This window comes from Akebia trifoliata, chromosome 3 (assembly GCF_017979445.1).
Source record: "Akebia trifoliata isolate Shusen 1 chromosome 3, ASM1797944v1, whole genome shotgun sequence".
Taxonomy (NCBI): domain Eukaryota; kingdom Viridiplantae; phylum Streptophyta; class Magnoliopsida; order Ranunculales; family Lardizabalaceae; genus Akebia; species Akebia trifoliata.
Window position 1 is genome coordinate 58,881,462 of NC_141377.1, and position 144,179 is coordinate 59,025,640.

The 144,179-nt window shown below is 35.0% G+C and overlaps 8 protein-coding genes and 1 long non-coding RNA gene across 27 annotated transcripts; 5 read left to right on the plus strand and 4 right to left on the minus strand.

The window, feature by feature from the left end:
• Positions 1-680: 680 nt before the first annotated feature.
• On the plus strand, positions 681-21,633 carry YAK1 (YAK1-like protein 1). Of its 2 annotated transcripts, XM_086437429.1 has the most exons (19): positions 681-1,283; positions 6,216-6,415; positions 12,195-12,348; positions 12,504-12,613; positions 12,754-12,823; positions 13,304-13,386; positions 13,478-13,556; positions 13,691-13,731; positions 14,128-14,250; positions 15,544-15,694; positions 16,000-16,114; positions 16,243-16,325; positions 16,438-16,512; positions 16,980-17,054; positions 17,186-18,027; positions 19,672-19,845; positions 20,092-20,405; positions 21,215-21,261; positions 21,359-21,633. In XM_086437429.1, the coding sequence occupies exons 1-19, from the start codon at positions 1,116-1,118 to the stop codon at positions 21,431-21,433; spliced, it is 2,979 nt and encodes a 992-aa protein (XP_086293555.1). In that variant the 5' UTR covers positions 681-1,115; the 3' UTR covers positions 21,434-21,633. The 2 variants fall into 2 exon arrangements, with proteins under 2 accessions (XP_086293555.1, XP_086293556.1); XM_086437430.1 differs by lacking the exons at positions 21,215-21,261; positions 21,359-21,633 and adding an exon at positions 20,759-21,162.
• Positions 21,634-24,291: 2,658 nt separating this feature from the next.
• On the minus strand, positions 24,292-32,017 carry ROPGEF14 (RHO guanyl-nucleotide exchange factor 14). 3 transcript variants are annotated; one of them, XM_086437433.1, is made up of 9 exons: positions 31,925-32,017; positions 31,678-31,716; positions 30,684-30,800; positions 27,018-27,410; positions 26,293-26,447; positions 26,127-26,201; positions 25,762-26,031; positions 24,901-25,248; positions 24,292-24,733 (listed from the first exon to the last, which is right to left on the minus strand). In XM_086437433.1, exons 3-9 carry the CDS (start codon positions 30,745-30,747, stop codon positions 24,347-24,349), a joined length of 1,692 nt encoding a protein of 563 aa, XP_086293559.1. In that variant the 5' UTR covers positions 30,748-30,800; positions 31,678-31,716; positions 31,925-32,017; the 3' UTR covers positions 24,292-24,346. The 3 variants fall into 3 exon arrangements, with proteins under 3 accessions (XP_086293559.1, XP_086293560.1, XP_086293558.1); XM_086437434.1 differs by having other exon boundaries at positions 31,658-31,716; XM_086437432.1 differs by lacking the exon at positions 31,925-32,017 and having other exon boundaries at positions 31,678-31,830.
• Positions 32,018-40,764: 8,747 nt separating this feature from the next.
• Positions 40,765-47,888, minus strand: LOC147408423 (uncharacterized). 6 transcript variants are annotated; one of them, XR_015177091.1, is made up of 3 exons: positions 47,478-47,876; positions 47,015-47,260; positions 40,765-41,324 (listed from the first exon to the last, which is right to left on the minus strand). It is a non-coding gene; the product is annotated as an uncharacterized LOC147408423 (long non-coding RNA). The 6 variants fall into 6 exon arrangements; XR_015177092.1 differs by having other exon boundaries at positions 40,765-41,395; XR_015177089.1 differs by having other exon boundaries at positions 40,765-41,366; positions 47,478-47,875.
• A 5,730-nt stretch (positions 47,889-53,618) lies between these two features.
• On the plus strand, positions 53,619-62,607 carry LOC147408424 (Ubiquitin carboxyl-terminal hydrolase family protein). Of its 7 annotated transcripts, XM_086437441.1 has the most exons (6): positions 53,620-53,942; positions 57,632-57,672; positions 57,889-58,158; positions 60,259-61,570; positions 62,089-62,197; positions 62,380-62,607. In XM_086437441.1, exons 3-4 carry the CDS (start codon positions 58,153-58,155, stop codon positions 61,486-61,488), a joined length of 1,236 nt encoding a protein of 411 aa, XP_086293567.1. In that variant the 5' UTR covers positions 53,620-53,942; positions 57,632-57,672; positions 57,889-58,152; the 3' UTR covers positions 61,489-61,570; positions 62,089-62,197; positions 62,380-62,607. The 7 variants fall into 7 exon arrangements, with proteins under 7 accessions (XP_086293568.1, XP_086293567.1, XP_086293565.1 ...); XM_086437439.1 differs by lacking the exon at positions 57,889-58,158 and having other exon boundaries at positions 57,632-57,707; XM_086437436.1 differs by lacking the exon at positions 57,889-58,158 and having other exon boundaries at positions 62,027-62,197.
• On the minus strand, positions 54,182-54,844 carry LOC147408425 (late embryogenesis abundant protein). The gene has a single exon (XM_086437443.1). It carries the CDS (start codon positions 54,806-54,808, stop codon positions 54,209-54,211), a length of 600 nt encoding a protein of 199 aa, XP_086293569.1. The 5' UTR covers positions 54,809-54,844; the 3' UTR covers positions 54,182-54,208.
• A 35,092-nt stretch (positions 62,608-97,699) lies between the features above and the next one.
• On the plus strand, positions 97,700-108,285 carry LOC147408426 (long-chain-alcohol oxidase FAO4A-like). Its single transcript, XM_086437444.1, has 3 exons — positions 97,700-98,131; positions 98,239-98,508; positions 106,069-108,285. The coding sequence occupies exons 1-3, from the start codon at positions 97,757-97,759 to the stop codon at positions 107,893-107,895; spliced, it is 2,472 nt and encodes an 823-aa protein (XP_086293570.1). The 5' UTR covers positions 97,700-97,756; the 3' UTR covers positions 107,896-108,285.
• A 3,076-nt stretch (positions 108,286-111,361) lies between these two features.
• LOC147408427 (protein decapping 5-like) lies at positions 111,362-127,680 on the minus strand. 4 transcript variants are annotated; one of them, XM_086437448.1, is made up of 8 exons: positions 127,366-127,678; positions 126,155-126,255; positions 124,012-124,083; positions 123,034-123,894; positions 115,363-115,521; positions 115,112-115,222; positions 114,830-115,005; positions 111,362-111,641 (listed from the first exon to the last, which is right to left on the minus strand). In XM_086437448.1, the coding sequence occupies exons 1-7, from the start codon at positions 127,505-127,507 to the stop codon at positions 114,859-114,861; spliced, it is 1,593 nt and encodes a 530-aa protein (XP_086293574.1). In that variant the 5' UTR covers positions 127,508-127,678; the 3' UTR covers positions 111,362-111,641; positions 114,830-114,858. The 4 variants fall into 4 exon arrangements, with proteins under 4 accessions (XP_086293574.1, XP_086293575.1, XP_086293572.1 ...); XM_086437449.1 differs by lacking the exon at positions 111,362-111,641 and having other exon boundaries at positions 114,270-115,005; positions 123,034-123,441; positions 123,541-123,894; positions 127,366-127,680; XM_086437446.1 differs by lacking the exon at positions 111,362-111,641 and adding an exon at positions 114,270-114,652.
• On the plus strand, positions 111,627-112,901 carry LOC147408428 (protein MODIFYING WALL LIGNIN-1-like). The gene is made up of 3 exons (XM_086437450.1): positions 111,627-111,761; positions 111,833-112,044; positions 112,188-112,901. Exons 1-3 carry the CDS (start codon positions 111,657-111,659, stop codon positions 112,429-112,431), a joined length of 561 nt encoding a protein of 186 aa, XP_086293576.1. The 5' UTR covers positions 111,627-111,656; the 3' UTR covers positions 112,432-112,901.
• Positions 127,681-133,290: 5,610 nt separating the features above from the next.
• LOC147408429 (BolA-like family protein) lies at positions 133,291-138,069 on the plus strand. 2 transcript variants are annotated; one of them, XM_086437452.1, is made up of 3 exons: positions 133,291-133,779; positions 133,875-133,942; positions 137,505-137,604. In XM_086437452.1, the coding sequence occupies exons 1-3, from the start codon at positions 133,501-133,503 to the stop codon at positions 137,536-137,538; spliced, it is 381 nt and encodes a 126-aa protein (XP_086293578.1). In that variant the 5' UTR covers positions 133,291-133,500; the 3' UTR covers positions 137,539-137,604. The 2 variants fall into 2 exon arrangements, with proteins under 2 accessions (XP_086293578.1, XP_086293577.1); XM_086437451.1 differs by lacking the exon at positions 137,505-137,604 and adding an exon at positions 137,625-138,069 and having other exon boundaries at positions 133,308-133,779.
• Positions 138,070-144,179: the final 6,110 nt, after the last annotated feature.

The window sequence follows — 144,179 nt, forward strand, 5'->3', positions numbered from 1 at the left end:
GCGAATCAAATCTAAATAAATCGAGAATTATTCATTTTGTGAATATTTGGCCAACTATCCTCTTAATGCTTAGTTTCTATCATATTAGTTTTTGCTCATGACTAGACACACACATACACGAAAATATTGATTTGTGCCCATGGTTTTTGTTTGTTTTGTTCACGAACAATGTTGAGATGACTCGGATGAGCCATAACTTGAATGAGTCATATCTTTATCTTGACTTTTATTTATTTATTTTATTATTTCTTGTTTGTAAGTTTATAAATCATAATGAAGAAAAAGAAGAAGAGAACTATCCATCATGATGTGTTGTCTCATTCACTAACAATACCAAGATTGCAATTTTGAGATACAACAAGTCATCTTGGTCTTGGATGATTTTTAATACCATATTGATGTCATTTAACTTCTAGATAATTTTTTTTTACATGTAGGAAGTACCATAGGACCAATATATCAAATGAATTAATAGCTATATGTGAATGAAAAGCCAATCAGGTTGACCTATAGCATTGAAAATAGGATCAAAGTCTAGTTAAAAAAAAAAACTAGGAGGCTGGTTGCAAGTTTCAATCCAACTCCCGAGTGTACAGAAACCTAAAAAAAGTTAAGTGAACCGCAGTTAAAGATAATCTAATTATGGTTAAGTTGGAGATATAAAACAAAACTTATTTTATACGACAAGCAGCTGCTGGCCAAGAATCTCTCTCTTTCTCTCTCTTGTTTGGAAGAGAAGAAGACGGAGGCGGAGGAAATAATACCATTTCAATTCAGGCCTATCTTCACATCTTCTTGATCACAATCATCACTTGCTTTGATGTTCTCAGTGAAGTTCAAATTTTCCCCATCAAAACCCTAGTTTATCTCTACCTGATACAAGCCACGATTCATCGAATCGGGGCAGATTTCTTCAATAAAGTTGATTATGGGATTGAATTCTGCTGGATAACTTTATCAGATTATTGTGGAATTTGAGGAGAAATAGCTTTCGGTTTGTGGTTATTTGGTTTTATTTAATCTTTTATTTGATAGATTGTTGGTACTGGCGATCGCGATGGCGATGGTGTCGGTTTATAGGGATTTTTGGATTCGAGCTTGATTTCTACCGAGTCATGGATGAAGCCAGTACTAGCAAGGAAGAAGAACCTCAAGTTGCTGAAAATTTATCGAATTCGCCATGGAATCCGAGGCTGCAAGCTTTCTGTCAGTATTCTCCGCCGCATGTGGCCGCGGGAACTGCCCAGAAATCCAGTACTTTGCGCATTATCGTAAGAAGACCGGTGAGTATATTTGGGTTTTGGTTTTTTGTTACAGTTTCTTGTTTATAAACGTTGAATTATGATAATGTCCAAATATGTACATTTGGGGATTGTTGGATGTTGGGCTGTGTTTGATTTTGGTAATTAGAATTTATGCTCTATTGATTGAATTTGCGAGACTATAAATAATTCAATTTGGTTTCAACCTCAGTTCATTGTAGAACAAAGGATGTGCTTGACTTGCCACTTTCCCCCTAGAAAAGGTATCTTTCTAATATATTACGGACGCATGGATGATGATCTAAATAGACAATTTTTTTTTATGGATTGAAAAACTGAAACCATGGTTAAGTATCAGTAACTACTATTACTGAGTGATAAAATTTAGAATTTATATGATTCAATTTAAATTACTTAATTTTTTTAATCAAATCTTGATTGAAGAGGAGGTTGAGAAGACCAATACAAGAACGAGATACAAGAGTTAACAAACACGACCACACGACAACACAACCAACTTCTCCAGGGATATGTTACAAACCCAATCCCAAGATCGACCCCCTCCCCCCCCCCCCAAAAAAAAAAAAAAAAAAAAATAATAATAATAATAATAAAATAAAAAATCAGAGAACACTCCCTAGTTATTGCCTTCTTTGATTGCTAACGGCTTTAAGGATGCTGATGATAATGTCATTCATCATTGTATTCTTTGTGGCTTTGGACAGTCATAGTTTATATTTGCCACCCTTTTCATTTGTTTTTGATGAGAACCAATGTTCCAAAAATCATAGAGAATGAGTAGGGTATACACTTCAAAGATGTAGCTTAATGGCGTAGGAGAAGTTTAATTTCAATCAAGAAAGTTAAAAAAAAAAAGATGTATAAATTGCACATTATCACATATGAAGCATTTCATTACACTTTGCGGAAGCATAGCAATGAAACCCACTAGAGGAAAATTTTAAACTCTAAATATCATTACTAAAAAATCCTTAAAAAAATATTATTCTAAGTAAAAAGTTTTCAGGCAAGAAAGCAATTCAGAGAACCTTTAGAAACTCATGAACATTCTTAACCATTTTATCTTTCAAGCATAATTTCCTGAAAATTAAAATGAAATGACTATATTATGGTGGTCTGGAGCTCTTAGATGTACTCTTTTGTGTTTGGTAAAATCAGTTTTGTTAAGTTAAAGAAAGACAACCAAAAATACAAAAAACTCTAGTGATAATCACTAGACAAGATCATACTATATTACCTCTCCTCAAGGTGGACAGATTTTAATTTGTAAAACTTACCCTCGTCTCTGGTGGCACATCTAATGCAAACTTCTCTACTGGATAGAATCTGGTATCTTTAGCTTAGAAGTGAAAAACTAAAATTTTCTGATTTCACACGTTCTTGCCATAGAGGAAGTTGATTGTGTTTGCTCTAGCTTCCAGTACAGTCCACATGAGATGCTTACTTGCTCGGATTCATCTTCAATCTAGGAAGTCTATTATAGAGGACCGAGATCAAGGGTTAGATCATCGTCTGAAAACAAAAGAAGGGGGAAGCATACCATCCATCTTCCACTGCCACCATTTCTACTTTCAGGATTTCATCCAACCTTTCGTTTTTATAAACTTATTCTACAACTTTCTTCCTCTTCGTAAACATTTTTTTTTCAGCCTTCTTCCTCTTCATTTAACTTTTATTATTATTTTTTGTTATTGGAAGATCTTTTTGGAGTTCTTAGTAAGTTTAATGGAGAATTGGGACTTTCGAACTCATACTCAAAGATTTTACAATAATGAAAAGTATGGCGCTGTAGATTGTCTTCAAAAGTTTTTCAACGTGTGGTGATCCTTGAGTTGTCAATAATCGTCAAGTGTGTTAAGTTGCAGACAAAAAGTTCTAGTGATGTTATTATGTCGTCATCCTCATTTTTCACGTTGTTTAGATGAACCCTTTTCAGACTTGAAGAGTGTATGATGCAGGACGATGAGGGGAGATAAGAAAATGGAATTTGATTTATGCAAAATAGGGGATTTAGGAAAATCTGGTTGGGGATTGGGTTAAGGACTTGGGCGACAATAGGAGAGATAAGAAAATGAAATTTGATTTTAGATTTTGGGCAAGTATGACCACAATCTCAATGAAAATGGTTAATAGTTAGGGTTTATAGGGTAAGGAAGGAATTAAAGGTTAAGGTTTATTGGGTAATGATTAAGGGTTAAAATAAAATGGGTTTCAAGAATAAAAAATCAAGGATCAAGAATCAAGAAAGTTAAGAGAGAAAAAAAAATATTAGAAAAAAAATGAATAGAAAGATAGAATTTTGGAATCACACCAAGAATGGTAGAGAACTCACTTCACTCCATTAAAGAAACTCATTCTTTATTCATCAAATCTTCATTGTTCATTCATAAAATAAAAAAAAAACCCTAAAACAATCTATATAAAGAAACTAAATTTAAAAATCCTAGTTAAACTAAAATACCAAATAAATCAACCTAATTTTCATAACTCTCTTTCCTAATTTTCAAACCCTAATAAACTTAAATAAAAGACAAACTAACGTTACTAAACTGCCTCTAAATATTATACTAAGACTATGGGCAAAAAAAACATGAAAATAAAGTCCTAAAACAGAAATCTAGATAAAAACTAAAATTCGCTCTTTAAAATTTGATGTCCCCATCAATTCTCCTTGACTGGGAAGATTTCGCTACTGCCAAAATAAAATTGTAGTAATTTTCATCGTCGGTTGCATTCCACATTAGTGTAACTTCAATGTATTTAATCCAAAATAAAATTCCATCTTCAATTCTTGAAGCTTTGAACAAATTGATAGCACTCTCGAAAAATCTTTATTGGTTATCTCTACACTTGAAATGTTAGATTTCTAATAGAATTGAAATTTGCCCAGGGATAGGTTATCGTGTAACATGTAATTTTCAGACATTATGCATTGCAATCGTTGAAATAAGTAAATGGTAACTCCAATCGAAGTTAATCTTCATTGTTATTGATAGAGAAATTCAAACACACTTTAATAATCTTTTCACTAACAATCCATGTTATCCAGCAAAAAATATCATGTCGGTATTTTTTTTTTTGTCATATTCGAAATTACTGTTGAATGTTTAGACCTTTGTCTTTTTATCGCAAAGAAACAAATATTTAGTGATAAATCGAACGAATGTCTGGTTCGATTTGAATGAACCATGACTACGATCAAAGTTAAGGCTAACAATTATGTCATCGAGGTTTGGAATTACAAATTGGTCAAGATGAGGGTTTGGGCTATCCATTTAAGTGGTATGCAAAATCTGAATTTGGATTCTATTCATAGATAAGTGACTCTTTGTGTACGTTATGGATAGATTCATATCTTAGAGGGGTTGATAATAAGTTCTTTCAAAATTGATATTTGCCCTTCTGTTAGTGTAAGATGTGTTCCCGAAATGTTTGCGATCATGTGAATAGCACTACAAATGAATAAATTGTGCTATAAGTATGATCATCTTCATTGTTCTTTCGAATCGAACAAAATATTAATTCAATTTATCACTAGATATTTATTTCTTTGTGATAAGAAAACAAAGGTTCATACATTCCATCTTAATTTCAAATATGATGAAGAACGATACCGACATGATATTATTTTATTGGATAATTTGAGCTGTTAAGGAAAATATCATTAATGTTATGTTTGAATTTCTCTGTCGATGGCAATGGAGATGAATTTAGTTTGGAGTTACCCTTTACTTATTTCAACGATTTCAACGCCCAATATATGAAAATTATATTTTGCATGATAAATTATATCCGTGTAGATTTCAATTCTATTAGACATTTAACATTTCAGGGTGTGGAGATATCTAATGAAGATTTTTCAAGAGTGTTGTCGAGTTGTTCAAAGTTTCAAGATTTGAAAATGAAATTTTACTTTGGATTAAATACATTGAAGTTATACTCTTTATGTCTGAAAATGATCTATTTAAACAACGTGAGAAATGAGAATGAAGACAGAACATCACTGAAACTTTCTGTCTACGACTTAACGTACTGGAGATTCTTGGCAATTCAACAATGGTCACATGTTGTAAAACCTGCTAGAAATCATCCTCAGTTCCATAACTTCTATTATTGTAAAATCTTTAATTATGAGTTCATTCTTGGTTTTCCATCGAGCTTACTAAGTGTTCATAGAGGATCTCGCAAGATCCTCTATTGAATCTTAGAAGATCATAGAAATAAAAGTTGGATGAAGAAGAATAAGGTTGCATAGAAGGTTAACTAAGAGGAAGAATGTTTAAGAGGACAAAGGTTGGAGGAAATGGTGGAAATGGATGATAAGCTTACCCCTTCTTTTGTTTTTGAATGGATGACCTGACCCTTGATCTCGGTCCTCTATGATTCTTTGATTGAAGAATCCACATGATCTCCATTTTGTAAAGTATGGATGATCCTGTATTTCTATTCATGACATTCCCATATTCTTGCATCAATAGCCAATAAATTTGATATAACTAGAGTCAGAACGGTGGTTCAATTTTTCAGATCCCGGATAGAAAAGATAGCAGATTTTCTATTATTTCATAATGCGTGGTATTTTTATTTTTATTTTTTATAACTCTCTCACTCGTTCCTGTTGTTTCTCTCTTTCAAATCCCAATATTTGTTCAACGTCGGCTTTGAGAAGGAATCTTTTTGGGACTTACAAATGTAATGGATCACATTAGTGAGTTAGTAAGGGTTGGATAATCATTTTGGCAATTTTATCCCCAATTATTGCATTTATTTATTTGTAATACAAGATTTTCATGTAACATTTTAGGGAAAATAAAACTCATTATATCTACTTCTAGTGTTCTTATTAGGTGATGCTACATTACTCAGATTACGTCATCTGTAATTGTTTTAATTGGATGTCCCTGTACTGACTGACAGTTTTTGCCTTTGCAGCTGGTCTTGAAATTAACCAAGGACATAGTTGATACATACCAAACATGTAACCCAGATTTCAAGTATTCTGAAGCATTGAATCCAAAGCGTTACCTTACAAGCCCATCAGTTGGAGTGCTCAATGATGGCTGTGATAATGCAAATTCGGATCTTATTTTATCTGTGAACTATGTCTTGGTCAATTTAGACTCACAACGGAGGTTTGTTTTTGTTAGTTATAGATTTCCATTTTTTAACCCCTTTCCCTGTTACTGTAGTAATCTTTTTCCCTTCTTGCACTAAAAAAATTGTGTATTCTAGAAAATCTGATGAAGAGGGAAATATTGAAGCCTAACTTCTTGTGGTCTATGTATTTTTATTTTGTTTTGTTTAAAAGATTTAACTTGCTGTTGCATACTTAAACCTAACTGAAAAACAAATATTCTGTTTGTTATATGCAGATAAATATTATATCTGTATATCATATTATATGCTCTCTAGATTAAACAAAATGTTGGCTTCCTCCCTTGCCCTTTGACCTTGTCTTTTCTAACTTGAATTGACGAATTTCTCTCTCTCTCTCTTAACACTAATTCCCTTCACCGTAGATTAGAGTGAAAAATTAGTACTTAAGGATCATTTTTAATACCATGTGAATTACAAATTATTCCAATGGCACCGTGCTACATCTGCCATTAATGGTCCTCAGATAAAAGTCTCAAAGATCTCCAATTTCTCTACATCATTAAACTTATCAATTTCTTTTCAAATGGTTCAATTCAAATATTTAAAAACCCCTTATTTTTTCACCCCAAAATTCATCATCTCCAACCTCTTTAAGCTCGTCTACCCTCCATTGGCTTCAACGTTTTGAAGTAAACCCTTGATTTTTCTACTGAAATATCCATCATCTTCAAGCTTTGAAACTTATTCAACTTCGTCTTCAATTCATCGACTTCAACCTCTAGAAGAAAATCTTTGATTATTCTACTGAAAACCCATCTTCTTCAAGTTCTTCAACCGATTCAACCTTGTCTTCAACGATCGATTTAATTCTCCTGATGAAAACCCTTCGCAAAAATCCTATCTTGTTTGTGAGTTAGGAAGGTTAAATGAGCTAGATCTTAAAATTGAATGACTGGTTTTAGAGAGAAAAATCAAGAGCATTTAGTTATTTGGTTGATGTTGAAGATAAGAGCATTTTCCAAAAAGCAATCCTCTAGGTTTTAGAGTCAATGGGTGTGGTAGTTATTTATGCCATACGAATTGGGGTGCTGTTAGCAAAAGTTGGTATATAAGGGCATTTTCCAAAAACAATCCTCTAGGTTTTAGAGTCGATGGCTGTGTAGTTATTTATAGGTGTGGCATATGAATTGGGGTGCTGTTAGCAAAATTTGGTGTGGAAATAGAATTTCTCTAAATTTAGGTGTAAATTCAACACACGTGCACAAACATATACAGAGCCCAGAGCAGTTTTTATTTGTTCACTATTTGTACCTTTTTTGGATGGGTTATTCCCTATTTGTACATTCGTTGCATAGTCCACATGGATATCACAGTGAATGATCCAATAACTTCTCCATATGGTGGAGACCATCGTCACAAACAATCAATTCAATTTGACATTCTCAAACCCTAGTGGAAAGTTTCCTTGGGATTGAAAAATTCTGGACTTCTAATTTAACAAGTAATTTACATCAACTTTTCATATGGGTGGCAATGTCGGAATGGCCTGGTTTTCGGCACGTATATCTTCTTGGTGACTGGGGTGAAGTTTCCCATGAGAACTGGTCTTTTTAAAGTCAACTTCCTGCACAATAATCTTCTGGTATCTTATCGGTTTAAGATCCCTTTTCAAATCAGTCTATTTTGAGAGACAACATCTTAATTCTTTCTCTAAATCGGTGCATGTTCAAGACGCACCATGGGAGAGCCACATCATCTTGAAACAAAATAGCTTTTAGTATTTAAAGAGAGAGAACGATGAATTCTAGGCTCAGTGAATTTTATAAAGCAAGAAAAAATTTGGAAGAAATAGGGGATTTAAAGGTTTAGCAAATCCTTCTCAAACTCTACAGTGTGTGTTTGCAAAAATCACATCCAATTCTCCGTATTGACTCCTAAAAGATTTTTATTTAAACACCTTACCAGACTACATACTTTTCTAATCCTTGTTCAGGGCCATTCTATTAGATTTACACTTGCACTAATATTGTAATAAAGGCCAAATACGCCATTAAACCAGTAGAAGGGCCAATGGTGATGCTCCTTTGGCAACACAAAGCATGGGGATGTTTAGATCATTTTTGTAATATGGAAGTGAGGCTTATATTCTATTTTTTGGATGTAAATAAAGTTTTTAGTGCAGAAAACTTTAAACTCTTAACAGCATATGTTTTAGGAGTTGACAAACAAGTGGATTTTCTCACTAGTAGCTAAAGATTGTGGTCTTATGTTTTTCTTGTGCTTTTTGTATTTTGACGTGCCTCTTAGTAAAAAAAAATCCCTCTTTTCATACCAGTAAAATTGTTCTTTATTTCCCATTAAATGAGTAGTTTGATAAAGAAGACATTTCTATTCCAAATACTTGTAATATGGCTGAAGCCCAGTACTTGTAGAGCTTCATGTCATACCTCACTAGTTCAAGGCGTCTTTGATCAGGCCTAACTCAGGCCATCAGGAAACTCAGAAAGATGTTTAAAACCAGTTTCGAAACACATAAATGGATACTTAAAAGTTTTATCTTCACAGTGTATATTTATTTATTTATCTTAGTTATTTTGCATTACTAGGTATTAACCCCTAACCCACTTTCTTCTTAAAAAAAACTTACATTGTAATAGTGGATAACGATACTGGTATTTTAATCTTGTCAAGGAACTGTCTATTGCAAAGATGAGAGAGGGATTTAGTTGCTCATAATGCGAAAAGAAATTTTAGTCATTGGATCAAGTGAAGATATCCACTCCTTGCACGATTCAGTAACACTAGCCCATACGAGAACCTATGCATTCTGGGGTCAATGTCCAATGTTTCAATATTTCCCCCTTCCACAACAATGTTCCTTAAACATGTTCCCCCCTCCCCCCCTTTTTTTGATAGGTTTAGGGTTATTGGTTAGCTTAAGAAGTATGGGGTTCGAGGGGGGTTTGAACCTAAGACGTGAGAACAACACTCCACACGTCTTACTACTTAGTTGTGATGATTCAAAATTTCAAATCAATCTGTGAATTTATGTACATATGTGTACAAAGACGTGCATATGTATCACTCTGTCATCAGCAATCAAATGTATAATAGGAATGAAGGCTTAGATAGATGATGGAGGGATTGACGTAATAAGAAATGATATGAAGACACATTCCACATGTGCATGAAAATGTGCAAGCACACATGAAATCTTGGGTACTATGTGTTATCAACATAAATTGTTCCATTCTGATCTTCACGACAGTGATGAAACGAACTACATATCCTTACATTTATAGGAACAATTTATTATTTTTTTATAGGTAAATGCTAATTATATTAGATGTGGTCAAGGTGACCAGCAATAACAATATACAAGGACACCCATACGATAGACTTTCGACTAATCATGAAAATTTACAAACCCACTCCCATCTCCCCATAAAATCCTCATCAAAGACATCTTCTTTAAACTCATCTAAGACACCTTTCCCTTCAAACACACTACGATTCCTGTTTCCGAATACCCCAGCACAAAAAAAATTGAAGAAGAGATCAGAGCAATCTCCTAGCCCGCATGAAGGGAGAACCCAAAGTTTTCCAGGATTCAAAAAGACCTTTAACCGTCTTCGTGAAGCACAAGGGAATTCCGAAGAGTGCTTCCATACCACTCGAGCCAATGCACAATGTCTTATAGGAACAATTTATTGTTGGGAAAATTATTATAGGTCAATGCAGTTTTCACAAAAATGATGGAAATGTTGTGGTAAAGACGGAAATATTGAGAAATTTTTATTGAAACTGAAGGAAATGATAAAACAAATACTAAAACACGCTTATAAGTTATAAAAATACAACAAACAATCATATGAAGTTTGGAATCAACAATCTTCCAACATACATATGCACAAGTATTTGAGAGCCAAAAAAGTGAAAGACAGTAATATTTTACATGGAAATGAGAATAATAATGTCACATTAACTACATACGCCTATGCCTTAACATGTAAAACACTTGCTTAATGAACAAACTAATTACGTACTATAACGCATTATTACATTTTATTTTTTACTTATGTGTTGAATTAATTGCAAATATATTCAACTAGTTGGAACAGGGAGGATTGTACGTGCATGCTTATATCATCATCGTCGTCAAAGCCTCATCCCAAATACTTTGGATTGTCTAAACGAATCTTATTCCTCCATTCCTCTCTCTAGAGCCACGTCTTCTGTTATTGGAAGTGTTCATATACGCTTTCACTATCTCAATCCATGTTCTACTTTCGACTTGAATATTTCTTCCGACACGGGCTATTATCATCAGCCTTTGTTGAACTTACGCAAACCATCTCAATTGACTTTCTCTTAGTTTATTACCCATTGGAGCTACTCCCATATTTTCGCCTATGTATTCATTTCTAATTATATCTTTCTTAGTCATTCCACTAATCCTTCTGAACATTCTCATCTTTACTACCCTCAATTTAACATGATGCATCTTAACACTCAACATTCAATTTCATAAAGTATAGTTGGTTTTACTGCCGTCTTATATAAAAAAATTTCTTTAAATTTTATTAGTATGCATTGATCACATTGCATTCTAAAAATACTTCCACTTTAACCATCAGGTTCTAATCCTATGGGCTTGCTTATATGAACATAGTACCATGCTTATAATGCATGTAATAAGATGATTGAGTGACCTAACTAAATCTAATTAATAATTGAATATTTTGTGTCTTTTTTATTGTTGACTTATTATTATATGTAATTTTCAATGTCTTTCTACAGGCAATTTATGAGTTTTTTTAAATAAAAAAAAATTCAATATTTTCGGAATAATTGTTCAACAAATAATATATCAGTTCATCGGAATATTTTGGTATCTAAAATTTGAATTTATTTGCCTCAATGTTCACTATTCACCAAAAATATTTTGTGAAATGGATAATGATTTCCACCAAAATGTATTCAAGAAGAAATTTTCAGTTATATCTCATGTCGGGCATTGTGGAAATGGACATGTTTTATGGAAATATGTAGAAGTTTAATACTATGCTGTTGGGGGTTATTAATGTGCTTATGGCTTTATAGCTAGTTTTAAAGGTCAATTAGAAGGCCTGTCCCAACTAAAAATTTAAAAGATAACCTAATAGAAGATATGCAATGTTTTTTCATATCCTATCTTTTATGTTTAAACATTTTTGTGAGGAATGGAATATACAAGGTTTACCCCAGTGTTTGCAGGCATAAAACTCTCTTTTTTTTTTTCATATCCCATGTTATATGTTTAAACATTTTTTGTGAGCAATGGAATATAGAAGGTTTCCTCCAGTATATCCAGGCATAAAACTCAAAAGGGTGGCATTTGTCTGTAGTGTGCTTCAAAATGTTGTAGTTAATCCCAAGGTTTAAAGGGACTGTTATAACAGTATCTCAGTAGTACTGCAACAACCCTTATATCAGTAATGTAACCATGTTACATAATTGAGGGGGGACACATAAATAATATTAACTGCCTTCATTTTTATTAAACACCAAAAGGACTGTTATTCGATTTTGAAATTTGAAAATATTTTGTTTTTGTAATAACAGTTATTTTGAAATACAACGTAGAAATAATACCATTACATAACATTACCACTGTTACTATGTTATCTGTGTTTATGGTAATATACACTAGAAATACTAGATATATTTTTTTAATATATTTAAAAGTAGCAATTTCCCATTTTAGTATGTCGTTAATTTGATGTGGCACTCTTAGACAAGCATCTGACTTTGTTGCTTTTTAACATGTGGCAGGTATGTTGTCAAAGATGTTCTTGGACACGGGACTTTTGGACAGGTTGCCAAGTGCTGGGTTTCAGAAACAAACAGCTTTGTTGCTGTTAAGATCATTAAAAATCAACCTGCTTACTACCAGCAGGCATTAGTTGAGGTCACCATCCTGACAATGGTAATTAAATTCTTAACTGGTGCACCGGGGATTTGTTGGGTGCTCTAAGAGGCCCAGATACCTTGGTTTCCAAAAAAAATAAAAATTCCTTTTACTTATAATAGAGGATATGGGAATTCCTGTGTGTACTTATTACTATTTTCATTTTTTTGCAGCTAAATATGAGGTTTGATCCCGAGGATAAGCATCACATAGTCCGTATCCTCGATTATTTTGTATTCCAGCGTCATCTGTGTATTTCCTTTGAACTGCTTGACACAAATCTGTAAGTTGCTTTCTCAGTTTTAAAAGATTGATCTAATGAGTACATTTTATTAATTAAACAGTACATAATGTCATGGTTTCATTTAATAATTTCTTTTAGGACCTTGTCCTGCTAGTAGTGACATATTTTTGACCATTCAGGTATGAGCTCATCAAGTTGAACTGTTTTAGAGGGTTATCGTTGAGCATTGTTCAAGTGTTCTCAAAACAAGTAAGTTTTGCTCATAATTTAGGTTGGTTTGAACATCTGATTTTCCACTTGGGATGGTCATTGATGCTTATTAAACAGTGTTCTCTTAGCCTGTGCTATTTAATTAATTTTTGGGAGCTGCTATTGACACCCCAACTTTTAGTTATTACACCCAGTTAAAAATAAAGAAAATGTGTGAATGGTTGAGAATAAATAAAAGTTGGGGTGCTAATAGAAGCTCTCTCATGTTTTTTTTTTTTTTTTGGGTTTAGGATTTTGTATGAACCTTATCATAATTGTAAACAATTACAAAAATTGTTTGAACAAGTGTTATAATATTTTGTAATGTTGAGAAACTAATTTGAACCAATCCTTTGTAATGTTTGAATGGTGTGTTCTAATCTTTAATTGGGGGGTGATAAATAATTTAAGAAATTAGGGTGTAATAAGTAAAAGTTGGGGTGCCAATAGCAACTCTCTAATTGTATTCCATTCCTTCAGATCTTGCGTGCATTGGTTCTAATGAAAGATGCTGGTATCATTCATTGTGATCTGAAGCCCGAAAACATTCTTCTCTGCACTAGGTGAGTTGCTTGTTATGTTTGCTTCAGACTAAGTTGTGTAGGATATATTCTGTTCTTTTAAACTTCAATTGTAGTTTCCTGGAATTGACAGTGAGAGGCCGGCAGAAATCAAAGTTATTGATTTTGGATCAGCTTGTATGGAGGATCGGACTGTTTACTCTTACATTCAGGTTTTCATTGCTTATATGTTCTTAAATTTTCATCATTATTATGATTATTGGATTAACATACAAGCATATGGAATGGATGCATCAAGAACTGCTCGCTGACTTGTATTTGATTAGCTTCCCCTTTTCTGCTGCAGAGCCGTTATTACAGGTCTCCAGAAGTTCTTCTCGGTTATCAGTATCCTCATAGATGAATTATGTAATTTTATTCTTCGAGTATAGCTTCTCTTTTTATGGTGGGGTGTGACATTTGAACTTCTTACATGTTTTGTTTAGGTGGAATGTTCAAACGTCGCATCTTTTTCAGGCTTTTATTTTCTTTGTTTTGTGCTTGGGGTTTAATGCTTGAAGCTCGGCTTGGGGGCTCAGGCTGACACCCAACCCGACTCAACCCACCCAACTTGCATTCCTAATGAAAACTCAGAGCTTCTAATTTTCTTTGATATATCAATGCTAAAGAATAATGGTTAGGTTATCTGCATGATTCATACTTTTGTTTGGGTATGGTTTCATGAACTCATGGTCTCTATTATTTTCGTTGGTGTTTTAGTTTGGCCCTTGATCCATTATCTAGATACACCACTGCTATTGATATGTGGTCTTTTGGGTGCATTGTTGCCGAGTTGTACTTAGGGATGCCACTGTTTCCAGGAGCATCTGAATTTGATCTCCTCAAGCGAATGATAAAAATACTAGGGTATGTTCTGTTTTATCAGCAATTCTATTTTGAACTTTTAAATCATTTTGGGCTAAAAACCTGCTGTGCTTGATGTACTCTATAAACTCGTTCTGGGAAAAACATCTTCCTAGTAGTTGATAACTTGATATTAGCTTTCTTTTATTTTTGTGATTGGTAAAATGGTGTGATAGAGAAAGAAGAGAAAATGAAGCTAATGATTTTCACATCCATTAGGTGGTGGTTATGCAATATGCAATGCTTGTGTAAGTACATCATAAACCAATGATTTGACATCTTTGTGGTGTTTCTGCATGTATGCTCCTTATTTGGTTTTCATTGACAAGTGAAATTATTTAGCAAAGACTTAATACAAAAAAAAGGTTTAGAAGGAAAGTAAAGGAAGGTTGCAATTGCCACAGACAACATATCAAGCCTTTTGGCTTTCATCTTCTTTAACCAACAAATAGCATCTTCACACCGTTTCTGTAAGGAGACTTATATACTGTCAAGTTTGCGAACATCCAGATTATAGTCATTTTTAGTCGTGCTAATGATCTCAGCATAGTTTGCAAAGGGCATTCATGAGGTATGCCTCAAGGCGCTCTTCTATGTGACGCATACTCAAAACGCCAAGGTGTGAGGTAAAAGAGCAGAAACTCGTGTGGGATATACTTTTCCTGTCTTCAATTATTTTTCTTCTTCTTCCTCTTCTGTGCTAATGCTGTAAGCTTGGTATAAACACATCTCATAACCCAAGCAATCCATCTGGAACCAAAGCCCATTCTTCCCTACATATATTTTAAAAAGTTCCAGCTCACATGATCATAAGCTTTTTTTAAATCGGTTTTGCACACAAGACCATTTTCTCTAGCTTTGAATCTTGAGTCAATGCACTTGTTTTGCAATTAGAACCCCGTTTAAGATTTGCCAACCTCTCACAAAGTTCCTTGACTTGGTCTTATGATACCATGCATCACTTTTTTCATCCTTGAAGTCAGTTATTAATAAAATAACAAAGAAAAGATGATGATACACTGCTTTGGATTTTATGTAGATTTCTATAATGAAATCGTGTTATTCAGTATTTTGCTTAATCTTATATTGGGAAGTATTAACATATAAGTGATTTATTTTGATGAAGATTACTTAATTTTTGGTTCTAGCAACATTTCCGTACTTGTTGGAGCAAATCTCGTATATTTTATAGATAATTTAAAAAGTTGCTTCTTTTTGCTGTACCATACAGTAAGCTGTTGAACTCCCAAGGACAAGGTGTCTAATGGCTTGATGTATGCTTTGTTGATTGTATAGAGGACAACCCCCTGATCATGTGCTGAAGGAGGCAAAAAACACAAGCAAGTTCTTTAAGTTCATTGGGAATGTCCATTGCTTGGAGAATGATGAAGCCTGCACTGGTGGAAGGAGTATATACCAAGCATTAACTGAAGAGGAGTACGAAGCTGTAAGTTAAATTGTTGTTCTTATTCCTTGAGGACTTCTTGTCCTCTTTTTAATAAATTTAACGTATTAAAAAAAAGTGTTCTTGTTCTTTTAATTATTTAGATCATTATGAAAAGGTTCATTAAAAAGAAAAGAAACCGAAGATCATTTTGTTTCATATATTGAAGCTCTGATCATGCTTTCTTTGGCCGATAAGTCCCCTTTAATTTGGCATTCTATTTGATATTACTCTGATATATAAATTCTTCTGTTGTTTGGTGGTTTTTTTTATCCTCATTTCTTTTCTGGCTGTGAGTTTCTATCCAGAGGGAGTTGAAGAAACCATTAATAGGGAAAGAGTATTACCGTCACATGAACCTGGAAGACATTGTTACGACCTACCCTCATCGGAAAAATATAGCTGAGGAAGAAATCTCTAGAGGTAAGTTGCTTTGTTTTTTTCCCCTTACCCTTAAAATATAAGCGTACATTGCCCACTGAATGGATTTGTTTCGCCCATCATTTCAAATGATTGTTAATGTCTGTCATATCCTGGTAATGACAAAACAGAAAAGATAACCCGATTAGCAATGCTTGATTTCTTGAGGGGACTTATGGAGTTTGATCCAGCGAAGCGGTGGTCCCCTTTACAGGTGGTTCAACTTACTCTAGTGATCAATTTTCGCCTCATCTCTGTTAGTTCCCGCTGCTATGAACGTTAGTTCGAAGTGTTGGATATCATAGTTTAAATTATTCTGCTTGCAGGCTTCTAAACATCCTTTTGTGACGGGGGAAGCCTTTTCATGCCCTTATATTCCTGTTCCAGAGACCCCTCGCATGGTAAGTGTACTTGGTGGAACTATATTGAATTGGTTTCAGAAGCCTCTACCCAATCATTGGATGCCACTACCTTGAGTGCAGTAGATCCACCATTAATAATATTTATGTTCATTGTTTATATATAGACTTAGCTTAATTATTAAAGAAGTCAATTTTCAATTTTTTGTGAATAGAAGCACAAAAATTGAAAAGCTCTATATTGATATCATTTGATTATCAGAGCTGCTCCTGCTTTCTGACTTTCCTGAAACCACCTGCTCTCACTCCATCTCCATCCTCTCCAACTTTGTGCATAAATAAAAGGACCCCGAGTTTTTTGAGTATGGTTATTTAATATCAAATTTACCCTTTTTTTTGCTGAGTTATGTTACAAGTTCAAGTGATTCTAGAATGGTGCAGTCTTGCTTGATCTTTGTTTTGGTAATCAAGCATCTGATTCTACCTAACTTTATGTGTGTATTTTGTAGCTTGTTGCCCAAAATATGAAGGTGGACCACCACCCAGGTGGAGGGCACTGGTTTGCTGCTGGTCTCTCACCTCAGGTCACTTTTTTGACTATAATTTTTGTTAGGGTCTTATTATACCAGACCACGCCCGAAATTTCTGTTGATAGCATTTTAGCTGTAGATTTTTATATGGTATGAGGGTTTGGACTTTGTTTTTAACCTTGTAGGTTTCAAGCGTGAACAGAGGCCCTCCACAGATCAGTCCACATTTTCAGATGGCTGCCTTCTCTCATGCCAGTAGTTATGGAAGCTTCGGAAGCTATGGTAGTTATACAGACGGTGGTGGGCTTGGTAGCAGCTATGGAAGCTATGGAGATGATAGCTGCATGTATGCATATTATTCACCCGTAGGTCCATCTGGCTTGAACATGCATACACATGGTGGTGTAGCAATCCTCGGAGCTAGTCCCGATGCTAGGCGAAGAACTTCTCAATTCTCTCATGGAAATGGACTTGGTGTCAGTCCATCAAATTTTGGGCCAATGTCCTTAGGTGTCAGTCCTTCACAGTTTACACCTCCTACGTCCCACATTCAGATTTCATCAGGCTCTCCTGGGAAATATGGCCCAACTTCTCCAGCACGAGGGAGTGGTGTTCATGGATCACCATTAGGAAAGGTGGCCGCTGTCAGCCAATATAACCGAAGAAGAAGTTTGGGACATCCGGGACCTGGAACTTTCTCGATGCAACCTCAACAGGAGAACGCTTCCTCTACACAAAGACATGGATATCACTCTGAAGGTACTAGCTGTAGTCAGCTTGAGGGGAACTCTCAAGGACATGGTGGTTCTCCTCGGAGTGTGCAATCCGGTTCAAATGTGCCTACTAGCTGGAGACAGAAAAGAGGAGGGATTCGATCAGGGTTTTCATCTACTGTAAGTCAAAACACCTCGGGGGGAGCCTTTGCACTTAACTCCAATATGCCATTCCCTTGGACTTCAGAAACTGCTTATGACCAGCCTGAGAGCAGTTCACTGCCTGATCCCGGAGATTGGGACCCCAATTATAGGTAAGCCTTCAAAGCTCCAGGAGAAGTTCTCCGCTTTAGTGGTACAAAATTGCATTTAGTTTGATTAGTACACATCAGTCACATGACACTCTAGCAGTAGGCTTTCATTGCTGGTCCCAGATCTGGACAAGGAATAAAGGGTCAGGTTTACAATTCGTGTGGAACCCCTTAACATGGAACCAATCTCATTGAGTTTTGAAATGTTGCTGTTGTAAAATTTGACCAAATCAACTAAATCGTATAAATTTTGGCTAAGTTCTAAAATTTCAAGATTTATTTTGATCAATTATTCAAAAGCTTTGGGCTACAAGGGGGCCTTCAAGCAGGGCAAAACCTGAGTGGCATTTTTTTTTTCTTTCAAAAATGGTCCACACAAAATCAGAGATTTTAGGTTTCTTTGTCTTTAAAGGGGATGGATAAGTGCTTTCTTGTTTGGTCTTCATATCACCATTCTTTTTTTTATCGATAAAGATAATTTTATTAAAAGAAGAAAACGAGAGGGGTCGGGAGGACCAACCCAAAACGAAGAAAAGAAGCAAGACAAAAGGAAGGCAAACAACAACGAAACAAGAACAACAAATTACTCTCTCGACAATGAACAAACCCTATCCCATCTCACAACAAAATCTTCAATGAAGACCCCCTTAAACTCCTTATAAAGTTTGCTCCAATTATCTTCTTCTCACTAACTTGTTATAAAATGCAAAATACCAAAACTACGCTACTTAAATGATACTAAAGATTAGACATAAATAATGATGTACTAAATATGATTCTAAAATGTTTTTGTTGGGTGGTGTGGATTGGAGGAGGAAGACAGGACAAGTAATAGAAGTATTTATCAAGCTGTAGAACTGATTGGTGTTTGCTACCCACCCAGGGGCTGGCTAGGTGTTAGAGGTGTTGACTGCTTTGTTTTTTTTAATTTTTCCAGTATCGACATTGATGTTGAAATTAAGATTTAGAAACCTTGTAACTGGCTGTAGCAAGGAAATGTTATCAGTGTTGTATTTGTAATCAAGATTTAAGCACCAACCATGGCCGGCATTTTGGTCGAACACCAAATTTTGGTGTAGCTAACAGGAAAAAACAAATTCTGTTGGTAAAGTTCAATGTACTAGTATTTTGTTTATTCGCTAACCTTGGTTCTCCAATTAGCCTAGGCAAGCATCTAGGCCTCATGGGATTGAAGTTACAATTCTTTCCATATTTTAGGTGAATTTAGTATTTATGATTTTCATTATTTGAATTGGATTTTTATTGATTTAGTTCACTATTTACAATCATATCATTGCATTATGAATTTATTGTCCCTTTGTCATCTTACCTTCCATCCATTAAGATATGACGGGATTATGAATAATCACATGTTGAAGCATGGTTACAATCTTACCGATTAAAAAAAAAGGTATGGTTACAATCCTTGTATATAGGTTGTGTATAGCCGTCCCTCCTTAATATATTTGCAAGGTGGTCAATTTTTTTTTGTAGATAATATATGCCTATATAGTATCTAACTGTATGGATTGTAAACATTTAATTTCCCTTAGGTTCGGTCATGCTGTACTGGCGTAAGCGTTTTGATTTGTGACAACCTTGACTTTGTAATTGATTTCATGTGGAAACTGATGAATCCTTTTCCAGCGATGAACTTCTTTTGCAAGAGGACGGTTCTGACATGGGCTCTTTATCCTCTCACTTTACCAATGGGATGCGCCTTAGTCATGCTTTGGATTCTGCGGTTCCAACAGCTGGTGTTGGAAGGTTAAACCGTGCCTTTTACCAGCCCCCGACAAGCTCACATTTGTTCAACCAAAGGTTAGTCATCATTCCATTGAGTACCTTCATTATGGTTTTCTCATGGATTCTTAGAGTGGGCGATTATGATTTTTTTACATGCAACTTTGGAAATTATTTGCTTATGAAAATTTTGATATTTGGATATGTATTCTCTATCTACTGTATTTGGATTTCTGTTCAAATACTACAATACAATTTTATGGAATACTCTCTCGTCTTGGAGGTTTAATTTTAAGTTCATTCATTATTCTCTTGAAACTTCAGAACAAGTGGACCAGCTCAAGCATATTCATATGTAGAGGTGGGCAGCCCCCCTTCATCTTCATCCTATGATAAGCATGTTGGGTACACCCGTCCCATGTCAAAGCCTTCACATGTCATGCCCCCCCATTTCTCACAAAATTCTCCTAGCCGATTTGGGCAGCTACCTGTTCAGCGGTCTAACCATGGGCAAGCGACTTTTGTTCGTGGCGGAGAGTGGAATCATCCCAACGTTCAGCCCCTCCCTCCCAACTGTAACCCTTTGGGCCCGCGTTCTCCTGGCAATAATAGCTCGTTCATCAATGGCTCATCTTGGGGTACACACTAACTCTACAACATCATTCCACTTGATCAATAATTATTGAGTTTACCCTTTTTTTAAAATTTTTGAATGTGAGATATAGGCAAGGTTTAAAATCTTGTCTTGAGTCAATGTTTCGGCTTGCAGAAAAACCAAGACTGTCTTGACTGAAACATTCCTAGTCAATCTGAAACATTATTCCTAAAACATTCATGAATGTTTTGTTCCTGTCTTGGCTGAAAAATTTCAAGATATGAAACTTAAAACACAGCTTTGCCTCAAGTAACTTTATTACTCTTGGAGGTTTATTGGGTTAGAGGAGAGAACATTCCAGTGCGATTTTAACTTGACCCTTAACTTGTGTTGTAGGAAGAAGGGCCGGACATCCCATCACCACCATTCCACCAACGTCCCATATAAGAAAGGATTATTGAAGGATTGCCTGATATGTACTATCAGCTCAGTTCCCCTCCTAGGAAGGACTGTGTATTCATGGTTAGCCAACAATTTGTAAGGGAAATTTCCATGTTTGCCTTGTGGGCTTGAGCTACTATGAAAATCAGTTTTTTTGGATCATGTTGATCCATTGGAAATTTTATTTTGGGTCATGTTAATCCATTGTGCTTTCATAAATATGATTAAAATTATGGCATCCTTGTCTTCTTGGCATTTTGTGAGTATTTGGTCTATTAGCTGAGGAAAAATGTTTCCATTTGCTGCCAACTTTGTAGTCGAACTCTTGGCTAATATCGAATTTCTGTTTTGTAATCTTCTTTAGAATGATATTCATGTTGTCTGACATATTTTTTGAGGTAAATCCTGCAGTTGGATGGAAGTGTCAATGGAGTTCAGGAACTGGAGCCATCCAACAGGTGCAAAGACATGTTTATAAGTTTATTTTACCAAGGTTTTCTTATATTGCTGGAATTACTAAGGTTTTGGATACACATTTTGTTGAATTGTTTGCAGATTTTTTATCCTCTGGTGATATTGCCAACCTTAATGTATACTAAATGCAGTCCTGGATCCTGTCCGAAGCATTGATAAAGCTCTATTTCTCATCTATTAAAAGAGTCATTGAAAATGAAGAATCAAAGTTGCTGTACTACCCCATATTAATTGTGTTGTTAAGTTTGATTGTGAAGGGGCCTGAACCATAAAGTAACATTCCTTTAGACACTTCAGTTTTGTCTACTTCATTAATTAAATGGATAACCGATGATTCATTCACAGTTGCTTTTTTATGATTTCGTTCTCCTTTTTTCCCCAGATATGGTAGCTTCATATAGTAGATGGATGGATAGATACGTATTTTCTACCCATACCTATAGATTAGATTATGTTAATAGTTACTACGGCATTTCCAATTTGGCTATTTTAGACTTTTTTTTGTTCTTTTTGATATTGCAGTGTTTCCCCTACAATACCGTTTTGGGATGGGACTATATCTACGGTTGATCAATGGAGCTTCATGGGTGTTTGTTAGAATGAAAAACTGAGATATGAAGCATGGAATGCCATGATTGTGGCACAAGTTTACTGTAGATGCAACTTTTTTAACCCTCATGGAGATCTCTATGCCATATCAAGATCGTCAAGATCGACCAACCATAAGAATAATCCACAGAAGATAGAAAGTAGAGAACACAAGAAATTTTTTACGTAGTTCGGCAAAGGTGCTTATATCCATGAGTCCAGGGAGTCATTCCATTATAATCTGTATTCTTGTTACAAGAGGATCCCTTTTACATGTCTCTACCGAATTCTTCTTTTTTTTTTCCCCTCCTATTTTACAATGGCCTGTAGTATCTAAAAAAAAGAAATCTAATCCTTGTTAGATGACTAATTTCATATTTCATCTTATCATCATTAAGTAATTTCGCTTAATTAGTAGTTTGTCTTTTTTAGAATCCTTTTGGAACTAATAACCTTCTAACAATGAAATCCTTTCAAAATCATGTTCAAATTCTGTAAAATCAGGAATTCGGTGTGATTTGCCATGACATACCGTTTGAGAGAAGATTACCCCGACTTTAAATTTTCTGGTATTGTGCTCCTTGTACTCCAAGTTATTGTTTCATCCTTCTATCTCGAGCTCTAAGCTAACCACCAAGAGCTCTAAATCCTGACCTTATGCCTTTTTGTTTCGTCCTCCCTCTACCTCGAGCTCTAAGTTAACCATCTCAAATCTCTAAGCTCGGAATGTCCTTAACAAGTTGGAACCATGTGTATATCTGTAGGATATGTGTCACCATCTCGGGACTTGTAGATTTGATCCTCCACAATGTCCCCTCTTGAAAGTTTGGACTCAACATTCCAAGCTTAGAGATTTGGAGAGGTCCTTGGCCACTTTTCAGTGGTGGAAGGTGGAGAGTTGGTAATGTCTGGAAAAGAGGAAGAATGGGAGGTTAGTAACATCAGTGGGGACTCATTCATAGTTTTGAGCTCATTAGGGCTTTCAGGTCCAATAAGGGAAAGTTCTCGGAAGCTTGGATTACGTCCAAACTTTCGAGATGGGGCATCGCAGAGGGTCAAATTTGTAAGTCTCGTGATGGTAACACATGTCCCATAGGGATACACATGGTTTGACCTGTTAAGGATATTCTGACCTAAGAGATATGGGGAAGTCAAGAACTTTGGGTAGAGGGATGGCTTAATGAAAAGGCGTAAGGTCACAGCTAGGGGTAGATTGAGGATGAAACAAAAAGGAATTAGGTCAAAGTTTAGAGCTCTGGGGTAGAAGGAAAGACAAAACAAGAGTTCAAAATACAAGGAGTTTGGTATCGAAAGACATAAGGTCGAGTAATCTTCTCTCGAACGATGTGTCATGACAAATCACCCTGAATCCCTAATTTTGGAAGGATTTCGATGTTAGAAGGTTATCAAATCAGAAAGGACTTTAAAAAGGATAAACTCCTAATTAAGCAATGTTACTTAATGAGGATAAGATGAAATATGAAAATTTTAATCTAACGAGGATTGGGTTCCATTTTCTAGATTTAGGTTTTTTTCCCCTATTTAAAAGGCTAAAGGCCATTGTGAAAAAATAAAAAATAAAAAGAGAGGAAAAGATGAATATGGGAGAGAGATGTCTGGGGGCTATCATGTAAGGGTAGCGTTCTTTTGACAAAATCCTAGACAAAACATTTTGTCTTATATGGGTTAAAAGTTTCGAAATAGGCTGATTTTTTGTGATGATGAAATCATCCTCATAAAAAATCAGCCAATTCTGAATTTCTAACCCTAATTTATACCTTGAAGAATCGTGAACCATCAATTTTTTACTGTTAATTCGTAACCACTTTTCGTGAGGCTAGAAGTTTCAGAATTGGCAGATTTTTTGTAAGGATGATCTACTCACGATAGAGATCATCTTCACAAAAAATTAGCCCATTCCAAAACATTTTAGCCATATAAGACAAAACTTTATCCAAAATGTTTAGGATTTTGTCAAAATAACCCAACCCATCACGCAAAGGGGATTCTTATGTAACAAGGATTTAGATTATAACGGAATTCCTCCCCAAGCCTGTGGATGTACCCTTTGCCGAATCACATAAAAAATTGTGTGTTCTATGAGATCTTGATCTAGAGTGGAGATCTCGAGGTGGGTACAAGTAATTTCATCTACACTTCCCATGGGTGGGATGTAGAATCCCTTGAGCTCTATCCTTCTATGATTCAGTCTGGATTTGAACCAGACCATGTGACTTTCCTAGGCCTCTTGACTGCCTGTGCTCACAGAGAGTTGATTAATAAGGTCGGGAATTCTTTTATTCCATGGAGAACAATCGGAAATTGATTCCCAAACCAGCACATTTTTCATGCATGGTTGATCTCCTTAGACCATTCGGATTGCTAAATGAAGCTCAGTGAAGGATGTCCACATAGAAGGCAAAATCTAAATGAAACTGTAGAATCTCATTATGCATATTTAATGTCATTTACAATTCTTTATCAAGGAGAATCTGTAGGGGACACACTACTACAAGCCTCTTTGCCAATGCACCAAACTCGGCTCCTACAAGGCGTTGCAGTCACCGAGCTTGTCTTGGCTTCACTGTCTGAGAAATCCACCTCGGAAGTTTTACTCGTACTGGAATCACAATACAGTCCGTCTACCTTGTTCATCTGATCAATGAGTGAGTGTCGTACATGACCACCTCTTGTCTGTGTCTCAGAGATTCCAATAAGATTTATACCAGAAAAGCAACATGGTGCAATGGGAGAGTTTGGATTGCTCAAGTCATCCTCTTCTAAGATATCTCTTATCCTTGAGAGTATGCTGAATGCCAAACTCCCAACAACCCTTGAATAGGCTTCTAGAATTGAATGCCCGACGTCCTACAGAAATTGAAGGTGTACCCATCAAATCATCAACATAATTTAATATTTGTTGAACTACAGAAATTTGATCATCAAATTGGTGGTGGTTCAGTTGATTAGACGATTCAGATCAACGACACAAGATAGATACCCAATTGAATGAAGAGTGATGATGGAAAGTATACCTTGTTGTATCGAACTTTGGTAACATCAAGAAAGGTTTGAGGAAGGTTTGGAAATCTGCTTTTTAGCAACTGTAGAAGAACCTCGGCTCTCTCCAACAATAACTCCGTCTTGTCTAGCTCAGAGACGGAATCCCTAACGAAGGACCATGAATTTCGAACTGGTGATTTACCATTAACTTGTTCAGAAATTCTTTGTTTCCAAGCAAACATGGCAGTCTCCACCCGGTTCATGGTCTGAAGAGCAGTGTGTTCACTTTTCAAATCAAGAGATGCCAACATTTCCTCAGCAGATTTTGATTTCCCAGACAAGATCCTGTACAGTTCCTCACCTAGGTTCACCTTGCCACACTGTCAAAATCAAAATCAAAAGAAGAACGTGAGTTACAAATGAACTATATGTAATTAGTGCTTGAGCATAGTTATCCATCATGACATCGGATCGCTTGAGCTGTGGGAATTCAGGAAACTTTTAATCAACGATTGCTTAAATCTCTAATAATTCAACATAATCTATACGTAATGTGAAAGAATATGCATGACATAAGTTGCTCCATCATCCACATCACGGAAATCTAGAGATCCGTGTCAATGGGAACTCGAAGTTTGTCCAAATCAAGTTAAATGTATCTAAGTCTCAATGGCAAGGAACGCAGAACCCAGACATTGACAATGGATGCCAACAAACATTATATATGAACCATATTAAATGGTTAACTGGATGCTATATTCTTGCATTTTCTTTCCTCTGAGCCCTAAAATGGTCTTCCTTTAGTTAAAAAACTGCTAGAATTTTACAAGTCTTCAGAAAAAAAGAAAAAGAAAAAAAAGGGAGATATTATGAAGGGGAGAATGCTAGCTTGCCTTCGGGAGAGCATCCCTGATAACAGTTGGAATGGCCATTTCAAGTAAGATATTGCTGTTGATGGATTTGGCTGCCTTGAATACTTGATGCACAACCTTCCCTTGAAAAAGCAGTTTTTTCCTTCCAGAGACAGAGAGCCCTGCCATCGGAACTCGAGGAGATGGAAGCCACCACCTCTTGCTCTGCCTTGCACTATGACTTCTTCCTTCTGCTCTACTGCCTCCTTCAGCGTACCAGAACTCCGTGTTCACCATTGAATCCAATGTCTCCTAAACAACCAAAAAATGCCTCTTAAGACACAATGTTGGGAACTAAATCAACAAATTTATTCCTTCATTTTGAAGAACTCGAAGAGTGTACCCACAATAAGCATGGAGTCTAACTTTTGAAGCGCCGGAAGATTCATGTGGATATCAGAACGAGCTTTCGGTGTCATTATCTGAATCAAAACATCAAATTATCCTATTATGTATTGAACTTAAACTTCAATTGTGTTATAGGTTTTCAACCAAAAATAAAAGAAAATATACCTCTAAGGTCCGGCCATTGGCGCCATTTTGCTTGGCAGGAACAAGCTCAACCATGTAGTTGGTAGGGGAAAGCAACCAACTCATTTCTCTTCTCCATCTGCTCTTCCTCTCCTTGGGTAAAGGTTCCAATTTCCACAGTTCTCCGAATATTGATGCTGCAAAACAAAAGTAGCAGCTCATCAGCAAACGAGAAGGGCTTAAAATGGGTTGGGTTTGGGCCGGATATGAGCTATCCATATCCAGAGACAAATTTTACATCCGGGTCCATCATTTTGCTTCACTAAATCTGGATCCGACCCAACCGAACTACTTGATTTGGTTCAGTTGGGTCTGATAATTTCAGGCCGTTAAACAATTACTATTTTTTTGTTGTCATATGTCTTTTCTAATTAATATACTATTCAATTTTACCATTACAATTCTTTTGTTTTATAAGAATTCATGTTATATTAAAGTAATAGAAAAAAGATATTTTGAAAATTATAAAAATATAATTTTCAAAGCAATATATCATTCGGATCTAGGTGGGATATAGGGAAGAATCCGTATCCGACTCAGGTCAAGGGACATCAACCCATATTTTTATTCGGATCTACTCCAAGGGTCCAAACCCGCTAAATTTGGATTCAGATCACTCAGCTTTCGGATAAACTCTTAACCCATTTTATGCCCTACCAACAAGGCTAATTAAAGACAGATCCAGGTTAAGAGAGTATTTTTCATACCTGCAAGATTTGTGATAGCATTGGACAATGCTAATGCGGTGCCAAGGCCTTTGTGTCCTCCTGTGACATCTTCACCCAATAATAGCTTTGCAAATTTCTCTTTCATGCTTTCCACATCTGAAAATTGATCGGTGTTCTCCGGTTTCTCCTTAACAAAAAAATGTTGTGGGCTGTTGGAGACCTCTTCCCATTCATTGGGCCCATGCTCATCCCGTTTGCTCACTAGCCATTGAGAGGAAAATGATCCAAAGGCATCTTTGCTTGATGAACAGATAGAGTCATCTTCATCCAAGGAATCAGTAACACAACCACCTGTTCTGCTGGTGCTGCTCTCATTGTCGTAATTGTAGCTGTTGAGAATGCAACTCTCAAGGCCATTGTATGTCATGATCCCTAAAAGATTTCACATTTGAGAAAGGAATTTTAAAGAATGGCTCGACACTTTCAAACATGAAGAAACAATACAGTAAAATTTGTGTCCTGAGTTGACAGACTTTTCAAATCATACTTTAGTGCTTCAAAGACTGCATGGAGTTCATCAAGTTACGTCTAAACATGACATGATACGTTGTACTGCATGTATATTAACACGATACGGCATAGGTAGACATAAGTACAGCTCAACAGAATATAAGCATACACTTGTACGATATTCGTATGAGTAAATATCATAAGCACAGTAGTCCATCATGCACAAATCCAAAAATATTAGAACATACACCATTAGATCAAGATGAGAAATACTGAAGGCATGGTCATTAAAGATTTTAACATATCAACCAAATGATACCTATCTTGAACAAAAAAAACTCGTGTGAGTGAGTTTAATGGATACTAGGCAAAGAAAAGAAGCACTCGTTTGAAATAAATAAGAAAAATGGAACTGAACGGTAACAATATCTGCCAAAATGGCTCTATTATGTATCCAATAATAGACCCTTACACAAGTAGTCATATTTACAATTGGATTATGTTTTATTGAGATAGTTTAGTATTATCTTCAGTTTTACACTGACGTGTGATGCATACATTATGTTCATTAATCAGGACCTTATACAAAGGGATGGTATTCCTACTGATCCAAAACATCTCATTTGTAGCCATCACTAGAAGATTTATTAGGCCAAAGATCAGCTGAAGAAGGCAAAAATCTAAAATCTTCTGAACTAGCCAAGTTTCAGTCGAAGTGGTCACCTACATAGGACCCACTGATTAACAGTCCAGAATCCAGATTGATGAGAATATGCACCATTAGTGCATTTACCAGATATTAACACGAGTATCACCTTTCAAAATGCATATTTATCTAATCGAGTGTCAGACTGCATGTGTTAAGGCAGAATCATGAGTGGGTAGATTATGTCAAAGTCAAACTTGGGGGCTTGTGGCAGGTAAGGTTCACAAATGCATTGTCCCTTTGCCTGCAAACTTGGGACGCATTAGTCAAATTGGTCTGATAGACAGGCTTAGCACATGCAAGTCCCCAAGATATTAAAAAAGAGAGATTATATTGCCACACCAACCTTTTGCTGCCCCAATTCATATGTAAATCACTAAAGAAGTAGCACACATCTTAAGGTGGCGTAGCAAAAGTGGGTGTGGCAATAGAAGCTCTCATTAAAAATTAGTGAACAATTTTTTTTTTTTGAGTCCGGATCGTATGCACACAGGGTGGAGGATTGAAACCCTCCTCCCACATCCCAATACACACCAGCCTAAAATATCTCCCTTTAAAAATTTACTTGGATTACAACTTACGGGCATGTATTGGGGTGTGGGAGGAGGGCTTCAATCCTCCACCCTGAGTGTATACGATCCGCACTCATTTTGTTTTTTGGATGAAGGTGATGGACGATAGAAAAGAACAATAGCAAATCGGGGTGGGTAGTTCGTCACTGATGATCACATTTTGATCCCATTCGATAAATTATTGGATCTGGTTTGGAGCAGATCTCAATACCATGATCTAAAATCTAAATCCAATCTAATAACAAATAAATCAGGACCTATATTTATAAGATCCAATCCAATCAAACAACACATAATCTAATGTATATATTTTCTCATATACTATTGAATCAGGTCCCTATTATTGATCATATTCTTAATTATTTGGAACCTTATCAGAGCATGACCTCAATGTACCCCAAAAACTCATCCATAATCCTAAATTATTGCATGGGATTTAGGGCCCTAATTGTCTATAATCTTAAATAGAAAATGTACTATATATTAAATGGCTTCAGTAACAATGGCATCTTTGACAATGGCTTCCATGTCCCTTTATTGCCATTACTTTTGCTTGTCCAGTAGTATTAAAGCACTATATTGCTACTGCAGTGAGGGCCCCACCACTTCTTCCAAGATTTAAGTAAGAATCATGCAAACTCCGGGAACCATGTCCTTTAGAATAGTGACACGTCACTTTCCCCCCCTTATTTATAAATGGCATCTCTGACTTCTCACCCAAAACCAATTTTTTTCTTCTCCCTACCATCTTTTCCCTTAAAAATAAAAACAGAACAGTAGAGAACACATGGATGGTCCCACTACTATTATACAATAATGCTAAAAGTTTTATATCTACCACAAATGGGTCCCTTTCATTTCAGAGTTATTTGGTAAACAAATCTGCTCAGTCCTAAGACACAAGCCTTTTTTATTTTATACTTTTTATTATTTTATTACGCAGAGCTAATTTTAAAAGTTGAATTGTCAGATTCCCCATTTGGGTCACAAAATCTCTTCATCTAATATTTTCTAAACATAAATTGGTTGGAATGGATGAAGAGTGTAGACTATCTACCAACTACTGTACCTTTTTCTTTGAAAGGTATACAGGTATTTTATATAATGCGACGGGTTTCAGTTGAAAATTTGAAATGAGGTCTAGAAATAATCTAAAGAAATTAACGAAACAGGGCATGAAAATCGATTAATTCCCAAAATGGTGCATTATTCAAATTAATTCCAAAAATGGTAATTTACTGTTTTTCAAAATAAGCTTTTTTTAACCAAAACAGCAAAAAATAAAATGAACAGTGATTTAAAAAAAATCTTTATACCGGAATTAATTTGAATAGTGCACCATTTTGGAAATTAATCGGTTTTTGGTACGACTTGGTAAATTAGCCAATAATCTATCATTCCAAATGAGAAAAAATGTCATAAATTTTGAAATAACTTGTAGGTAAGTTTGTCAAATCATCTCTTAATAAGGGCAGGACAAGAGTACGAAGATGTCGGCTTGCAAAGTTAGTTAAAATTTGTAAGTAAACGTTGATTCCATGACTTGTGAGGTTAAATTTCAAAACCCACTTTCACCTACTAATTACTACTCAATAAATAAGTGACTTGACAAGACTGTAGGGATGGATTCAATATTCAAAGTAGCATGCAATATGTGCACACGGATTAAATGGTTGGTTTAAATGAGAATAAATGGTGGTCCACATAGAGAGGATGGTGGTGCCTTCACCATCCCCTCGGATACACGTGGGATACACCCTATCAGTAGGATTCATACAGTATGTATATACTATTATATAATATTTGGGATTGGGCGGTTAAGATCACTCCTTTAGTGTGAGTGTGACTCTTGGAATATGGCCAACAAAATATAGGTGGGTCTGGGACTTGAGGGAAATTTGGGATTCGATTGCTTACTTTCTTGTTCATCGAAGTCGATGCTCATCTCCTTGTCCCGTCGACAGCAAGCAAGTTTCCTCATGATGACTCTTTGAAAACCTGATCCACCCTATAAGGAATCCCAAGCCAAGCAACCTGAACAAAACCCATTAATTTAATATTAAAATCCACATAAATGTATTAAAAATTGAATAAAAATAACTATTTTGAGTATATTCCAGCAAATGGTGAGCTGACTCAAACTCTGAGTTGACTCACTGAGTAATTATTTAAGACAGAGATGAGGCTGAATCCTAAAAGTTCAAACAATGATCAATACAAGAGATTAGGAAAAGATCAATGAAAGTCGAATAACCTCCAAGTAATTATGGATTTTTGAATTTTCTACTAAAAAAGTCGGAAAAAAAGGTTGGACAAAGGCAGATCAGTCATAGCTTTATATGCCTACCGTTTCTTACTTAAAAATCAATTTTTTCGATAAAAAAACCCCCAAAAGTCTACAAAATCAATTTGAAGCAATAAACCATTAAAAGCACATACACACGCAGAGTCGGGGATTGAAATCAATGAGTCTAAATCGTAACAGTTCAAAGAAGGACCAATGCAAGAGATTTTTTTTGCCGATTTTTAGATTTTATTATAGAACGCAAATCACATCAAATGGAACATTTCCAAATGATAATTACCTCTTTAAAGATTTTTTTTTTTTTTTTTTAAGTAAAACATAACTTGAACCAAACAGACCTTTAAGTTCTTCTGAGAACACCTGTAGATTAATAATTTGATTTTTATCAAAAGTTATTTCTTTTTGTAGCAAAAGCTTACCATTTGTACGTGAGTCTCTCTCTATCAACTAAAAAAGTCGAAAGAAACAAAAATCAAGTTAAAGAAAAGCAGATCTAATCATAGCTTTATGGCTATCGTTTCTTCTTCAAAAAATCAACGTTTTCGATAAAAATCCCAATTTTTACTGAATCAAAATGAAAGATGACCTTTGATAAAGCTTCAAAACCTTGTTAAATCTTCCACCTCTGAGAAGGCTTCAACAAAGCTGCAATTGAAAGACTAAAAATTGTATCAGTAAATCTATAAGAGAAAATGAAGAACTTAAACTAAACTGAAATCCTCTTCAAGAGATTGCTTCAGCTATTAAAAAAAAATGAGTTCAAGCGATCTGAATCTGTAATACAAAGTTACAAGAAAAGAGAAATCAGTAGCAAAACAGAGGTATAATTATGGGTGTTGGAAGAAGATCTAACCTCCATCACCATTTTCGAAACAGAAAGAGAGAGGAGAACGGAACAGAGAATCTGATGTTCAGAGAGAGAGAGAGAGAGACGAGGAGAGGCATTTATACTTTTATAGGGTTTTATTGGGATTTGAGGCTCAAGAGTCAGAGAGAGACTGATATTCGGGTGCGAGAGAGCAGCAGCGGATGTGGGACCCGAAGATTGTTGGATCGGGTTGGGTTGGGTTGGGTGGTTGGGAAGACTAGGAGGAGCGCGGACTTTCAAGGTCTAAATTTAAAATTTTAACCCACGGAAATTAAAGGTGGTGGCTCTTTTGTGGCGCTCTCCTAAGTTTGGGTTACGTTAACGTGTTCCCTAAGGGGCACACATGCGAAATGCATTTAAAGGAAAAGTGTATTTTTGGTAGGAAAATAATTTTTTTTAGTACTTTAAGTAGTAAAATGAATTTTAGAGGTGTATTTAATGTATATTAACATGTGCTCTTGGGGCACAAGTTAACACTACCTCCACGGGAGCGACTATTTGCACATACCAAAAGTAGTCTACATATACCCCACCTGACCATAAAATGTAAAAATAAAATAAATATTATAATTTTACTCTTTTTCTAAAATTCTCAATGCACACACCTTAACATACTGAACACTAATTTCTTATTCTTCTTCTTCCTCTCTCTCTTATCATACTGAACATTGATTTCATCTCCTTTTGTGAGAGGTTGAATCAAGGGAGAATATATTTTAGGATTTCTTCTTTAAGTCATCTCATTTCTTTAAAAAAATTCTATTTTTTGCATTTAATAATGAAGAAAAATGAAAAATTTTCTTATAAAATCTCCAAAATGTCAATTATGGATCAAATAACTCAAATATTTTTGACAGGTTTGTTCAACAGGTTCAAATCGAATTTGTTTTAACAAATTCAGTAGGTACCTATCGAATATTAGCAAACAAATTCAGTAAGCACCTATCGAACATTACTTTCTCATGTAAATGGCTTCAACTCGATTGGAGGTGTTAGGGTACGGAAAACAAGTAAGATCAAAGCTTAAAACCCTCCTTAAAATCCTTCTAAATGCAAAGAAGAAGAAATAAGAGAAAGAAAGAGGAAAAAGAATAAGAAGAAGAGATTGGTTTGATAAGTTGGTGCATAGAGAATACAAATTTATTTCATTCGGTAATTCATGGGGTGTGTTCATTGAGAATCTCATTTAATTAAGTGTGTGCGTTGAGAATTTTTTTTACCTTTTAGATGTGTACATTGAGTAAGTGAGTACGTAGAATATTTTTGGTTTTCCTACCTCCAAAGTTATTCACACCAAAAGGTGGTGTGTGTGGTGTGTGTTTATCTAATCTCATATTCCTACTAATCCACGTGTATTGAAGGCCCATGTGAACCAATAGAAAGTGAGATTTCCTGGGTTCTTCAAATGGATCTACCTTGGGGAGAAGTGTAAATGTTCGAGGGTGATGTATTCATGACATCAACCCTTTGTCCCCCAACCCAAATTCTTGTCGGATCTGGTCATTTATCATTCTCGGTATGAGGATCCACATTCAATCCAATACAATCGAGGAAGTTTAGGGTTAGAAGAATTGGGATTTGCTCGGTTGCTAAGGAAATTATTTTAATTAAAGGCATTCAGTTTCCAAGTAAAGTCATGTTTTATATGCTTTGCTTAAGTTTTGTACTCTGATTTACTAATTTACCATGTTTGAACAGAAAGAAATAGACATATATTTGAGGAGAATGAGTAGCCAAGAGAGAACATTCTTGAAAATGTTGAAGATGAGGGAAAACTTGCTTTTTATGGAGTTATGATGACATGACAAATCAAGTGCACGGGCTTCTTCTATTCAATATTGGAACTACTCATTTACAATGCCCTATTTATCAATTAAGAATCAAGAGCACTTTTTTGGCATTATTGAAATGCAAACTTCACAAAATAAACACCAATGGATCCTTATCAACATTTACTGGTGGACTCGGCTTCGTAGGGTAGGACTCCAATGGCCGTTTTGTTTTTTGCTCGTAGGACTGGTAGGGACGATGATGACATTATAGCTATCGAGTTAACTGCCATATAGGGCTTAAAATGGGTGGGGGCCGTGTCAATTTTGAGTATGTCCGTATTCATATTTGATTTTTTTTTTTAAATATCTTTATCTGTATCTACATCTGTATCTGAATCTAAGTCAAATTCATCTAGATAAAATCATAATTTAATCATTTTTCTTTCACTCGATCACGTCCGACCGAATTGCTTGATTTGGGTTGGGTCAGGTAATTTCAGAGTGTTCAATATTTTTTTGCTATAACTCTTTGCTCATTGCTCTACTATTCTACTTTAACATTATGATCCTTTTATTTTATGAGAACCCACATTATATTAAAGTAGTAGAAAAATATATATTTTGAAAAACTAAGAAATATAATTTTCTAATCAATTTATCATTTGGATTTAGGCGGATGTAAGGATGAATCCATATTCAACCAATTTTTTGTATTCGAATCTACTCCAATGGTCCAAAGCTGCTAAATTCGGATTTTGGATTACTTAAATTTCAGATAAAATTCAGCCCATTTCATGCCCTATTGTCATATTGGAAGCCCTAAAGTATGCAAGAAACATTGGGTTCTTGATATTTGTCATCCATGGAGATTTTGAAGGAATCCATCACAATACTCTATATTTTTTGTGAAGAAGAGGTAAGTTTTTATAAAGAAAAAGAAAAGAAGAGATTTGAGAAGATGAATTTTAAAGAGGGAGAATCAATGGATCTCTTTATCAAGCCAAAAAAAGTAAGAATGAAGATAAGAAACTCGTTTGATACCCTAAAATGGCACATTCTTGTGATTTATTTTATCAAAATAGCAATTCTTAAAAAAGAAAGAAAAAAAAAAGAATTTATGAGTCAAATCAACTCGAAGAATTAACGGAGTTAACGAGTTGATTCGTGGAAGTGTACTGGATCGACTTTCCACCCCAAGTCACATCAATATTCAATTGAATCAAGTCGATTCAGCTGAATTTTGAGTCAACTTGGTGAGTTCTAAAACTATGCCGTAGAATCCTCTAGGCATGGATAAATTAAGCTATGTCTTGGCTCGAGGAACCTAAGATCACTCATATCGAATGGGAAAGTTGTAAAAGACAGAAAAATCTAACTTGAACCCAAGTGTTAAGTGTCCTAGCACAATGTTTCTAGCTTGGATTTAGGTTCCTGAGACCGAGACATTATAGTTGTTCCCAGCACCAAAATGGAAACCAATTGAAGGGATAGACTCATTTCAAGAAAATAAATGGACAGCTAACGTTGGTAAATAACATTAGTATCACGCTACGGGGGTGATTTACTTGGCCACAGATGCGCCCTTACACATTGTCATGTAGCAACATTACCCGGACATGGGGTCATTGACCTGCCCAGGCATATGTCCTAATATGACGAAAAATGCCCACGTCACATTGGCAAGGGGTGGTTGGCCTCGATATAATGGCGATGCGTACCAAATCAAACTTATATCAACATCCTTCAAATATGATATCAACATTTTACAATACATCCACATATTTTCAAACTACATTAATAAGAACTCATTTGAAGGAAAAGGTGAAGATCATTCAATTTTGAATCCCTTACTTTATTGGAATTTTTATTAACTTTCGTCGGAGTGCAATCACAGGTCCTAGAAGTAAAGAGAAATCAACCTCAATTAGGTTGAAGAAGACTTTAGGGATTGAGACTTGCCAAGTATTTTATACCCACAAGAAGTTTATTACTAATGATCATTGAATGGAAATCTAACATATTTTTAAGAAATTTATTACTGCTATTTTTTTTTTTTTAAATCTTTTTGAAAGTTATTGCAATTAGGAAGAGTGGTCCAAAGATATTAAATGGATTGCAGTGATTTTTGTTGGCTAATCTGCAACATATTTAATGCCCTTGGCCCAAGCAAAAATGCTGATGACCTCACAGTGGAAGTAAGTGTTAGAAGGCGATGATGTGTACATTTTCTTGAACAATAATGCTGAAGTGGACTCAAGTTTGAACCTCATATTGCACATCTTGACATGAAAGTGGATAGGAACCATAGATGTTTTTTCACTCATATCTCATGAATATATTTTCATGTCAATGTGTATGATGTAAGGTTCAATCTTGAGGTCATTCCAACACGACTCTTCCTTCATTCAAAGACATTATTTAAAATAAAAAAAGAGTCGTGCTAGAGTGACCTCGTAACGTACATCCTAAGGTGAAATTGTGTAGGAACTATAAATGCTTTTTGACTCATATCTCGATAAAAGCATTCATCTATGATTCTTGCTGACACACTTTCACACCAGGATGTGCGATATGAGGTACAATCTTGAGGTCACTTCGGCATTATTATTTATTAAAAAAAAATTATGTAGACCTAAACGGGTCAATGTAGGATCTTAACCATCCATCCTACATGGCAATTCAAAATAGGATCAGAATCCGTATACACCTAAAGCTACAATGTGTTTTGTCTTATATGGGTAAAAAGGTTCGGAATGGGCTGATTTTTTGTGAGGATGATCTCTATGATGAGGAGATCATCCTTGTCAAAAATCAGCCCATTTTGAAATTTCTAACCCTATGGTTACAAGTTAAAGAATTTTGGATAATCCATTTTTTGTAAATTATTTTTGATGGGGTTAGAAGTTTTGGAATGGAGTTATTATTATTATTAAATTTATTTATTTTTACAAGAATGATTCCCTTACCATAGAGATTATCCTCACAAAAAATCAGCCTATTCTGAATCTTTTGCCCATATAAGATAAAAATATTGTAGGTTTATTAGTAACTTTATGTGTCTACGGATCATTACCCTTCAAATTATATATGATAAAAAGCATTATTTTGAGGGTAATATAAATCACACAAAGATTTCAATTTTTTGAAATTAAAAGAGATAGGTATCACATGCTTTTCCATCCATATAAATTGTTAAAAAATTAGAAGACAAAAGAAAAGAGAGGCGCCTCGTTTCTCGTCTGGACGCGCGCCCACTACCCTTTGTCCGTCTCTCTCATAAGGGAATAGAAGGATCCTTTAGTTGCCCCAAACGAATCCAAGAGACTCCTATTTTCTTGAAATTTGTTTGCTCTCAGTTTGAGGCAGAGAGACCTCTTGTTTTGTTCTGTTTATAGTCTACCACATGTGGTCCTTGATGGAGACTAGGGGTGTTCAAAAAATCCGAATCAATCTGGATTCTGGACCGATCCAAACCGGTTTCTTACTAGGACCGTGAACAACCCGATTTTGGGATCCGATTAATATTCGTTAAGTGTCTCGGATCGGTCAAATGGATTTTACATCAATTAAAAATTAAGAAAATTACGAAAAACGGATTAATATTTTAAGGATTTTGTTAACATGTGTCCCCACACGTTAAAGAGCAATAATACACCTTGGAAATTGGAATTTGGAATTTGAGGGTATTTTAGTAAAAACTAATTCTGTTAAGGTTATTTTCGGTACAAAATCCAATTTTCAAAGTGTATTTATTGCACTAAGGTGACTCCTTAGGGCACACGTTAATTTAAAAAAAAAATTCAAAATAATATTTAACACGTTTGTCAACGCTTTTTGTTTTTTGTTTTTTATTTTTTAAATCCCTGGACACTGGACAGTCCAGCGTCGTATACTATCACATCTGTCGGGTCCATATTCATCTAAAATGCTCAACAGCTTAGCCTTCTAGCTTGGTAAGAAATCATTTCTTACTAACGATCTGAGCACAATTGGATTACCAAATTAGCAATTCAATATCACAACCATCTAGATTTAGTGGAAAAATTAAGATTTAGAAAGCAAATTAAAAAAAAAAAAAATTTATTTTCGACTTGATCCAAGATTTTGAAAATTGACGGCCATCAAACTTCCTAATTTAAGATTAAAATTTAATGGTGAAGAATAATCTCTTCTACACTTTTTTAATTTTTTTTTTTAAGTTGACGAAATTTTACCCTCTACGCGGATCATGTTTTTGGATGCAAAAGGTTTGAAATTTTTCTAAATTAGTAAGACTAATCACATTACGACTCAATATTGATAAATTTGGGGGTCCAACTCAAAATCAATTTGGCAATGAATGTCCGATGTGGGACTAAACTCAACGGAAACAAGAAATGGTTCACATTTTAAATCAGTTGTAATTTTTAAAAATATTTTTGTTGATAAATAATTTAGAAATCAATCTTTTTTCTGATAATTTTCCCTTAAAAATGATATTATCTATATTTGAAATAAATCATATTTATTTATTTATTATAAACTGGATAAATAGATGTTACAATCACTAAGGGCCTGTTTGGATACCAGGAGCAGAACTACTCTTCCAAAGAACAAAAACTAAAGTACTCTATGGAGGAGTTGGAAAAGTAATTCTGTACAGAAATGGCGTTTGGCAATCAACTCTATGAAGTACTGGCAGAAGTTCTTTTGTGCTGGAAGTCTGTTTGGGAACCATACTGATGACTTCTAGAAAAAAGATCAGAATACCCTTATATTATACCAGTTACTATTTTTTATCTTTTAGTGTCATAATATGCCTTCAAACTATACGTTTTTGACAAACTATAAATATTAATATAATATAATATAAAATATTAATATAATATAATATAATATTTTAAATATTAAATATTAATATAATATGTTTAAATCCATTATACTTAAAAAAAAAAAATTTGACTGACGTTTTTGACAAAATATGACATAATATTTAAGCAAAAAAAAATTGATAGACTGTCTTTTAGTGTCATAATATGCCTTCAAACTATATTGTTTTTACATTTAACTATAAATATTAATATAATAATATAATAAATATTTAATATAATATAATATTTTAAATATTAAATATTAATATAATGTGTTTAAATCCATTATACTCAAATTTAAAAAAAAAATTGACAGACTGTCTTTTAGTGTCATAATATACCTTCAAACTATATTATTTTTGACATTTTAACTATAAATATTAATATAATATAATATAATAAATATTAATATAATATAATATAATTTTAAATATTAAATATTAATATAATGTGTTTAAATCCATTATACTCAAAATTAAAAAAAAAATTTAATATTAATAAATGTTTCTTTGTTTGATTTAAGGGCAAATGAATTAGAAATATTTTCATAAAAATTAATATAAGTTAGGGGTATTTTGGTAAAATGAACCGTTAGATTTTGACTCCCCGCAAGAAGAGTTTGAGAAATAAGTTTTCTTGACTTCTTCATAAAGAGTAATTTCTTGCTCTTGCGTGAGTAACTCTTCGAATAGTTCATACAAACGCATCCAACGACTTCTAACTCCCGCAAGAGTCCTACTACATTTCCTTTTATATAAACCACAAACATTTATATATCCTTAAAAATCCATTGACAATAAAACCCATTGACATCGATCGATTTAGGCTAAGTTTTTTTTTTAATAAAAATAATAGGATGATTCAGGGATCAAGCAAGTTGATGTAATCCAGATTGATATCGGAAAACTTGCCCATTGCAATCCAACTCGACAAAGTACATTCAGACTTGAGCCAATTTAAAAACCATGATACAGGCAGTCCAAATCTAGTAAGCAATTCCTAGAACCTGACCCTAAATAAAATTTTGATTCCGGTTCCTATTGCTTTTGGTTCTGGGTATGAGATCCTTAGAACCAGTACCAACCCAAGAAATACCATCTAAGTTCCCACTAAGATATATATTTTTTTAAATGAGAAAAAAAGTATAAATCTCCAATAAAATAAATAATTATTTATAAATATAAGAATTTATCTTATATTTCCTCAATTGAAAGTTAAGATCAACAATAAATTCTTCAAGCAAATCAAACTTTTGAAAATAAAATCATAGAAAATTAGAGATCTGATTATTATATTTATATAAAAATATGATAATGGATTGGAGCACATGTAGAGAAAAGATAAAAATTAAAGACTTTACATTTTCTTTATATGATAATAATTTTACTACAATTATATGTACGTTAAGACATCTCTTTGTAAGCATTTAATAAAAGTACTAATTTTCAAAAAGATATTATAAATTTACTATTTGGGGACCCATAGGAGACCTGATTCTTACAGATCCTTGAGAGAGCTACCCAGGACCGGACCCAAACTGTTTGCCATGAGGATTAACGACGATGGCGCTTGTAAGGTAAATCCGGGATTCACATTATTAGAGATGATGCAGATCATCTAAAAGGCGTAAAATGGGGCTAATCTTCCAAGGGAACTAGGTTCAATAACTTCGTAACGTGTTTCTCACTTTCAAATGTCTCCTGGAGACACGCCCAAGTTTGGAGAGAACGGAAAGTTGATGGCCAACGCATTGACTCCACTTTGGAGCATGAGGAAGAGATCTCAACTGTTTAATTGTTTTGAAGAGCTTCCTAGCAATGTTAAAAAGGGTTGCCCAAGATGTTACCTCACTGCCCTATTATCAGACTTGGGATTTCCCCTTCACTTGTTTAGCAGAAAAAAATAATAATAATAATAAAATAAAATAGAAAAAATTGATTTCAAACCCACTTGTTGACTACCCAAGTGTTTATCCCGACTTATCTGGTACGTGTGATTTGTAAAGGGTATATGTGTGGTTTGCGAGGGGTATTACATGTATCGGGGGGATTTTGGCAGGATATGATGCTCTAAGAGCATCACCATGGCAACACTCTCTACCCATACCCATAAATGAATCTTGTAAGTACTGTGAATAGCAATTATTAATATCCATATGATATTCACTCCAACCGGGCTACTAATCACAATTACTAGACATTAATTGTTTAATAATATTTTATAAATTCAGATTTAAATTTTTTTCTGAAATTGACTTCTTTCAACATAATTGCCTGAATTTTTTCCCTCCAAAAAGATGGATAACCAGGTGGAGAGTAAATTTATTTTGATTTCGAAAATGTCAAGACCCAAAAAATGGTGAGAGATGGGACTTGGGTTGGAGACGCTATTTTGGACTGTACTACTCAAAAGAATCATTTTGGGAGGAGGGATAGGTACCGCTAGTCAGGCCTACGGGTGCGAGCATTTAAGATCCTCTCTTACCAACAAACATGTTTGTAGGAGATAAATCAAAATCTCCCACCTGAGATTACTTCAAGTTGCTTTTGTCATGGCACGGCTGCTCTTCTTTCAGCTTTTTCTCTCTATTGCCTGTTGCATGGCTTGTCGAAGACTCGGCTAGTTGTGTTTGATTCCAGGTTATCCCGATTCTAGTTGTTTACAAAAGGTGGCGATAACCAAATCAAAAGACTCCAATTTAAATCAAACTTGAAGACATTGAACAATGCTTAATGGTAAGATAATGGCCCGCTGCTCGTTCATCTGCATTGCTCCGGTGTCTTCTTTCATGCACGATCATAACCACTGAACTTTAACAATTCTAGGTGAGAACTCTTCAAAGAATTGACAAAGCAATTGTGATTAATCAAATATTTTATGTTCCCACATATAATCTCCCGAATTTTCATAAATCTTAAGATGAAATCAAAGAATTAAATTTCAGCTTACTTCCACAAAAAATATTAAAATATTTTTATTCTAACAAGGTATCAAAATATCTCCATCCTCACAATGTCCAACACAAAATTTAACTGAAAGTTTCAATTTTTTTTTTTTTAAATCTATTTCAAATCACTATTCATTTTGTAAAATATTTAGGTGAAAACTGAATTTCAACAAATAAATAATAAAATTTTAAAAATGGAGATTTCAGTAGAAATATTTCAATCAATTGTAGACTTTGACTGAAATTTTATTTTTTGAAAATTTATTATAAACACATTGATATAATTTAAAATTTAAGCATATTACTAATATTTACAAATTAAAAAAAATTAAAATAGTATGCAATCATTTTTTTTTAACCTTCATTGATATGTAATATAATGAATTAACCAAATCTTTGGAAATGATTATTTAGGTATCTATCATCTAACTATGAAGTATTCTATGAGTGTTATTGTGTTCATATAAGCATCCATACAATCATCTAAGTTTAAATTAGTTGAATTGGCATATACTAGTAATTTATTCATACATATTTAAAAAATATAACAGCACGTAAATGTAATACACAATAGTTTATTTATTTAAGCAAGTGCTATCAAATTAAGATGTATTTAATTAATATGATATTAATAGTGTAGTTAAGGGCAAAAAGCACAAAGGCCTCCTAGTGCCTGAGACGCACGCCTGAGTAAAGTAAGGCAAAGTTATAAAAATTAAAAAATTAAATAGTGAAAGGTAGGTTCTAATATTTTATAATTATAATATGTATAAATGTGAGTTTTCACAAACAAGTTGAAGTATTCAACACTTCAAGAAGAAGAATGATCAATTAAAGGAAAAGATAGAGAAGAATACGGAGAAGAAAAAGTAGTAAAAGTAGAAATAGAAGTAAAAGTAGGTCAACAATATGAATTAATGCTCTTGCGGTAGATCAACAACTATGACTATCAATGGGTGGATTCTAGTCAAGCTCCTAAAAGACTGGGTCAACCTTAGACTAGTCCGATACCCTTATTGGGCCTAAGTCCTAACGGGCTTGGATTGAGTAATAATCACCAAATGTAAAATTCAATATTTTTAATGATAAAAAATTAAAATTTCCAAATAAATTTTATTTTGTATGTAAAAAGTAAACAATCAAATCTGAAATTAATGTCTTAATTAAATAAATTAATTCACTTTTAATAAGGCATGCACCTTCTGCCCATCTTGTGCACCTCACTTAAACTGCCTCGCTTCACATGTATTAAAGTGCCTTCAATCTGCCCTGCCTTGAGGCGCACCTGAGACACACTAAGGCACTTGCCTTGACTACACTAGACGTTACTTTCTCATTTTCATGTAGAAAAGTATAGATCTTCAATTTCACACTTCACATGATTTCCTATTTCATCATTTAGTAAATTTCAACGAAAATTTCCTTGATATTTTCCACAACATATAAAGTTCTTGAAATCGAGGAACGATGTGACTGCATCACAAATCATCTTTTAAGTTCTTTTAGAGAAGGTTTCTGCCCTTCCCTTCCATTTCCTATCTGAGGATGTCAATTTACTCTGTTTTTGCCTTTACATTGCATTTTTTTCAAAAGGTTACTTGTGAAAGAGAATGAGATTTAGAGACCCAAAAAGAAACAAAAAATATGAGTAAAAAGCATAATAGGAAGCAAGACAAACCTAGCAATTTCCTCTTGTAGCAAAAAAATGATCTATAACATTAATGAAAGAACACCCCATCTTGCTTAACGCTGTGTTTGGATTGAGAGAAATGGAGAGAAGAGAAAATAAATGAGTTTATCACCATTTCTCTCATTTGGATTGTTAAGTTGGGAGAAAAGAGAAAAGAATTGAAGAGAAGAGGAGAGAAAAAAAAGGTGAACTTTCTTTCTCTCCAAAAGTGGAGAGAAGATGAGAGAAATGAAGAGAAACCCTCTTAAAATATTTTATAATTCCAACTCTGCCCTTAAATCTCTTTTAAGATATTTTTAAATTCCAAAGATGTCCCAAGTTCTCTCCTGTCAATCCAAACATGGTGGAAAGAAATTGAGTTTTCTCTTCCCTTCTCTTCTCTTAATGAGTTTCTCTTCTCTCAATCCAAACATAGCAGAGTTTCTCTTCTCTTAATGCCATATCAATCAGTATTTTATCAAGTTCAACATCTTCCCTAATCAATGACCATGTCAGCATTCATAGAGACCCAAAGATTAAGTTTCATTCAAGTGCTCTTTCTCAGACTTGCCACTACCCAATATAATATTTAATTGATAATTTAACTAAATGTAGTATTTGATAAGATCAGCCATTCATATCATAGTTTTTCATGTCTTGATTTTCAGTTTTGAACAAACATTCAAAGGAATCTATGATTTGCTCCAACAAGGTAATAAATAAAGAATGGTTTTCTCATGTGAAGAAAAGGGCACAACACCGTTTACGCATGGAAAGATTTAATTTTGAAAAGGGAGTAAAAAGCCAAAACATAATTAGCATTATTACTAAAAATGGCATAAATGACGAATGCAATTACACAATGGATATATCCTTCTTTTAGGTCTATCAATGGGCAGTCGAAATTCGAATTCGAATTTTCGGATATTGGATTCAAATTCATATATTAATTTAGAATTCAAATGCTTATCGGATTCAGATATTGATATATCGAATTCGAGGATATCTGATCCAAAATATAAAATTAAATATTATTTTATTTTATTAATGTAATGTTAGAAAACATAAAATATAGAGATATTTTCCTTTTAACTATCTCAACTTTTACACAAGGTCACGATCTTCAAATCAATAGAAGTTCCGACGATTGAAACTAAGGGAAGCTTCGACGACTATTCCACCATTCCAAGTAGGTACCCCCCCCCACACCCCTTTAACATCAAGCCAGAAACCCTGGTTTCTCTCCCTAAATTCCTGACCTTCAACCTCAAGCTAGATACCATCAACTTATCTCCAAATCCCTCATCTTCAACCTCAACCCCTGAAAACCCTTGATTTTTCTCCCCATACCAAAAAAACCATTGATTTTCTAACCCTGAAAACCCTTGTAAACAACACTCACAGTGCATTTTGTTATAAGGGTACAATAGTCTTTCTATGTACACGTACCTTTTAGTATTTTATTATATTAAATTAGAGTAATTTAATCACTACAAATAATTATTAATATAAATGAAATTTCTAAGAGACATAAACTCACTTTTTATGTTCTCTATTTCTTTCACATTTTCCCTCTACTATTTCCCCTTTCTTTTTTAGCCTAGCACATACGTTATTATTTTTCAACTTGGTATCAAAGCCAAACAAAAATCCGAGGGACCCGAAATTGAAAAAAAAAAAAAAAAAAGTCAAAACGAGGAAGCTACAATGCTGATTTCAACACCTGTATTACTGGCATCAACCATCATTGAAACCCTAAGTTTTTTAGAGTTTGGGTAAAAAAACTTTTTGTTTATTGGAATTGTGATGATTTTTTTGGAGTCTCTTTAGCCAAGTTCTAATAACTAAAAGGATATAAATTGATTTGCAGATTTTCAGGAAATCGCATGGTTGCAATCGATGATGGCAATTTCATTGGTTTAGATTAACAAATCTAGATGTGTTTTAAATTTTATACAAATCTACACTAATTTCAATTAGAGTCCGATTGAAGTTGTAGAGAAAATAACCATTTTCCATATTTGCCTTTTTTATGTTTTTGGGTTCTCCAACCTTGGTTCGATTTTTGATATGGTTGATTAAGGTATGTTTAGTGTAAAAAAAATCTTTTGGTGTCGTGAGTTTCGAATAGCTGGAACTCCTTGAAGAAGGTTTTCAAATGGAATAGAGCGAAAATCACTCAATTCAAAGCACCACGACATTAAAAAAACATGTCAAATAGTTGTTTTACACAAAACAAACGTTAACCACCAAATCTAAATCAAATTGGGTTTTAAGAACCCAAAAACATAAAAAATGAGGGAGGCAACAAACATAGAAGAGGATTTTTCCCTCTACAGCTTCAATCGGACTTCAATTCACAAGAAATCAGTCTAGATTTGTAGGAAATTTTGAAGCATATTTAGATTTGTTGAGCTGAAGCAACAAAAATGTTTTCACTGGTCGCAATCATGCGATTTAGTGAAACCCTAAAAAAATGATTTACATCTTTTTAACCACTAGAAGTCGACGAAAGAGACTCCAAAAAAATCTAAAAAAACCACCCCAATTTCCATAAATAAAAAATTCTTTGACCCCAACTCTAAAAACCCAACTTAGAGTTTCAATAAGTGTTGATGTCAATACCGTAACTTCATCGTTTTAACATTTTTTGTTTCAATTTCAGGTCCTTCGAATTTTTCTTTAACTTTGATACTATGTAGAAAAACAACAATGTACGTTAGAAAAGAAAGAGATATAGTAGAGGACAAAAATGGGAGGAATAGAGAACATGAAAAGTGAGTTCGAGTCTCCTAAAAATTTCATTTATGTTAATAACTATTTGTAGTGACTAAGCTAGTCCTATTTAGTATGATGAAATATTAATAGATACATGTAGATAAAAAGACTATTCAACCCTTACAGCAAGTTTTTTGGTCAATCAGATCTTCTCATTAAAGTTAGAATAGTCGAAAAAGATGATTTTGTGTGAGCTTGATTTGATGGCTTGAGTTAATTCACCTATATATATAAGAGCTAATTCATATTTATTTAAACCTATTGAGAGAAGTCGAATCTAAAGAATATTTGTGTCTCTTGACTTTTAATTTAGGTTTTGATCTCGTTAGAAAGTGAATAAAAAGCTGAACTTGTTGAAAAAAGATTCAGGCGGTCGAGTTCAAAAGCTAAGAAATGAATCTAAAGAGGTAGGGAACTTCCAGCCATGCACTTAGACCAAATCTCCTTCACAGAAACCACCGCCTCGTTCAACGTTTTCGAAAACCAAGTCACCTCTTTAACAGACAACAGCAAAGCAGACCCCCATCCTCTTCGTTTCTTCGAACACCTTGAAAAACTTTCTAAACCCAAAAAATCTTCAGCTCGAACAATTTCCTCTCTACTCTAGCAATTGTCATTTTTCCCTCATGTGCTCAACTTGTTCAATAAAATGATAATAATTCTTAACCTCATCCATGGTCCACCATTGTGATATTTCTATTTGTAGAAATAGAAATAATCTATGTTCAAATATATGCGTCAGCTGATCATAATATGTAATTAAAATGACATCACAATCTTGAAACTTCCTAATGATAAGCTGTGCCCTTCATCATATCATTGGAAAAACTAACAACCAAAGCAAAGAACAGAAATAGAAATGAAGGTACAAGAGAATAAAAAATCATTAGAACTAATAGATTCTACCAACAAAGAGTGAACCAAAAGATGCAAGACTGAGCCATTAATAATCTTAGCATAACATAAAAATCCACAATCTTCATTTCAATCTCCATAAAAACAAAGAAAGTTAAATGCATTAATTTAATTAGCTAGCGAAAAGATCAACATGCGATGTACCTGAATTTAGTTTGAAGATTCAAATAAGTAAACCAATATTTTGTCACCAGAAGAAGCTCAATAAAATGGTCTGATATCCATCAAAAGATGATCAAACAAATCACCGTCAATCTGATATCTGCGCTCCCTAACACTTAGAAACAGAAAATAAGACCGATCAAGGAAGCTACTACAGATAGAACTTCATAAGCCCCAAAAAACTTAAACTCAATAGAACTTCATAGATTCTTAGATCCCTAAATCAATCTGCAGAGGAGACAAAAAAAAATACAAACTTTCCTCGAGAAAGTAAAATCTTTCAATTGAAACCATTAAAAGTAAACAAATCTTAAACCTAAAAACATAGATCTGAATAATTTAAATATAAAGAGAAGGTGAATAACAAAGAAAACAAACCAAACAAAAATGATGAGAGTCCATCGAGAAATAGGCGCAAACATTCAAATCCAGAACAAGATCTAACCTTGCGATGTAGGAAACACTAGATCCGAAACGTTCAATGCCATCTCTGATTCAGTTGATGCAAGGCAGGATGCGATTCGTCTGGAAATCGATCGAAAGGTTAAAAATCGAAGAAAATGCACAGAGCGGAAGGCGTCCCGACCTGCACCAAGCGAACTAGAGAAAGCAGTAAGAGAATCCTCCATGAAAGCTTTCGATTTGCAGAGATCGATCAAGTCGAAGTGTGGATAGGAGAGAGAGAGAGGACTGTCGCCTCGCGTCTGCTAAACGAAAACCCTATCTTCCTCCGTCTCCACACACATTCAAGAGGAAAACGAGTTTCGGCGCCCACGTGAAAGTTAAATACCAAATATACTTAAGATGCTGACACATGGCTTTCCTACTTCGTTTGTGGCGAATTTAAACAGGAATGCTTGGCATTTTCGTAAAGAGGGATTCTTTTGGCACATCTTCATTTACTTATAAGAGTTCGACTAGCCTTAGGAAGTTCGTAAGTATTTCACAGTGTAGAGAATAAAATTCTATCAACTTTTTAAAAAAAATGCAAAAAGATTTATGTTTTACCATTGAATTTTAATCTTAAGTTTAGGAGTTATGTAAAATTCGATAAACGTCCATTTTCAAATTCTTAAATTAAATTTAAAATAAATTATTATTATTATTATTTATTTATATTTGAATCTTAATTTTTTAATGAAACTGACAGGAATGTGGTGTTTGATAGTTGATGTGGTAATTCATTTGAGCAAAACGACCTTTAATAAGGTTTAAAATTTTTATCAAGTTAATGAGGAAAATGTTTCTTGTAACAAATAATGAGAGTTACTATTGTCACACTAACTTTTACTAGCACCACATCAACTACAATACTGCGGTGATTTACATGGGAATTGGTGCAGTATTAGTAAAAGTTGGTGTGGCAATATCAGCTTGCTACACCAAATTTTATTAAGAGCACCCCTTTCATGTGATATCAATAATTTAACACACATCTTGGAGTGCTCTTAGGAGAAATTTGTGTGGCAATGAAGCTCTCAATAATTACCAAGATTAAAATTCGTGTGTTATAAGTAAAACTCGATATGTTAATAGAATTTTTCTTTAGTAGTGTGAGGCTATTTTCAACCCTGTACATTAAGAAATGAATCTCTAGAAAATCTATTTCGACTTTTAGAAACGAAAACTAATAGGTGGGACGTTAAATTTTGTCTTAGTGATTAGACATGCCCTTCTTGGTGAATATTTGATATACTCTTGTTTTCAAATTGTGGCATGCTCCTTTGACACCTTGGTATCTTTTAAAAACTTTCATAGAATGACCTTAACTACCCTTTCCCTCAATCTGATGTGATCTTTGACTAAGGAAAAACTTGTTATCACATACGTTTTGAGTCGCCACCATTATTTTTTGAAATGGGAGGTGAATGAACAACCGAGAAATGATTTTTGGAAATTGGTTTTTGGAAAACTTGTAGTGACTCTCGTTGATGGATAAAGCATTAGTCTACCTTGAGTCTAAGTAAGGTGGTCCATTTTATTTTATTTTTGATAGTCAAATATCCCTGTAGACAACAGACCGGGCTTGTATTTGGACTTTACCCAATCTATAGACCATGGTCTTGTCCAATGACTAGTCCTGAGGCACGTGCACTGCCTGCACATCACACACACTAGGTAAGTAAGGGTGTACCCTCACGAGTGGCCCCTAAGGAATTAATGCTCATACTAGGTACAAACTCACGAGCTATGGGCATTAACTATTTATCAGTCTGAAGTTGCCATTAAGCCAACCCCTTAAGGTAAAAAAGAGTTCTTATTGAATGGGGAAAATGTTAGGCATCCCATCCTCTCCATCTTAAGGTTTTAACTTGATCATTTTGAAAATGAGATTTTGAATATTAACGAAAAGATAAGATGAAATGCAAATGCATGCATAGAATGGAAATGCATGAACATGGTAACCTTTATAACAAAAAGTATATGTATATGCATATGATGTTCCCTTGCGACATAAAAAATAGGTTTAATATTGATAAAAAGACATGGGTATATCCTATGGATGATGGCATTTGGTGTCCCCTTTTAGGATGTATGCAAGAATACATGATGATGTTGACCTAGAATATTTTATGCATGGGATTCCCTTAGTGCCATGGTATTTTGTTGGCAAGATGCATGGGAATCATCTCATAAAGGGAGAGATCCATGACATTTCATGCCTTTTATGCATGCATAAATGCATAGACATGGCTAGAAATTTTGCAGCCTTCATCATAAAGATAGACCTCATGTATCATCATTGTCATGAATGGTGAGTGTGTGAAGGGTATACATGTGATGAATAGTGAAATGGGATAAAAGGCTTTAACCCTCACCATTTTCAATCATGCACAAGGTTCAAGTCTAATTTACTGGAGATTACTGAATGTTCTCCATTACATCTTAAGGTAGTCTCAAAAAAGAAAAGAAATGAGAGTGAAGGGGTGGAGGGGGTAGGGGAATGCAAGATATTAAAATAAAGTTCCCCTAACTCACCTTGGAGACTTGATTTTATTGTTCTTCTTCACTTGTTTCTAAGGTTTTACAGAATGTTTGGGAAGTATAAAAAAAAAGATGGAGAGAATGTAGAAAGTGTCGAAGAGTTAGAGGGAGGGGATTAGTATAAAATGAATGAGTTGTAAAGAGATTTTGACATAAATCTAGGGCAAGAAAATGTTATGTCTCAATTTAAAGAAAATTTCCCCTTTTATAGAGTCGAGCAAATTCATGAGAGCAAAGTGGTCTAACCCTAAGGATTTTGTGAAATGATATGAGATTTACCTTGAATATCATTTCATTTTCAACGTTGTTAAAAGGTAAATGATAGAATTGTGAGATGAACTTCTAAGATAAAGTCATTTGGTCAAGTCCATGTGGGCAATGCCATATGACATGACCTTGGTGGTGTTTGAATAGTAGGTGAAAAATATTTCGAGAGAACAGATGAGAGGGGGGCATGTGAAAATGAGGTGTTTGGTTCTTTTGTAATTATCTAAAAAAATAAAGATAAATAAAAAAAAAAACAAAAAAGTGGTTTGAAGAGTATGAATGTGGTGATACCACGTGTAAAAGTGGACTTTGGGCCTTTTATAAATATCACAAAAAAACATGGACAACTAAGAAGAGGTGAAAAAGTACTATTGGGTGCATAACTAAGATGATACCATGTGTAAAAGTGAAGATGTTAGTGAAAAGTAGTATTTGGTACTCATGTAAATATTTCAAAAAACATGAAAAAATTTATATTTTCAAAATGGGTCTTCTTAGAGAGTGACATGTGTCAACAAATGACTAAATATATGTATTTTGGTTATTTTTACCTTTTAATGGCAAAATAGTCAAATCCCATAAATTTTGGCAAATTTACAAGAGACCTAAGCATTTTTTTCTTTTGACTTTATTTTTAAGGGAATGTAATGTAGGCATTTTTCAAAAGGAGTTGACTCACCAATAGGCTTTAAGAATTGATCCACTAATTAAGTGTAACCTTGAAGATTGGGACTTATACTATTGTCAAGTGACATAACTTTTGAGAGGATTAATGATGCTAAGTGTCCTCTTTTTGAAAAACTACTGATTCATGGGCCAAATTGATCATTTATGGGGCTTTTAAGTTAGGTGGGCTAAGGGCCAACCCACTATTTGTTTGGATTTTTTTTTAGAGAGTTAAAATTTTCAAGGGCCAAGTTTGAGCTCTGGGGCCAGGATTTTGAATGTAAACTTTGGCTAAACAAATTTGACATTCGCACTTATTTTCCTTGGATCAAGACCTTAATCAAATTCTCAAAACCTTACTTTTGGGTCAGACTCACGCAATTTAGGGTGTTTACACCTATGGAGAATAAGCACATGATGTTTGATGCAAATTAGGCTATTATTTCTTATAGTGGTGATAAATCTTAATAGTAACACGACGCAAAATTACTCGGTTGCCTTTCACTTTAACTAGGTTCGAAGGGGTGTGGTTCAGTGAATCTGGTTGTAGCTCCACGTGCTCTACCGCTTCCTAGACTGAAGAAGATAAGATCGAAACTAACAAGGTCTTGGTTGCATATGAGCCCCTATGGGCATGGAATTAAAAGGAACGTCAACAACTCGATAGTGGCATTCCAATGCCTCATCATTAAAGTTAATGACATTTCAATGGTTTTTTTCTGACTTATAAGAGTTTAATTTCTCCCTTGAGAGTTATTTAGTTATTTTTTTTGCTGATTTTTGTCTGCAATCTATTAGGGGTCTTTCATTAGTCGTTTTTCTATTCTAAGTTTATGCTAATGTATTTCCTTGCTTGCTTTGCCCAAAAAGAAAATGGAAGAAAAAGCAAAACAAAACATTTGGATCAAGCATACTTGTATTTAAATCTGAGTTGTGTTACTAATTTCACTTTTGAGGCCAAGTCGTGAACCAGTATGAAGTGAACCAATTCGTAGTTCGATTCACACTGGATTTGTAGTTAGAGATGCCCTCACATTTTTGTCAATATTAATAATTTTTGAAACAATGAAATCCTCCACTTTTGGTCGATATTAGGGATATCCATACCTTTTATGTTTTCAAATTGATGACATGCACTTTGATTTAGATCTTATTCGAGACTATCATAAGAGACCTAATTGCCCTCTACGAAAATACGTCTACAAACTGGATTCATTCTAGAGTGGTGAATCACAAACCCAAATTTGATTAGAGTGGATAGATGAACCACATAACATAGGTTTGAGGTATAAACAAGCTCGCAACTATGTTGAAAATTAATTTAAGAATTTTGTGGTAGGATCTCATTTAACTAACCCTTTTTCTACATTTGATAATTTTATAAAGTCCAAAAATCAACTTGAACTCGATCCAATTTCATCTATTGGCAAACCAATCTTTTTTAGGTATGTTACCTGATTCATTTCTATTAGATCAAATTGCAAATCGATATGAAATAGGTAAGGTTCTAGATTCGTTTAATATAACAAATTCATACTAACCCATTTGGGAATTCAATTATTTTTGTTCCTTCAATTCTCCTAGATAAAACCTAGGTCAAGGGGAGCATGTCATTAGTTTGAAAACACAGGGCATCACTAAATCACCCTTATTTTTTGGAAATATTACTTAAAGGATCTTGACGGAGGGATTTTTTTTTTCTAATTAATCCCTAAGATTTAGGACTTTTCTTAATACTCTATTTAGTAAAACTTTTCTTTCTAATCAGTTCTTGAATCCCACTCCACACAGTTCTTATGATTAGAATGTCGAAAATGCCCTTACCATTTGAACTCAACATTTTCGTTAAAAAAAAAAAAAAGAATTTTCAGCATCTTAATCGAGTTTCGGAGACTCATTTCCAATGGAAAGGATTTGAGAAGGAAGAATAATTCATTTTCAAAAGATTTTCAAGCATTTTGAAGAGTCAGGATTTTTTTACTTAACATTTAGATGAAAATTGATCAAAGATGATTCTTTTAATTTGAAATCATTTATACAAGTTGTTATGTTAAGTTTTTAGTTGATCTTTTCATATATTTTTGTTGAAAAACAAAAGCATGTAGGTTTTGCTAGCATTAAACTCCCACTTTTTATTTTTGGGTTTAACATTTTTAATGTCAAGTTCGATATTTTTTTTAAATGATCAAACTCAACGATAAAAAGTGGTGAGCTCGACAATAGATAAAATAAAAATTAGTAAAAGCTCGATAATAAAAATGTTCAACTCAATAAAAATAAAATGTGGTAAGTTTAACATTGTATATATATATATATATATATATATATATATATATATATATATATATATATATATTTTTTTTGAATTTTTTTTTTTTTTGTTATTTTTTTTTGTTTTAAATCCTCGAAATATAACATTTTCAATCATATTCACGATAAAAAGTTATCGTCAAAAATGATTGGAACACTTAAGTATGCGATGAAGATGAAAAAATGGTAGTTTAGGTATTTCAAAAATATTAAAAAATTGAGATGAGGTTGAGGGACCATTAGATAAGAAAGTTTTACCAATTGGACTATCAAGCACCCGCCCAAAACTCAGGGACTATTTAGAAAGAAATCCCTCCGCCAGGATCCTTTAAGTAATTTTCCCTATATTCTAGTGTTCTTAGTACATTTGGAAAGGACTTGGGTTCGTTGATTTTGATCGATTGAGGTTCCATGATATTTTTTTTTGGGCGCTTCAAGAACACAGTTTTGTTGGATTTTCACCAATTTTTTAGCAGAATTTGGTGATTAATCGTGATTCAATGGCCAGATTTTGTTAAAAAGGAGTTTCTTTTTAAGAAAAAAGATCTTTCAAAGCTATCCATCCATAATTTTTTTTAGGGTTTTGAACTTCACAGGAGTGTTTCCTGGGGGCTACAAAGCGGTTTCAGCTTGAAATTTGCTATCTTGCACGGTTGGTTAAAGCACAAGTTTCATAATAAAGGTGAGCGTCCAGTTCTTTACTCTTTCTTTAATAGTATTTTTTCAGTTTAGACATGTTTCTGTGTTTCCTCTCTGCAAAATTGTAAATTTATTTATTTGATTGATGAATTTAGAGGCAGATTTGTCGAAAAATTTCTCATTTCTTGTACTTATTGTCTTATTCCTTCTATTCTCATAAATACATATATCTGAAATAAAAAAGAAGAAGAAGAAATTGGAGAGAAGATCAAACCGTAATTTAGACATAAACGGTGAATGTGAATCGAATTAATGTGACTTTGAGCTGCAACGGAAATTCGTGCTGCTTTTATTAGACGGGAAAAACTGGAGATGGCACGCCAAGTGATCCCAGAACTTAACGGACCCGAGAATTCCAATCTTCCATCTTGTCCTCATATCTCCTTTAAGATCGAATGTTATTTTATCGTTCTTCAATGATGCATAGACATCTTCCATCGCTGTTTGTTCTAATGGAATCGAATATGACGGGACAACATAAGCTAGATTGACAGAGCTGTTTTTTGCTACGTCGAATGGGTCAGCTGTAAGTTTCGCTATTTGCAACCCGTGGAAATAGAGAATGAAGCTTATATCAGAGAAGCTGGCATGTGCTCTGAGATTGTCGTTCTCTGCTTTGATGTTGAGGGTGATTTGGGTGTCGAGTTGTCCGACTTGGTCGTAGTCTAGTTTGTCCAAATGGGCGTAGGTGACGCTGATGAAGGGAAGCCTGGGTCGGATAATCATGTAGCCGATGAATATGACGAGACCCGTGATTATCACCGCAATAGCAATGATGGTGCAAATGATTGCAGCACACCAGACCAAGGGGTGGGTGCGGCGATTTGGGCCGATGACTAGCTTTTTCATTGGGCACTAATGGGGTGAGGGTTCTTCTGCCAAAGATAACATCTAGGAAAACGTTTTGGTTTATGGATTTAGATCTTAGGAGTTGGTGAGGGAAAAGGGGCTATCTTCATTTTGGGGGGGAGGTTTGGTATCTTCCTTGCCTGGTGAGAAAGCCATTGCTTTCTTCTATCATAAAGATGTCTGTTGTCTATTTAGGAATCTCAGTCACTTTATACTTAGGTAAAGAAAAATGCCAAACTTGCACCATTAGATGCCAATTTCTTTCCCTTTCTTTGTTTGCTGTACGAAGATTGGATTATAAAACATTGAATGAATTTCATCTCTGAAGTTGTTGTCTCCTGTTCACTCTGCAGGATAGGATGATTTTGTCCCCTTGAAATGGGAGAAATCCACCAGGGTACAGAAATGAGCTTATACTGAAATCAATATGATATTTTATGCCAACTCCATGTAATTTGTTGTCTTATAGTTGAATTAGTTCTTAATTTTCAAACTCTCGTGACATAAAAACTTCAATAACACTTTCAAACCAGTGAAAAAGCAGTTTTTTATTTTTGCATATGATCATTGTGATTAACAAACCACAGACCAATGGCGTTTCTATGTGGCTTTATGAACTGATAATAGTGACCATAGTGCATTTAAAATGGTTCAGTTCATATTGGCAATTTCCAAGCAACATTTGGAACACTTTTGAGCCTTACCCCTTGCGCTATTTGTTTGGGTTTGTGGAAGAAAAGAAATAGCAGGATTTTTGAGAGCAAGGAGCAGCCTGTTGAGGATATTGTCATATCTGTTTGGGGTTTTCTATTTTATCAGTATGAGGTGTTTACAGAATTTAGGGGTATATATTTGGAAGATTTTGTGGGGAGATGGGAGTAGGTTTGTAATATTGCAATTCCTTAGTGGGTTTGTTTAGCATGGTCATTCCACCCCATTCCACCCCGATTGTTTGTTACCTATTTAGCCTGGTCTCGACATGGTAAAGTCACAGTTCATGATTAATGGGGAAAGTCTTGTGACCAATGAATACTTAGATTTTCAATCGGATCTCTTGATCTTAGAATTCCAGTAGCAGCTTTAGTGTCCATGCACACTGGAATCTGTGCATCCTTTACCCCATTCTTGTGTTAGATCTGTTTAAGGCTTCCCCATTTTGGAGGCATCCATCCACTTAATCTCGTCCTCTGAAGCTGCCCCGGATCTGCATGTGCATGTTTATACCAAGGCTTCTTGCTATTTTAGGCGCATATGAGGAAACTAGAAAAAGTGAAGAGCTAACTAAATTCATTCTTGATGTTTTTTCGTTTGTCTTTCTTTCATGGGGCTTTTTGATGCAAGTATCAATGTTTGACAATACCAAGAAGGGAAACTCTCATATGTTTCTTACCGTCTGTCACGACTAAACTTGCAACTGAAAATCTGCTGCTCGATGGTGCCTTGAAGCTGAACTATCTGGGGAGTTAACATGGTCTCATCTTCTATCTGGAAAACATATGTCGGATCAGGGTCCAGCTTCCTACCTGCCTTTTGTTGCCAATACCAATCCACCAATAATTTGGATTGTTTCCTCAACCTCTAAACTGGTCTAGAATGGACAGATAAGATTGTCTAACTAGTGTGATACTTGGCTATGGCCAATCCTATTATTCTTGTTGAATTCATTTTTTCTCCCTGCAAGAGTTTTCTTCTTCTTTTATTTCTCTATTTTTTCTCCAATTTCTTCCTTCTTTATAATATAATTTTGTGGGAGATAAACACTGTTGAGTTCATTTGTCCTGCCGTTGCTGTGTTCATATTTTGGATTGTTGAATCCTTGGTGTCCACCATACAACCTGAGAGCACTGTGGGGCTGGCTTGTAGGGGGCATTTTACACCTTAAGGACAATGTGTATCACACATGCTTTGGCCAATGATTTCAATCCTGCTTATAAATAATTACAAATTCAGTTGTTTGTTACCAATAATTACAAGATTACACTCTTTTGTCACTGATAATACAATATTGTTTGATTTCATTTGGTAATATGTTACCAAACACAATGTGCACATGCTAAATTTTTAACGTATTTTATATATACATGTATAATTATTTTAAAAAGAATTGATTGCATTTATTGGAGAGCTTCAAATACCTATGTAAAAGCTTCCATGCTTGATTCCAACAAGGAAGAAAGATGATTGATTTTTGGTGATTTGCTTCTTGTTAAAGGTTTGGAATGTTGTTCTGTTTAGTTGTTTCGGTATAGGACCATAACATTCAGGATGTATTGAAACACTCCAAACATTGGATTTTGATCAATGAAATTAGTTCAATATAAATATATAAAACTATTTTTAAGTGACCGAATAGAATTTAGAATTAAAAATCAATTGGTTCTAGAAAAATTTAGTTAGGACTTTGGAGTATGTATAATGTTGGAAAAATCTTTTTAACTGATTAAATGAATCTTAGAAGTTAAAAAGTTTGTTTAATGCTTAATTTAGTACCAAATACCCGTGGCCCATGGTTAAGGCAGATGGAAAGAATGATTCATCACTTGTAGTAAGATTCACATCATGCAATTTTATTATTATTATTTTTTTAAGATGTGGTAGGATCCATGTTTTATTTTCTCTTTAATGTTGTCTCACCTGTCATTGTGCATCTCTGATGGCTATGAGAGCCTCGTTATTCTCACTATGTTTTTTGTCCGAGTAAGCAATTAAATAATTACCCCTTCTGTGACATTTTTTTTTTCTTTAAAAACTGTTTATGTACATTGTGTCTTCACTTTGTTTTTGATACACCAAGTTAATGATTTGCGCTTCTTTTGTGACCAGATATGATGTTTGTTAGGAATCGGTTCAATGAGAAAATAAAGGTATGTTACTTGTGGCCAAAACAACTTCCATACTGGTAATTACTTGATCAATATATGAACATATTATAATTTTTGCAAATCAAACATAAATCTGCTCCAAATGTTATCTTTATATGATCATATAGTTTGATATCCATTTAATTTATTCTAGCAAATTGTGAGATACACTTCCAGGGATTTTGATTGATTGTCTTTCTTTGTTCACATTTTTTGTAGATCCAATGGTATGGGACAACAACTCCACTACCATTTTTTTTTTGTGTAGACATGGGTATCCAGACTTAGTCCGACTAATCCCATGGTCATGCCCATCACCACTTCTAGCACTTGCCTTGTGTACCAGGCCTTTTAAAGGACCAGGGTGGTGGCCAACAAGGGGTGAAGTGATTCGAACTTAGGACCTCTGCTTCCTGAGGCATGGTCTTGATCATCTTTGCTCTACTACCATTCCTAAACTAGGTGTTAGAAAAATATTTGGACATGAGGGTATGTATTAGGTTTAAGGACTATCTATTGTTAATGAACGTGATCGTTTAGTTGGAAAATCAAAGGTTTTGGCCTAGGATTTGATTTATAATGGGGTTTGGAATGCCTCCTATGGGTTCAACTATTTTTTTTTTCTCCATATTTTTATATTTAATTGTTTTTGGGAAAAAATAGTTTTGTTGATATGCTATTGCATATGTGCACATACATATGATGATCACAACATGGCATGTGCATGTAACTCCCTCTCTCTCTCCCATGCACATAAACAAATACAAGCTCACGTGCACACATAACTCTAGTTTCCTCTTAACCAGTGTTATCGAGGCGTGTGCCTGAGGCGTGCCTCAAGGTGAGACGCAACAGCAATGCCTTGGTATGGGTAAGGCAGGGTAGGTTTTCAAGACGGAGGGAGGTGCATGCCTGAGCTGCTCCTCAGGCAAGGCACAAGGCGCATGAGGCATATGCCTCACTTACATATCAAATAAAATGTGATTTTTTTAATTTTATTTTTGTAAATCTCTTTTAATTGGTTGATGTACCTATTAATTTACATCATGATGAACCATACACACACACATGCACGCACACACACACATATGTGTATGTATGTATATATTTTCTTTCCACTCCTTTTTTATTTTTACAAATTTTATAATTTATAGTAATATTGATGATGGTTATGTGTTACCTGATGACGATGATGAGTGATGCTTTTAGGCTTGCTCATAGCTGATATTTTTTGAATTTTGAAACTTTATCTTTTGTTTGTCATATACTTGGTATAAGGATATTGAATGGGATTTTGTGATTGTGTCTTAAACTTTTAAGTTTTAAATTTCAATTTAATTTATGGTTCGTAACTTCATAGTTCCTTATTTTTATGATATTTTATTCATTTTTGATTTTATTGTTAGTTTTTTACTTGCTTATTGTGGTTTAGCCTAACCTATTTATAGAGATTGAAATACTAAATACTTGTATATAAATATAAATTTTATGTTTGTTGTAATTGTAGAATACTTTATAAATAAAAGTTTAAGATTCAATTTAATTTATGGTTTGTAATGTCGTAGTTCCTTATTTTTATGATATTTTATTCATTCTTGATTTTATTGTTAGTTTTTTACTTGCTTATTGTGGTTTAGCCTAACCTATTTGTAGAGATTGAAATACTAAATACTTGTATATAAATATAAATATTATATTTGTTGTAATTGTAGAATATTTATAAATTTTATTAAGTGACCTAACCTACTTTCACTATTTAATTTTTTATTTATATGATCTTTTTAATTTTATTGCGCCTTACTTCGCCTTGGGCCTTAAGTGTGTCTTTCACCCTCAACTGCACTGCCCATAACAACAAATCATAGGATCATAAGCTCAGAAAATTCATGGTTATTTTCAAGCAACATGGTTAGAGCAGCGGTAGTTCAGTATGCAAAGTGTTTGATCCAAGTGTTGCAATCATTTTAGCTTTATTCTCTTGCTTGCCTTTTCCCTGTTCCTCCTATTGTGATGGTGGTGCACTTGGGTATGGAATTTATTTTGTGGGGTTTGTGAAAATGGTTACAAGTGTAATTTTTAACCTGGTCATCTTCTAATTTCACGTGGTGGTTATACTAGTTTAGTGGATCGTATAGTTTTATTTTTTCAGTGTCTAGCTATGCTATTTGCTTATTCAATCCATTTGAAGTATCTGAATCAAGATAAAATTCACAAATTTTTTGTGCATTTTGTTTGTTAGTATGTTATTGAATCTGTTTGGCAGACTTTGTTCCATACCCACTTTCACCCCCTTGCCTACCAAAAACAAATTACTGAGTTAATTCTATCAATTTATTGATGCTCATCCCTCTTTTTTTTGTTTTTTTTTTCATGATTTGATTAAATCTTTCTTTTTGTGATTGAGACAAGTAACCTTTGGGTTGCACTGATATTTAGTTGATGCTTTCATTTCCTTTTAGTTTACCTATATGTCCGATATACTTATCCCAAAATTCATTTGGAGTTCAAGATACATAATTCTTATTATGATTTTAAGCTCGCATTTCTTTTAAATTTAATATGGTGTTTGCTTTTTTCACACATCCTCAGGTTGCTTTCACATACGTGCAGAAAGCCAATCTGGTGAACATAAAGCTTAAATGGGTCAAGGACAAGGCCTTGGATGCTGTGGTAGCACGAGAGAGGGATCTCAGATCTGCATGCCTTCTTGTCTCCATCATCTCCTCTGAACCCAGTCAATGTCTCCCCATCTACCATCTCTCCAGGCGACGTAGGCAGCTTGGTCTGCCCGAAGATCTCAAGCTCTCCACCTTCATCAGGAGATACCCCACTCTGTTTCATGAATTTCCCGTTATTGTCCGAGGAGGCAGCGTCCCTTGGTTCCACTTGACTGATGAAGCCCTCAAACTTCACCACGAAGAGCTCAATGTAATTCAAAACAACGAGATCGACCTTGTTGAGAGGCTACAAAAACTTCTGATGCTTACCCAAGATTGGATCCTTCCTTTGCAAACCGTCGAGCAGTTACAATGGGACATGGGTTTGCCATATAAGTACCAAAATTCCATGATTCCATGTTACCCTCAATTATTCTCGCTTGTCCACCTCAATGATGATCGCATTGGCTTGAAACTCCTATACTGGGACGACCATCTAGCAATCTCTCAATTGCAAAAGAAAGCGATAGCTTCCGAGGAAGGATCCGGACATCAAGGGTTGGCTTTTCCAATTGGATTCACTAGGGGTTTCGGATTAAAGAGGAAATGCATGGAGTGGTTAGAAGAATGGCAAAGGCTTCCCTATACTTCTCCTTATGTGGATGCATCCCATCTTGATCCTCGCACAGATGTCTCTGAGAAAAGGATTGTCGGAGTCTTTCACGAACTTCTCAACCTTACCATACAGAAGAAGACTGAGCGCAAAAACATGAGCAACCTACGTAAACCACTAAGCCTCCCTCAGAAGTTCACAAAGGTATTTGGACGCCATCCTGGCATTTTCTACATTTCTCAGAAGTGTTCCACCCAAACCATTATTCTTAGAGAAGCCTACAACTATCAAGAACTGATTTATAAGCACCCCCTTGTGGGAATCAGGGAAAGATACGCAAGCATCATGAAGACAGGGCTGTTGAATAGGAGCAGAGGCTTGTATAAGAAAATCTCAAGTGAGGGCCAAGAAGAAGAGGATCATCAAGAGCAGGATGTTTCTTGTGATGAGCTTATTAGGGATGAATCTAATGGGGTCTCTGGATGCTGTTCAGACTACAATTCGTTTTCAGAAGATGATTTGGATGAAACAATACATGTTCCCTGCTGAATTAGATTTGATGCCCAAAGCTGCAAAGCCGCGAAAGAGTCGGTGAAGAGAGCTTAAAGCACCAAGTTACACTCACTCTCTGGTATGTCCTTAACCCCAATCACAGCAAGAAAGTATGCACCTCCTATTTCAATTCATAGGGAAGAAGTAAAAAGTGAAAACTTATTGTATTTGCATGCTTGGTTCAATCATCAATGTATATTACAAAAATAAAAAATAAAAAAGATCATTAATAGAGTAATATTTGACAAGTTTTAAATTTTTTCCATAATTGTAAGTAGTTGTATAAGTTAAAAATTATAGCTTTAAACATGGAAAGTAAGGTGCAAGTAAGATTTTCAGTATCAACATGTTCCTAACACATGTTTGGTACAATTGACACTCCACTTATACATGTTTAGGGATGGGCAGAAGTGATTTTCCTCATTGTGAACAGAAAGAGTACAAATATTCACTTAATTAGCATACCTGTAATAATATAATTCAGATAAAATGTACTTTTCAGATTTGATTGAAGTGTTTGTATTGGACATTTCAGCCAATGCCTTGGTTGGTTTGACTGGAAACCCTCATTCTGAGCTATTTTCACTTCCATTTTAGAGTTGCAGAAGAGCAAGAACTGGAGGCTGAAGTTCATTAAAGAATCTCAGAGCATCCACCACTGACCCGGTCATCAGATTCTAGTGTGATCGTCTGCTCCCACCGTCAGGTTTGCATTTCAGTTTTCTTCTCTTTGGTTACGTGGCTCCCTTGATCTTGTTTATCTCCACTTTGTTTGTGAAACACATCCGAAAACCAAAATCCATTTGTGCATGAAAAATATGCTTTGCTCTGTAGGGAGTGATGTTCTTATCCATTGATTTTCATTAGATTTTCTCTTATTTTTTTCAGTGGCTGCCTTTTGGAACATGGTTGGCACAAGTCCGAAAGAGGAAGGGTTTTCAAAAGAACCAGGGAAAAAGGACAATAAACAAAGGAGCACAGTGCATTGAGTTTGCCTGTAAACTAAATATTTTTTTTAATGTTTTGCTTAGCTTTTCCTAGTGTAATTTTGGGTGGCACTTTTGTAATAAATATTGTAGATATTTTTACCTTGCAATATAACCAGTGTTTCTTGTTTGCTCTGTGTGAGAGTCGTGTACATGCCATGATGTGGCAAGTTTAAGGCAGGTTAGATGGCTCTGACTTTGCCTAGTGAAGGAAGAGAGACAAGGAAGCATTTAAGAGTGATGGTGAGGGAGAGAGAAGTAGATGGAGTCTTATCACGAGGATTGACGCATCATCTCCAGATCCCCTATTGTAGGTGTCACTTTAACCTGAATATGCATGTATGAATAGACCTTGAACTCTATTTTTGGATGTCTAAACATGCTGTTGACATGTGACAGTTTTGGTTACCTATGCATTTTCTACAGGGTGCTTTTGTGACCATGTCACCATCCTTGCGCTGCCGCCTCTTTATAGAAAGATGTCTGATGAGGCCTTCAGCTTGCAGTGTAGGCCTGTAGGCCTGTCGGGTGGCTTGGTTTGGCCCTTTTAGCCCAAATGCCGTTCCATTGGACTAGAGTTGAGCTAGGTTTCGACATACAATTTTCCTAAAGACTTGGCCCAACCCAGCTCAGTAAATCAACAGATCGAGTTTGAGCTAAGTGTTTTTTCTTACACCCATTTAAAATTGGCTTGTTTGAGGCTCATCCTTTAGGACTCTCTTGTGGAACTGCGGGGATGATTGGAAACTCATAAAGTTAGGAAGGTGTTCTTTGCACATCCTTGGGGGCATCATTCATGTTGCTACTGGTAACTCTTAAGGAAACATTTTTTGTTCTCGTCCAACAGTCCATTTCATTTTAAGATAATATGAAACTGATTTCCTACGTTTTATCCCATAACCGATCAAAATTTACCTCATGTATGTGTTAGTGAATTTGGTACCATTTTATGTGGTGATTTGTTCTTCAATGAAATCCAGGTCATGAAAATTGACAATTTTGTTAGTGGGATCACCTCAACCCATTTGGTACTCCGTGGTGGTGATATTTCATTTTTTGGCTCTCATCTCAACTGAAACGTGAATGTCTCGGCCCAAATGGTACGAAAATTGGTGGTATCCCGTCACTTAAAGCTTCTTTCCAATCCTTTTTAAATCTAACATGGTTCTTATCTCAAATACAATATGCAACAACGCAATCAAAGAGGTTTTCTGTTCTTAAGAACATCCAATTCGTATGCCATTCATGTCTTGTAACAGAGAAGTAAGAAATGCACCAACCCAAAAAAATACTTTCGCCAATGTATCAGCTGCTTCGTACACTCCTTTAGACTACAATTAATCTTGCAAGTGTTTGATTAATAAAAAATATGCATATAAATATGAGGTCTCCTGTTTTTAATCTTCATTAGTCTTTCTTTGGTGACTATTTAAAGTAAAGTAGCTCGCTGAATGGTCTCTCTTGTCGTGTATATCTGCATGTATGTGTGCATGTGTGGCCCATTTGAGTAAGAGTCATCCAATTTTTTTTTCAGCCATCATCGATTGAATCGGGAATATCTTCCCAAATGCTTTTCATGATATCTCAAAATATTTATATTAGTGGCTTAAGGTTCCATTTTACATAGTACTTACTGCTTTGCCGTTATTAAAAGAAATGAAGGAGAAAGGAAGTTCTACGAGGTCTGGGGAGTAAATAAAACAAAGAGAATACTAACAACATATAAAAGTGAGAAAAGGTTTGTTGGAACGTTTTCAGAAATGTGGGATGACCCACTATTTTTGGGATGTTTTGGACAAACGTGGGATGGCCCAACTTCTCTTTAAAATAACATATTAATTTCAGAAAACCTCCCTGTGTGATCCACATATGCAATCGATTTTAAAAAAATAGTGGGTTGACATTTATTATCAAAATTTTGTGAGGGTAGATATCAGAATTTTGGCAATCCTACTGTCCTAGCTAGTTTGTGGGTGCGATCTCCACGATTTGAGAAATGGTTACTATTACTTGTCCAACTTCCATGATGGGCAGAAGGTGGAAGAAGCATTATAAATAGGGCAGTCCCCTCCCAAGTACAAGCAATTCAAGTTCCCATCTAATTTTGTTGTGTTATAGGGATTTGGGTAGAGTTGTCTCCATTATTTATTTTGGAGTTATTCAAGAAGGGAAGAGATCATTTTAGTAGATCATTATTGTGGGATTTCTCCATCTATGAATATAGATACGTAGTTAAATTTTGATTGTTGATAGCTATTAGATTGTTATAGAGGCTCTAGATCTTTGATTAATCGGGTTTAGAACCCATCAAGGGCGAGAAAGAGATATTCAAAGTTGAATTGTTACAACGTTCACTTTAATGCCTCTGAGAGTTAGATGATGCACCAAAACGTATCTAGGTGTTGGTGGTGTAGAAAGTTAAGCACATATCTCTTTGGGGTTGTGTGTGACATATAATCATGCCTCACACCTGATGTTATGGTCCACTATGTGGTGGTTTTCACTTTGGTATCTTTTTTTTTTTTTTTCCTTGATAATCTTTTTCTCAACCCCCCTCTCCCCTCTCCCCTCTCCCTTCCCTTTCTGACATTCAATTTGTGACAACTTTCACTCTGGTACATTTCTTTTTAGTCCCCAAGTTGCTCATTCCGACATTTGAATTCTAGAGGTGGTACTAGCCGTGATACCAAATGATATAAACCAACCAATACACTAAAAGTACCTAAGTGTTCATGGTGCGGAAAATTAAGTCCATATCTCTTTAGGGTCATTACACAGGGATCCATCACTATGTGAAAACCAAAAAATTTGACAGAAAAAATTGACAGGCCAAGGCCCACTAAATTTAAAAACTGAATTTTGACGGTCTAGGACCATTGAAATTCTTGATGTTCCTAGATTTGACGGCTTAGAGTTGTCAAATTTCTCCCATCCTTCAATAATTTGAAAGTTCGGTCCGTCGAAAAAAAATAAAATTTTGACAATGAAAAATTCGACGCCAATTCGATTCCTTGGTCCATTGAATTTTATGAAATTTGACGGCCTGTCAAATTTGGGCTTTTTTCACATTGTGCACACTGCACATCTGTGTGCTGATGACACCATTCGAACACGCCAAAGGGGTGTGTGCTGATGACGGGGTGGATACTGTAGGTGCTCGAGTGCACAATGCCCCTCAGGCACACGCTACATTTCCACCTTAAAAATCTCTTTCTCAATTATTTTTTAATCCAAGATTGGGAGATTTGGTATGGCCAACAGATCATGGTGGGGTTCCTAGATCACATTTCAATTTACATTAGACCCTCCAAAAAGAAAAAAAAAAGCTAAGGAGAAAATTTTAGTTCACATTAAAAGCCAAGGCCTTCTACACTTGACAGAGACCTACCCCAATGATCATATTATATATAATAACCTATTAGTAATTATATATAATACCGTATAAAGAATATTCGATTATGGTGGAGGCCAGGGAACTCCTAATGCTCCATTCTATATATTCTCCACGAGTCTATTAGCCAACATATTAACTAGTTGCTTCCATCCCATTGGGGTAGTTTGAATAAATGACCTCTTTGAGGTAATCTTGTGCAATAAGAAGATACAACAAGATTGGTTGGGCCCTTAAAATAATATATAAAGATTAATTACAGTACCAGTGAGGAGAAGTTTTTGGGTAAAAAGGTAATTGATCATCTAAAACGGTTGAAGTGATGATACAATAGATATGAAGTAAAAGAAACAACCATTCTAACATTTTTAAAATTCGAGTTCATCAAGTCGTATGGCGTAGTGGTCTACAATATTTGTCAAGGCCATCAGGAGATACCATCTAATAAAAAATGGGACACATGTATGAAACCAACAAGATATGAAAATTAATCAGTTTCGACGATGATGTTTTACAAATTGAATGGAGGAAAGAGTCATAGTCATTGTAATGTTTTCTATAAGACCACGACTTCAGCTTGACCCAACAGAGGCAAAACAAATATATTCAATGTTAATGACAATGGCAAGAGTACCACACTTGGCGAGATCCTATTGTCAAGGGTGTTTCTGCAAAGTTCATGTTGACACGAGTCGAATGTATTGAACAATCGGAATTTAGTGAACAAATAAATAAAGATACAAAATGATTTTCCTCAAATATTTTTTAATGTTTCCTTGTGACATGTCTTAATTAAAGATATGATTAAATCAAAGTTGAATGATGAAACACCCCAATATGACAATGATGTGATGATCATTTGACCTCATGTTGGTCACCCCACATCTCACAAGGAAGATTCATTATTAAGATTTTTTGTTATGTTTTTAATAATAGAATAATGCTGAAGTGACCTCAAGATTGGACCTCACATCGCACACCCTAACGTGAAAGTGTATGGGAACCATAGATGTTTTTCCTCGAGACACAAGTGAAAAGAATCTATGATTCCTATCCACTTTCATGTCAAGAAGTGCGAAATGAGGTCCAATCTTGAGGTCACTCCGGCATGACTCTTTATAATATCACATTGATGATGACAATGAAGAAGATAGATTGAGAATGAACCTTGATCCTTGAATATTTAGAAGTGTTAAAGAACCCTTTTTTCAAAATCAGTCAGAGAATCACCTGGCACTAAACTTGTACTCATTTCTGGTCTAGGATGGGTCAAAACGTAGAAAGGGATTCTACCCAGCCGTGTGGGTTGCCCTAGAAGATCACCTTATGAACTAAACATGCATTAATAGGGTTAGGGTTTCCTTCCACAAAAGAAAGCGATTGATGGGGACTAATATTAGTTAAGGTGGGAGCAATCTTATACGCAAAATTGGAAATATTTAGACAACAAGCGTGCATTAAAGTAAAGGACAAGAGTTTGGCAACAAACAATCCTTTCAATCTCTCCCCCTACCTTGCTAGGTTTTAGGTATAAAGTTCCAGGGATGCCATGGAAGTTGAGGCCGACAATAGGTAGAGGAGCTCATCATTTACTAGTTAAGGTCAATGGTGGTGCTTTTGATTTATTTATTTATTCATTAGTATATTATTATTACTATTTTTACATATTTAAATGGTAATCCTAGTTGAGTCCACATGGGGTTGTTTCGAGAGTAGCATTAGATTAATGCTTAATCTCCAACATGAGCGGATCCGTAGCAATTTTCAATGGTTGAAAGAGTGTCACGTTGACAAGACAACAAAATTGTGTCGATATATTTGAGATTCCAGTGATCATCCTCCATTTTCAAAGCCTTTCATTAGGCCAAAAATGTTTTTTTTTAAAAATTAAAAAAAAAAAATTAAAAAATTTAAAAATTTAAAAAAAAATAATATTCAAACTGGTGCAACAAGAAAACCAGCCTAATCACCAACTTCATCTTTCAATCGCTATTGCACAATCCTATAAAAAACTTTAACGGTAATATTTTTGTTTTTTTTACTTTCAATCGCTATTTAACAATTCTTCTTCATGAGAACCGCATGTCTCTTTAACTTCCATAAAGCATAGTTGGAACATTGAATTTTTGAACTTCGAACTTTGTTGAATGGGAATCCATCATCTCAAAGATTAGCAACATGAACAATTACATAGATCTAAAGCAAAATGAAGCACCCACAACCTTGTGCTTTGATACTAGGTGTTCTGAAAATATCGAAGCATAAGATCAATAGATAATGTTCAAAGCATATATTGACATCAGTGAGCCTATACAAAATATTTTTTCGATAGATGGTGAAGGGATTACAGGTGAGGGCCATAGTTAAGTACCCTGTGTTGAACAAGGAGAAATTAGGGTTTACATGCAATAGCACTCATCCTTCTCCATTTGATATATCAAGCGAGTAGAATTTTTCATTTTGATTGTGGTCTTTTTCTGTGCATTTTTTATTTTTCATACTTATAATCATTGCATTTATTCAGTCCCTCAATCTTGCTTGGTTTTGGAATTGGTTGAGTCATATTAGTGAATGTTCTTATCTTTGTTTGCTCTACCGATCTATTGATTCAATCGTAGTCTCATGATTAGGTTCCCTTGTTACTGATAAATATTGCAAAGAGCGTGCAGATAGTTAAGGAAAACACCTTTATTTTGCCTTATGCAACTACTTTGGCCAATGATGGGTCCACTAGGCTTGTTGTCTTCGTATTTCGATCTTTCCAAGTCCTATCCAACTTTTTTTGACGAACCTTTGGATTAGTCGTTTTCATAAGAGGAACCAAGTGTCTCTTCCATGAATAACAATTCTTTATTTAGGGATCTAGTGATAAGTAACCCCACGTTACTTGAAAGCTCACTTTCCTCTCTAAAATGAAAAAGGGGGAGGGTTCTTGTTTTGAAAAGAGACATTTTGAAACGAATATATAGATGAATAGATCAAGTTGTAATCCACAAGACAATACTTGACCGATGGATCATAATGAATCGAAGCGCTCACTTGTTGAGCAGCCTAATTGTTTGCTCTTCTATTGCTCAGATTGATTCCGAACTTGATAATTAGTTATGTAGCGAAGTGATTTTTGACTATGAAAAATCTTGGTACCACGTTGGATTTTTAGGACTTCGTTCTTTGATCAAGTTTTTTGAACTTATTTTGTAAGTGGGGTTGTCCAATTTGGAGTGTCTATAGGTTCCATGTCCACTAAAAGCTGGATATTGCTTCACTTCCTATATCACTCTCTTACAGGGAATGAGGCAATATCCTAGCACATAGAATAGAAGGTATAGAACCTATTGGTTTATTGATGGGTTCTTTCAATTTTGTTTAAGTACAATAAAGAAAAATGGCAGATATGAAGGAGCAATCACACAAGATAAATATTTGTATGATTCGTTAATATTGCCTACATCCATGGAATATAACAATAAAGCTTCCTTCTTTGCTCAATCTGACTTAGGACATCTATAATTCTAATTAGAATTTTAATAAATATTTTATTTTATAATTTTAATAGGATTTATATTTTCTAGTTATTTTAGAAGTACAATTCTTTATTAGTTTATAATTTATTTTTATTATTTAGACTATAATTAGAAGTGCTTAGAAGTGAACAATTTGAATTTTAATTTGATTAGAAAATTTCTATTATGTTATAAATAAGTTATGAATGTTAATTTTTAATATTTTAGTAAAATTCTAAATTTTTATGATGGAATTATCTATATAAAAAGCTCAAAATCCAAAAATCAATAATAATCAATCAATCAATTCAATTATCTTTTCTTTCTTAATTACTTTTTAGTTTTATGTTTTATTTTATTTTATTTTTCAAGTTTACTTGTTTATCAATTGAATCTATTGATTAAATTGATTTTCAGTATTCTATTGAACACAACTTATCGAATTTGTTGATTCATGCGCTTTTGCTACGTCAAATTCAAGACAAAATTATAATGTACAAGAGTGTGGACAATATACCTCCAAAATATATAAGGGAAGGACTTAAGATTAACTAAGATTCATATTAGGTATAGGAGTGGCTTAAAACCCAATTATGATATAATAGTTAGTTACCACTATTCTAATACAATTAAAAAACCCACCAACATATGACATTTTATTTACAAAGTAGGGAATGCGGCTCTCAGTCAAACATAAGGTTGGGATGTTTGAGATATCCTAGAAAAATGTATCTCTTGGCAAGCTTTATCAATCCCTAGAAAAATGATCTTGATCTCGAGGAAATCTTTGTTATTTGGCTTATCCTAACCGTCTGGTTGATGGAGGGCCTCAATCGTGGGTTGAGGCTAGAATAGTATGCAAAGTAATGGTTCATTCGCACACTAATGCTATTAACCAACCATCTACTCCAAAAGACTGGTCTATTGAAGAGGGGGAGACCTATGAATATTAGAGGGCCAAAGGCTTAATTGGGCTATGACATACTCGAGAGTGGAGGAAAATATATCATAAACACTCTCCTTCACTCATAAAGGTGGAAAGATTAGAACTTGTGACCTATATGAACCTAATGCTCTAATACCATGTTAACCAACCAACTACTCCAAAAAATCGATCTATTGGAGAGAGAGGACAACTATGAATATAAGGAGTGATTGTTTGCTCACAGCCCAACACCATTTTGACATGTGACGCTAATGATGTAAGTAATAAGAGAAAAATTTCTCTCTTCTACCCGCACATCCATTGCCTACAAATCTTAATTTTTAGATTTGAAATCTTAAAAAGTATTGTAGGATCCACATGGATTATCATATTAGTAATTGAACACTATAACCTTCTAAATTTCATGAAAAACCTCATGGTAAAAAAAAAAAAAATTGAAAAAAAAAACAAAGTTCTTCGAGCTTGATCAATGGCGTTTAAAATAGATGATTATTGAGCACCCAAATTTAAAACTAAAATAAAAAGGGGAAAATAGCCTTTTTAATTTTTAGTTTTGTTGTTGTTGAAATTCATAGAATTTCATACTCTACAGTTCTGTTGTATTGGATCTTACTTTTGAATGCCACAAGATGATCTTATCAGGAAATTTCGATTTTTTTAGTATGGGCAGGAGATAGAAAAATTCTTATGTCAGCAGCCCCATATACCAAAACGGTGTTAGTTTGTGATTTTTTTTTTGGCTCACAGAACTATAAATCTGAGATCCACCAATCACATGTTCCCACGTGTAATGAATGACATTCCTAATTTATAAAAGTACCTTTATTAGTTACAAAACTACCATTGTATACTTGACGTGGCTAGCACTGAGAAGTCTGTGACTGAGAAGCCTGAGCAAAAAAACGACTCGACTCATATAAGAGGGTCATGGGGCTAAACTGGACTATGACACACCTGAGAGTGGACAGAAATATACCTTCTAGAAACACCGTGAGTCTTTTATTATATGTAGAGAAAAAATGGAATCAATTACAACCCAGAGGTCACAGCATACCCTAAATAAAAGGAGATAACAAATATATTGTTCTTCTAATATAAGAAAACTGTGGATTTTCTCTTTTAGTCCCCTACCCACGTGTAACAAACACTAATTTTTTTGTTCATGTTTAAATCTAGTAAGTATTTTTAAAAATAAAATAAGGTTGCACGTGGGAGACTCCAACTTGCATACATACCCATCACCTTAAATAGCACCTCAAGTCACAGCCATATGACAGTACTCCATGTTTTACTTGAGATTCATCAAGTGCTTGAAGTTCTTTTCTCTTGTTATTTCCAGTTGTTGCTTGTAGATCTTAAACCAATCTTCTTATCGTTCATGCCTTCAACACCCTCCACTCTAACACTAGCTCTAGTTATGATCTTCTTTTTATTGCAGCAACACTGCCACTCATCATCAGCAACTAGACTAGAGTGGCATGCACCAATGATTCCAAAAGTTTCTTCAACCAAACCAAAACCGCTTCCTCTCAGTGGGTTCTTAGTAAAACGTTACAAGAAGATCGATGGTGACGCTTACCGGCCCACATCCCCCGGTCACAGCCCTGGAATTGGTCATCGCAACCCACCACCCGCTCCATGAGGATTTCCCAATAGGACTAGTAAGATTCTACTTATGGCCACATGAGATGATTATGGATTAGCAGTAAGGATGGAAGGAATGGTGGATGGACTGATGTGATCAAGAAAAAAGTAATATTTCTTCCCATGACAGGTTTTCCAGTGTTGTACGTATATAGTTTACACTATGCAGGGATAAGAGGATATTTTGTAGTAAAAATCCAAGGTGATGGTAGTGGAATGCACATGAGACCGTAGTGTGTTCATTGTAAATTGGTTTGTTTTTCATTATCATTTGTTGTTCTAGTTTGATAATTTATGAAAATGCCTTCATGTTTGCAGAAATCTACCGAATTACAACTTCGTCTTTTTTGTTTCTTTCTTTGTCTTTTTTTTTTTTTTTTTTTAATAACTAGTTTTACTATTAGGATTCTCTAGCAAAACATGAAGGAGGTGCCAAGAAGTATTCTCGGGATTCCCGTGAAACTGATACTGATCCCTAGGAAATGTAGTTTTCATCCCATTTCCGCCTTTGGTTTGACTAGAACGAACCGCTTAGTGGTACTTGTAGGTAGAGAGAATTCATTTCTTGGTTTGTTAGTTCAATTCCCTTTGCATATGTATATAATACAAGCATGCAAGTTACAAATACCATTATAATGTTAAAATATTGTGAGAGTTAAATAGAAAAGAATTCCAGATTTGAATCTCTTTTATGTGCATACTCTAGATGCATATGTAGATCATTTTGATGTCTGCAGCCTATATTTTTGGAGTTGCTACCATTCATTTACTTTGAAATGGTTCTGAATGATCATCCAAAGAGAATGACTCTCTTATTTCGTTTTTGATTCAGAGTCTAAGTAAGGTGGTTCGATTGAAAAAGGGAAAAGTGTTAGACACTCATTTTCCCCATCTTTCGATGGTAATAGTTTTTTTTTTTTGGCTACGCAATAATAAATGTATTGATATAGTAGAATTTACAAAGGGGCTTGACTCTTAATTTACAGATCTAAGATGAGCAGGGGTGGAATCAGGACTGTTTGGTAGAGGGGACAAACTATAGGTAATGGTGAAATCGAAGAGCTAGAAACTGACCGTTTTGGGGAGAGTAATGGTTTTGGTCAGAGGTTGAAAGCATTTAGATCATTTCTCATTAATCTATGAGAGAAGACCCAAGTCAAGAGGGGTAATGTCATCATTTAAAAACATAAGGTATCTCAATTATTCACAAAAATACCTACATAACCCCTTGACTAGGTCTTCTTCAATAGACTAATGTAAAATTAATTCATTACCTTTGTTTACTGTAGAGGTTGAAGAACTTGAAGATTATTAACTATAGGAAAAATAATTAAGAATTTCTTTTCGTTACAAGTTGAAAATGAGGGTATTTAGGTCATTTTCTTTATTCTAGTAGAGCAAAATAAGAGAGCTACCCTCACCAACCCAACTTTTACTTAACACTCCGATTTCTTAAATTATTTCTCACACCTCAAATAAAGATTAAAACATACTCTTCAAAATAATGCAAAGATTTGGCTCAAATTATTATAACAGTTGTTCAAACACAATTTCAGTTATTATTTACAATTATAATTAGGCTCATATACAATACTAAATACCAAAAATAGAAATCTAGCAAAGAAAAAAAAAAAAAAAAAAAGAGAGTTTTTATTGGCATTCCAACTTTTACTTATTATCAGCCATTCATTTACTAATTTTCTTTATTTTTAATTGGGGTGCCACTAACTGCTCTAAAAAAAACAAAGGCTGCATGTTAGAAAGCATAGGGATATCTTAAATGTTTACGAATAATCAATTTAAAAACATAGGTGAGTTATCCCAAATATTCACCAAAGGGTGGAGGGGTTTCTAAATCATCCAGAACTTTTTTTTAAGGGGTATGAAAAAGATTTAAAGGGGAGGGAGAGGGGGAAACATGGTTACAGGGGTGAATCATCTGCTTGAAAACATTGGGGTATATTAAATAATCGTCGAAGTTCTAGGAAAATTTTGACAGAGTGTTGACGTGTCGAGAGTTTCTCGAGGGCTCGAAAATGAGAGCAGGGATTTCGGCAGAACCTCAGTACTTTGGGGACTCCAAGAATTAGAGTTCGGTAGGAATTTAGTACTTTGACGGATTTGGAGATTTGAGGATATGAGGTACTTTGAAAATCAAAAGTTTTAGTAGGTTTTGGTAATTTGGGGGATATGGGACTTCCAGGAATCAAGGTTTTGGCAGGGTTTCAAGGCGTAGGCAGGATTTCAGGCCATCAAGTGCTTTGGAAAGCTATGTTTAGAAATTCAAAAGAGAAATGGAGCTCTTAAGTTCACTCCAAGGGCATAAGGGGGAAATTTTTTAGTGTCAAACAATGATGGGGAGCCCTATATTTATAAGGTCCTAGATTTCGGTCTCAACCATGCCTTGAACATTCACCTAATAATCCATTCGGGAGTGATGGTAGTGATTAAACCACCCCATACATGAGATCAAATTTGAAATTTGATCACCCCTTTTTAGGGGTGATCAAAATTACATTTCAGGCAAAAATCATGATGGCCCAAGAGAACAATCAGGCAGTCAAATTGGCGGTGACCGAATTTCAATACCTGTCATGACCAATGTTGATATCGAATCAATATTATTCACCCGCTCTTTTTTTTATTCACTTGCTTTAATTTAGGTCAAATGATATCTTTGGGTTCTAAGGGTCCCCTTTGAAATATATAGTCTCGAAGACTTTCCGAGCTTCTAGAGTTCTCGATTCTCTTCCTAAAATGGCTGGGTTTGCAAAGTGGGTAGCACATATAAAATTATTGTATTCTCCAAACCTAGTATGATGAATTGGTTCGCTTCATACCGATTCATGATTCAGTCTAATAACAAGAATGAGTGGTAAGACAAATCCAAAATATTTAGGAGATTTCCAAATCCCTAGCATGAGGCATTTGTGTGCTTTATTAAAGGTGGTCTTAATCTTTTTGTTACTCGTTCTTTTTCTTAGATTGTCAACTTATTAGTGTGACATAATGCTTTTTCTTAGATTGCCAACTTATTAGTGTTGACGTAATGCTTTTCTTATATCTCAACGAGTGATTTTTTGCTCAAGCAAGTAGGGTTAATTTTGTAAATTAGAGATGCAGTTCAACACACACGGGTAAATGTGATTGGTGGATCTCGGATTTTTGTGAGCAATTTTTTTTTTCTAGCTTAACCTAGTTTGAGAGGAGGGGGTACTAAGGATATTTTTATCCCTTATTATTATCCAATATCCAATTTCTATTGTGTAGACTATGTTTCCTATTTTCTATATTCATAAAGTTTTCCTATCAAGCGTTCTCTTTCGATTAAATGTAAATACTCAAGGTTCTTACTCTAATGTTATTAGAGCATTGGAAATTAATCCCTTATTTTTTTCAAAGTTCTACACTAATTATATATTAAGGGGGGATTTGGTTTAAAGTATAGGTAGACAAATAAACTTTTTGGGTTAAATTACATAATTGTATACGTTTTAACATATTTAATGTTCCTTGATAAATTTATCCCTTCGTGTAAAAATTTTTGTAGTGAACTTAACTTTATACCTCTTTGAATCAAAATACTCAGTTATGCAAGTTTTGCAAAACCAATAGGTATAAAGATAAATTCATTGCAAAACCTTTTGAGATAGAGATGATTAAATTTATCCATGCACGTAAATATTTTAAAATCTTATCTTTATTCATCTCTATAAAACATCATACGATTTTTTCGAACTTCAAATGAGGTTTGATTCTACAAAATCAGACATTAAATAGCTGAAATGGGAGGAAAAATATAAGTTTCTTAGATCCATTTCATCCCTAGAGAATCATCCTCCCATATCAGCCATTTGAAAGCCTGAAACCTCGTTTCTGACACTAGTATTTTTGTAAAATCACTTGTTATGGTGCTATTAATAAAGGTATCAGTAGAAGCCTCGTCACACACCACCACCACCATCAGAAAAAGACATATTAATTTTAAAAAAAATAAAGTAAACAAGATCTTATTAGTCCTTTACTTATTCTATTAGATGATCTTTCTTTCTTGTTTTCTTCCATCACTATCATGATAATCATTGTTGTTATTAAGGATAAGTGAGCCAGTCAACCACGTCACACTCCAAGCCAAATATGTTTATATAATAAAGATTCCAGATCCTATTTCGGGAGTAACTCCGTCAAATGCATTAACGACGCGTGTCCTCTTTACTATGTATTGTTTGTTTAAGAAGGCTGAGAGCATTCTTAAAAATAAAATTTGTGTTACCATGCCAGATTCATTCGAATATTAAATCGATACTGAGGAGGGATAATATACTACTATTTAGATTAGATAAAACACATGGTGCCAATCACTACTAATCTTACTGTAGGATTGATCTCAAGGAATAGATTAGTGTGTGTCTCAAGATCTTACCATTGGTATACATATTTATTCTATCACGTGACATGATTGATATAATCTTGTCTGATATAAGAATAAATATATAAATATGGAATGATTCATGATTGGAATCATAGTCACCAGGTCGATTTGGGTGATATGATTGAAAAAGTCGACGACTTTAGTGACTATGATTGGAATGACTTATTTTAGAGAGTTACTATTGCCGCACTAACTTTTACTAATGCCACACCAACTATATGCAATTCTTTGGTGATTTACATAGGAATTGGTGTGGCAATAGAAACTCTCTTATTTTATTTTAAGGGATATTGATCGGGTATTTAATTTATTTTTAATTGATTAGAATTCCTTTATTTATTTATTTATTTTTTAAATTTATGAGAGATTTATCAAGCAGACCTATATGTTGTAATTTTATTTCAAAAACTCTCTTACCTTACTTCATCTTAAGTTTGGGCTCGCATGGAGAATCAAATTAGCAATCCAACAACACAGCCTTCTAGATTACATGTAAAACTCAGATTCGACAGAAAAAACTAAAAGAAAAAAAATCTTTTTGATCTTGATAATAGATGTTGAAAATGGATGAATATCAAACTCTCAAATTTAAAACTAAAATTTAACGGTGAATGTTTTTTTTTGTTTTTGTTTTTTTGTTTTTTTTAATTTTTTTTTCAGATTCCTGTTTTAAAGTTCTTAGAAGTTTGCCCTTATAATGTTGTACGTCAAATCATGTTTTTAGATGCTACAAATTAATTTGGTTAGAATCCACTCCAAGGTATGTCAAATAACAGACTACAAAAAATTAGAAATTTATGACGTGGATCCCGCTCCATGGTTTGCTCAATAATGAACTTGATAAAGTGAGGTTTGGTGGGTAACGAACTTCATAAAACAAGGTTCCCTTGGAGTTGTGAGAACTCTGAGAGAGTTTTTGTAATAGAAGTGCAACAATTAGGTCTATCGGATGAATCTCTCTTAATTTATTTAAGGAGATGAATTATGCTTTGTAAGGGATTTGAAAAATGGGGAAAAGAATTATGTAACAAGTATTCTTTGGACTTTAGTATGATAGCTCTCGTGAGCTTGGGGATGCAATCGCTAAATTCATGACAAACCCCATAAACAAATTGTTGTGCTCTCTATTTCCTTCCTATTTTTTAAGTTGATAGTTTAATGAACCAAAAGGAAATATATACATAATGTATTTTGTTCGAGGAATTCAATTATGCTCTCCATTTTCCTTCCTTTTCATGTGTGTGAATAAACACACATAGAAGAGAATCTTCTATAATGATTGTTTGTATATATTTAGAATTTGGATTATTATATGTAATTAATTTTGTTTTGTTTTGTCTTATATGGCTAAAAAGTTTCAACATAGGCTAATTTTTTACTAGGATGATCTCTATAGTCAATAGACCTTCCTCACAAAAAATCAACCAATTCTAAAACTTCCAACCCCCATGAAAAGTGATTACAAATTAACGGTAAAAATTTGACAATTCACGATTCTTTAATTTATAAATTAGGGTTAGAAATTTTAAAATTAGCTGATTTTTTATGATGATCATTTTCTCACCATAGAGATCACCCTCACAAAAAATCAGCCCATTTCAAAACTTTTAGCCTATATAAGACAAAATCATTTGTTTAAAATGTTGTCTAGGATTTTATCAAAAGAACGCTACCTTATATATATAGGGAATGTTAAGGGTCCAAAACTTCATGGGGACGTTAGCAATGTCCAACACTTTTTTTTCCCAATAATATCCCTCATCATTTTATTTTTTAATCAAAAAGATAAGATTATACTAGTTTTTTACACAATAAATGTTATAAGCATGTAAGTATTTTGAATTAAAAGTATTTGTTGTAGTAAATGTTTTGACAATCAAGACCAACATAATAAATGCATTTATTAATAACATAATAAATATATTTATCGTATAAAAGATTAACATATTCTTGTCTTTTTCATTAAAAGACAAAACAAGAAAGGGTATACTTAGACAAAAAAGTGTTAGATAATGCTAACGTCCCCATGAGGTCTTGGACGTTAACATTCCCCTATATATATACACATACACAAGTAAACTGGACTAGTAAACCAAGAAATAAATTATCTTTACCTACCTCTACGCATTAACATCATTCTAGATCGATTAACAAACCACAAACTTGAATTCGAACCAAGCAATACCACAAATCAAGTAAAATAAGACTTAACCCCCCACAAGACTTTTCTAACATCAAACAACACTAGTTAAACCACAACATCAAACATATTACTAAGATAGTGGGAGGAAACATGTTTCCTAGGGATTATTTCATGTTTTTAGGTAGAATAATACTGAAGTGGCCTCAGGCTTGAACCTCATATGACACTTCTTGACATTAAAGTGTATGGGAACCAAGATGCTTTTCATTGAGATATGAGGGAAAAAGCATTTATGGTTTATATCCACTTCAAGAACTGCGATATGAGGTTCTAGCTTGAGGTCACTCCACCACGATTCTTTTAAGTATACATTCTATGAGGGCAAGATAAAATATGAATTTTGATAAAATGATGAGTTTTTGCCAAACACCTTGATACCCTTGTCTCTCTCCTACTCATAATGAAAAAAAGAAAATTTTCTGATCTGATCATCTTGTGACATTAAAAAACATGATATGATGCAATAGAGTTGTAGAGGACATAATTATATGAAGTTAAAAAAAAATAATTATTTTTCACTATTGAATTTTATTTTTAAATTTGAGTGCTCGGTAGCCATTCATTTTAAATACCTTGGATCAAGATTCATAAACAATATTTTTTTTTTGAATATGAATATTTTCATAAAATCTAAAAGGTTGTATTGTTGGATTGTCAATATGATAATCAATGTGGGTCCAACGATCCTTTTTAAGATTTGAAATCTAAAAAAATAAATCTGTGAGCAGCAAGCAAGAGAGAAAAGTTCTCTGCTGATGTCATTCACAAGTGCGCCAAAACTGCTTCATATTATCAACACTCTAAGATAATATTTACAAATCCTTGTGCAAGATATTGTGTATCAGGTCTCATGAAGTCTGCTTGATATTCAGATAGGAGCGACTGCAAAAGTTGTAAGATGGTATCCTATAGTGAGGATGATCGGTTATGCTCTTTTATGATGTTGGATATATATGATATGCATCTTACAACTTCTGCAGTCACTCCCATCTGAATATCTCAAGCAGACTTCATTTTGTTTAATGCTGCAAATTAAAGATAGTGCACCACTCTCTGCCTCTGACATTGGCACTAAACCTATTTGTGTTTTAATAACCTTCTTAGTCAAGGATACCATCTTTATGATCAATATATCTGTCTTTCTTTATTCTCTAAGTATATTTTATGATGTTCAATCATCCAATGATTTGAAAATCTCTAGATATGTTTGTCTGTCCCTTTGAACCCATCGTTTTTAACTCATCATAACTTGGAGATTGACCCTTAATTAGAGTTATGATTATCATACATGTTTATCATAAGCTAGTGACTTAAAAGAAAAATAAAATAATAAGAAATTATCTCCTCCTTTATTTAAACTGATTACATAAAGAATGACCTGGGAGTCGAGTCTTAAACTCAGCTTACTTTGATGACCGAGTTGGGATTGGCTACATTATTTGAGATCAAACACCAATGTGAAGCATGAGATCCACTTGGACCAAGTGCGTCAACGGGTAGCTCATTACCTGATTACCTAATGTACACAAAACCAATTAGTCAATTTTAAGCGCGTGGATCCATCATTTTTTTTCAATAATCCATTAAGAATCAGATCACCTTTGGATACGCAACGGGTGACGGATATGTAGCCTAATCAAATATTAATCGAAGGGTATTTAAAAGTAAATATTCTAGATACAATTAGAATTTAATGGAGTCTTTGTTTATTTTATTATATATATATATATATATATATATATATATATATATATATATATATATATATATATATATATATATAGGGTCAAGATCAAGGGACGTATGAAAAAACATATATAAAAACAATGTAACATTAATAAATTTTCAAAATATGGGTTAGAAGTTTCGGATTGAGCTGATTTTTTGTGAGGATGATCTTTATGATGGGAAGATCATCTGAAAAAAAAATCAGTCCAATCTGAAAGTTCTAACCCCAATAAAAGTGATTTAGAATGAGGACCGTCGATTTTTTACCAATTTTTATCAATAATTTGTAAATCACTTTTGATGGATTTAGAAGTTTTAGATTGAGCTGATTTTTTGTGAGGATGATTTTCTCATCATAGTGACCACCCTTGCAAAAAATCAGCTGAATCCAAAACCTCTAACCCATATTTTGAAAACCATTGTTTTTACACATGTCCTTTGAACCGTCCTCTCACACACACACACATATATATGGGTCCCGTTCGCCACCCTTAGTTTTACCACACACTATAACAAACGCGTTTTGTCTTACATGGGTTAGAAGTTTCGGAATGAGCTGATTTTTGGTGAGGATGATCTCTATGGTGAGGAGATCATCGCCACCAAAAATCAGCTCATTCCAAAACTTCTAACCCCATCAGAATTGATTTACAAAAAATGGACGGTCCACGATTTTTCAACATGTAAACATAGGGCTAAACATTTCGGAATGGGCCGATTTTTGGGGAGGATGATCTTCTAATCATAGAGATCATCCTCACCAAAAATCAGCCCATTCCAAAACTTCTAACCCATGTAGGACAAAAAACGTTTGTTAAAGTGTGTGGTAAAACTTATGGTGCTGAACATTTCCCCATATATATATATATATGGGGAAATGTTCAGCACCATAAGTTTTACCACACACTTTAACAAACGTTTTTTGTCCTACATGGGTTAGAAGTTTTGGAATGGGCTGATTTTTGGTGAGGATGATCTCTATGATTAGAAGATCATCCTCCCCAAAAATCGGCCCATTCCGAAATGTTTAGCCCCATGTTTACAAGTTGAAAAATCGTGGACCGTCCATTTTTTGTAAATCATTTCTGATGGGGTTAGAAGTTTTGGAATGAGCTGATTTTTGGTAAGGATGATCTCCTCACCATAGAGATCATCCTCACCAAAAATCAGCCCATTCCGAAACTTCTAACCCATGTAGGACAAAACGCATTTGCTAAAGTGTGTGGTAAAACTTAGGGTGCCGAACGGGACCCTATATATATATATGTATGTATAAAAGGTAGCGTTCAATGGCTAACTTTTTGGCAAAACATTTTTCAAAACATGAGTTAGAAGTTTTGGAATGGGCTGATTTTTGGTGAGGATGATCTCTATGGTGAGGAGATCATCCTCACCAAAAATCAGCCCATTCCAAAACTTCTAACCCATATTTACAAGTTGAAAAATCGTGGACCGTCCATTTTTTTGTAAACTATTTTTGATGGGGTTAGAAGTTTTGGAACGGACTGATTTTTGGTGATGATGATCTCCTCACCGTAAAGATCATCCTCACAAAAAATCAGCCCATTCCAAAACTTCTAACTCATGTTTTGAAAAATGTTTTGCCAAAAAGTTTGCTAAAAAGTTTGTCATTGAACGTGACCCATATATATATATATATATATATATATATATATATGGGAAATGTTCAACACCCTAAGCTTTACCCTACACTTTAACAAACGTGTTTTGCCCTACATGAGTTAGAAGTTTTGGAATGGGCTGATTTTTGGTGAGGATGATCTCTATGATTAAAAGATCATCCTCACCAAAAATCTGCCCATTCCAAAAATTTTAGCCCCATGTTTATAAGTTGAAAAATCGTGGACCGTCCATTTTTTGTAAATCATTTTTTTATGGGGTTAAAAGTTTTGGAATGGGCTGATTTTTGGTGAAGATGATCTTCTCACCATGGAGATCATCTTCACCAAAAATCAGCCTATTCCAAAACTTCTAACCCATGTAGGACAAAACACATTTGTTAAAGTGTAGGGTAAAGCTTAGGGTGGCAAACGGGACCCTATATATATATATATATATGGGTCCTGTTCAGCACCAAACATTTTTGCCAACCATTTTTGTCCTACATGGGTTAGAAGTTTTGGTATGGGCTGATTTTTGGTGAGGATGATCACCTCGAGATCATCCTCACCAAAAATCAACCCATTCCAAAATTTCTAGTCCAATGTTTACAAGTTGAAAAATCGTGGACCGTTCATTTTTTGTAAACCATTTTTAATGGGGTTAGAAGTTTTAGAATGGACTGATTTTTGGTGATGATGATTTCCTCACCGTAGAGATCATCCTCACCAAAAAAATAGCCCATTCCAAAACTTCTAACCCATGTTTTGAAAAATGTTTTGCTAAAATGTTTGTTGTTGAACATTTCCCTATATATAAGGGGCCGTTCAATGGCCAACTTTTTGGCAAAACATTTTTCAAAACATGAGTTAGAAGTTTTGGAATGGGATGATTTTTGGTGACGATGATCTCTCCGGTGAGGAGATCATCATCACCAAAAATCAGCCCATTCCAAAACTTCTAACCCCATCAAAAATAGTTTACAAAAAATCAACGGTCCATGATTTTTCAACGTGTAAACATGAGTTAGAAGTTTTGGAATGGGCTGATTTTTGGTGATGATGATTTCCTCACCATAGAGATCATCCTCACCAAAAATTAGCCATTCCAAAACTTCTAACTAATGTTTTGAAAAATGTTTTGCCAAAAAGTTGGCCATTGAACGCCACCCCTATATATATATATATAGGGGACGGTTCAGCAACCCTAAAGTTTGCCAAGTTTGGTGCCAAACATTTTTCAAAATATGGGTTAGAAGCTTTGGAATGAGCTGATTTTTTGTGAGGATGATCTCTATGATGAGGAGATCATTCTCACAAAAAATCAGCCTATTCCAAAACCTCTAACCCCATCAAAAGTGATTTACAAAAATTGGACGGTCCACGATTCTTCAACTTGTAAACTAGGGTTAGAAATTTCAAAATGAGCTGTTTTTTTGTGAGGATGATCTCTTCACCGTAGAGATCATTCTCACAAAAAATCAGCCTATTCCAAAACTTCTAACTCCATCAAAAGTGATTTACAAAAAATGTTTGGCACCAAACTTGGCAAACTTTAATGCTGCCGAACCGCTCCCATATATATATATATATATATATATATATATATATATATATATATATGGGTCCCGTTCGGCACCCTTAGTTTTACCACACACTTTAACAAACGCGTTTTGTCTTACATGGGTTAGAAGTTTCGGAATGAGCTGATTTTTGGTGAGGATGATCTCTATGGTGAGGAGATCATCCTCACAAAAATCAGCTCATTCCAAAATTTCTAACCCCATCAAAATTGATTTACAAAAAATGGACGGTCCACGATTTTTCAACGTGTAAACATGGGGCTAAACATTTCGGAATGGGCTGATTTTTGGGGAGGATGATCTTCTAATCATAGAGATCATCCTCACCAAAAATCAGCTCATTCCAAAACTTCTAACCCATGTAGGACAAAAAACGTTTGTTAAAGTGTGTGGTAAAACTTAGGGTGCTGAACATTTCCCTATATATATATATATATATGGATCAGGTTCAAACGACAACCATATAGACACACATATAGACAACGCGTTTTGTCTTATATGGGCAAAAATGTTTGGAATGGGCTGATTTTTTGTGAGGATGATCTCTGTGGTGAGGAGATCATCCTTGCCAAAAATCAGCTCATTATGAAACTTCTAGACCGTCCAATTTTTGTTGAAAAATTATAGACCGTCCAATTTTTGTAAATCAATTTTGATGGGGTTAGAAGTTTTGGAATTTGATGATTTTTTGCCAGGATGATCCTCTCATCACAGAGATCATCCTCACAAAAAATCAGCCCATTCCAAATATTTTTGCCCATATAAGACAAACACGTTGTCTATATGTGTGTCGCAATGTGTGTTGCAGGAACCCGACCCTATATATATATATAGGGTCCCTTTCAGCAACAAACATTTTGGCAAAACATTTTTCAAAACATGAGTTAGAGGTTTTGGAATGGGCTGATTTTTGATGAGCATGATCTCTATGGTGAGGAGATCATCCTCATCAAAAATCAGCCCATTCCAAAACTTCTAACCCCATGTTTACAAGTTGGGAATCGTGGACCGTCCATTTTTTGTAAGCCATTTTTGATGGGTAAGAGGTTTTGGAATGGGCTGATTTTTGGTGATGATGATCTCCTCACCGTAGAGATCATCCTCACCAAAAATCAGCCCATTCCAAAACCTCTAACCCATATTTTGAAAAATGTTTTGCCAAAATGTTTGTTGCTGAACATTTCCCATATATATATAGGGAATGGTTCAGCAGCCCTAAAGTTTGCCAAGTTTGATGCTAAACATTTTTCAAAATATGGGTTAAAAGCTTTGGAATGAGATGATTTTTTGTGAGGATGATCTCTATGATGTGGAGATCATCCTCACCAAAAATCAGCCTATTCCAAAACTTCTAATCCCATCAAAAGTGATTTACAAAAATTGGACGGTCCACGATTCTTCAACTTGTAAACTAGGGTTATAAGTTTCAAAATGAGCTGATTTTTTGTGAGGATGATCTCTTCACCATAGAGATCATCCTCACAAAAATCAGCCTATTCCAAAACTTCTAACCCCATCAAAAGTGATTTACAAAAAATGTTTGGCACCAAACTTGACAAACTTTAGGGCTGCCGAACCGCTCCCATATATATATATATATATATATATATATATATATATATATATATATATATATAGGGAAATGTTCAGCAACAAACATTTTGGCAAAACATTTTTCAAAACATGGGTTAGAGGTTTGGAATAGGCTGATTTTTGGTGAGGATGATCTCTACGGTGAGGAGATCATCATCTCCAAAAATCAGCCCATTCCAAAATTTCTAACCCCATAAAAAATGGTTTACAAAAAGTGGACAGTCCACAATTTTCAACTTGTAAACTGGGGCTAGAAGTTTTGGAATAGGCTGATTTTTGGTGAGGATGATCTCCTCACCGTAGAGATCATCCTCACCAAAAATTAGCGCATTCCAAAACTTCTAACTCATGTTTTGAAAAATGTTTTACCAAAAAGTTGGCCATTGAACGCTACCCTATATATATATATATATATATGGGTCCCGTTCGGCACCCTAAGTTTTACCACACACTTTAACAAATGCGTTTTATCTTACATGGGTTAGAATTTTCGGAATGAGCTGATTTTTGGTGAGGATGATCTCTATGGTGAGGAGATCATCCTCACCAAAAATCAGCTCATTCCAAAACTTCTAACCCCATCAAAATTGATTTACAAAAAATTGACGGTCCACGATTTTTCAACGTGTAAACATGGGGCTAAACATTTCGGAATGGGCTGATTTTTGGGGAGGATGATCTTATAATCATAGAGATCATCCTCACCAAAAATCAGCTCATTCCAAAACTTCTAACCCATGTAGGACAAAAAACGTTTGTTAAAGTGTGTGGTAAAACTTAGGGTGCTGAACATTTCCCTATATATATATATAGGGTGAGGTTCAAGGGCCATATGAGAAAACATATGTAAAAACTTTCGTTTTTAATAAAATTTTAAAATATGGGTTAGAAATTTTGGATTAAGCTGATTTTTTGTGAGGATGATCTCTATGATGGGAAGATCATCAAAAAAAAAAAAATCAGCCCAATCTGAAACTTCTAACCCCATTAAAAGTGATTTAGAATGTGGACCGTCGATTTTTTACCAATTTTTATCACTAATTTGTAAATCACTTTTGATGGATTTAGAAGTTTCTGATTGAGCTGATTTTTTGTGAGGTTGATCTTTTCATCATAGTGATCATCCTTGCAAAAAATCAGCTCAATCCAAAACCTCTAACTCTTATTTTGAAAAACGAAAGTTTTTTCATATGTTTTCTCATATGGCCCTTGACCCGCCCCCATATATATATATATATATATACATCATTTGATTTTATCTTTACTTTCTTTTTTACACAAATATACTCTATATATACAATTAGAAGTAGTGGAAGTATTGTCGAAAGGAGGATGAAGGTCGTTCGATAAATATTTTCCAAAAAGGGATGGGATTCTCTCATCAGTGCTTTCCCCTGACCTGCAACAGTCAAAGGGCCTACTCCACTGGCATTATAGGGTGGAATCGTGTTCCGATCTATGTTATGTTGTGTGTAGGAGGTGGAGTCGGTCTTTTTCCTGAAAGATTATGATCTTTTTATCTATTAAATCCTATATAGTGTGTTGAGAGTGCAACATATTTCCCAGGCACTCATGTGAGATTCGCATGTAGCGCTCGGAATGTAGTTGTACCCCTTGATGGCATTTGGCTTTAACTATTAAATTTCAATGCATCATATCCCCATTGTAGAGGAGTGGAGCAGTTTAGACCTGTGAGTACGTGAAGAACAAGATCTTCAAGAGAAAATTTTAGAATGTGTGATAATTAGTTAGGGAGAGTCAACGGATTTACCAAGTAAGATTAGTATTCCACATTATGATTTGTTTCGAGCATCATCTAATTTTCTTTAGGAGATAATTTAAGTTTGTTTAACCTAGGGTGGATGATTGATGACTTTGTTGAACTTATTATTACTTATTCCCATATTACTCAATTTGTGTGACTGTTTCTAATTATCAATATAATTGTTCATGAACAACTTGATAATGAGGAAGTTTTTTGGTTTCTAAATTCTTATCTTTAAAGGGTAGAAAGGTTCATAATCCCATAAGTTGGGATAATTACAAGAATTATCTTTACGATAGTATGAACTTATCTTTGATAGAGTGATTTAAATGGTAATTTACCATCTCATGTGTCTTAACAAATCAAAGATACGGTGGTAATTTACTACTAAGAATATTCTATAGATACTTTAAGGGCAAAGCGTCCAAACAAATATGTCCTAGGATATGATAGTCCACCTAAGGGTGCAACTTAATTCGGTTCAAACTAAGAATCGAACCAAACCGTGCAATTTGGATTGGTTTGGTTCGGTTTAAACTATTAGCGGTTTGATTTTGGGTTTAAAAAATGAATAACCGATGGATTCGATTCGATTCTCGATTCAGATAATATAAAAAATCGAACTACTATTAATATAAAATAAAATGTTAAATTTATAATTTATTTTTAATTTTTTACAAAACCTAAACCCTTAAACCTTTCGATTTGTTGGCTTCCACTTCCCTCTACTCTCTCTCTCTCTTGCAATGAATGTGTGGCTGCGGGCTGAACTCCGACTACCGGTGGTCACCCCTCTCTCTCTCGTCTCTTGTCATTTGTGCAACAGTGGGACTATGGTTTGCATTTCAACTCTGACGACCGGTTGTGGGTTGCATCTCTCTCTCTCTCTCTCTCTTGTCCTGAGGTAAGGCTGCATTTTGCTCTCTCTCTTTTGGCGTACGATTGCGAGAGTGCGACCGCGGGACGTGTGGTTGGCTGGTTGCAGGTTACCTCTCAACTTCGGTGGCCGACGAATCTTCTCTCTCTCTCTCTCGGAGTGTGGCTGCAGGTAACTCTCATGGAAACCCATTTTGTTTTGAGATGGGTTTGGATTTTGGAGTTTTAGAGAAAAATTAATTTTTTCGATAATTTTTAGAAATCCAATTTTTTTTTAAAATTAATCTAATTTTTTATATGATCTCATAATCTTGTTTTTGAAATTTTAATTTTTTAATTTTCATAATTTATGTTTTTACATTATTCTATTGATTAATTTGTATAAATTTTTTTTTTTTACAACCCGACCAAACCGAATTAAGGTCGGTTCGGTTCTATATCAAATCGGTTTGGTTCTAGATCAAATTGGTTCAGTTCGGTTCTAGATCAAATAGGTTCGATTATGATTCCTATATAATGGAACTGACCTTGGTCAGTTCATTTATGATTTTGCTCTAAATCGAATCAACCCAAACCAAGTTGCACCCCTAAGTCCACCTACATCAACTTTAATCAATTTATTTATCTCGGGAATCATGGAAAATGAAAAATGATTTTTATAAAAGTTGAGACAAAAAGGTAATTTTATAACCCATGTACTTTGTGTCCCAAGTCATTACAAACTCAGGTTTGGGAGACTATGTAAATGTGGGGACAGGCTTCAATCCACTGAATAGGACTTGGGTCTGACCTCTTGGGTTGGACTTTAGTGATTAAAAGGGCTTTTTAATTGGGCCTTGGCCCGAATGGCCTATTGATTGATCCTTGAATCTTGAAAGTTTGACAATTGTCTTTGTTTTACCTATAGATTTGGGCAATTTAGGGTGTCTACGAAAGTCAAGTCAAACCAATTTAGACTCACTCAATACCCCAATCTAATTTTTTTGGATCCACACCTGAGCCATTCTAATTGATTAGATACAATTGCATTCAAACATAAGATGAAAACATGGGACGAATAAACTAATAAGACATTAATTTGATAGTAAACACTATAAATTAAATTCGAACGTGGAAGACATGTAAAATTGAGGAGACAGAAAGCAGCGGGGAGATGGTTGTTATGCCAAAGAATCTATAGCTGTAGAAACCACAATAACAACAACGAGGACCACGATGAGAGATGGAAATAGTATCAATATTAATATGGGAACTCAAGGCACCTTAACAGGTGATCTTTCTCTGTTTAGTTATTTAAATGTCTGGTTTGGAATAAGGATGTGGAGTAATCCAAGGGAATGTTGAACTTTTGATTCTAATCTTTATTTGAACATTTGCAAGACTTCTCTTATATGTTTATATAATTTGGTTTAGTGTCTGATTCTATATTTTGGGTCTGCTTCTATATTTCTTACATTCAATCTTGTGGATGTGGTTTTTCTGGAGCTACTCCATAGAGTCCTTTCAAGAGCACTAGTTTTCTTCACCAGTTGTGGTAGTAAGTCAGAGAATTTTTTTTGTTTTTCATTATTGAAATCAAATGAGTTTTCAATTACAATTGATCAACATCAAAGATGACTTCATGCCTTTTCATTAGTTAGAGATGGAGTAATTATTCATGTTCAAGAGAGAGTCCCTTGGTGTATGTTATTTAGTTTATGAGACTAGAAAGGAAATCAACACAAAACTAAAATCCTAAAAAAGCCCAAAGCTTTTGCTAAACATTTCTCTTTTTTTTTCCAACATTTTGTGTAGACATCCCAATTTGCATGAGCCCATCTTAGAAGTGATTAGAATAAACTAAATGCTAGTATTTTGAGTCCAAGATTGAGACTTGTTATCTATTGAGGGATGGATTCAAGATTCATAAATTAATCTAGGATAAAAGTAATAGATTTACGGATTGAGTAGAGACAAGAATACGATTGGAATAGCAATAACATTCCACTGCGCAATAAAACTACCAAAGATCAAGTAGAGCCAAGTTCCCAAATTTACTTGAGATCCAGCTTGATTTGATAATTGGGTCCAAAATAAGGTTGTGTTGGGGCTATCTTGAATTAATGTAAAAAGGGTCAGCATGTTTACAAGTTTAAAGTAGCCATCTTCATTTTTGTCTCTTAATAACATGTATTATGAGGCTGATATAGTTGTTGGAACTGTATTTTTAAATGATCTTTAATCTGCCTAGCCAGATCACTTGTTCTAGGAATCCAAAAGTAAAGAACAAATGCCAAAAGAATCGACAATGTAGAGCTCTTTCTTTGAACCCATGGGATTCTATGGACCATAGAACAACAGCCTACCTAACTTCACCATCTAATGTGTACATAATATTCCTTTATGTTAAAATGTTGTTCACTTGATTAATCCAAATCGTGTAAAAGTTACAGACACTTTGAGCTTTTTTTTTCATTTTTTGGACCTAATTAATACTTAAGATCCACCTTGACTTGATAATTTGGTCCTAAAACATTTTACATGAAGAAAAGTTTTCCATGGGCTAATTTATTCACTCAGTGAATGTAAATCCCTCAGAAGATTGCTTTTCTTGGGAACAAGAACTGGTAATATTAACTGCGAGTGCATTTCCCTCATAGACTGACATAAGCCCATCTAGAATATAAGTAGTGAGTTATGGAGTTGCCTCAATAAATATTTTGGAGAAATTACTACTTTATGAAAAACTTTTTTATGCAAATTTATCAATGATCAAATCTCACTTTTGAAGAAAAAATGTCCTAAATTATATTTAGATTGAATTATATTCAATTCTTTTAAACCAAACCCACTTGGATATTTTCTTTTTACTTTTTTGATCACACCATGCATCTGATGTGCACCAAATTTGGTGGCATTAAAAATACTGGTTGTTAACGATGAAGGTGCATTAAATACCCTTTGAAAACAAGCATTTGAGGGCATTTTTGATAGATTTTTTTTTTTTGTTGTTGTTGTGTTGTTGTAATTGTGTTAACGTGTGCTCAACAAATACAAATTCAATCTCTTACGTGCCAAGGAGCTTAAACATTGTCCATCCATCTACTCATCAATGCAAATGTGACCCTGGAACAACCCTCAAATTAATAATTGAAAATGTAAGTTGTTAACACTCTTGTCAGTCTAAAAATTAGGTTGGGATCTGTTATCAAAAAGCACAAAATTCCAACCCAACAAGAGGTAGTACATGCCATAGCCTTGGGATAAATTATTTATCTCGATGGTTTGATTTCATGATGTGGTCGTTGGATTTTTATTTTATTTTATTGCTTTCATAAGGTGACTTGATCCAAATCCGTGACTGAAGTTCAAGTAAAAGTGATTTGTCTTTAAAAAAACAGAGAGGTTGTTATCAACACCATTAGAACAGTGAACAGGTGCGAACACTAAAAAGGTAAATATATAAGGAAAATGCTGTAATGTCACAAAGTAATTACTGCAATTCTCACAAGTCTGATGTGGGATGTGCACATAATCATAAATGTATTTTCTCGCAATACGAGTAAAAAGCATCTACGGTTATGTATGCATGTCCACATCAGAATTGTAAGAATCACAGTAAATCGTGTATCACCCCAGCACGACTCAATATATAATGCCATTATTTGGGTTGTCCATCTAACGCGGGCCCTACTTTTGATATTATTTATTACAACGGCGTTGACACACACCTCATGCAGATTTGGGATTAATTTCTTGAAAATAGAAGATTTTTTATTTTAGGTTGAGATAAGGGTATTGAGGTCATTTTGCATTAGAGAAGATCGAATATCATGGAGGCATGTAATCATTTTGGTCAATATTTGAGACCCCAAAATATATGTTTTTAAGCTGATGATATTACCCCTTGACTTAGTTCATCTCTTATAAATTAATGCAAATGACTTAAATGCCCTTTACTTAAATCACTATAAATAAATAAAAAAAATCCTTGAATTTTCCCCTCAAAATCACACGTCATCGTGCTTGTCAACTTTATTAGTTAATTATAACCCTGGCGCTCCACCGGTGGAGGAGGCAAAGAGCTACCACCATCCAAGATAGTCATCACTTTATGCTACTAATGGGTTTTTTTAAAGGTACAAAACATCTTAGAAATAAATAGACACAAAGAGGTCTAAGTAAATTGGCTGGATAACCATAGAGGAGGGAGATAAGTGTAATTTATCTTAAATTCTATGAGGTGTATATGTTAAGAAGCAAATTGACATTACTCAAAGGTTTTTTTTTTTTTTTTTAATCTAAGCGTCATCAATAATTCTAGAGGCATCTATAATAGTTGGATGGGGACTAATGTGTACTTATATTTTTTTATAAAAAAAAATTGTAATAGTCTCTTAATAGTTAATATCAATAATTCTAGAAGCATCTACTTTATTATTAAATCATTCAAAAATCAATTTAATCGGTGCATATTAATTTTCCACCTAATAGGCTATTAATTAATTTTCTGTCCTTTTATATGCCAAGTCGCACACCATTTTCACGGCTCTATAAATCTGCGTACACACCAAAAGTTAAAAATGTTTGCTCACGATGGCCCTCAACTTATGTGGTGTTCTTATTTTGTTCGTGAGGGCAGTAACATGCATTAAATATACCTGCAAAATTTATTTTCTTATATAAAATGCCCTCAAAAAATTCTTTTTCAATCAAAAATACTTTCAAATGATTATTTCTAAGGTGTTTTAAATGCATTTTAACATGCGCCCTTACGAGAACTTAAATCCCACAGTTAAAATCCCTTCTTCCATGCCAATTTTTTTTCTTTCCATATTAGACCTGATTTCATTAGGATGGCATGCTTGGTATGTCTGCAACTTTTTGTAAAATGTTGAAATTATTAAAAATATAAAATAATACATCAATATTTACGTTAATTATTACAATATATATATATATATAACTCGATGGTTTCTTCAGGATTTGAATAACTCGTTGGATTGTAAAATGTTTCAAAAACATTTAATAGATTAAAATGTAGGACTGTCAAGTGAGTCACTAAAACATTGGACAATATAGCGAGATGAATTGCCCATTATCTTCTACAAAATTCTAAGTCGTTGGGCTCTCCAACAAGTTATTAAAAAATGTTGACGGTTCAACATTTTAATAGTTTTTAGTAATTTTTGAAAAAATAGAATCTTTTTTTTGTAATTAATAAAAAAAATTAGCCTCCTTTTGAAGATTATTCCAACAAATATATATATATATATATATATATATGGGAAATGTTCAGCAACAAACATTTTGGCAAAACATTTTTCAAAACATAAGTTAGAGGTTTTGGAATGGGCTGATTTTTGGTGAGGATGATCTCTACGGTGAGGAGATCATCATCACCAAAAATCAACACATTCCAAAACTTCTAACCCTATCAAAAATGATTTACAAAAAATGGACGATCCACGATTTTTCAACTTGTAAACTGGGGTTAGAAGTTTTGGAATGGGCTGATTTTTTGTGAGGATGATCTCCTCACCGTAGAGATCATCCTCACCAAAAATCAGCCCATTCCAAAAACTCTAACCCATGTTTTGAAAAATATTTTGCCAAAATGTTTATTGCTGAACGAGACCCTATATGTATATATGTACAAAAATTGTTGTCTGTGGATGCTTAATTGTGACAATGTAAACAAAGATAATGTGCAAAAAATTTCTAGCTTGCAAACATAAATATTTAATTATTAAAATTATGGGATAATGATCATGTAGGCCTAACTTTTACCAAAACAATCCCCTAAATGACAGTATGAACCATTTAAGATGCTCTTTCCAAAATAGTGGACTTATAGACCTTTCGAAATATGTTTTTAATAAATTAAATACCAGAACTACCCAATATGTTTTAAAACTGATGACATTCCCCTTGACATCTGTCTTCTCTTTTAGTTGAATGTCTCTTTTAGTTGAATGAAAATGACCTAAAAACCCTTGATTCTACTTCCCAATATCTTGGATAGTGTAAATGATGATGATGACAGAGATGGAGACGAAAACAATGAAGGCTGCTATGATGATGTGATTATGGCGATGATGTGGTGAGGATGGTGACAAAAATGTTAAGGATTGTGGTGATGATGATAATGATGATATTATGCTTGATAATTGTAGATGTCAAAACTTACACTACCTTATGATTTTCGCTGATAAAAGAATTCTAGACTTCCTATGCTCCTAGGTGTGTGTGCAATAATACCACTCCGATGCTCAAGTCATGATTTTTAGTATGAGAAATAATATAGGGTATTTTCAGATAAAATTGCATACCTTTCAGTGCCTTGCACCTACGTATTTATAAAGGTTTCCTCCCTTAGATCTTCCCAATTTTTCTCCTTGATTTCCATTTGAACAGTTACATCATTTTACGAACTTGCCTTGATTTCTGTGAATATAGTTATTCTCCTTATTTTAAAGGATTTGTAACTCCCGAACTTCAATTACATACCCCTTAGAGCTCAATTGAAGGCCAAGACTGGCCTTTCTTCCTTCTCTGTTGCTTCGAATGCTCGGCTAAGTTGTCTCATAATTCAGACGTTCAACTAAGTTGCCTCAAGATTGCCACGAGTTACTTTTTTGAAAAATACCCTCTACAACAATCATGATGATTTTGATTATGATCATATTAGTGTTCATGTTGATGATGATTATAATAACCATCCTTGTGGAAACCATTTTTGCCACGCTTAGAGATGAGGACAAGTATCCCCCGAAAAAGAGTAGGGTCGAAAAGCAAAATACAAGCTAAAACTTTCAATACCAAACAAATACTACAAACAAAAAATCAAAGTAAGTTTTGAATAAGGATCGGAAATATCAGTAGGGAGAGTGCGTCCCCATCCCAACTAACCCAGTTAGCCAACAAGACGATATAAATCGAGCCGGATGGCAAAACCGAGAAATGGTGTGTAGTTCCCCATAGTGGGTTAGTCCGAGCGACAAACGTAAACCAATCTTAAAATCACAAGTCACGTTAATTAGGTAATATCTAAAAAGATTGGTTGATTTGTGAGCTCGGTCAAGAATCCTACTTACAATTAAACATGACTTAAAGTGATCTGAGCTCCCTTATGCACTAAAAACTCTTCTTTACAACGATAAGCATGAAAGAACGGGGATAAATGTGACATGCGTTAACTTGCACACTCCTGAACTATGAAATTATCCTCGCAAAAGACAAATATCATAGAAAGACATGAGATCCCTAGCTCGTTTTAATTCGGGTGATATCCCGAGCTCAAATCAGATCCCTAGCTCGAATCAAATCCCTAGTAGTATCTAAACTCAAGTATATCCTTCCACTTTAAATAAGATATAAACAAGATCTTGTCATAGTGATGGGATGCCACATGTCAAAAAAAAATTTCTACTTTGCATCAATAATCTGCAACACTTACACATCAAACTTAATTGTTTGCTTACAAGTGATAGGCATATCTCTCAAAGCACTCATGTTTATCTAAATTGTCAACCTCATCTGATATCTGGACCAATTGTGTGGTGACATGGATTTCATTTATAAAAATCCACTTCCAAGACTAAGGAGGGGGCTAGGTTTATACAAGTAAAATTCTCTCTGCAAATTCACTATTCATCTACTTCTCCATTAAATCTTTTCCTTTGTTCACGCCATTTACTAATAAAACCATCAGAGGAATTTTAACAGACACCACACTGGGATCTCAACCCATTTTCCTTATGCTTTCTACCATTCAAAGTCAACGAAGATTTGGAAAAAAGCCCTCCATACTTTTGCCATAATCAATTTCATCATCACCATCAAGGATCATCTTGAGGAGTGGAATCTCAAAAACCTTTCCACAACCCTCATGCTCACAAATGTTGAAGATGACTTGTTTTGGGAAAAAATCAAGCGTTTTCAGGTTATTTAGGTCACTTTTCATCATCTTTAAGAGAAGACCAAGATCAAAGGCATATAATCAGTTTTAAAATATACAGGCATCCTAGGAATTCACCAAACATGGAGACAATGTCTTTTAAACATCTTTGAAAGGTTTAAAGGGTGGTTTGGGTATTTTTAAAAATATTTCTAATGGTATTTAGAATAGGGGTGTTAATGGGTCAGTTCCTAAGGAGCTTAGAACCATAACCACTATAAATGGAATCAGATCCGAAACCGCCAAAAAACACGGGTACCCATCGATTCCATTCTCAAGAATCGAATAAGAAAAAAAAATATTGCAAATCATTATAAAAAAAATTCCTTTATAAAAATTAACATATTAATTTCAAAATTATTAACTTAGTTATACGTTATTATCTTAAAGATAAAATTAATGATTTTTTTTTCAAAAATAAAATTTTATCTTATAATATTTTTTTAGAAGATATAGCTCATTTTAAGCTCCAATGGATAATTACTATGAAAAGTTGAAGAATTTTACATAACATGCATTAATTTTGATATAAAAGAATACCTTAAATTGTCTATAATATGAAAAGAAATGAGAAAATAAACCGGTTATGGGTACCCACGAGTACCCATTGGATAAAACCTAACAGTTTCGGTTCCATTTTAGGTCCGAATTTAATTGGTTTCAATAAAAAGGGAATGGTTCAATTTTGATTAAATGGGTACTCAATGACAACCCTACTTTAGAAGGACAATGTTTTAAAAATGGGCCTTTAACAGTTCGTATTCTTGTAAAAAAAATCAAAAATTAGGCTTACACAATCATTACTTAAAAGACCTTATTAGAGGGAATTTTTCTAAATAATCTCTAAATTTTGGGCGATATCCTAATAGTCCGTTTAGTAAACTTTTCTTTTCGTAGTATTCCCTGCTTCTCATCTCACGTTATAATGTGTTTGGAATACTCAAATTACCATTTTTCTCATCTTCTTAAAATAATTAGGTTTTCCAAGGATAATTGCGATAATTTTTGACGATTTTTATTGTGAATGACAAATGGTGAATAATATATTACGTAGTATCGAATTCAAAAAAAATGAAAACTAAAAATAAAAATAAAAATCTGGATCATATTTACCATGTTGAGTTCACCACTTTTTATTGTCTATTTAGTTCAACATTTTTATTGTTGAGCTCACCACTTAGTGTTGAGTTCAGGACTTCTTATTGTTGATTTTAACATTTTTATTGTTGAGTTCATCATTTTTTATTGTCAAGTTCAACAGTAATTAAACTTGACTTAAAAATGTCGAGTTCATCAATGATTATCATTGAACTCAAAATATTAATATTGTATTGATGAACTCAACGATGATTAGGGATGAACTCAAGGCTTTTAAATCATGTTTACTTATCGTCAAACTTGACAATAAAAAGTGGTGAACTCGGCATTATAAATGTGATTCAATATTTTTGTATTTTATTATTTTTTCGATTTCAATATTAGCTAAATCTTCTTAAAAGCCTAAAATGTACATATCATAGTTGTGAATGGACACTCAAATAAAAAAGTTATAACATATAATCATATAATAAAAATAATAATAGAATTTTAACTTCGTTATTCTTTTTTTATTATTATAAATCATCAAAATAAATCTAAAATTTCAAAATTAAGAGTTTATTATTCTTCATTCCTCATTCACAACTAAAAATCATCAAAAATGATTGTAATCCCCATTGAAAAACTTAGCTATGTGATGAATGTAAGAAAAATGGTAGTTTTGATCTTTCAAAAACATTAAATCGTCAGTGTAGGTCCAGGGACTATTTAAAAAAGAAAAAAATTACTAAATAGACTATTAAAATTCTACCCAAAATTGAGGGACACCATCCACCTGATCCTTAATTATTTTCCCTAAATAATTACCTCAACCGGAAGGTTTCTACCAAAAAGTATTCTCTCTTGTATTTATCAAAAAAAAAAAAAAAAGTATTCTCTCTTATCTCAGCCGTATAGTCTAACGTTGTCTGTCAAACGTAGTTTCAGATCATAAAAGTCTATATAAATTTGCAGAGCTTATGATTGACCATTCAGTTCATCATCACCTCATTGTGGTGCTTCGACACACACACACACTCTCTCTCTCTCTCTCTCTCGATCAAAATTGTTCTATACAGGACACAGGCATGGATCATACATCTATCGATGTTGACGACATGATAGACCTAAACTTGGAACCAAAAAATTCGACCATTACAACTGAAGATCTCCAGAGATGTGGGATTCGACCTTATGTCATCAACTCACTCTCCTCTCGCCAAATGGACTCACTCACTGCATTTTGTGACACCCTTTTGCCTTCTATCAATGTTTCTGATCATTCCATCATCACTGATGAATCTCTCTTCACTTTCTACACAACTTCATCTTCCATGACTAAAACCCCACAACATGTAAGATCATTATTGTAATTTATTTATTAATTAAGAAACCCAACCATTTGTTATATTAATTATTCTTTAATTTTCTAACAAATTTAATTTTGTGTGTGGATTTGCAGCTTGGAGAGTTTATGGGTGAGAGATTTGATCATCCAAAGTTGGGTTTGCTTCGTTTAGTTTTATGGTTGTTGTCGACATGTATAGGGACGTTTGCACTTTGTGGGAGATTGAGCTTGTCAACCCAATTTCCATACATGAAGAGTTTCTCAGATTTGTCTCAGAAGACACGAGAGAAGATACTTATGTCTTGGTCTTCAAGTTATTTTCGAATTCTCAGAATGCTCTTCCACAGCATCAAGTTTCTTGCTCTCCTCATTTTCTTCACTCAGGTCAGAGCCCCCCAACCATAATCACAAAATTCTCTGATTTTTTTTTTTTTTTTTGGTCCAAAAAAAAACAGAAAAAATATGGTAAAATTCTCCGAACAAAGGACTAACTGATTAAATCGATGAATTGATGAATTAATCAATGATTTATCTATCAATCACAGAATATGATAATATTTTTACTCTTCACCCACAAAATTTTATTTTCTTCAACATTTTAATTAATCTCTAAGAAGAAGATAGGATGTTTAGGGAGGTTGAAGATTATTATTTGGGTAAGAAACTTAAACGAGTCGTGATAATTCGGACTCACTTTTTTTTTTCTTTGTACGCACCCCCTACATAACACCGCACATCCTTTGTTTCGGATCTATAAATCTAGATATTTATGATTTTGTACTGTGATGTGAAGGGGAGTCATAGTGAGTAAAAAAGGAGTACCATATAATCTGGACTCGAACTTTAAACATCATTTGTATTTTCTTAAAAAAATTTGCCATTACTTTACTAAATTTTTTCAATTTATCTGAGTTAACAAAATTGAAGCGTCCCCCCTCACCCACCAGAATAATTTTTGCATCCAAACTTTGTCATTATGATACCAACTAACCATTAATAGTTTTTTGGTACAACATGCCACGTGAGACTCGAGTATAATTCAAAAAATATGTATTGGATTAGAGTGCTGATAATCTGATTTAGGCACGTGGCAACTCAATCGACTTAACTGACATGACAGGCCTGGCACAACGTGAAAACAAGCTCATATTTGATAGTCTAAGACTGTTGGATTTCGTAAATTTGATGGACCATCACTTCAAAATTTTCATTATCGAATTTTTTCTTTCCACGGATTGAAATCGTCAAATTAATAAAGGGTGGGAGAAATTTGATGGCTTTAAGCTTTTAAATCTAAGGAACATCACAAATTACAACGGCCTCAAACCATCGAATTTTGATTTCTAAAATTTATGGCCCAAACCCATCGCATTTTCCAGTTTTCACATAGTATGGGAAGTGTAGATGTGCTCTCCTCGGGATAAGTTTGCTCCATCTTAATAAGAATAATTTTTTTTATTTCTACAATACATCTCAAATGTGATAAATGTTTCAAATAAGCATATAGCACATATATTTGGGGAAGTGCTAAGTTTCCAGAACAATTATCATTTATAAAACTAAAAGTAGTTTCTATTAATTTTTAGTATATAAAAATAAATAACAATATTTTTTTCCATTAAATATAAGAGTTGTGTTGGGGTGACACAAAGGGAGACACAAGGGTGACAAAAACTCGGGGTGTCTTGCACATTACTGTAGATGCTTTTCCAAGAGGTACGAGTGAAAAGTATCTACGGTTATGTGCACCACATCATTTTTGTCACATTTGTATCTCGTTTGTGTCATTCCAGCATTTTTCTAAATATAATTAGATTAGTCAGGTCAAATTTCTAACTCGAATCAGTACATTTATTATCAGTGGATTCCTCAGAATTTTTGAGTTGACTCGTCAAATCATTCATAAGAGATTTGGGGGCCAAGAGGAAATTCAAACGGATCGATGAATTTTAAGACTACGTCCCCATTCTATAGGCAAGTGGCAATTATTAGTGCGTGGATACAATTTTTTGGGACCATATCATTCTGCTTGTCAAGTATCTTAGCTTAAAGAAAATTTTAGGGATTTATGAAGAGTTGTGCTGGAGTGCCTCAAGATTATATCCCATATCACACATATCCTGACATGAAAGTGGGCAGGAATCATAGATGCTTTTTTTTTGCTTATATCTTGATAAAAAGTATGTAGGGTTCCTACACACTTACACTTTAGGATATATAATACAAGGTACGATTATGAGGTCACTTCAGCATTATTCATTTATGAATGGTGGCCTTTGTTTGGTTTGTCTTGGCACCATTCTTGGTCCTACTGAGCCCTCAGTGTTTAATACTTTAATTTGCCCTCCGCCTTTACCGGATAGTCATTATGATTTTTATTTGTGGTCAATGTTTTGAAAACCAGACCAAATAATCAAAGCAAAATTTTGCTCAAATAGTCAGATCAGGATTTGAACCGGATTGATTGACTCTTTACGAGAAAAACATAAAATAATTAAAGATATTGTTGAAACCTTTCTATTTTCTTGAAAACTATTAAGGTTATCAAGTTTTTTTCTTAATAAAATATTCATGAAAACTGACTGTGGATAGGATTGAACCATTGATTTCGAAAAACCATTCTTTGTAAAGTACTGAATCCATCAGTCGATTCTTTTTGTTTAATATAAACCATTCGGGTTTTTACAAGCATCGGTTATGCCCTTGCCCATGGTTTAAAACGTCCAAATATATATACTATTTGATGAGTTGACATACTATGGCTAATCAGTTTATCTGAGGAGGTTGGTTTCCCAATTTAATTTGTATGTGTACTACTAGTGTGTGGCACGTGCAACCATACGTCTATTATGATATATCATTCTAATTCTAATTCTAATAGTAATAATAATAACTTTAGAAAAGTGAATATATATATATAGGGTCGGGTTCCGTAGACCCCCATTACGACCCCCTTTGAGACACACCATTTTGTCTTATATGGGCAAAAATATTTGGAATGGGCTGATTTTTTGTGAGGATGATCTCTATGGTGAGGAGATCATCCTTGCCAAAAATCAGCTCATTGTGAAATTTTTAGCCCCATGTTTACAAGTTGAAAATTTTTAGACCGTCCAATTTTTGTAAATCAATTTTGATGGGGTTAGAAGTTTTGGAATGGTATGATTTTTTGCCAGGATGATTCCCTCATCACAGAGATCATCCTAAAAAAAAATCAGCCCATTCCAAACATTTTTGCCCATATAAGACAAACGGTGAGTCGTAATAACGCCATCCATATATATATATATGGAAATGTTCAGCACCCAACCATTTACCCAATCATTTGCCCAATCATTTTTGTCTTACATGGGTTAGAAGTTTTGGAATGGACTGATTTTTGGTGAGGATAATCTCTATGGTGAGGAGATCATCATCACCAAAAATCAGCCCATTCCAAAACTTCTAACCCCATCACAAATGCTTTATAAAAAATGGACGGTCCACAATTTTTCGACTTGTAAACATGAGATTAAAAGTTTTGGAATGAGCTGATTTTTGGTGAGAATGATCTCCTCACCATAGAGATCATCCTCACCAAAAATCAATCCATTCCAAAACTTCTAACCCATGTAAGACAAAAATGATTGGGCAAATTGTTGGGTAAATGGTTGGATGCCAAACGGACCCATATATATATATATATATACATGATAATGGGATTGTAATTTATTATTATTTTTTATATCAGAATAACCATAAAGTTTAAAGGATACCGCGGGGGGGGGGGGGGGGGGGGGGTGGGGGTTATGAAATTCAAATTTTGGTGTCCAATCACACTTATTACAGCTTCTCTCATTATAATCGTTAAAGATAAGCAGTTTGATGTCCTTTTCCCTGGAAATGGCTTGTAGAACATTCAATAAGCCCACCAACCAATTGGAGCATTGGTGGTCTAAATGCACGCACTCAACTTTGTTGGTGAATTTAAGGCTTTAGATTTGATGATTCTTACTGTAATTGATATATAACCTTTTTAACTTTGTTTATTTTTTAACAAAGACTACACCCTTACGTGACATGTTTGAGAATGGTAGATCCGTACTTCTCGAGATATATGATTTTCTCGGAATACACTTTTATGGTGAAGTGTTGTGTATCTTGAGACATGTAGATCTATGATTCTCGAACATGTCACGTCAGGGATGTCGATTGAATATGCCACATGACTATGTCAAATTATTATGATTCATATAACTTTTTTTGTTTTTGTTTTTTTGGTATGTATGTCTTTCTGATGTAAGAGAATATTTGCATATCACGGGATTATTGAGTCCGCACGTATCACCCCCCCTACACTGTGCAGCCATTTAAATATAGTCTTGTGGAAGAGTATATAGAGATTCGAAGTTAAGATCTGGAGAGCACATCTAGTCTCTCCTTACCATCTCAACTAGCCCTCGACAGGTGTATACAACAGTTAAATAATCACATTTTTTTATCTAGGGACATATAAAAATTTGAAATCATGACCTAGGAGCAAAACCAGTCATTCTTGCCATCTCAACTTTAGAAAATTCACATAATTGTTGATTTTTGATCAATATTTTCATAGGTGATTGCCAATGATTGGATATGATAATGAATTTGTATATGCAAACAAAAACAAAAAATGATTTTTAAATGCCTAGAAAACAAAAGCAAAAAAAAATCAATCTACTACCGTGAGAAGATCCACAAGATATGGTCACATATCATGAAATCAGTGGGCCCCTAAGTGTCACATTACCATTTTCAGTGGGTGTCTCAAGTATAATGTAGTTGGGACCAAATCTCTTGTAATAGGGGTATAAAAGTAAATTAATTATCAGCCTTTTAAAAAAAATATATTTTTAAAATTGAAAGTTCACCCCCTTCTCCCATGGTCTCAATTCAAGTGAAGTCTCATTCAAGATTTATTTATTAATATATTATTGATGATTTCTTTACGAAAAGTCTTTATTTTAGTTAGTCGGTAGTTAACAGTAATATCACTAACGTCACTATATATATGGGTCCCGTTCAGCAACAAACATTTTGGCAAAACATTTTTCAAAACATGGGTTAGAGGTTTTGGAATGGACTGATTTTTGGTGAGGATGATTTCTATGGTGAGGAGATCATTCTCATCAAAAATCAGCCCATTCCAAAACTTCTAGCCCCAGTTTACAAGTTGAAAAATTGTGGACCGTCCATTTTTTGTAAATCATTTTTGATGGGATTAGAAGTTTTGGAATGGGCTGATTTTTGGTGATGATGATCTCCTTACCGTAGAGATCATCCTCACCAAAAATCAGTCCATTCCAAAACCTCTAACCCATATTTTGAAAAATGTTTGCCAAAATGTTTGTTGCTGAACATTTCCATATATATATATATATATATATATATATATATATATATATATAAATTTATGGTTATTATATACTGTAATGTGACACAACTCTTAAGTCTCAACCACCACCCTATGACTCATGTGAGAGTCCATTACTTCGTTTTCTAGAAATAAGATTCTATGGAAACTCATTTCTTAAGAAAATGGGACTCCAACCAAATAGAAGCTTAGCTAAGACTTAGGTTTTTTGATAATAAGTCACAATTATCCAAGTTAATTTGGAAATCTATACATTTGGGACTTTTGTGTGAGTATTTGATATGGAGTTCTACAAAAAGATAAAGTAATCTTCTTTAGAGATTAAGATAGGATTAGATTAATTTAATATTTAGAACAGTATCATTTGCAAGCGCACATGCATCATAAGAGTTTATTTGTAATTTGAAATATTAATTAATTTTTTCTTGATTAGAGATTAGTTCTACCTCTGATAAATTTAAACTTAATCTCAAATTAATTTAATCCTATCTTAATCTCCCTTATAATAATACTTCCTATGTAAGACTTGACATTTTTTAGCTCGAGATCGAGTCGATTGTCTTTGAACACTCGTGGCACTTTCGTCTCCTTAATCCATTCTCTTGATAGAGAGTATAGACCAAAAATCAAATTGATTGATGATTTCTAACCATTGGAATCAAGCATATTTGATCCTAGTCTCTCGATCACCCACTGATCAGATAATACTAGCCTTGATTTGGACACCCGCTCTTAGAGATTTATGATGTGAGGTCTCAAGAACGTTTTGCCTCATGATCATCTCGCTTTCGGTTCCCTTAAAGAGCAAGGTGTGGTCCATCATTTTGGCAAGTTCTCGAATTTGAGCGAAAATTTTATTATCCCTCTATTACTGCTCCCAAGCTAGGAAGGAAAAAAAAAAAAACAAATCCCTGAAGACATCCTTACCAAACCTTCTTCACTGCCACCTATTTCACCTCCCACTCTTGCCATGTCGACTTCTTTCAATATTCTTCGACTCTTCGCTTCCTGGACCGTATCTAGGTGATCTCATTGTTGTCATTCTCAAAGCAAGTTGGAATAATGTCGTATCTGATAGCAGTGCCACACGGCACAACATTTAATTACTTGGTGTGCACCGAAACCTCTTTAGGACTTACTTCCACTGACTTTCAATGCCAACCAATATTTTGTATAGGCTTTAGGCATGCCATTCAAGACCTGATTGATCAAAAGATAACGGTACCTACTCTTACACTTAATATTACCACCAATCCTTTATCTACCTATTGAAAACGACCTTCAACAACTCTTAAAATGATCTCACCCTCTAATTAATATGAAGTTTTACACAAATCCACGGAGTAAACTCAAATGTCTATCCAACCTTTCGTCCTAAACTAATAACCAAGTCCCTTTCATCCTCACATATAGACTCATACTACCTATTGTGATTCCTCGTCTCGTATATAGACGAAACCAAGCCATTCATACTAGATGAAGGGATCGACTTGCTCTGCCTCCAATGTGATGAGATCAAACATATAACTAGGGAGAAAGATCTTCAAACCGTTGAACTCAATGTTGAAAACCAGCAACCCTGACCTTAGTGGGAAAACTAACAAAACTAGTAAAACAATAACGACGTAATACAACAGTTGAAGAAGGCTCAAGCTAACATATCAATATGGGGCTTATTGTTGGCCTCTATCACTGATATAGAAGTTGTTCACAAGACAATCAATATAACTCAGTCTTCTTGTATATAGACTACTTAAGAACAAATGGGCATCTCTAATAGGGCAGCCTACTGTGGTAATAATGTGTCCTTATAGGGAAATAAATAAATCGCAAATGATTTGACACAAGTCAAAACGTCGAGAATCTTTATGAGTTGAATTGAACATTAGTTTTAATCAATTCTTGTGCATCTCCAACCATGACTCAGATTTAAGTAAAAGCTTCATTTGGTATGAAGCACTCCAGTGGTAAACTAAAAATATCAAGCTAGCCTTACTAACTTGGTAAGATTTCATATATTATTGAGGGTCTTGAGCTCACATTGTGACATCCTGAAACATGATCCAATGCTACAGAGTTGTAGAGGACAAAACTTTTAGAGACTCTAGAAAAAGAAAAAAAAAATTCAACGTTGAATTTTAATTTTAAATTTGGGAGTTCGGTAGTCATCCATTTTCAACATCTTGGATGAAGTACAAAACAGATTTTTTTTTTTTTTTTTTGAATATGTTTGTCCATGAAATCTATAAGGCTTAAATATTGGATTGTCGATGTGGTAATCCATATGGGCCTGACAACCCTTAGTAATATTTGAAACTTGCTAAGTAACTAAGAAAAGTATTTTTCTTATGTAAAAAATGACCGTTGGGAATTGAGTTTTACTCAAATTCATCTTCAATTTACTCAAAATTTGAATTTGAGTAAGGGCTGGAGATGGCCTTTGGGAAATTGGTGATTTATTCGAAGAATTCCTAACAATGCTATGGAGTATGGACTAAATGTGATTTAAGATCTGTGAGAAAGTCTTACCTTCTTTCCCCTTAATTTCGCAGGTCAACGAGAAGAATGAGAATCCATCATGGAAGGCTCTGGGATACTGTGGACCTGACCCAAACTTCCAAAACCAAATCCGAAAAACACAAGGAGTAGGACACAAGAGCAGATCAAAAGATGAAGAAGATGAACTCTTTGGGCCCCTTTATAGAGGCATCATTGACCCAACACAACCAAAACTAGTCCTCGCGGAAACTCTAAGACGATCGGGATTCCCTGTTTCGATTCACCGTTATTCAAGTGGAGTAACTAAAACTAAAACCTCATCTCCTTCTTTAACCATCTCTTGTGATGCAGTGGTTGTCGGTTCGGGCTCTGGTGGTGGTGTGGTTGCTGGGGTCCTCGCCAAAGCCGGATACAAAGTTCTTGTTCTTGAGAAGGGTAACTACTTTGCTAGAAGCACACTCTCTCTTCTTGAAGGACACACTATGAATCAAATGTACCAAGGTTCTGGATTGCTTGCCACCGATGATCTAAGTGTTGTTATCCTTGCTGGCTCTACCGTCGGTGGAGGCTCTGCCATCAATTGGTCCGCTTCAATTACAACACCACAAACCGTGATCAACGAATGGTGTAATCGTTACGAGCTCGAGTTATTCGATAGTCAGTTATACAAAGAAGCCATGAAAGTAGTATGTGATCGTATGGGAGTTCAATCAGATATTAAAGAAGAAGGTTTCAATAATGCGATATTACGAAGAGGGTGTCATGAATTGGGTTATCCAGTGAATAACATCCCTCGAAATGCACCACCTGATCACTACTGTGGATGGTGTTGTATGGGGTGCAAAGATGGAAGTAAGAAAGGTACATCAGAGACATGGCTTGTTGATGCGGTTGATTCAGGTAACGGTCTAATTCTTCCTGGTTGTAATGTTCTCAAGGTCTTACACAAGAGGAAGAAAGGAAGAAATCGAAACAAGGCTACTGGGGTTGTCTTTGAATTCGATAATGGGATAGGAAAGGAAGTGTTCTTAGTAGAATCAAAGGTGACAATCATCGCGGGTGGTGCTCTAGGCACTCCAACATTGTTAAGAAAAAGTGGATTGAGGAATGCCAACATTGGAAAACACCTACATGTACATCCTGTGGCGATGGCATGGGGATATTTTCCGGATAAACCGGCTTGGGACGTGTGGCCTGAAGAGCACAAGAAGAGCTATGAAGGAGGAATAATGACTGCAATGTCAACTGTTGTTGCGGATTTTGATGGTTCGGGCTATGGTGCTGTTATACAGACACCAGCATTGCACCCTGGCATGTTCGCAGCAATGATGCCATGGGTGTCCGGTGTGGACATAAAAGAAAGAATGAGTCGATTCTCGAGGACTGCTCATATATTTGCATTGGCAAGGGACAAAGGTTCAGGAAAGGTGGATTCACTTAAGAAGATAAGTTATAAAATGGATCAAAGCGACGAAGAGAACCTAAAGGGCGGATTGGAGAAAGCGCTTCGAATGTTGGCAGCTGCGGGTGCGGAAGAGATTGGAACACATGATCATAAAGGGAAGAGGTTGAAGGTGAAGAAAGTGAGCTCACACGAGTTCGAGAGGTTCTTAAAGGAGTGTGGGAAGGGATTAAGAGAGTTGTCGGGACCGATATGCTCAGCACATCAGATGGGGAGCTGTAGAATGGGAGTGGACCCAGAGGGATCCGTCGTGAACCAGAGAGGAGAGACATGGGAGGTGGACGGGCTGTTTGTGGCAGACTCAAGTGTGTTTCCAACGGCACTTGGTGTGAATCCCATGGTCACCATTCAAGCCATCGCTTATTGCACTGCACAATCGGTTCTTGAGGTTCTTCGAAGGAGCAAGAAGATTAACTAATATTACGTAATTATACATACAGAATTCGGATCATATAAACCTAGGGAAGATAGTTGAAACTTCACTCCTACCCCTCAAATCTCACCACATTGATCTTTCATTCGACGAAAGAATCTCCTTCTTTTAGTGCATTAATTGAGAGATCTATGTGATAAGATTTGAGATGTGGGAGTGGTTTCATCTCTGGGGTGATCCGCACTCATACATCAAATAGAATCAATTAGATAAATTGGATTAAGTTGATTGTCTTTCAACATTGGTGGATTCGTGATGAGATGCATCGTAGCAATGACAGACAGTCACATCACATCGTCCACAAACAATACATGTATGTCATTAATATCACATACATATTTCTATATCCTTCAATAATTCTCATGTTATTCTCTATTAATGTGTGCATGTAACCTGTGGGGGAAATTCTTAAACATGGACACGTGGCTCGAGCAAAGCCCGGAATTAATAATTTTAAGCTCGGATAGACTACTACATTGGCCCAGTTGATTAAACTCTTCGGATGCACAGATGTACAGCTCAGACCTGAGCCACCGACCAATTAAGTAGTCCGGACAATGACAGTATAGGTCGGCAAGACGGATCTGACAGATATGTCATTGATTGACAACTCTAACAACCCACATCATGTCAGATCAGCTCTGATTATTCCAGAAGTGGCAGGGCAGTTGCAACAACCCCTGCAGCTGACATGTCAGGGAGTGAGCTAACTGCCCTTAACAAACTAACTGCCCTAGTCATTCCAAAGGATGGCACAGAAAACGATCAAGTTGAATGTTTATAAAAGGAAGAGGACTATGGGTGAAAGAGGTTCGAATTCTTCTTCTCTCTAAACTAAATTACACTGATCAACTTGTCTAACTTGATCATCGGAGTGGGCTAATTTGCAGGTCCACCCCAACTAGGAGAGAGAAAAAGTGTAGAGCTAATTTCGGCATCTACATAACCCTTGGGGCCTCGTGAAATAAAGAAGGAAGATCCATTGTCAATTGGAAGAGTTGGACAAAGGCATGTACTTGAGACCATACCCATGAAGAAAAATTGTTCAAATCCAATATAAATAAAATAAGAGAATTTATATAAGCACCCTAACTGTAGCAATAAAAAAAAAATCATTCCTTGGGATTAGTAAAGTTACCAAGGTATTGGGACCCCATTCAACCTGAACCAGTACGAGTGGGACCAAATATTTAATGGGTAAGTCCCTAGGCTGACCCCTCAATTCAACATGCACCACACTAGATGGTTCAAACAACTAGGCCGGCCCCTCAACTTAACATGCTCTATGCAAGGTGGTTCGGCCAACCTTGCTAACCCCTCTTCTTAACACCCTTCACTTTATATGATTCAACTAATGTGCCCTTGTCACCCTGTATGGTTCAGCCAATATACCCGTCACAATAGGTGGTTCAGCCACAAAGCCAAGGAGAAATCCACACAAAAATTAAAGAGGCAACCTTATGCCAAGCTATCGAAGTAGCACAAATTACACATGGTGCCCAAAGGAACCATGACTACATAATTTGACTGAGTTAACTTGAGAACTAAGTAGCCATTGAGTTAAGATAATTACACATTTTAGGGTCATTCCTCATATAAGTTATAAGAACCGTGAAGAGTGGGTCTTCATTGTCATCGATGCATCATGGGCATAAATTTTCGTAAATGTTGGATAACATAGGAGAGTGATTGTAATTGAGTTTACTACCTCCATCAATGAGTCCAAACTATAAATCGAGAGACTTCTCCCCCTCAAGTCTCAGGGCACAAACTACACAAAAATACTTGTCTTTCATTTTTTTCTTTGTAATTTATACAAAGTTCTAAGTTGATCGTTGGAGGTTCCTTGACCAGCATCACACCAATGTCCATTCAGGTTAAGACGACTGAAGATTACAACTGTAAACTTAGAAGCATCACTGAAGAAGACGATCAGAACTTAGTAGCTTCACCGAAGAAGAATAACGGAATTGATCATTATTTGTATTTATAATAACACGTATCTCGAGGAGTTGGAGATTCGAAAATTCACCCACACCAACTAAATTTAAAAAATTAATAGGGTGAGAATATCATTCTCTCACTTTAAAGTAGAACATCAGGTTTAGATATTTTCCTCTCTAGATACTTTCTTCTCTTTAAGGAAGAGATATTGAAGAGCAAAAAGCAGAAGATTAACATCACGAGGTCAGATGATCGTCATTGATGTCAACCTGTTCTTTTTGATGGGTTGTTGTAGATAATCGCAATTTATGGCTTTTTTATCTTGTATACTGAAGACAATTTTAATGTGAAAATGCTAATACCTATTTTAAATTGTGTATGTGTTGTACAATACAATTGGCCAACTCATGTTTGTGTCCTGTATTATAGATTTGTCAATTCTATTGTACAACAGGATGTTAAATTTTAGTTGGGGTGTGATAAATAATTTAAATTATGTAATAATTAAAAGTTGGGGTGCCAATAGAATTTCTCAAAAACAATCCACTACTGAATTTAGTGGTCCTAAAATCAGAGAAAGTAGACTAAAATGGTTTGGCTAGTACGACTTGAGAGAGTGGCAACACATGCCGACACAGTTGCAATAGCTTAAAATTTGAATTTCAGACAAAATTGAGATGGAACAGTATTAGTTTAATTGACCCCAAACTTCTAAAGTAAGGCTTTATTGAAGACATGATTTTAAAACTCGATGCTCACTCTTGTCTTGCGCTCCCCCCCACCCCCACCCCCCAATTATGTCAAATTGATTCGCCTAAGTCATCTCATCTTGGACAAGATAAATCATTTAACTCAATTTAAAATTATTTATTAATATGTATTTATATTCAAATAATTATAATTTTTTTATAAAATAAAGTGGATTGGAAGATGCTTAATCACACGATTATATTGCCATTTAGATCATATATTTAAATTAATAAAAAATAATTATTAAAAAAAAACATTTGACTCGATCGAGTGATATCAAATCTTGAACAAGTCAATGTGAAGGACAATTCACATTGAAAATCCCACTCGATCATGAATGATATCGATATAACTCTATCTCGGACAATTTTATAAAAAACATTAGATGAAGATGAGATCCAATAAGGAGATGGAAGAACAAAATAATAGATTAATGAGATATTCTATTACCACACAAACTTTTACTAAGAGCACCCCAAGATGAGTGTTACTTCTTGGTTAACAATCGTATGAATTGGGTGCTTTTAGTAAAAGTTGGTGAGGCATTAGAATCACTCTAGATTTAAGAAATTGTTTTATAAATTTTAAATAGATAGTTTAGTTGCATCACCTATTGTCATTTAGTAATGCATGGCCATATCTTCATAGTAAAGATATGACCAAGAAATTATTCTGATTAATAATATTTAAAGAGGCAAAAAAAAAATACGCATTTTAGTTGGGGTCCACAATCCACACAGAAAAAACAATTTACTTATGAATTTTGGTTTATTTCATAAAATAGGGTTGGCCTCATCCCTCAATCTATTAGTACTAGTTGACCAGATTCTTGTCAATGAGGTTAGAAATGAGATGAGGTGATTCCATGTTTCCAGATTTATTCTGAATTTTCCAAAGAACGCAATGAAAGACTTAGGAAGAAAGTCTCCATACCCACAAGGGAAGAAATCTCAAGAGGTGACCATCATACCCTTCTTTCCCTGGAGTAAGCTCCAAGCTTTTTTCCTCTTATTCAACTTGGAAATCCTCTTCAAGTCCTGCAAATCCAAAATATGGAAAAACATCAACATGGATTCTCCATAATATGCTCGATCATCGTCTCCTTCGGTCTGGTTGCCTTTACAGCTTGCGTTGCCGCAGAGTGCTCGAAAACAAAGGTAAGGTGTTGTTCATTTAGTTCTTTTATTCCCCCCATAACCATCATATATAATTGGATTGATTTGTATAGGCCAAGGAGGTGAAGTTAGATGGAAAATTGTGTTATTTATCTGGAAGCCCGGCTTTTGGACTGGGAATTGCTGCTTCGATTTGTCTTTTGGTTGTTCAGATTGTCGGAAACATAGTAATTGGCAGGCAGTTTCGTTCGAGAGGTGAAGGAACAGGTGGAGATGGAGAGGCCAAGAAACAAAGCACAGCAATCTGTCTGTTGGTTCTCTCTTGGTAGGTACTTAGCCCCTTTTCAAAACCAAACTTCTGTCCATCAATAAATTGATGGGGGCTCTCCCATTTTCTTAGTCATATGAACAGCCATACGCATATCCATATTAATAGCAAAAAAATACATATTATTTATTATTTAATAGGATTAGCTTTGGATTCGCAATTATTCTATTGGCTGTGGCAACAAGCATGAACCAAAGGCAGCCATATGGCAAGGGATGGTTAGATGGCGAATGCTATGTGGTGAAAGATGGAGTGTATGTTGGCTCAGGTGCACTAGCTCTGGCCACTGTGATATTTGCACTCGGCTCCATTTTGGCGACGGGGTCAAGAAAGCAGGTTGAACCGGGGAGGAAGGCACCTACAGGCAGAGATGAGAAAGCATAGAAAACTTGTAGGGACGACGCCTCAGCAAACAAAGATGTGAAGGAAATATAAAAGGAGTTTGGAACAAAACCAAGTCCAACTCACCAATAGATAACAAACTACACATAGAAAAAGCATATTGTCCTATGTATTGGGATATAATCAATAAAGGAGGGCGGCCCTATGAATTGGTCCTCTAAATTGAAAAATGTGAGCCACATGTGGATGGTGCCCAATTGATATGTCACCACCACCCCCATAGTGTCTTTCCCACACTTTTATTGCCTTTTTTATTTATTTATTGAGATATAATATAGAGTGGGGAGTACTATTACAAGTAAAGAAAACCCTACCACTACTTGGTGTTGTTACGCAGCTAGTCCTTCTCACATAGGACCACTATGGAGAGAGATTCGATTTACTCTGTAAAATTTATACTTATTTATCTTACAGAAAAAGACTTATACGTTCAGAAAAATAGTTGCAATTCATGTGATTCCTTGTATATCTGAGAAGCAAAAATTACATCACTGTTGATGTAAATCGTTATGACCTTTGTGATATTTGACATACCTAAAGTACAGAGGCCACAGTTGAAGCTTCCAAGATACCCAACTGTTAGGTAGTTCCAGATATGCCTTCTAACTGATATGGCGCACTCGATGCTCCCAACGGCATGCATGAATACTTATACAACTATGTTAAAGCACCATAACCTGTGTCTCGATTAAAGCACCATAACCTGTGTCTCGAGGCAACACGGAGGATCACATGATGCATACAAGGCACATTTGATGAGCTCAGTGTACTATATTGGGTCCATCTCAAATGTATCAATTGCACAATGTCACCCATACCATGCTACAATGCCACATGATAGGGAACTGCCCTGCATATCAGGGCAGAGCAATTTGTAACGGGACACAACCCTATCTCACAAGGTCCTTGGATAGCCAAATCCTTCCTATTGAACCATACAAGATGAGGCATTGTCCTGCCCCTATACTGTCATAGTGGGGCCATACCAGATGCATGTATCTGGCCTCAGGTTTAGTATGACTGTCACAATGCCAATCGTCTGGATAAACTCCGTCCCAAGGCATGTCCAAGGGTCCATTGAAAGCTGGACTTGAATTGTGCCAAAACGTGCTAATGATGTGGCCTTGGTCAATGGGAAAGGGGGGGTGGAGAAACACCCCTCCTTTCAGACGGTACCAAGTCTTGTAGGAAATTCCACAAGGAAAAACCAAAACTTGAGACGTATCATACTTGGCCTTCATTTGTTCCACAAAATCTGATTGACAAAAGCCATTAATTGCGTTGGATTCATGTTGACATAAGCTCCCTAGAAACATTCCCAATTGGCCCTCCTTGCCAAGCAAGAGCCCCATTGCAGACCACATGGACCCCATCATTGAATATGCACATAGTGACCCCAGCGGGCCAAGCTAAGGTCATATGGTAAAACACACATGTGCCTATGAATTGCCTAGTGTTGACTAGCACATCCAAGGGATAATTGCCTTGTAACATGTCTGTGTACAACGTGCATTGCCTTGTTGGTTGCTAACAATCATTAATAAAAGTTGAGTGTGAACCTTTGCCCTTTACGTGCCTTTGAGTAGTTGCCTTGGCATAGGCAGGGCGGGGAAATAAATTGAGAAATATACCATACAAGAAACTGAAAATACCACCACTCAGAATAATCATTCAATCAAAGAGGAAAAGAACCAACGGCCGAATATGCAATTCGGAGAAGATAAAAAAAAGGGGGGAGGGAGTGAGGGAGAGGGGGGGAAGGAAAAAAAAAGGGGGAGGGAGGGGGGGCAAGAAAAATAAAACAAAACAAAAACTGTAACTGTTAGAATCAAAGGAATCATCTATTAATATTGACCTCAGCCATCCAGTTTTGTAAGGCAAGAAAATGTCTCTTCTGACAGCTGTCCACAAGATCTCCTAATATCCGTAAGAGAAAACAGTCATATACCTCAATAACTAGCAAACAGAACCCTAAAATGTTTACATAGAGATAAGCCCCACCATTATTTGTTCAATTTTGTTAATTTTCTACGACAGTATCTGTAAGCCACAAATGACATGTTTGGCATACAATTGTTCAACTAGTCCTGAAAATGAATTCCTTGACATCCTGTACATTGTGATTTGTGAATAATTGCCTCTTATCATTACATGGAATAGAAAGCCCCATTGGGTGAAAAAGAACCTCCCATAATGAGTAACTCTGCAGGTACAGTTAGGAAAAGTTTTCTGAGACTAGATGTTCATATAGGATCCGAAAGTTCGCACTTCAGAAAGCTCCAAATGCTTTTAAAAGGAGGGAGTGGGTGTAACATATGAAAAGCTATCATTAAGGATCAATTTGTAATGCTAAACATAAGTTTCTAATAAAAGCATATACCTTCTGAAGAAACTGATATTCAAGCGGTATTAAGTGGGCATGTAGCCCCCACGGCCCCCCCTTCCACCAACATTGTATCCTCTTCCCCTGTTATATGAGCCCCTGTAGTTCCCACGATGCCCAGAACCACGGCCACCATGACTCATATGAGGCCTCTGATCGAAATCACCAAAAGTCTGCAATCCAAATAGAAGAGATAAAAACTAGTCAAACTTCTCCCTTTAAGACTTGGTTCTTCAGTTTCCAGATATGGATGTGATGAATAGAAAAGAACTACTGAACCTGTGTGTCAAGCTTTCGCCGCTCAGAGAACATGCCCCGTCCATTCCATCCTCCACGGTTGAGTGAATTGCAAGACAGTGTGTCAAAAAACTCATCCTTAACATATACAGGCTGCACAAGAAACACCAGCAGAGTTTGAAGGAACAATAGTTTGACAATCTATAAATTCAAGTTTCAATGCCTCTATCGACTGTTGTCAAGATGCAGGCAAAATGTTTAAACTTCTAAAAATAAAAACATTAAAAACTTACTTTTGCTCCAAATTCGGAGGCCTTCCCGTAATCATCATCCTTGTTTTGATCAATAGGATGGTCCACCGAGTTCCTATATTTTTCTTTTCCAAGGTAGCCCCATACTTCATCCTTTTTAAACTTTTCATTCATTGCTACGAAATCAAATTCTTCAGTGAACTGTGTCTCAAAAAGTCAAGGAAACTTCAATTAGATGTCAGAAGAAAGAATCTGGGTAAGGAATAGATAGTTGAGGGGGCCACCAAAGGCACGATCACAGACTATACTCTGCTCTTTGATAATGAAAAGTAGTCCGTCGAGAAAGGAGGTGGAATTAAAATTAGCATGCTTGTTTTTCCTTTTTCATGAAAACCTAAAAAAAATTGTAATAGTTTTTTTTTCCTTTAGTAGAAAAATACTTCAATAAAATCACATCCAAACTTAGAAATTGGGCCACAAAGACATTGCGCAAAACACAAAATTTTGAGATTGAGACACTATCAAACCCAGGAAGACAGCAAGAATAGTAAATTAGCTTCCATGTGAACCACTAAGAAAACCGGTCCATGGTGATAACAGACCTCAACAAAGATCCGTGAGATATTTATTAACTATTTAACTAGAAAAAACCTTTGTGGGATGCTTCAATGTCTTCTGTGCACTCAACATATTCATACCCTAGTAATGTGGTCAAAATTGGCCATCCTAGGGAAGACGGTTTCTTTTGGGCAATGTGGTGAATTGGTGAACCATATCTTTATTCAATGTAGCTTTGCAAGAGAAATAAAGGCCCATTTCTTATCTCTTTTCCATGTTGACAGGTGTTTCTCAAATTCTGTTACGTCACACTCTCAAAGTTAGAAGTTCAATGGACTAAGTCATAGAAAAAGGGTTCTCAGTACATTGGGGCCTTTGGAAAGAAAGAAATACCATGTGTTTGAAGGTAAGGTGCACTCCTTGCAAGAAGTTATAATCTTAGTGATCGGATCCTTCTGTAGGTGTTGCTCCTGCTCCCAAACCTTGCCCATGCTTTGGGAATTCAAATAAATGCTTACAATAAGGACAGGCATTATTGAGGTGCAGTGCTCCTTTAAAGAATTATTTGATATGGAGTAGCACCAAGACACATTGCTAATGTTCCACAACAAAATTCTTAAGTTCAATGGATAACAACGTGATTCCCTATTATTTCCTTCTTGCACCCCTCTATTATTATATTGTTGCTAGTCAAGCATCGCAAAAAAAAATTCTAGTTTCTTCAGCTCTCTGTCTTGTCTTGCTCTTCTAATGGTGGCATCATTTTTCTCTCTGGTGTGCATTATCCTTAATAGTTCTTGTCATCCACTGATTTCCTCAAAGCTCATAGTTAGATTAAAAGTTTGCCTTATGTGGTGAAGCTTGTGGATAATGCAATATGAAAAGGGCTAATATTAGGGATGATGTGGGTCTGACGTGGACATGAAGGTGACGTGAAGTCGCCCAAGTTATTGGAGACAACTTAGTAACATCCAGTTGGTACGTCATAATAGGGTGAGCACCCAACTAGGACATCTTGATATTATGAACAATGATAGAATGTCCATTTATCCATCATCCAGTGGGAAAGGGACATGTCCTGCCTAAGGATTGAATGAAAGAGAAGATGTGTTCAATATTGTGTTATCCACCTCCGCTCTCGGGTGTCAAATAGGATGTTGGGTTCGAGGGGGTTTGAACCTAGGACGTAAGAACAACACTTCACACGTCTTACCTCTTAATGAGGAAAGGGGCACGACTTTCAAGAGCCTTATCCACAGTAACTAATCATTGTATTTTGACCCAAATACTTTGCGTCGTTTTTGACACCGCCTCTTCTATACTCTTCTTGAGATGTCATGAGTGTCTCCCCGAATTGTTCCTCTATCGTAGTGTTTGAGACCTCTTTCAAAGTCACCTCCTCTATAACCACAAGGGGAGGATTTGTTGGTGATTGCATCGGGCTAGGGCTCAAACATCGTAAAAACATTAGGATTTCTTTTTTGGTCTCGGCAAAACCACGAATGATCTTGAATAGTGACTCTGGGGCTTCATCCGTTGCCTCACCCATTGCATTTATGGGTTTCGACTAGGGAGGTGTAGCCATCGTGTCAACCACAGCCCACGGGAGCTTGATGTTGTGTGCCCAAGCCACTCCCCGTGCTTGGTTATACTTGACTTCAAGACGGACATGCACGTCCCCTAGTATTTATCATCATCAACGACAGTAAGTTGCGTAACAAGGGGTGGAAGGACGTGAAAGAGGGAATAAGCTCCCCAGCAGAGTTGCCAAAATGTATTTGGATCAAAATACAATGATTAGTTGTGGATACGGCTCTCGAAATTCTTTCCATTTCCTCATTAAGAAAGGATATTTATAACCTTCTGAAAATGCCTTTTTCCATGAAATTCCAATGACTTAGTGCCACGTTATCCCCTCTTTCATCCAACCCCCAAACAGTACATGTCCCTTTCCCATTGAGCGTTGAACAATGAGACATTAGTTTTTCTCTTATTATTCGTTTTATCATAACGTCCCAACTAAATGTCACCATGAGTTTATAATAACTTGGGGGACTTTAGGTTAGGAATGTTAATTTTTGATATTTTAATAGGATTACAAGTTGTTATAATGGAGTTATTTATATTAGGAGCTCTAAATCCGAAAATTGAAAATAAATCAATAATCAATTTAATTATCTTTTCTCTTTTAATTATTTTTTAACTTTATGCTATATTTTCTTTCAAGTTATTGTTTGTTTATCAATTGAATCTATTAATTCAAATTGATTTAAAGTGTTCCATTGAACACAACCTATCGAATCTATTGATTCACACGCTTCTGCTCTGTTAAATAGTATCAGAGCCCTTGCTACGATCCACAAAAGATGGGTGGTGAAAGTGATTTTATCACAGAATCTTATCTAGAAGCTCAATTGGAAGTCAAATTGGAGAAGTTTGAAGAAAAAATCACCAACAAAATTATGATATGTTAGAATCCCGTGTTCAATGCATGGTTCTCAACACCTTTGAGAAGGAGAAAGATAAAGAAAACTTTTAGAGATGAAGACTCAAAGGATTCCCACCATCCCTCCCACAATTCCCCTCATAATTCAGCCCATAGAAACTATTTTAGAGAGGCCAAATTCCCTCAAAACCAGAACCTTACCCATAATTTTGGTTTTGCCCAAACCGTACCACTTCCCACACCTCATACCACCCTCCCTCAACCTTCTAACCATACCGCATCATTCCTATACCCCCAAAATAAAATCCCTTACCCTCCAACAACCCATATCTGCTCCTACAAAACGTTTCTCCTAACCCTCAAAACCCATCCAATAACTTCAATGACCCTTCAACGACCATAACAGCCCCATATATGGATTACATAGATGAATTGAATCCTTATACTACCCCTCCCCCAACTAAACATCCCTATTTTGACCATGATAGACTTCTCCCTAACCCTCCCCATACTCACCGACTCCCACATCCTCGCAACAATGGGTAACAAAAGTAGTGATATTCCTACCTTCAATGGGCTCTTCTTGCACATTGAGGACTTTCTTGATTGGATGTCCAATGTTGAACTATTCTTCGAGTACATGAAAATTTCGGAGGATAAGAAAGTCAAACTTGTGGCTTTAAAGCTAACCGGGGCAGCCTCCTCTTGGTGGAACCATCTCCAACAAGATCGACTACATCAAGGCTTTTGACAAGTTCAATCATAACCAGCCATGAAGCAATTGCTTAAGCAACGATACTTACCATCAGATTACATCCAAACCTTGTTCATCAACCTACAAAATTGTAAGCAAGGGTCTCAAAGTGTATAAGAATATATTGATGACTTCTCTCAAGGAATGAACTTCAAGAGAATGAAGACCAAACTATTGGGCGTTTCATCAATAGGTTGAATAGAAGATTTCAAGAGAAATTGGCCATGCATCAATACACAAGTTTGCACGCAGCCATAAACAATGCCCTAAAAGTAGAATCTTTTATGTTTGATTCTCGTACTTCTTATACCAACAATCAAATGTCTAACTATCCACGATCTACCCCCCCCCCCCAATCTATTCAACCTTATCCATCCCACAATCAGCCCCCTTATGACAACAACCTAAATCCCACCAACCTAATCCTTATGCACACTCAAAGCAAAATAAGTGTTTTGAGTGCAGGAAAGTGGGTCATACCTCCGAAGTGTGCCGGAGGACTCGCACATTAGTAGTAGATGCTAATTATGACAATGACAAAGATGACCCCTATATTGATAATGATGCGACTGTCATCTTTGAGACTTATGAGGAGAACGAAGGTAAACATCTCAACTGTATTATTCCCACCTTAACGCCAATACAACATGTTGATCATTCAACCCGACAGTCTTTTCCGAACTACATTCAAGGTGCAAGATAAGTTGTGTCAATTAATTATAGATAGTGGAAGTTTGAAAAATACAATTTTAAGCTACATGGTCGATGCACTCAAGCTACCCACTACACAACACCCTACACCTTATTCTATAGGTTGGGTGGACGATGAATACAAGAAGAATGTAACAAGTCAATGCTCTCTTTCTTTTAACATTGAGCAATATAAAGATAATGTTATTTGTGACATCGTCCCAATGAGAGCATACCACATCCTCTTAGGAAGGCTTTGGCTTCATGGTAATGATGTCACTTACCGAGGCAAAGTTACTACCTATTCTTTCATGAATAATGGTGTCAAAGTGATTTTACACCCTTCTCATTCAAAACCCAAGGCTACCCAACCAACCAAGAAGAATAAAACATGCTTTGTTTCTACCAATATCAACGAGAACTTAAAGGAAACAAACCAAGTATTCCCTCGATGGTAGTACAACCTTCCAACCGAGACCTTCCTACTTAAGTTTTTCATCAAGTGCAGCCCCTCCTTGACGAATTATCTCGTGTTCTTTCTTCGGAAATGTCGAATTCATTGTCTCTTTTGAATAATATACAACACCATACCGATTTGGTACCCGATGCAAGTCTCCCAAATCTATCCCGTTATGGGATGAGTTTGAAAGAATATGACATTGAATAAACAACTGAAAAAGAACCTTGAAGCTTCTACTAACAAGTACAATATCAGTGTCGATAGAAGATTCAAAAGGTATGAAAAATGAGACTTGATCATGATTTATCTTAGTAAATATCGTTTTCTTGCCATAACTTACAACAAGACCAAGTTGAAGAAAATTGAACTCCTTCATATCTTAAAGAAGATCAATGATAATGTTAATGTGAAGAATTTGCCCGATGATATGATATGGTCAATTATATTCTCTAATCTAAGTCTGAAGAGCGGATATCACTGAAAGTAGATTAGAGCGGGAGATGAATAGAAAACAAGAAGAAAAAAAAAAAGGCATTCAAGAACAACTCAATGACGAATTTTTTTAAAAGAAAATGAATTTCATGTAGGACATTTACAATCCTAAGTAGTTTCCTAATTCTATTAAGATTTATTTATATTTCTAGTTCTATTAGGATTTCTATTTTATAGTTATGTTAGGGGTACAATTCCTTGTTAGTTTATAATTTGTTTTAAATTCGTTTTTATTATTTAAATCATAATTAGACGTGTTTAGAAATCTCCAATTTGAGTTCTAAGAGGATTAAAAAACTAGTATTATGTTATAGATAGGTTAGAAATGTTAATTTTTGATATTTTAGTAGGATTACAAGTTATTATGATGGAGTTATTTATATAAGGAGCTCCAAATCCGAAAATTAAAAATCAATCAATAATCAATTTAATTATCTTTTCTCTTTTAATTATTTTTTAGCTGTATACTTTATTTTCTTTCAAGTTATTGCTTGTTTATCAATTGAATTTATTGATTCAAATTGATTTAGAGTGTTTCATTGAACACAACATATCGAATCTATTGATTCACACGCTTCCACTACGTCACATACCCACATCAGGCCCACGTAATCTTTATATGGGCCCTTTTCATTGTATATCATCCACAAAGCCTATGATCCCCTCTTTCATCTCTGCTACCAATTTTCTCTTTGCTCCTTTATCCCATTAAATTCTCATAAATGCCAAAACTTGAAATCCATTAAAACCCATACTTTTTTTGATAACTCGGGGTCATCTCACATCCCTTTCGGGATGGGGCTAATTCCTACGGTCGCACGCCCCAACACTACGGGAGTTTTTCAATATGCAACAAGGTAAATCAGGATGCCACCCAGTTTGAACACATGAGTAGAAGGAGAACAAACCCTTGTCGCTAGCTTTACCATTGAGCCAACACATGGGGGTAAAACCCATTCTTTTTCCCTTCTAAAAGCTTGATGTTTGCAGTTACTTCTCATTGAACGTAGAGTGTAAGCAGTCCATTCCAGCCAGACCAATCTGGTCCAGCTGTGTAATCCCTTATACATGATGTACCATGTAAAAAATAATCTGCCAAAAGCATTCCCTAATAATAAAATGATAGAAACCTTGTATGGATAAATCCATACCCATCTTAATTAACCAGTAATTAGAAAGATAAACTATATCTCATGGGTGAAGATTAGCAATTAAACTAGGACAAGACCAACCCAACCATGGGCCAAGTTTGGATTAGATTTCCCAAGATTGAAGAAAGCTTCATCCCAGCCTTTATTCCAACCTAAGCTTGGGTTGAGCCATTTGAAGGACATGTTGAGCTTGGGTTGGCTCCAACCCCGACCGACCATACATACCCGAGTTGGACTCAATGTGAAGAAAGAATGAGATTTAAGGAATCTCACTTGCACAATGTCATAAATAAGATTATCTAATGGGATTCAATACATCATTTATTTCAATGACCTGCTTTAGCCAATTACCAGTCCATTATTATAAAATGTTTAATCCCTTGTATGGGTGTTCCTTTCTGACACAACCTCTAGCAACTAGTAAGATTGGTTGACAAATTTGTAAACCATCCGTCCCTAGGCATTTTCTTTGATTTCTTTTCTTCTTTGACTTTTTTCTTTTGATTTTTTTTCCTCATCTCTGTTGTTTTGTTCTGTTTTGTTCAGTTGTGCTCTTTTTTCCTCTTGTTGTGTTGCTAGTGGGTAGAGTATCCTGTTAATCAAGCTCTAAGTGAGTCTCGGGTGCGCAACAGATGAAAAACCTAGGATTCATCTATGAGCTTATGAAAATGAGACTGCTATTTGAAAGCTTCAAGTTCAGTTCCAGCACAAGCAAAGCAGAATCCACTATTCCAGTACAAGCTTCCTGGAGTATCATAGCAATCATAAACATAAATTAAACTAATTATTGCACAACTTTGTCATTCATTTAATCATGGAGGATCAAGGAAGATTGAAGGCATTCTTAGAAAACTTCCCTTCAACATTATATCATGAAAATATTGCAAGTCAATAGCCAAAAATGGTGTATATACACAATTAACACAGTTTCTTTAATATAATCAACTGAATTTTAGAATAACTAAATTATTTTTGCAAAGATTCTTTATAGAAAACTTAAATATTTTTCCCAAAAAATATTCTTAAGAAACTTCTGCTGCTTTTGGCGTTTTGCATGCACCCGCCAAAAAACAGCGCCAGTTACATTTTTAGGGGAATGTTTTTTAGGAGGAAAAATTTTCAAAGCTTCCAAACAAGACCTGAAAGATAAATGTCATCTAACCTCTTGGGACGTGTGAGGAAGTGGCAATAATGACCCTTGCAGTGGTGTAGAAGAGGCCGAGGCCGAAAGTTTTGATGATGTTGGTACTGGGGCCTCCATATTTTTGTGCTCAGGGTATAATTGGGTGGAAGAGGGCTCAAGTGATCCAGGTTTTATCAATTGATCCGGGGTTAACAAAGTTGGAGATATTGTCAATAAAGGACCAGAAGTAGAACCCACAATCGAAGATGCAGAATAAGGAAAGGACTGAATGGGAAGGCCTGATATTGGGGTAGATTCAGATTTAGCAGAAAATGAACGAATGGTTGCATTTGGATCTTGATTATATGAAGGTAATGAAGACAGAGTTAGTGAATCAGCAGTTACAGGTGTATGGTTAGAAGGCAAAGATTCCCTAGGAGCAGAAACCTGGATTGGAGTAGGAGAATATGAAAAATTAGAAGGAAAAGAATTAGCTGTGCGATCAATTGGTGGAGGTACAAGAGCAACACGTCCAGCCAAATTTACCATGTTTGTACTTTCAGGTACCTGAACTTCGTGATATTGTAACTGATTCTGTAGTGTCAATGGAGTAGGAATTGTCGAAGGGGGCTGGAAAGGTAAAGGTAACTGTTGAACGTGAGGCTGATTACTTAAGGATGCATAATATCCGTTCCAGTTTATCGGCATGGCAAGATATTCCCCATCCACATTTTGAGTAGAAAGAGAGCCCTGTGGTTCCAAGTGTGCTCTATATTGATGTGAAGGCAATGTGCCTGGATTGACTGGTGCAGATAAAGCTGATGGTTCGCTGTTAAAGCTTGGTTCTGTCAAAGCTCCACCAACGGTATGCGAAGCTGAAGGACTTTGAGCATAGTGCGACTGTAGAGCAAATGAAAGCAAAACATTTGAAAGGGCCTTAAAAAGGTAAAACTTCGTTAAAAAAATAAATTATTTACATCTTCATAAATTTACACCAATCTCAAAAAGCATAATTACCTGAATAATAGCTGGGTCATCGAGTATGTGTTGTTTTGTATGAACAGGAGGAGAGGACTTAACTTGCAAGTCCTGACATCAAAGAAAAATTAATGAATGAAATTTTATATATGCGATTGTGTATGATCTCAGACATATTCATTTTTTTATAGATAAGAGAGAAAAGATACAAAGAAAGGCCGGTCGAGATGACCCACTCCGGCATATTCTTAATCCATTTACAAAAGAGAAAGTTTCATGAAGTTCGACACATCCAGTTAATATTTCTTCTTTCTTCAGTGGAGGTGCCCATTTCAGAGTGGGTGACGGCACGACCCTTGTTAGCAATCCCCTATTCTATTAGCCAAAAAATTCACGAGTTATTCGTTTTTTTTTAGAAGTAATTATTCGGCCGCACCTTTGAATGATTCACAAAAAGTCGGAGATTTTGCTATTAAAAAGAATTTAACAGATTCTAAAGGATTTTTCAAAAATCCCTCCCAAAAAAAAGCTAGGTAAAATGGTAAAAAAATAAACCTAAATACCTATTTACTAACTTTTACCCCTAAAATTTTGTAATTTTTACCTAAAAATACAGCAGCTCCTTCGTCTTCTTTGTTCGTCACTTCGACTTCGACCTCACCGATTTTTACTGTTTTTTTCCATGTCTCTTTCTCCATTTATCTCTCTACTTCATTCCACTCTAAGGAAATACAAATGTTATAGGTTTTTCTTTGTTAGCATCTAAGTATTTTAATAGTCGACATAATGAATTTTTGGGAGGAAATACAGAGAGAGAGAGAGAGAGAGAGAGAATACCAGATCTGCGATGTAAGGAGGATGGAAGGTGAGAAGTTCTTTAGCTTGAAGTTCAAGCTTTCAACAGTAGAGTAGAGGTAGAAGACGAAGAGACCCACCCCCATCAATAGGTTCCCCCTTTTTGTTTCTAGTAATACTTTTCAAATTTATATTGGTAATAAAAAGATTTTTGTTTCTAGCTAGTAGCCTAGTACTTTTCAGATTTACATTGGTAATAGAAAGTTTTTTGTTTCTAGCTAATACTTTTTAGATTTACATTGGTAATAGAAAGATTTACTCATCCAAGCATGGGTCCCACCTATAAGTTTGGTGGTGTATTCCTATCCACAAATTTGAATTTTTGGGGTGCAAATCCTGAGACCACCTGTTCCATAAGATTGGAGTTTCTCTCTTCATTTGATTTAGATTAAACTCTAGAACCCAACCTAATTAATTTGTTGATTCATTCTATGATTTATATTTTTTCATATTTTTTTTATCAATGGTATTATTTGAAAAGAATTAATTCTACCCATGTATGTGAGTTCATTCTATCTATTTGGATTTTGAATTGTCTTATTTGATGAAGGCGAATATTTGGTTTCCAGATTTTTTATGTGTGAAGAATAATACACGCATAAATCATATGCCAAATGTTTGCCGTTTTGCGAATCTTTCACCGGATGTTTGCCCTTCAAAATCGAATAAAACTCGAATTTTTCCTGCATTGAATTATTGCCATATTCCGAATTGCTAACAAGGGGCACAACCATGAGATTCTAGGAGGATCCTTAGTAATGGAATCTCCACTTGGCCTGGACATCCCTTGATGTATGCCTATCCTTAGAGGTGCAATTAGTGGTGATTTTCAACAGTAGAGGGCATCGAAGCATTGCCTTTTCTCTAGATGTTTCAGTTGATCTTCCTTCAAGCTCTTTGGATTGCAATTGGTTATTGAGGATGGTCCACTAAAGCATTGTCTTTCAAGGGATCTCCACCCATCTATCCATTAGGTAGGATTTTATTGGCCCAAAAACCTATTTGTCGAGGAGAAACTGATCCAATTCAAAGTTGTTGATGTTTATACTGATGGAAAAAGAAAATTTCTGATTTATTCCAATCATCTCCTAGGAGTTGCTGCCATAATCATGGAAAGAGAGAAATGCTAGGGTATTTAAAAACAAAGATGGCAGTATCAAACAATAACAAGCTTACTCATAAAAAAGATTCAGATTTTTAGCACTGTTATAATTTGATAGGTTCTAGTGAATATCTTAAAACTGTCTGAAAAACAGTTTATTCAATACTTAGCGTGGGTCACAACATGCTTATGGAATGTCAAAACTGATTAATCACACATGTTTACCTTGATATCTCTTCCTCGAAACAGAATGTATTCAAACACGTCATTCATTGGAGGAATTTGTGTTCCATCTTTCCTTCGGCCTTCAGTTCCATAAGACCTCACTACAAGCAAGCATCATTGGCAATTCAATAAGAAACAAAATCATATCTTATCTCACAAAAAAAATATATATATATTGGACCAAAAGTGATATAACCTCGTCAATTTCAACTAGCTTCAATTATTTGTAAAATTGTCAATCATGACTAACTAAGGGCCAACCATGACATGTGAGCTGATTATATGGCATTTGTTATAAGACCTAAAAAACAATGCATTCTAGGGACAAAAATAATAGCTTTCCCATCTAACAAAGAATGGCAATCTTGGACTTCAAACCACAAATGCAACAAACATATCAGAACAAATTAAAAACATACAGAATACAAAATTTACATCATTTTGTAGTAAATTTAGTCATTCTGTTCTGACGAAATTAATGTATTGTTTTGTTCATTAAGGTTTAAGTTCACATAATCTACTTTATAGTAGTTTCAGTTTGAAATTGATTCATAAATTCATTTAATGTTTCAAGCATAAAAAAAAGCCAGCTTCATTATTGAAATGATTCCATGCCTAGATCCGCGGATTAGATTGTGGTGATACTCCAAGAATACCACTAGTTGAATCACCTTCTTCCATTACAATTAAAAATTATAAACATAATTAATTTATTATGTAAGGTTAGTTAGACTCTGTTAAGGTTAAAATTACTTCTCTATGCAATTTCAAAGGCCAAAGATTCTTGAATGAAGAATTATTGGCTTATAGGGTACAGTGATCCCTCTTGAGACCATGATTTTCAAAATTGCCCGAGACCATGGTTATAAAACTAATTTCTTGTCTCGTTCGAGACACCAAAATGACCCGTCCGAGTCATCTTGGTAACGAGACGATAAACCAAGATTTGAAACCATTCGTGAAGGAGCCGATAAAGAGTTTGAAACTGGAATTATAGTGGAAATCTTCTTAGTAAAGTCCATTTAACACAAGATCGACCAAAGATCGTCATCATTCTTCCTAACAAAACCCTAGTTCATCAACATCATTGATACCTTAAACCAAAGATTTAACAAAACCCTAGTTGAATCACAAAATTCGTAAAGAGAATGAAAGAAATTCACAAAGAAGAACGATGAAAATGGCGATTGAATTTCGGGAGATTAACATACCATTCTGCAATTCGATCGTGGAGTTTTCGGTGTCGATTCTGTGGAGGACGCCCTCATAGCGAACCTCAGCCTTGCTCGTCAAACTGATGAGGCTGCCAATGTAAGAATCCGCCGAACCAGAAGGTTTGCTGGATTGATCCATGACAAGATGATTTTTCGATTTCTTCGTCAAGAAGTTAGGGATCTCTCTGCACTTTAAAAGTTTAGGTTAGAGAGAGCTTTTCTTTTCGCTCTCTATTTCTTTGGTTTCTTTGGGGTTTCGAGTGATTTTGCTTTGTTTTATATCTGCTTTTATTTTCTTTCGATACGATTAATTGAACTTCATTTTCCGCTCTTTCCTTGTTTAAACTATATGCAATTGTGCACGTTATACAGACCATGCGTCTCGGCTCGACTAAACCAAAATGAAATAAAAATAGGGTGATTTAAACATATGCTCCCCATTTGTTTAAATAATATCCATGATACCCCTATATTTTAAATTTGATTACATGCCCTTTGACCTTCTTATTCTTGGTGAGAGACTAAGATAAGTGACCTACATGTCATCGTCTTCAAACTCTAGCTGATTTTCTCTCCAAAATCAGTTATGATGTAAATTATCTTCAAAAGTAGCCATCTTTGACCTTAGGATGAAGTTTTCAGCCCTCTTCTTCGAACTTAAGATAATATCTTTCCTTGTTCAAAATGCCAACTTCAGTGGAAGTTCAGCTAGAAAAATTATTTTGAGAGTTTCTATGACATGATAAAGGTAAAAGGAAGTTCCACCTCATCCGTTGGAAAAAGGTTTAGGAGTGCGAAGTTTGAGAACGGTGACTAAGATGTTATTGGGCAAATGACTTTAGAGTTTTGGTGAGGAAACTAATAATTTATGGAGAAGGGTGATGGCGGCAAAATTTTGTGAGAACGAGTTAGGATGGGAGAGTGTGAGGAAGCTAGGCACAATGGGGTGTGGGTTTTAGAGAGGGATCTTGAAAGCTAGGCACATTTGGTGTGGGATTTTAGTTACAAGGTGGAGAATGGTAGTCGAGTTAGATTTGGGGAGGATTCTTGGTGTGAGGATGTAGTGTTAAATGACATATTTCCACTTCTTTATGAGTTATATTTAAAGAAAGGAAGATTAATTTCATATTTTTTTAGGTGAACGAAAATGAGACAGTTGGATGGAACTATGGGTTTACGAGGGCTTTTAATAATTGAGACTTAGCTTCATTGATGGGTGTGATTTTAAAATTGCAAATCACAATGAATGTAGTTGATAAGAGGGTATGGAAAGAATCAAAAGATGGAATCTTCACAGTGCAATCTTTTTATAGAACTATGCAGGGTGTGGAGGGGGTTGCTTTCTTGATGGCAACAATTTGGGCCTACAGGGGTTTTTGTTATCCAAACTTTTGTTTTATGTGTAGGATTAGGGGAAATTAGTGCCATCTTTTGTTACATTGTTCGATAGCAATAGAGTTATGAGATTAATTTTTGGATATTTTCGGTGTTATGGGTTTTCTTCCATTTTTGGTAAGGAGTCTCTTTGAGTATTGACGTACCTTGGGTGCCTCATTTATGGGGTGCAATTCTATGGTTAGCTACTCCGTTTACAATTTGTTGGAGGAATTGGAAAGAAAGGAATTGTCTTGTTTTTTATGAGAAAAGAGGCTTTGTTGCAAGATACTTTAGTTTCCATAAAAGATTTTCTTTTTTATTGGTGCAAAGTTTTTGTGGAGTTTAAAGGAATTTTCTTTGATGACTTTATGGGAAGATTGGATTGGGTAGAATTATCATTTGTCTTAGAATTTATCAGCTTGAATTTTGAAAAATTTTACCTCCTTTCTCAATCTTACTATAGATATTCGGATTTGGACGAGCCCTCCATACAAAGTGCTCAGAACTTCACAAAAAATTTGAAATGGGTCTTGTGGACACGGGATTTTGAATATTCTTCAAACATCCCTCCACTTAGGGGTGTTTTGGAGTCGCCACCATTCAAATTGGTAAAAGGGTGTGAATGGTCGCCCGATGTCACATTTTTTGAAAAATCATACATTTGTATGTTTGATGACTCTCGTCGGATAATGCACGTGGTCCAACCTCGATTCAAGGTAAGGGGATCCATTTATGGAGTAGGGAAGGTGTTAGGCACCCTACTCCATCCACATAATGTGGTAACCTCGGATTCGGTATTTTAAATAAATAACAAGAAAATGAAATCGAAAAACAATTCGATGTGTGCCCTCAAGTGTGAGGGGCTTTCGATGTTGGTTCAAATCATTGAGGGCACCCTTATGAAGAAGGGGCCCTTTGGTGATTTAGACCATAGTGGGGTGTGTGCAAATGTGTAGAGAAAGGGAGAGTAGAGGAGGGAAGTTGAGGGGGGTGTTCTTGGTCCAAACCCACCTTGTTCCTTCCTTGACTTCCTTTGATTTCTTTTTCCTTGCTTGACTTGTTTGAGAGAAGGTTGAGAGTTGAGAGTTGAGAGTTGGGTGTTGAGAGTAGAGTAGAGTAGAGAGTTATTTTTTTTAGAGGATTTTTGTCAAATTTTCATTAGTTGTGGTGAGGGAAGAATGGAGGGGTTTTTATAGAGGTTGGAGAGATATTTTGAGGGTATAATGGGGTGAATGAAGAGAATAATGGATAATGGCATGGGTTTGAGAGGAGAGGGGTATGAAATTTAAGATGGAAATAAGGGTAGTTTTGTAATGAGGGAAATGGGTTATGTTTTAACCCAAATGGTTTGGATCTTACCCAAATCCATTTGGGTAGAGTGTTTGGTGGGGTGAGATGAGTGATGGTTGATGGGTGTAAGAGAGTTGTTTGGAGAATGAGTGTAGAGATGGTTGAAGAGGTAAGGTGTTAGATTTGAGATGATGTGTAGTGTAAGAGGTTGATTGGTTGGATTTTGGGAGAGGTGAAGGGATGAAGACATGTGGCAAATGGGGAGATGATGAGATTGGTTGATTGGTGATGGTGGTTAGATGATTAGAGAGAAGAGTATGGGAGGTATGGGTTGAGGTGATTTTATGGGAGTGTTTTAAGGGAAAGTGATGGATAGATATGGGTTGTGATGTGGGTGGTTGATAGTGTTAGAGAATGGGGAATAGGTTAGGGTATGGGTTGTGAGGTGGGTGGTTGATGATGAGAGGATGGGGAATAGGTTAGGTTAGGATAGGGTTATGGGTTGAGTTGTTGGTTGTTGATGATGAGAGGATGGGGAATAGGTTAGGTTAGGATAGGGTTATGGGTTGAGTTGTTGGTTGCTGATGATGAGAGGATGGGGAATAGGTTAGGTTAGGGTAGGGTTATGGGTTGAGTTGATTAGATGAGGGAGGTGGAAGGAGATGATGACATGTGTCATCTCTTGGTGATTGGTTTGATGTGATGATGGTGGGTTGGATTGGATTTGGGTAGTGAATTGGGCTTAGGTTAGGATTTGGGCTTAGATTGGGTTGGGTTAATGTTGGATAAAGTAGTTTGGGTTTGGGTGTGGGCTTGGATAGGGAATTGAATGGTAATGAGGATGGACTTGGATTTAATAAGAATGATTGAGCTTGGGTGGAATAGATGGTTTTGGGATTCATGGGCCACGTGAATAGGATTGGCCCATTTATTTTGAGGAAAACAAGACTTTTGAAGGTATGGGCTTTGAGGGCCCAATACGGTTTTTATTTTTGTTTTTGGGTATTTTGGCGTCGAGGGCCCACTCAAATTCGGGTGTCTACAGGTCTCAAAACCCAAACCCACAAAATTTTACTTATCTTTCTAATAATTAGCTTAGGCCCCCTCTTGCATAGCCCATGGGTTAGGGATCTGCTTCTCTTCTAAACCATCATCACCTTATTACTCAACCCACCACCTAAGCCCAATCATTATCCCAAGTCCAAGTCTCAACCCAATGATCACAACTAATCACTAATGACCATAAAAGTGGGACACATGTCATCACCTCAACCCACTTCCCTAATACATGTACCAATCACATCACATTTCTCTAAAAATTTAACCTACCCACATCTCACCCATACCTATATTATAACTTACGCCCACCAATCTATTCAAATCCCCCATCATAAGTCACGTTCATACCCCTTCTTCCTAATCAACTCACCTAACACACACTCCCAACACCTTTTGGACACATGTCACCATATCATCCACCCTCCCAAAAAAGTAACAACCATTCTTATACACATCTCATTATTCTAATCAAAATCCACTCCACTCAACTCACTTAACATTCAACCCAAATAGGTTGAAGAATCTAACTCATTTGGGTCACAAATAATCTATTTATACCCCTTTCACAAATGCCCTTCCATTACTTTTAATTTATACACACGTCTCTCACAAACCTCACACCATTCTACCTTTTTTCACCTTTTCATCCCATTTTACCCATAAAAAATTACCTCCAAAATCCTATAAAATCCCCCATTCTCAACACAATAACCCCCAATTCTTAATAATCTCTCTCAACTTTCTCACAACATTTACTATACAAGTATATCAAGACTAAGACCAAGAAGTCCATTTTTGAAATATCAAGCAGAAGACTCAAAGAAAATCAAGTGAAGAAAGGTAGAATAAAGACTAAAAGAAAAGAAATAATCCCCTTTCTCTCCTCTCCATATTCCCCCTATACTTCTCCCCTCTATTTTATTTTTATTTTTTAGCATTAAGATGGGATGAAAACCCTCTTCTATCTCGACTAGATTGGGCTCTGACTAAGTCAAAAAGGTTGAGGTTGAAAATCTTTTCAAAATAAAACGTTTTTAAAATTCCTACACTAATGCACACACCAAAATTTTTTTGAGACTAAGGCCTTGGGCCCTTTCCCTATGGAAATGAGTCACAAACTAACAAAAAACCTACATTTTTCAAACTAGTTTAAAGGTATGGACTATAGAAAGTCTCATTCCTCAATAATAAGCTTTTATTGGTTTTAATCGAAATCAAAGTCCCTCACACTTGAGGGCACAAATCGATTTTTCAACTTTTTTTTTATCTTCATCTTCAAGTTGTCCGAATTTGAGTTTACCACTAATAGTGGATGTAGTATGGTGTCTAACATCTTCATTACTCCTTAATATGAACCCATTTACCTAAAATCACTAACAAAAAATGATTTTTCAAAAATAACTTCCTGAGTAATTATTCATACCATTTTTTTAAAAAGAATGATGATGACTCCAAACCCAAGTAGAAGAGATCTTCATACTCGAAAATCTTGTGTCTACACTTATGATTATATTTCTTTTAACCTTCAAACATCGAGAGACAATATATGATCTATGAAACCCTAATGGGGTTGACTCAATGGTAAACTAGTGATTGGGGGTTTGCTCTTCCCGATTGTGTGTTTGAACTTTGGTGGCCTCATGACTTACCTAATTGCATATTAAGGAACTAATATGGGATTAGGGCATGTGATTGTAAGGACTAGTCATATCCAAAAGGGTATGGGGGAATCCCTACAATATCAAAAAAGGAAAAAAAAAGTTTGTAAGTAATGAAACACCCTGATTGTGAATCCCTTTTTATTGGAACTGATTACAATCAGGTCTCTTGGAACCAAATCAATTGAGAACCATAACAGATAAAAATCAATAGTAACAAAAAATTAGGATCATTTAGGGAGAATTTTTTTTACCAGTCCTTTATTTTTCTTCAAAAAATTCATTATGTTAATATTCTTCAAATTTTATGATAAATTATTTTTAATAAATTTGAACTATATGATTAATTATTTTAACCTTAAAAATCAGTAACTACGTCAACCTTTCAAACCTCAAGAATTAGATAAGATTCTTTTAGAAAATAGAAGACATGAAATTTTTTTTATAGATGATGAGGGATTTTGACTAAAGATAGAATACGAGGGTATTTAGACTATTTTCTACGTCGTCTGAGGTCAGGGGACCTATCATCAGTTTGAAAACATAGGGGTATGTCTCAATTACCCCCTTTTAATCATCGCCGAAGGCCTGAAACAAGTTTCGAATCTCGGGGCACAAAATCTCGAAGAAAAATGGTGCTAATTCTTCCCCCATAAATCAGCTTTAACCAGAACGAAGTTACAAGACTCGATCTCTGTGTGTTGGCGAGAGAGAGAGAGAGAGAGAGAGAGAGAGAGAGAGAGTTCTCATGGCTAAGACTCTGCTGATGCGTCCGTACATGTTATCGGTCTTCCGAACCCCACACCTCCGCCGCTCCATCTGTTATTTTCAAAAGAGACCCTTGATTTCTCCTATTATTTCCATGAAGGTCCCTGGTGATAAGCTCGACATTCATGGCGTCTCGTACACTGGATCTAAATTCGAAGGTCTAATAATGGAGGGGAGGAGGAAATTCTGCGTTGGAGCAACCCAGGCGAAGGATTCAGGTTCAATCGACCCTCCATTGATACAATCCATGGAGAAGAAGGTCTTGTTTGTCTTCCTGTCTCTTGAATTTTAATCCCCAATTCGATATCTTTGTATTCTTTTTCTCTGTTATGTAATTGTGGGTCTCATCAACAGATCAAAGAGCAACTAAATGCAGATGTAGTTGTCGTCAAGGATGCTTATGGAGATGGTCGACATGTCAGGTCTCTCTCTCTCTCTCTCTCTACAATCAGTGGTGTTAAAGATACTTCTGTGTTTAGAATTGATATATATATATATATATATATATATATATATATATATATATATATATATATATATATATATTGTGTTTTTTCCCAAAATCCATCATCTTCAACCTCCTTAAAAACCCTATCTTGTTCTTAAGATTTGAAGGTTGAAGAAGATAACACCAGAGGCGGATTTAAAGTGGGGGCACTAGCCCCCACAAGAATTTCCAAAGTCTATGGACTAGTGAGCTATTGCTGGGGATAAAGACATCTATCACTATTGCCCACACAAAAAAAAACTTCTCCTCATAGTTGCCCCCACAATTTTTTTTTACTCTTTGGTTGCCCCACATGGGCAAAATCCTGTTCCCCTGGATAACATAACATTATGAGGTTGAAGTGTAAAAATGTTACCACGATCGTTGATTAATTGATGAATAATTGGTTGATTGCCTATTAAAAAAAAACTGGTTAATTTGCCAATTTAATTGGCTGGTCTCTTATGCGGTGAATTTTACAAATTTTTTGGAAAAAATTGAAGAATTTTGTGACTATGGCTCGGTTTATTCTGCTAAATTCAGGACAGTTTTGTAAAACATTCTGGAAATTTTTAGGGATTATACAGATGTTTTTGGGTTTTTTCCAAAACCCATCATCGATCAATTTGCCAATTTAATAGTCTGGTCTTTTATGTTGTGAATTATGAATTTGTGAAAAAAATTGGATCATTTTAGGACTATGGCTCGGATGGCTGAGTCTCAGTGGGATCCTTTTGTACTGTTTTCTCTTGTTTGGGACTTTGAAACTCCCTTAATGGTATCCTTCTTTCCTTGTATAAAATTTCTACTGTGGATAATATCATTACTTGAAAGTGGATCATGGTTGATTTATATTCTCTATGTAAAGCAAATGGTGAGACACATGGAACACTTGTTGTATTGTAACCTGTTCATAGACATCTAGAGATTCTTCTTCAACTAGTTCGGGATTCGCTGGATAATATTAATTTCCGTACGTTCATGTTGAGTAGTTGGGCACATTTTTTCTATCCATATTAGATGTGCTTGGTTTTGATCATTTGACCTCAAAACAAATAGCTGGTGAAAATGCCTTTTTCAGAAGAGGATGATTTTAGAAGCAACATATGAGTTGGACGCATCTTTTCTATCCATATTAGATGTGCTGGGTTTTGATAATTCGACCTCAGAACAAATAGCTGGTTGAAAAGGCCTTTTTCAGAAGAGGAGGATTTTAGAAGCAACATATGAATTGGATCGAATCTTAATCCCAAAAAGAGGTGATCTCGTAGATTATTTTCCAATAAGTTTTGTGGTTAGTGCATACAAAAATAATCTCTGTAGCTTTAAACTTTTAGATTGAAAGTGTTGTTGGATTTGTCGTTTCTCCATTCCAAGGGACATTCTTCAAAGTGAGGCAATTTTTTTTTCGAGTGCTCATAGCTTATCATTTGCATTGACTCTAGAACTTCTTGTTGTTGAAGCACTCTTTGGTTATTGTGAAGAGAAAAAATATGGAGTTGGCTAGCTGGAAAGTATGGGGGACTTAGTGAGAAACATGGGTTGTAAGGTGGGACATTTTTCTATGCCTTGGCCTAGAGCTGCCCTTTGGGCTAAGTTTTAGATTTATATGCATCTGAGATCATGTTATGGATAGATTTGGGAGGAAATTTCTTTGTTAGGATAAAAGGTTTCTTTTCAAAGGTGGAAAGGAAATTGTTATTTGGAGCACTCTTACTCTGCTCTCTTCTTTTTTATGCCAATGAGAGTACTGAAGTTGGTTAGTGACCTTTTGTGGATAGGAAATGGGCAAGCTCATAATACCATTTCGTAAATTGGAAGGTGTGCTTAATTGCTTATGGAAAGCTGTGGTGCTCTTGGTTTAAGATACTTCAAGGACATGAATAATGCTCTTTCGAGTGAAAGCCATTATGGAGGTTTAAATGGGAAAAATACAACTTAACAGAGAATTTTGACTGAAAGCAAACATGGAGGTAGGAAATTAGGAATAATGATTGGGATGATAATGTGCCCTCATCTTTATATGGCACTTGTGTGAGGAAAGGTGTTTACTAAACCTATGGCTCCATAGATGGTGTTCAATTAAAGGTCTGGACAGACAATATTGTGAGGTTTTGTAAGGATAGTTGTTATGGTGATATCAATCTTCATTATGCTTTTCCCCTTCATTTTTGCTATGTCGGATTTTCAAGTGGCTCCTGTTAAGGACTGTGTTGTTAGGGACTGTGGGAGTGTCTTGTGGAATCTGTCTCTTAGGAGAAATATTAATGATTAGAAGATCAATGATATGGCCACTCTTCGTGGTTGGCTTTGTGGGGAGTGTTTTATCACCATTAAGGTTGAGAAGTGAATTTGGAAGTTGATCCGTGGGGCATGTCCTCGGTTAGATCCTCACTCCAGGCTTCATACTTGGTGAGCTTCCATTCTTGGCTTTCTCTTTCATTGTTGTATCTTTTAGTATACTGAGATTCTTTTGCCTATTTACTCAACCATACTAATTAATAAAATAATATTGCATCTTGGACCCAACCAATATGATACACTAGCATATGTCAGCGAATACTATTTCTTTGTGATGAATCTAGCTAACAGAAACCACACTAAAAAATTAGTTGCACTTTTTGATCTTGTAAATTTGCCCCCAGTATTATGAAGTTTTCAAAGTGGTGAAATCACATAAAACTGTAGGCATCATCAAATTACTTTTTCATTACTATAGGTAAAAGTATAAATGTTTAAGTAACCCTTTACAACAAAAAATCATTGTGAACATGAAACTAATGAGTTGTAAAGGCTAGTCTGTAGGATGTGAAGTAACTTAGATCCTCTGACGTGACTATCTGCCATCTCAATAAGAGGTACCCAACCCAGCGCCGATGACACTTTTTTCTATTCTATAAGTTGGTTCAAGTCAATTAGATACGCCAACCGGATCTCATCAGAACTTCACAATTAAGCGTGCTTGGGTGAGAGTAGTAATAGGATGGGTGAGCTCTTGGGAAGTCCTTCTGGCACTCCTCCCACTTTTGAAGGTGCCAACTTAGCTAAGTTGGTAAAGGCATGTGGAGAGTTGATCCCATGACCTAGGTTCAAACCCCATTAAACTCACTTTCACGTTAACAACTAACCACCTTGCTTGCCTAGCAAATATATACATGTATACACCCACTATGGTTTAAAATATTGTCTCGAGACAAGTTTTGATCAGGAGAAAAACTGAAACTGTCTCAACCAAAATGTTCTGGATTATTTGAAAAATTCTCAAAGCATTCAATTTTTTGGGGTTAATATTTCATTGCGGTGTTGACTAAAACTGGTTTGTACCGGCGAAACCTTTTGAAATGGAACAAAACTTTGAATCATGGTTACCCATATCACCTCTTTCTTTTACTTAAAATCATGTGCCATCTTAATATTTATCCTTAAGTTGAATGCTTCTACATAATAGATTTATCTGTAGTGGTTGTTGCTTAAAGTTATATTTTGGATTTACACAGGCATATATCTCTATTTAAAGCTGGTAGCATGTAGACATCCATCACATCTATGACATCCAATTTAGTTACCAACCGTACCACAATTTTACCTTATATTCAGTTTCTTTGCCGGCTGTGCAGCATCGATGTTATCTCCTCATCCTTTGAGGGACAGTCAGCTGTGAACAGGCAGAGGATGGTATACAAAGCAATATGGGAGGAGCTTCAAAGCACCGTGCATGCAGTTGACCAGATGACTACTAAAACCCCCACTGAAGCAGCCGGGAACCAATGAAACTCAAATTGGAATCCAGTTCTTGTTAATCCCTGAACTGTTTACTGAGGAAGTTCGACTCTTTTGCATTCTTGTTTTAATTATTTTTTTCCTTTTACATTACTTCTTATCTGAACAATTTGCACCCATCTCACTATGTAATCCTATAAAAGAGGCTTATCCATATTCATGTTTGGCTTAGGTTCCTTCCTACCTAATGATGGAATCTTAACCAAAGATCAGAAAGGGAGCTTCCCTCACTTAAATGGGCTCTCTAATCTTTTTCAACTTATACTCTATTTCCATTACATATTTTTTTAGTATGATATGAAAACAACGCCAATATCCAAGTGGGATTCTCTCCTAGTCTGTGTAACCTTATCTGTATCCCTCTGGTCAAACAAGAAACCTGGAACTCCAGTTCTATTTATCCCAAGAGCCCAACCTTCTTACTTCAAGCTTGGGTTAAGAACTGGTGAGTTTTAGGCTACATGTGAATGTCTGAAATTTGTGTGAGTTTGGGCTTAATGGGAAGCTGATTTAACCCTACTTCATGAAGGTGGAGTGTTTGTTGAGGATGAGGAAAGTATCAAGGAGGTCATAGTGGAGTACTACCAGAACCTGTACACCAAAATTTGTGAGGAAACGCTTTTGTTTGATGACCTCGTTTTTCATTCTATTTCGCCGGACCAAAAAGACTGGCTTGAGAGACCCTTCGGCGAGGATGAGGTTTTCCAAGCCTTAGGGGATTTGGGGGGGAACAAGGCATTGGGTCCAGATGGTTTCTCGATGGCTTGTTTTAAGTTTAGTTGGGACATTGTCATGGATGATCTAATGTTAGTATATCAAGATTTTTTATGAGTGGTGCTCTCTTTATTACTCCTCCAACTCCACCTTCTTCATCCCCATCCCGAAGAAAGAAGTGGAAGATCTTAAGGATTTCAGACCCATCAGTTGGTGAGCTCAGTGTACACGATTTTCTCGAAGGTTCTTGTCTCAAGATTTAAGATTGTCATATCTATACTCTCATTTTCCAATAATACCTCTTAATTTTACTCCTTTTTTGATGATATCCCTCCAATTTTATTGTCTTTTCTTATTAACCCCCTAACCCCAGGGAGGATATCCATGCCTACAACAAACTCTAGTGACATAATACTAGATGATGAGTCAAAAAATAATTAACTTACTTGAGTTTAAAAATATATTGATCATAAGTGGGGCAGATTATTCAAATCATGTTCCCACTAAGAGATCAACATTTTTGGTTGTTAGATCAGCACATGCTAGGCGGTCCAAAAACTTGGTCCCACGTCCACTGCTCTCTCTCTCTCTCTTTTATATATATGGTACAAGCATCCTCTTTGAGGTTAAAGGGGTAAACTTGAAAAAATGATAAAGTTGAAGGGTATTATTCAAAAAACTTTGGGGGTTAAAGAGGTAAAAAAGGAAAAATAATAAAGTTAAAAAAGTATTATTAAGAATGGGAGAGGAGAGGAAAGACAATAAAGTGGGTTGAAAGAGTGAAAGAGGAAATATAGTAAAATTAGATAGGTATTATTGAAAAAGAGGGTATAAGAAGGAAAATGGTAAAATTGAAAGAATATTATTGAAAAGGGGGCGGGGGGGGGGGGGGGGGAGGGAAAAGATAATAAAGTTGAAGGGATAAATAAGAAAAGGTAGTGTGCACCTCACTCCAATGTAATTAGATGGGATATTTATCCCTCATAACTAGAGTGATGTTAATCCTGAAACTTCTAACCACATCAAAAGTGATTTATAAATTAATTCAACTTGTAAATTGGGTTACATGTTTTGTAATTGGATATTTTCTGAGGATGATCTCCTCACCATAGAGATCATCCTCACAAAAAATCAACACATTATGAAACTTTTAACCCATATAAGATAAAATTATGACTGCAAACATTGTCATATATATATATAAGAAAAATGCATCTTTTGCATGGAAGTTGAGGGTGCCAAAAATTAGAAACCAGAACTAGAAGAAAAATGTTAAACTAACTTCTTCGAACACTGTGTTGACTAGGTGGTGTGCATAGAACAATAAATGTTTTTCCTCGAGATATTATTGTTATACATTTGAGGAAAAGTCGATGATTTCTATAAACAAAGTGTTAAAAACAATGTTGTAGGAAGTCTGTGTAGTAAGGCTCGTAATTGGAATCCTAGGTAAGAAGGTTCTAGTTTTTGTAAGTCTGTAAGCAAACAAGGTAAAAGTAGGGAAATTTGAAGAAAAAAAATTGAGGGAGAGGGGAGAGGAGATATGAAACTGTCTCAACCATTCATAGATATAATATGATAACAACTAAATTCATAGAAGTAAATTGCATATACTACTGTAGTATGCTACTGTTGTTTTATTAAACAACTAAAGTAATTCAATGAACCATGTTGGATGATGGTTTTGATGGACCAGAAGGTGGAATTGGGGTTCCTTTGGGGAGGAAACCAAATGCGATTGGAATGTGGATCATTTCTCGAATGGGAGTAGCTATCACTTCAGTCTTTTCACCGATCAGGGCGACACTGGGAGCTCTTCTGTTGTTAACTGAAGTGAGGAGGTGGAAGACAAAGACGATGATGAAGAAGATATAGAGGTGTTTAGAAGCCATGAGAGATTTAGAGATGGGTTTAGTTTCCTATTAATTTATAAAAGCCATCACTGTAACGGTGGGTGAGAGATAAAATTGAATTTAATATTGCATGCAAATTGAGGATGTCAAAAATTACATACTCGAACTGAAATCAAAGATAAACCAAGTTCAAGTTTTTCATTTGGGGAGGAAACCAAATGCGATTGGAACATGAATCATTTCTTGAATATAAGTACCCATTACTTCATTCTCTTTATCGATTAGGGCAACATTGGGAGCTCCTCTGCTGTTGACTAAAGTGAAGAGATGGAAGAGAAAATGATGATGAAAAAGAAGATATGGAGATGTTTAGAAGCCATAAAAGATTCAGAGATGGGTTTTCGGTTCAATCTCCTATTAATTTTAACCTTATTTATAGAAGTCATCAGAGTCACGAATGAATGAGATAAAGATAAATTTTAATGAGGTTATTAAATGTGGATGATAGGGAAAATTAATGAGGGGGAAATACGTAAACTTATCCATCTTAATATATTTATCCTCTTGTAGACATAAGATGTTCATCATAGAACCTCAATGCTACGTTATTTGGAGTGGTTACCATTTTTTAAAAAAAATGGGTGTGAATGACACCCGAAATGACTTTGAAATTTATTTTACTGTTGTAGTGACTCACTTATGGAAAATGTGTGGTCTACCTAGGATCTAAGTATGGAGGTATAGTTAGAGGATGGGGAAAGTTTTAGGCACCCAACTTCTCCACCAAAAGTGGTTACTTTGAAACTCGACTAATCTTTGAAAAACTTAAAAAAATAAAGAAATGCATGTTTAGAAGTGGTGTGTGCAATATGTGAAAATATACCCTTAAAGAAGGCTTTGATGTTAATATGAGACATTGAAAAAATCCTATGAAAGAAAACCCATATAGTCAACATTATTTTCATGGGTAAGAATATTGGTTTGGACTTTTTAGAAAGACTCCGTGATGGAGGTCCCTTAATGCCACAACCTCGATGCATGTATGCAATGCTAGAAACTTAGTGTTTTAACCAAAATAAGAGGGTGACACATTTCTTCATCATTGCTAAACATATGTGAGTAGGTGTATGATGTACAATATGATGCATAAGATATATCATAAGGAAAAAAAGACTTCAACCCCCACTCTTTCGGTCGAACCAAAGTCCAACTTATTAGAGGTGCGAAAGCGTGTGCATTATATCATAAAGGCTTTTCAGAACATAAAAATAAATAGAGGATTAAGAGTAGAAGATGCAAATATTTAAATAAAAATCTTAATTCTATACCCACCTTGTCTCTTGATGTTCTTGAATGATGTTGAGTCTTGAAAGAAGTAACTTGGAGATTGAGAGTTTTAATTGATGGTAGAAGATTAAAGAAGGTAAAAGTTAATAAATGGATAGAAGTTTTTGAGTTGAGAGATTATTAGAGAGGTAGAGTACGGATTTTGATAGAGTTTTAGGTTAAGAGATTGAGGTTTGAGAACATGAATTGCTCATAGGAAATAAGATTATTTATAGAGTTTTTAGAGAACTTTTGAAGGTAAAGTGGTCAAATCCTAACAATACAGAGAAAATACATGAAGTTTAAGTTATTATTTTTGGAATTTTCATTTTTATGAGGGTAAAAGTAGAATTTGTGAGAATAAACCTTAAAAATATTTTTGGTCTTTGATTTTTTGATAATAGAAGTGAGAGAACAAAAATATTTTTGGAAGTGTGAGTAGGAGAGTGACATGCGTAAATGTGTAGTAGTAGGTAAAAAAAAAGACATTGGTTCATTTGCAAATAACTCATAAAGTAATGATGGATATATATATTTGAAAATGGACTAATAGGAGAGCTCTATATATGTATTTGAAGATTTTTACCTTTTAAGGGTAGGATTGAAAGTTCTTTCAACTTTACAGATTTTTACCAAAGACCAAAACATCTTTTTGGTTTGACCCCATTTTTTGAGGAGAGCATTTTTGGGTTTTCTCGAGGGAGTTGACCCTCCAATTAGGTTGGAGCATTGGTCCACCAATGATGATCATTCTTGGATGTTGAAGCTTATGAGAGACCAACATGTGTCATTTCTTGGGGAAGGTGTAAGACCATAGGCTTAAAATGAACTTGGTATTGAATTTTGGTTTTGGGCTTGGGTTATAAGTTTGGGATGGTTTAAGTTTGAGTATTTGGATTAGGTTTGAATGTGGACTAGGTATTAGGTTAGGGTATAATGTATTGATTAATAGAGAATTAGTTTGGATTAAGAAAATGATATAAAATTGGATGAGATTAAAGAAGTGGGTATAAAATTTGATTGAATTAGGGATAAGGTTTGGGCATGCAAACCAATATGAGATGATATCTGTGTGCATGTATGCATGAAGAAATGTATCAATCAAATAAATTATTATGCAATGTGGGCCTTTTGAAAGACTTTAAGTTCTTAATTGAAATCAACTTGAGATTTTGAGTTTTTTTTAATGGCTTTGTGCAAATTGGGGTGTTTACACCTCACATATGCACATTTTATTTGCACCATTTTTTTAGAGTCGTGATAAAATGACTTCCTCACGTGGCATACTCAAAATACTCACTTGACATGGGATGTGCCATAACCATAGGCTTTATACCTCGGGGTACACAACAACACATCCCCATAAAACTATGCAGTTGTGTAGCCTGATGAAAAAAAATCTATGGTTCTGACACATACCATGTTAGGTTAGTATTTTGAGTATGCCATGTGGGGGAGTCATTTAATCATGGTTTTATTTATTTATTTTAACAATTCAACGTTCAACTACGAATGCATATATTAATCTAATTGATGTATTGTGTCATTGTACTTCATAAGTGCTTCTTTACTTTATTCACTAACCTAATTGAATAAATTAATGTATTTTTTATGAGGAGAATTTTGTAAATTTCTATGCATTTTATGGCAGTAAGTACTTAGAGATATTTTTGTATTTTTAATCATTTCTTTCATGAGGTATATTTTTATAATTTTGATATGCAAATTAATCTTTGATGAGAGATGTTGCCGTAAATTTAGATGCATGCTACCATAACAAGTAATGAGAACTACTTTTATAATTTGGATAGTTTATTTCATGAGGGATATTTTTTGTAATTTTTATATACAAGTTTATCTATCTTTGATGAGTGATTATATTTTTATAAATTCATATTCATGTTACTGTAGCCAGTAATGGGTGCTATTTTCATAGAGAAATTATATTGCCACACCAGTGTTTCTAACGCCACCCCAATTCATATGTAAAGCACCAAAGAATAAGCACACATCTTGGGGTGGTGTTAGCAAAATTTGGTGTGATGATAGAAGCTCTTTTTTGAAAATTTAAATAATTTTTTTGACGAGAGGTATTTTGTAATTTTAATATACCACTTAATGTATTTTTATGAAGAGTATTGTTATAAATCTATACCACTTAACAAGTACAAAGGACTATTTTCATATTTGAATTGAGAAAGAAAGACAAGATAATGTACATGGTTGTAGGCTAGTAATGTTTGCAAATGGCTTGCAAGACTTTTTCCACGTCAAATCATCTACTACAATTTCTTAACAATTAATTAGTTGATTTGCAATATATGTACCAAGCAGAGCCCTAGTATCATAAAAAATAAGATTAACATATGATTTCCAAAATTAATGTTGAATGGTTAAAAAAAATTGCATCGGTGGGAATAAAGATATTGAGATAGATAAGTGGTGAGATTATGATTAAAAAATTAAATATAGATATAAATTGAAGGAAAACTAAAGTTT

Bases quoted from the DNA above. Each gene is read 5' to 3' on its own strand.
- LOC147408428 (XM_086437450.1), top strand. From the start codon at position 111,657: ATGGAAAAACATCAACATGGATTCTCCATAATATGCTCGATCATCGTC. The intron at 111,762-111,832 runs GTAAGGTGTTGT...TGATTTGTATAG, and splicing joins CAGAGTGCTCGAAAACAAAG to GCCAAGGAGGTGAAGTTAGA. The intron at 112,045-112,187 runs GTAGGTACTTAG...ATTATTTAATAG, and splicing joins TGTCTGTTGGTTCTCTCTTG to GATTAGCTTTGGATTCGCAA.
- ROPGEF14 (XM_086437433.1), bottom strand. From the start codon at position 30,747: ATGAGGAAACTTGCTTGCTGTCGACGGGACAAGGAGATGAGCATCGAC. The intron at 26,032-26,126 runs GTGGGTACACTC...TTGGTTGTTTAG, and splicing joins AGTTAGACTCCATGCTTATT to GAGACATTGGATTCAATGGT. The intron at 25,249-25,761 runs GCAAGCTAGCAT...TGATTTTGACAG, and splicing joins TCAGGGATGCTCTCCCGAAG to TGTGGCAAGGTGAACCTAGG.
- YAK1 (XM_086437429.1), top strand. From the start codon at position 1,116: ATGGATGAAGCCAGTACTAGCAAGGAAGAAGAACCTCAAGTTGCTGAA. The intron at 13,387-13,477 runs GTGAGTTGCTTG...TGGAATTGACAG, and splicing joins AACATTCTTCTCTGCACTAG to TGAGAGGCCGGCAGAAATCA. The intron at 16,513-16,979 runs GTAAGTGTACTT...TGTATTTTGTAG, and splicing joins TTCCAGAGACCCCTCGCATG to CTTGTTGCCCAAAATATGAA.
- LOC147408425 (XM_086437443.1), bottom strand. From the start codon at position 54,808: ATGAAAAAGCTAGTCATCGGCCCAAATCGCCGCACCCACCCCTTGGTC.
- LOC147408426 (XM_086437444.1), top strand. From the start codon at position 97,757: ATGATTGACCATTCAGTTCATCATCACCTCATTGTGGTGCTTCGACAC. The intron at 98,132-98,238 runs GTAAGATCATTA...GTGGATTTGCAG, and splicing joins TGACTAAAACCCCACAACAT to CTTGGAGAGTTTATGGGTGA. The intron at 98,509-106,068 runs GTCAGAGCCCCC...TTAATTTCGCAG, and splicing joins TCCTCATTTTCTTCACTCAG to GTCAACGAGAAGAATGAGAA.
- LOC147408424 (XM_086437436.1), top strand. From the start codon at position 57,634: ATGATGTTTGTTAGGAATCGGTTCAATGAGAAAATAAAG. The intron at 57,673-60,258 runs GTATGTTACTTG...ACACATCCTCAG, and splicing joins GGTTCAATGAGAAAATAAAG to GTTGCTTTCACATACGTGCA.
- LOC147408427 (XM_086437448.1), bottom strand. From the start codon at position 127,507: ATGGATCAATCCAGCAAACCTTCTGGTTCGGCGGATTCTTACATTGGC. The intron at 123,895-124,011 runs GTAATTATGCTT...TTTGCTCTACAG, and splicing joins ATGACCCAGCTATTATTCAG to TCGCACTATGCTCAAAGTCC. The intron at 115,006-115,111 runs GTTCAGTAGTTC...TTTGGATTGCAG, and splicing joins GGCGAAAGCTTGACACACAG to ACTTTTGGTGATTTCGATCA.
- LOC147408429 (XM_086437451.1), top strand. From the start codon at position 133,501: ATGGCTAAGACTCTGCTGATGCGTCCGTACATGTTATCGGTCTTCCGA. The intron at 133,780-133,874 runs GTCTTGTTTGTC...TCTCATCAACAG, and splicing joins TACAATCCATGGAGAAGAAG to ATCAAAGAGCAACTAAATGC. The intron at 133,943-137,624 runs GTCTCTCTCTCT...CCGGCTGTGCAG, and splicing joins GGAGATGGTCGACATGTCAG to CATCGATGTTATCTCCTCAT.